The sequence below is a fragment of the Ranitomeya variabilis genome, chromosome 4 (genome assembly GCF_051348905.1).
Source record: "Ranitomeya variabilis isolate aRanVar5 chromosome 4, aRanVar5.hap1, whole genome shotgun sequence".
Lineage (NCBI taxonomy): Eukaryota > Metazoa > Chordata > Amphibia > Anura > Dendrobatidae > Ranitomeya > Ranitomeya variabilis.
The window spans coordinates 462,125,081-462,269,259 of NC_135235.1; the positions used below are offsets into that span (position 1 = coordinate 462,125,081).

Consider the following 144,179-nt stretch of genomic DNA (forward strand, 5'->3'; position numbering starts at 1 on the left):
AGGGGACTGAAAGCCACACCCCAACTCAGAGGATTTACCGGAGGCCACACCCCAACTCAGAGGGGAACTCAGAGGCCACATCCCAACTTAAAGGGTGCCGGAGACCACACCCCAACTCAGATTGTACCGAAGGCCACACCTCAACTCAGAGGGTACCGATGTCCACAACCTGGCAAACTCAGAGGGTACTGGAGGCCACACCCAACTCAGAGGTTACCGGAGGTCACACCCCAACTCAGAGGGTACCGGAGGCCACACTCCAACTCAGTGGGTACCAAAGACCACACCCCAACTTAGAAGGTGCCAGAGACCAGACCCTAGATCAGAGGTCACACCCCAACTCAGAGGGTACTAGAGGGTCCTAAAGCCACACCCCATCTCAGAGGTTACTCTGAGGCCACACCCCAACTCACAGGGGACCGAAGGCCACACCACAACTCAGAGGGTACCGGAGGCCACACCCCAACTTAGAGGGTACCAGAGTCCACACCCCAACTTAGAGGCTATCGGAGGCCAAACCCCAACTCAGAAGCTACTGAAGGCCACAACCCAACTGTGAGGGTACACCCAAACTCAGAGGGTATCGGAGGCCACACCCCAACTTAAGGGGTACCGGAGGCCACACTCCAACTCAAAGGGTACTGGAGGCCACACCCCAACTCAGAGGTAGAACGCCACAGCCCAACTCAGAGGATATCGGAGGCCACACCTCCAACTCACAGAGTTTACCGGAGGCCACACCCCAACTCAGAGGGGACCTGAGGCCACACCACAACTAATAGATGTAGCCGAGGCCACACCCCAACTCAGAGGCCACACCCCAACTCAGAGGGTAACGGAGGCCACACCCCAACTTAGAAGGTACCGGACACCAGACCCTAGCTCAGAGGGTATCGGAGATCACACCCCAACTCAGAGGGTACTAGAGGATCCGGAAGCCACACCCCATCTCAGGGGTTCCTTTGAGGCCACACCCCAACTTAGAGGGGAAAGGAGGCCACACCCCAGCTCATATATGTAGCCAAAGCCACACCACAACTCAGAGGCCACACCCCAACTCAAAGGGTGCCGAGGCCACACCCCAACTCAGATTGTACTGGAGGTCACACCTGAACTCAGAGGGTACCGGAGGCCACACCTCAACTCCTAGATGGTACAAGAGGCCACACCTCAACTCAGAGGGTACATATTGGCACACCCTGGGCAAACTCAAGGGTACTGGAGACCACACCCAACTCAGAGGTTACCGGAGGCCACACCCCAACTCAGAGGGTACCAGAGGACACACTCCAACTCAGTGGGAACCAAAGACCACACCCCAACTTAGAAGGTACCTGAGACCAGATCCCAGCTCAGAGGGTTCCAGAGGACACACCCCAATTCAGAGGGTACTAGAGGGTCCGGAAGCCACACCCCATCTCAGAGGTTCCTTTGAGGCCACACCCCAACTCAAAGGGGACTGTAGGCCACATCCCAACTCAGAGGGTTTACCGGAGGCCACATCCAACTCAGAGGGGAACGGAGGACAAACCCCAACTAATATATGTAGCCAAGGCCACACCACAACTCAGAGGCCACACCCCAACTCATAGGGTGTTGGAGGCCACACTCCATCTCAGATTGTACCGGAGGCCACACCTGAATTCAGAGGGTACCGGAGCCAAACCCCAACTCATAGAAGGTACAAGAGGCCACACCTCAACTCGGAGGGTACCGATGGCCACGCCCTGGCAAACTCAGAGGGTACTGGAGTCTACACCCAACTCAGAGGTTACCGGACGCCACACCCCAACTCAGAGGGTACTAGAGGGTCCGGAAAAGCCACACCCCATCTCAGAGGTTCCTTTGAGGCCACACCCCAACTCACAGGGGATTGAAGGCCACACCCCAACTCAGAGGGTTTACCGGAGGCCACACCCCAACTCAGAGGGGAACGGAGTCCACACCCCAACTCATATATGTAGCCAAAGCCACACCACAACTCAGAGGCCACACCCCAACTCAAAGGGTGCCGGAGGCCACACCCCAACTCAGATTGTACAGGAGGCCACACCTCAACTCAGAGGGTACCGATGGCCACACCCTGGCAAACTCAGAGGATACTGGAGACCACACCCAAGTCAGAGGGTACCAGAGGCCACACTCCAACTCAGTGGGTACCAAAGACCACACTCCAACTGCGAAGGTATCGGAGACCAGACCCCAGCTCAGAGGTCACACCCCAACTCAGAGGGTACCAGAGGATCCAGAAGCAACACCCCATCTCAGAGGTTACTCTGAGGCCACACCCCAACTCAGAGGGTACCGGAGGCCACATCCCAATTTAGAGGGTACCAGAGTCCACGCCCCAACTTAGAGGGTATCGGAGGCCAAACCCCAACTCAGAAGCTACTGAAGTCCACAACCCAACTGTGAGAGTACACCCAAACTCAGAGGGCATCTGAGGCCACACCCCAACTTGAAGGGTACCGGAGGCCACACTCCAACTCAAAGGGTACTGGAGGCCACACCCCTACTCAGAGGTAGGAGATCACAGCCCAACTCAGAGGGTAACGGAGGCTGCACCCCAAATCAGAGGGTACCGGCCAACTCAGAGGGTACTGGAGTCCACACCCCAACTTAGAGGCTACCGGAGGCCAAACCCTAACTTAGAAGCTACTGAAGGCCACAACCCAACTGAGGGTACACGCAAACTCAGATGGTAACGGAGGCCACACCCCAACTTAAAGGGTACCGGAGGCCACACTCCGAGGCCACACCCCAACTTAAAGGGTACCAGAGGCCACACTCCAACTCAAAGGGTACTGGATGCCACACCCCAACTCAGAGGTAGAACGCCACAGCCCAACTCAGAGGATATCGGAGGCCACATCTCCAACTCACAGAGTTTACGGGGGGCCACACCCCAACTCAGAGGGGAATGGAGGCCACACCCCAACTCATAGATGTAGCCGAGGCCACACCCCAACTCAGAGGCCACACCCCAACTCAGAAGGATTTTGGAGGCCAAACCCCAACTTAGAGGGTACCAGAGGCTACACTCCAACTTAGAGGGTTCCGGAGGCCAAACTAGAGGCCAACCCCAACTCAGAAGGTACTGAAGACCACACCCCAACTCTGAGGGTGCATCCAAACTCAGAGGGTACCAGAGGCCACACTCCAACTCAGGGTACTGGAGGCCTCAGCCCAATTCAGAGGGTATCGGAGGCCACACCTGCAACTCAGAGGGTTTACCGAAGGCCACACCTCAACTCAGAGGGGAACGGAGGCCACACCCCAACTTAGAAGGTACTGGAGAACGGACCCCAGCTCAGAGGGTACCGGAGGTCACACCCCAACTCAGAGGGTACTAAAGGGTATGGACCCCAACTCAGAGGGTACTAAAGGGTATGGAAGCCATACTCCATCTCAGAGGTTCCTTTGAGGCCACACCCCAACTCAGGGAACCAAAGGCCACACCCCAACTTAGAAGGTACCTGAGACCAGATCCCAGCTCAGAGGGTTCCAGAGGACACACCCCAATTCAGAGGGTACCAGAGGGTCCGGAAGCCACACCCCATCTCAGAGGTTCCTTTGAGGCCACAACCCAACTCACAGGGGACCAAAGGCCACACCCCAACTCAGAAGGTATCGGAGGCCACACCCAACTCAGAGGGGTTCGGAGGCCACACCCCAACTGAGAGGGAATGGAGGCCACACCCCAACTCATATATGTAGCCAAGGCCACACCCCAACTCAGAGGCCACACCCCAACTCAGATTGTACTGGAGGCCACACCTGAACTCAGAGGGTACCGGAGGCCACACCCCAACTCCTAGAAGGTACAAGAGGCAACACCTCAACTAAGAGGGTACCGATGGCCACACCCTAGGCAAACTCAGAGGGTACTGGAGGCCACACCCAACTCAGAGGTTACCAGAGGCCACATCCCAAGTCAGAGGGTACCAGAGGTCACACTCCAACTCCAGAGGCCACATCCCAACTAAGAAGGTACAGGAGACCAGACCCCAGCTCAGAGGTCACACCCCAAATCAGAGAGTACTAGAGGGTTCAGAAGCCACACCCCATCTCAGAGGGTCCTATGAGGACTCACCCCAACTCACAGGGGACCGAAGGCCAAACCCCAACTCAAAGGGTACCGGAGGCTACACCCAAACTCAGAGGCCACATCCCAACTCAGAGGCCACACCCCAACTCAGAGAGTACTAGAGGCCACACCCCAACTCAGAGGGTGATGGAGGCCACACCCCAACTCAGATTTTACCGGAGGCCACACCCCAACTTAGAGGGTATCATAGTCCACACCCCAACTTAGAGGGTACAGGAGGCCAAACCCCAACTCAGAAGCTACTGAAGGCCACAACCCAACTGTGAGGGTACACCCAAACTCAGAGGGTGTTACGTGTTACGGAACCACTCAACACCCAGAATATGTTGTGCAGTTAAATGTATGCATAATAGGTTCCATGTGAGATGCATCAGCCCACAGGCTGCGCCCCTGGGCAGAGGGGACAAGATATCCCCCTTCTGTCCTCCCCCCACCTTTGTAATTCGCACAGTAAATATCGGCAGGCTCCGGCCCCCTGCGGCTATTGTAATGTATGTCTGGCCTGCTGCTTTTCTATTGGCCTGCCCTCTGTATCTGTGTAATATATTTTGTGTCCTGTGAATAAAGTGTTGTGAGACTGGAAATACTTGGAGAAGCAGTCAGCTTTAATATGCTCTCATGTAATCAAGGAATTCCAGCCAGTGTCCTTCATTCAGACTCCAGCCAAAGCAAAGTGGACCTCCTGAAACACGGGGTGGTACTGAAAGAGGTACCCCAGCTTGGTAGACCCCGTTACACCACCCAAGGAACTTATCTAGATGTGTTGTGATTACTTCAAACCCCTTAGTGTTTCACTAAAGTTTATAACCCAGAGCCGTGAAAATAAAATATCATTTTTTTCTCACAGAAATGATTTTTTTAGTCCCCAAATTTTTATTTTCACAAGGGTAACAGGAGAAATTGAACTGCACAAGTTGTTGTTCAATTTGTCCTGAGTACGCTGATACCCCCATATGTGGGAGTAAACCACTGTTTGGGCACACGGCAGAGCTTGGAAGGAAAGGAGCACCATTTTACTTTTTCAACACAGAATTGGCTGGAATTGAAATCGGATGCCATGTCACGTTTGGAGAGCCCCTGATGTGCCTAAACAGTGGAAACCCCCCAATTCTAACTCCAACCCTAACCTCAATACACCCCTAACCCTAACCACACCCCTAACCCAAACACATGCTAACCCTAATCCCAACCCTAACCACACCCCTAACCCCAACACACCTCTAACCCTAATAATCCCAACCCTATCCATAACCCTAACCACACCCCTAATCCTGACACACCCCTAACCCTAATTCCAACCCTAACCCCAACCAGAAATGTAATCCAAACCCTAACCCCAATTCTAGCCCCAACCCTAACCCCAACTCTAGCCCCAACCCTAACCCTACCTTTAGCCCCAACCCTATTCTTAACTTTAGCCCCAACCCTAACTTTAGCCCTAACCTAACAATAAAGAGAAAATGGAAATAAATACATTTTTTTATTTTATTATTTTTTCCTAACTAAGGGGGTGATGAAGAGGGGTTTGATTTACTATTTATAGGGGGGGGGGGGGTTTAGTGGGTTTTTGTGTTTGGCAGCTCTCACACACTAAAATATGCTTTTTATTGCAAAAAAATAGTTAATGCATCACCACATTTTGAGAGCTATAATTTTCCACATTTTGGTCCACAGTGTCATGTGGGGTCTTGTTTTTTGTGGGACGAGTTGACGTTTTTATTGGTACCATATTCAGGCACATGACATTTTTTTTATCGCATTTTATTCCAATTTTTGTGAGGCAGAATGAACAAAAAACAGCAATTCAATGAATTTCTTTTGTGGGGGGCGTTTATACTGATCCACGTGTGGTAAAATTGATAAAGCAGTTTTATTCTTTGGGTCAGTACGATAACAGCAATTCCTCATTTTTATCATTTTTTTATATTTTGGTGTTTTTATATAATAAAAACTATTTTATATAAAAAAATAATTATTTTTGCATCGCTTTATTCTGAGAGCTATAACTTTTTTATTTTTCTGGTGATGGAGCTTTATCATAGCTTGTTTTTTGCAGGACAAGATGACGCTTTCAGTGGTAACACTTTTATTAATATCCGTCTTTTTGATCGCGTGTTATTTCACTTTTTGTTTGGTGGTATGATAATAAAGCATTGTTTTTTTCCCTTTTCTTTAATGGTGTTCAATAAAGGGGTTATCTAGTGGGTCAGTTTTATAGGTCGGGTCGTTATGGATGCAGCGATACTAAATATGTGTACTTTTATTGGTTAGATTTTCTTTTAATTCAAATATTTATTTTTTGATAGAATAAATATTGATTTTTTTATTACTATTTTTTAATTATTTTTAAAATATTTTTTACAATTATTATTTTTTTATTTTTTAAAAGGGACACTCATTTTGTGCAGGCTGATCGCTTATATGGCATGCACATCTGCATGTCATATAAGCTGCCAGCGCTGCACTCTGTGCACACTGACCTCAGAGACTTCCTGACATGCACTGCGCATTACAGAAAGTCTCACAGCTCTGGTAACCTGGATGTCGTCATGACAACATTGGGTTACCATGGGAGCGATCGGGACCCCGCGTCATGCCACGGGGTCACCGATCCAGCCCCTCTGCTCACTCTGGAACGGTGCGATCATGTTTGATTGCAGTGTACCGGGGTTAAAGTCGCGGGAGCAGTCCATGACCGCTTCTGGCACTTAGGGACGGGTGTCAGCTGTGAGAATCCGCTGACACCCGGCTACAATCAGCCGCGCTCCCTCGTGAGCGTGGCTGATCGCATTAGATGTACTATTCCATCCATGGGGATTAAGTCCCAGGTCACATGGATGGAATAGTACATACAATGCCAGAAAGGGGTTAAAGGGATTTTCTCACCAACAAAGTTCATTCAATTAACATTTGAATTAATATATCTTTGAATAATAATAAGTTCCTCAATTGGATGTGTTTAAAAAAATGTTACTTTGCTGATATAATCATATAAACGTGCCCCTGCTATGTACTGACTAAGGGCTCATTTCCACATGTGAGTCACACGTCCGTATCTCGCATGTGGAAACCAAGCTCTGGCGCCGGCACTCAGGAGCGGAGCTGTGCAGCTCCATGTGTTCCTATGCGGCCGCACGCTCCGCTCCAAAGTGCCGGCGCCAGAGCTTGGTTTCCACATGCGAGATACGGACGTGTGCCTTGCATGTGGAAATGAGCCCATAGTCTGATCATGCTACATCTCCTGGGCAGAGGCGGAAGTAAAAGAGTATACAGGTATTATAGCCGGGGATCACAGCTGACTCTTTCTTTGAGGTAAAACATTGCTTAAAAATAGGCAGTGAAATATTTTGTCTCACAGAAAGAATCAGCTGTGATCCTGTGCTGTAATGTCTGTATACTTTTTTGCTTCCTCCCCTGCCCAGGAGCTGTGGTATGGTTCGTGCACGGTCAGACACATTACACAGTACACAGCAGGGCCACATGTATAAGATTATCTCAGCACAGGAGCGCTTTTTTAACAAATCCAATTGTGGAAATTATTATTATCCCAAGATCTATTAATTAAAATGTACTTTGTTCATGGAAAAACCCTTTCATCTTGCAGAGAAAACTTCAGCTTCTGAGAAGACCTTCTTGGCATCTGGAGCAGAATATCAGTGACGTCTTTCAGTTCACACTTTGTAACCTGGATCCTGCGCAGGGATCACCAATAATGGAGGAATTCTCTATACTGAGTGCACAGACCTGAGCGACTCCTGTGCGTCTGGTATCGGGCACACTACTACATTACCAGGACACATCCTTCCATATTACAGTCATTATAGTCACATTTTTCTCAAACTTAAAGGGGTCGGCCTTAGTGATGGCTGCCAGCGACCCAGTGAGAGCTGCTTGCAGTCTCATGGGGGTAAAAATAGCTGTTGTCGTTGACTGATGAAACTGAATGTTGGACATCCACCCTCAATAATGCTGCTATTGGCTGGCATTTGATTCCGTTGATTTTACCATAAATTGGTACACACAGGTTAGCATATAATAAATTGGGATCTGTTTTGAATTCAAATGATCCATCTCTCCAAAAATGGCCGGACGGCCCATCACTAGTTGTCCAATACTTCACATGTCCCTGTCATGAGAACCACCTGCCCCAGAGGAGCTCTTGTGGACTTACCTTGCTTTCTCTCATCCCTCTGTTACCTGAGCTGCTGTCTTGGTCACTTGGTCTCTGTGTTCTGACTTCCTGTTATGTCACGTCACCTTATCTCTGAGTTCCGGTCTCTGGAGTCTATTGTGACATCACAATCACGTGACATCATACCGTGTGGTGTGCAGGGTTCCATCCACCAGTTCCTGTGCAGTATGTACACCCCTGCTATACACCTGTGTAATATATATATACACCCTGCTGTATACCCATATAATGTACAGTATATATATGTACACCCCTGCTATATACCTGTGTGATACATACACACCCTGCAGTATACCCATATAATGTACAGTATATGTACACCCCTGCTATACACCTGTGTAATATATACACACCCTGCTGTATACCCATATAATGTACAGTATATATGTACACCCCTGCTATACACCTGTGTAATATATACACACCCTGCTGTATACCCCTATAATGTGTATATATATATGTACACCCCTGCTATATACCTGAGCAATATATGCACATCCTGCTGTATACCCCTATAATGTGTATATATGTACACCCCTGCTATATACCTGAGCAATATAAACACACCTTGCTGTATACCCATATAGTGTACTATATATATATATGTACACCCCTGCTATATACCTGTGTAATATATGCACACCCAGCTGTATACCCCTATAATGTGTATATATGTACACCCCTGCTATATACCTGAGCAATATAAACACACCCTGCTGTATATCCATATAATGTACAGTATATATATGTACACCCCTGCTATATACCTGTGTAATATATACACACCCTGCTGTATACCCCTATAATGTGTATATATGTACACCCCTGCTATATACCTGAGCAATATAAACACACCCTGCTGTATATCCATATAATGTACAGTATACATATGTACACCCCTGCTATATACCTGAGTAACATATACACACCCTGCTGTATTCCATCCCATATAATGTACAGTATATATATGTACACCACTGCTATATACCTGAGTAATATACACAGACCCTGAATGTATATATATGTACACCCCCTGCTATATACCTGAGTAATATATACACACGCTGCTGTATACCGCTATAATGTATACATATATGTACACCCCTGCTATATACTGTACCTGAGTAATATATACAGACCCTGCCGTATACCCCTATAATGTACAGTATATATATGTACACCCCTGCTATATACCTGAGTTATACATACCCTGCTGTATAACCCTATAATGTGTATATATATGTACACCCCCTGCTATATACCTGAGTAATATATATACACCCTGCTGTATACCCTATAATGTATATATATGTACACCTCCTGCTGTATACATGTGTAATATATACACACCCTGCTGTATACCCCTATAATGAATATATACGTACACTCCTGCTATATACTTGTGTAATATACACACCCTGCTGTATACCCCTATAATGTATACATATGCAAGCTCCTGCTGTATACATGTGTAATATATACACACCCTGCTGTATACCCCTATAATGTGTGTATATATATGTACGTCCCATGCTTTACTCCTGTGTGATATATACACACTCTACTGTATATCCCTCTAAATATATATATATATATATATATATATATATATATATATATATATATACGATGTGTGTCGGCTACCCAGTAAGAGTCGCTTGCAGTCTCATGGGGATTAAAATGGCTGTTGTAGGCAGATGATGAAACTGACTGCCAGAAATCCACACTGCCCATCACTAGTTGTCCCATACTTCACAAGTCCCTGTCATGAGAATCACCTGCCCCAGAGAAGTTCTTGTGGACTTACCTTTCTTTCTCTTATCCCTCTGTTACCTGAGCTGCTGTCCTGGTCACTTGGTCTCTGTGTTGTGACTTCCAGTGATGTCACCGCACCTTATCTCTGAGTTCCGGTCTCTGGAGCCTATTGTGACATCACAATCACGCGGGGTTCCATCCACCAGCTGCTGTGCAGTATGTACACCCCTGCTATATACCTGTGTAATATATACACACCCTGCTCTATACCCATATAATGTACAGTATATATATATGTACACCCCTTCTATACACCTGTGTAATATATACACACCCTGCTGTATAACCCTATAATGTATATATACTTACCGTATGTAAATAGTACTGGAGGGCACCACACAATAAATAATGGGATACACCTGTGGTCAATTGCACAAAGAACAAGATAAATATGTAAAGAAAAGCTGCAGACCATACCAGGGATCACCACCAAATACACAAATGATTTTTATTGGATACACACAGACATACCAGATTAAAACCATTTAAAAGCCATAAACATGACAGATATACAACCCTATAGGCTCAAAATAGAGCCAAAAAATTACCCACACAACAAGGCAAACAAGATAAATATTCAAGTGGTTGTAAATACAATGTACACACATTGAGGAGTATGACCCTCTATATCACATACAGCAAGAAATCACAATAAAGCCCTATAGTAACAATGGTCAAACAATACATGAAAAAACTGCCCATATAATATACACTCATTAGCAAGGAAAGAGTTAAATGAGACAAGTCAGAGCATAAGAAACATTTGGGTCAACCCCTCAAAAAAAGTGCATACAGATGATACTCCTGTATTAAGATCAGGTACCTATAATACCACTACAAAGGATAAATATAGTGGTCTATCGAGGGTGTAGAATTGCTATCAAAACGAGCACGGTATAAGAACTCATCTTTGAAAAAATCACCTGGGCTAGATTGGGAAAAACTTGCCCGGAAAAAATGCCATGAGAACACCTCTGAAAATTCTATACGCACCCTATACGATACCAGCAATATAGCCCATAGTTGGGGGAGCTTGAGGAAATGCATTTGGATCGCCCCCCAGAGTAGGGCAATGGGGTACTCGGTACCGGGCCCTTCGGTTCTCGATGGGGATGTCATGGTAGCTGACCCGGTCCGTGGCCCTAGGGGAATGTCCGTATTAAAATGGGAAGTGTTCGTGACGCCACCTGTGGTATTCGGTCAGGGTGACCGACACTGCTTAGGGGTCCGCTGGGGTGATGTAACGGCAGCTAGATGGTATACCTTCCCACAGGTGAAGTGTATCCCCAGGGCTTCCCAGATGTATAGATGGTGATAGTGCACGATGTAAGGCGCAGTGAATAACGAGGACACAAGGTTGCAGTCTCTTTACCTGTTACTGGAAGCTTCAGCATCCACAGTCCAGGGTACGGACCACAGGGCAGGCAGAGTCCGGCCAGTCCGAAGGCAGATCCAGAGTTCCCTTATCCAGGTGGAAATCAGTAGCCTTCCTACTAGCGCCTGTGTGTTGTAGTACCTCCCTGCTGAGCAACTCGGTAAGGTCCTCACAACTTTCGTGGATGTTCTAGATGTTATTTCTTCCTCTGTCCCCCAGATGGTATGGATAGGACAAACCCGTATGACTGATGGCCTGAGGCTTCTTTATAGGAACCTTAGAGACGCCCCGACCCCCACAATTTGCCACTGTGTCTTCTTAGGTAGTTAGGACGGGCAGCCAACTTGGAATTGAATGTCCTGCCGGTCTCTGAAGTAATGCGTAGAGTCAATTACTCCCTCGGTGTACCGGCCACCGGCTACGCGCCTCAGAAGGAGGCAGCCTTTACAGGGCAGAACTCCTTCTGGTGTTATCTCCTTGTGCTGTGACTTCATTTCTCACTCTCTACAACACAGTTCTCTTCGTGTCCTTTCTTAGGATGCTGCAGCACGTGAGGCAGGCACAGCTCCGTAGCTTTCTATCCCGCTAGGCCTCTGTCAGGATCCCACCCCTGACAGGGACCCTCTGTCTGCAGCTCAGATGTTCCTTCTTTTCCCCCTGTCTGCCTGACAGGTACTCACTGGGTCAAACCCAGGCAGCGTATGACTAACTTTCTATCCAAACCACCAGTTTTACTACTTCGGTCGGTAGTCCCGGCTCCTGTATAAAGCCCCAGCCCCTTTTCGGGTGAAAGGCTAATACTGTTCCTTGCTTCGCTGAGTTCTTATTACCGCGTTTGGTCTTTGGCTTCTGTACTTTAGGTTGGTCGGTTTGTTCTGTTTCCTTTCGGTGTTTCCAGTGTGAAATTAGGCATTGTTTATACTGCTCCCAGGTGAGCACTGCAATATAGGTCCCCTCCTGTTTGGACTCGTCCGGTTTGGTCTTTGGGGCATCCCATTTGAAAATCACCCCCTCAGAGCTCACGTCTAATGGTTCGCCCATAGATGTCGGTAACGGGGGCAGTATCCCTTCCATTGTGCCGAGAGCGGTCACGACTAACTCGGCAGCGGGTGGTTGGTCACAAGCGGGGTGGGGAGCGGCCACTGGAGCAGGATCGGTCGGTGGGGCAGGGGCGCTTTCCATACCTGCGTCTGATGTGATTCCACCGATGTCGATCCGCTCCGCTGACGAGGACGCTTCCAATGCGATTTTCTTGCACAACTCCGACTTCCATTTCTTTGCTGCAGTCGGCTCCGCGTCCGGGAGCTGGGGACTCGGCTCCTCCTCCAGCAGTAGCAAGTTCGGGTTCGCCTCCGGTCGGCTGAGATGGCCCGGGGTCACTACATCATCGTTCAGGTACCCGCTGGTCACCATCTCTGCTCCTAGGTCTACAATAGCACATGCCCGCTGCTCCTCCATTTTCTGGGGGTGGAGCTCCTTCCTGGCTCCTGGGCATGTCGTCATCTCGCAGCAGTAGTCGGAGGGGGCGGTCGTCACTTTTGGCGCCGCTATGGTGGTCTCCTCCCATGGCACGCCATTTTTCTTCTCCTGCGCTCCTCGTGGCGCTGTAATGGCAGCAGTTTTGGCGGGAATTTTGGCGGCAAATGGCAATACACAGTCTCTAAGCAAATCACAGTTCAAATACAATTCTGGCACAGTTCTTAGGCACACATGACCCGATTTTTCAGGCTTAAGTAGATCCTGTTCGTGACGCCAAGTTGGATCGCCCCTCCAGAGTAGGGCAATGGGGTACTCGGTACTGGGCCCTTCGGTTCTCGATGGGGATGTCGCGGTGGCTGACCCGGTCCGTGGCCCTAGGGGAACGTCCGTATTAAAAGGGGAAGTGTTCATGACGCCACCTGTGGTATTCGGTCAGGGTGACCGACGCTGCTTAGGGGTCCGCTGGGGTGATGTAACGGCAGCTAGATGGTATACCTTCCCACAGGTGAAGAGTATCCCCAGGGCTTCCCAGATGTATAGATGGTGATAGTGGACGATGTAAGGCGCAGTGAATAACAAGGACATAATGTTGCAGTCTCTTTACCTGTTACTGGAAGCTTCAGCATCCACAGTCCAGGGTACGGACCACAGGGCAGGCAGAGTCCGGCCGGTCCGAAGGCAGGTCCAGAGTTCCCTTATCCAGGTGGAAATCAGTAGCCTTCCTACTAGCGCCTGTGTGTTGTGGTACCTCCCTGCTGAGCAACTCGGTAAGGTCCTCACAACTTTCGTGGATGTTCTAGATGTTATTTCTTCCTCTCTGTCCCCCAGATGGTATGGATAGGACAAACCCGTATGACTGATGGCCTGAGGCTTGTTTATAGGGACCCTAGAGACGCCCCGACCCCCACAATTTGCCACTGTGTCTTCTTAGGTATTTAGGTCAGGCAGCCAACTTGGAATTGACTGTCCTGCCGGTCTCTGAAGTAATGCGTAGAGTCAATTACTCCCTCGGTGTTCCGGCCACCGGCAACACGCTTCAGAAGGAGGCAGCCTTTACAGGGCAGAACTCCTTCTGCTGTTATCTCCTTGTGCTGTGACTTCGTTTCTCACTCTCTACAACACAGTTCTCTTCGTGTCCTTTCTTAGGATGCTGCCGCACGTGGGCCAGGCACAGCTCCGTAGCTTTCTATCCTGCTAGGCCTCTGTCAGGATCCCACCCCTGACTGGGACCCTCTGTCTGCAGCTCAGATGTTCCTTCTTTTCCCCCTGTCTGCCTGACAGGTACTCACTGGGTCAAACCCAGGCAGCGTCTGACAAACTTTCTATCCAAACCACCAGTTTTACCCTTCTGTGAGGAGTGCCCTACTAAATAGGAGCGTAGCTCCCCCTAGTGGATTGGAGTGTGAAGTGTGGAGTTTGGTTTGTGATACCTGGAAAGATGAACTCCTTTATTACCTTCGGACGTAATATCATTCCCCTGGTGGAAGAATGACATTACTGCAGCAACCAGGACTCTGGGGCGCTGCACTTTTCCTCCACTTCCTTCATTAACGTCCCCGGCGCCTGCGCTGTAAGTTTTTTTTTTCGGGCATGCGCAGTTTGCACTGCCCTTCGACTCCCATCACATGATGGGAACTTACAGCGCAGGCGCCGGGGACGTTAGTGAAGGAAGTGGAGGCGGCACCCAGAGCACGGGGGCCCTGAGTGATGGCTGGGAGGTGTTTGTGTCAGGGGGGAAAAGACATGTCCCCCTGAGAAACTACAAGTAGGAAAGGCAAATTCTAAAAACGAATAGTTCAGCGTTGGCAGGGACACCAACTAAAAGAGCCACCTTGACAGAGTGCAGCATTAGTGCTGCACAAGATGGCTCTTTTAGATAAAAACGCCTGAGGGGGAAGGGGGTGACAGGTTCCCTTTAAAAATCACGGGGTTTATGCAGGGGGACAAATTCTTTGCGTAGCCACCAGACAGAAGTCTGTTCATCACAGAGGCTGTGCTGCAAAAACTAAACCATTCACCATTGTCTCAAATTCCTTTGATAATAAAAACGACGCAACTCCCTTTAATAATTCCTCCTCCCATAATGGGTCAATCTCTAATGACATACTGTATATATACACTCACTGCCCTTCAGTAACACACACACACCGCCCTTCTGCAAAATATACATACACACACTGCCCCTTTGCAAAATACACACACAGCCTGTCTGCAAAATATTATATATATACACACACTGTCCCTCTGTAAAACATACATACACATAATGCCCTCAGCAAAAAAGATATATATACACACACACACACACACACACATACACACACACACACGTACACACACAGCCCCTCTGCAAAAAAAAAAAATATATACACACACTGCCCCTCAGTAAAACATATACACACAGCCCTTCTGCAAAATGCACATACACAGCCCCTCTGCAAGATATTATATATACATACAAAAACACTGTCCTTCTGTAAAACGTACATATGAAATGCCCGCCAGGGCCGTGGGGCACTCGGTACCGGGTCCAGTACTTAAGGGGACGTGTCACGGCGGCGACTCGGTCTGTGGCCCTGGGGGCCCACGTAAAAGGGATATTGATTAAAGTTTATGTTTGTGACGCCACCTGTGGTATTCAGTCAGTAGGGACTGATGCTGCTTAAAGGGGTCCTCTGGAGTGATGGTATGGCAGCTAGATGGTATAACTTCCCACAGGTGAAGTAGGTCCCCAGGGCTCCCGATGTATAGGGGAAGATGGTGAATGGTGTGATGAAGAAAGAGGACACAGGTTTGCAATGTCTTTACCTGGTTTACTGTAGCTTCAGGCAACCGCAGTCCAGGGCACCGGACAACAGGTACAGACAGGATCCGGCCGGCTTGGAGGCGACTCGAGAGTCCTCTCACCAGGTGGAGATCAAAGCCTTCCTAAAAGTGCGGTGATGATGTGGTTCCTTACTGCCTAAGGCTACAAATAAGGTCCTCACAGTTCCTCTCTGTCCCCCATAAAGGTTAGGACACAACTCTTTTGACAGGTGAACTGGGTCGTTTTACAGGGTCTCTATCACGACCCGGGCTCTCTAGGTATCACTGTCTCCTGGGTATCAATGCGTACAGGTGATCTACAATCCAGCTGTCCTGCCGGTTTCTGCTATGCCACTATATAGTTCAGCACGGCCACGGTCTTCCGGCTACCGGAATCTGCACTAGCCAGGGAGGTAGCCACTTCTCAGCTCTGTTCCACTGGTGCTATTCTCCTGCGCTTCTCCCTCCTGCAATCTCTTCCACAATCTGTTCATCTTTCTTAATCCTTTCAATGATTGAGCTGCAGCACCTCCGGCTGCACGACTCCAAACACGTTCCTATCCCCAGACTGCTCCAGTCTGCTGTCAGGCGCTCTCTGCTCCCTTGGTCTCTCTCGAGTCATATATAGAGGATGTGTCCCGTGCGGTGTAGTATATAGAAGCTCTTTCATGTGTGTTGTAGTATAGAGGATGTGTCTTGTGTGGTGTAGAATATAGAGGATTTGTCCCGTGTGGTGTAGTATATCGAGGATGTGTCCTGTGTGGTGTAGTATATAGAGGATGTGTCCCGTGTGGTATAGTATATAGAGGATGTGTCCTGTGTAGTATATAGAGGATGTGCCCCTTATGGTGTAGTATATAGAGGATGTGTCCCGTGTGGTGTAGAATATAGAGGATTTGTCCCGTGTGGTGTAGTATATAGAGGATGTGTCCTGTGTGGTGTAGTATATAGAGGATGTGTCCTGTGTGGTGTAGTATATAGAGGATGTGTCCCATGTGGTATAGTATATAGAGGATGTGTCCCATGTGGTATAGTATATAGAGGATGTGTCCCGTGTAGTGTAGTATATAGAGGATGTGCCCCTTATGGTGTAGTATATGTGCAGCGCCCCAGAGTCGTGGTTGCAGTAATGTCGCTCTTCCACCAGGGGGAGTGATGTTACGTCTGATGGTACTAAAGGAGTTCACCTGACCAGGTATCACAGTCACACACTACACTTCACACTCCAGTCCACCAGGGGGAGCAAAGGCGCTATTTACTAGGCCACTCCTCACACACGGGTAAATCTGGTGGGTTGGATAGGAAGTGAGAGAAAAGCTACCTGGGTTCGACCCAGAGAGGACCTGTCAGACAGACAGGGGGAGAAGGAGGAACATCTGAGCTGCAGACAGAGGGTCCCTGTCAGGGGTGGGATCCTGACAGAGGCCAAGCACGAGTTAGAACGTTACGGAGCTGTGCCTGCACTTCATTGCGGCAGCATCCTAAGAAAGGACACGAAGCAAAGTATATTGTGGAGAGTGAGAAACGAGATCACAGCACAAGGAGATAATACCGGGAGGAGGGTCTACCCCGAGATCGGCGGCCTCCTTCTGAGGCGCGTAGCCGGTGGCCGGAGCACCGAGGGAGTAATAGGCTCTACGCATTACTCCAGAACACGGCAGGACAGTTAATTCCAAGTTGGCTGCCCAACCTTTACACCTATGAAGACAACGGAGGCAAATTGTGGGAGAGGGGCGTCACTAGGGTCCCTATAAAATAGCTCCAGGCCTACCACGTCATACGGGTTTGTCCTATCCATACCATCTGGGGGACAGAGAGAAAACATCAGAGACATCCAAGAGAGTTGCGAGGACTATCCCGTGGTGCTCAGCAGGGAGGTACTACAACACACAGGCGCTAGTAGGAAGGCTACTGATTTCCACCTGCAAAGGGAACTCTGGATGTGCCTTTGGAACGGCCGGACTTAGCCAGCCCTGTGAACAGTGCTCTGGACTGCGGACGCTGGAGTCTTCAGTAAAAGGTAAAGAGACTGCAACCTTGTGTCCTCGTTATTTACTGCGACCTACCATCATTATCTACTCTACTGGGAAGCCCTGGGGACATACTTCACCTGTGGGAAGGTACACCATCTAGCTGCTATAACATCACCCCAGCGGACCCCTAGGCAGCGTCGGTCATCCTGACCGAATACCACAGGTGGCGTCACGAACACCGTACAAACTTCACCTTTAATTGGACGCCCCTCAGAAGGGCCACGGACCAGGTCGGGCCACCGTGACATCCCCCGAGCAGAGAAGGACCCGGTACTGAGTACCCCATTGCCCTACACGTGGGGGCGCTCCATATAGAGGATGTGTCCCGTGTGGTGTAGAATATAGAGGATGTGTCCCATGTGGTGTAGTATATAGAGGATGTGTCCCGTGTGGTGTAGTGTATAGAGGATGTGTCCCGTGTGTAGTATATAGAGGATGTGTCCCGTGTGGTGTAGTATATAGAAGATGTGTCCTGTGTGGCGTAGTATATAGAGGATGTGTCCTGTTTAGTGTAGTATATAGAGGATGTGTCCTGTGTGGTGTAGTATATAGAGGATGTGTCCCGTGTGCTGTAGTATATAGAGGATGTGTCCCGTGTGGTGTAGTGTATAAAGGATGTGTCCCGTGTGTAGTATATAGAGGATGTGTCCCGTGTGGTGTAGTATATAGAGGATATGTCCTGTGTGGCGTAGTATATAGAGGATGTGTCCTGTTTAGTGTAGTATATAGAGGATGTGTCCTGTGTGGTGTAGTATATAGAGGATGTGTCCCGTGTGGTGTAGTGTATAGAGGATGTGTCCCGTGTGTAGTATATAGAGGATGTGTCCCGTGTGGTGTAGTATATAGAGGATGTGTCCCGTGTGCTGTAGTATATAGAGGATGTGTCCCGTGTGGTGTAGTGTATAAAGGATGTGTCCCGTGTGTAGTATATAGAGGATGTGTCCCGTGTGGTGTAGTATATAGAGGATATGTCCTGTGTGGCGTAGTATATAGAGGATGTGTCCTGTTTAGTGTAGTATATAGAGGATGTGTCCTGTGTGGTGTAGTATATAGAGGATGTGTCCCGTGTGGTGTAGTGTATAGAGGATGTGTCCCGTGTGTAGTATATAGAGGATGTGTCCCGTGTGGTGTAGTATATAGAAGATGTGTCCTGTGTGGCGTAGTATATAGAGGATGTGTCCTGTTTAGTGTAGTATATAGAGGATGTGTCCTGTGTGGTGTAGTATATAGAGGATGTGTCCCGTGTGGTGTAGTGTATAGAGGATGTGTCCCGTGTGTAGTATATAGAGGATGTGTCCCGTGTGGTGTAGTATATAGAAGATGTGTCCTGTGTGGCGTAGTATATAGAGGATGTGTCCTGTTTAGTGTAGTATATAGAGGATGTGTCCTGTGTGGTGTAGTATATAGAGGATGTGTCCCGTGTGCTGTAGTATATAGAGGATGTGTCCCGTGTGGTGTAGTGTATAAAGGATGTGTCCCGTGTGTAGTATATAGAGGATGTGTCCCGTGTGGTGTAGTATATAGAGGATATGTCCTGTGTGGCGTAGTATATAGAGGATGTGTCCTGTTTAGTGTAGTATATAGAGGATGTGTCCTGTGTGGTGCAGTATATAGAGGAGGTGTCCCGTGTGGTATAGTATATAGAGGATGTGTCCCGTGTGGTGTAGAATATGGAGGATGTGTCCCGTGTAGTGTAGTATATAGAGGATGTGTCCCGTGTGGTGTAGTATATAGAGGATGTGTCCTGTGTGGTGTAGAATATAGAGGATGTGTCCTGTGTAGCGTAGTATATAGAGGATGTGTCCTGTTTAGTGTAGTATATAGAGGATGTGTCCCGTGTGGTGTAGTATATAGAGGATGTGTCCCGTGTGGTGTAGTATATAGAGGATGTGTCCCGTGTCGTGCAGTATATAGAGGATGTGTCCCGTGTGGTGTAGTATATAGAGGATGTGTCCCGTGTGGTGTAGAATATGGAGGATGTGTCCCGTGTGGTGTAGTATATAGAGGATGTGTCCCATGTGGTGTAGTATATAGAGGATGTGTCCTGTGTGGTGTAGAATATAGAGGATGTGTCCCGTGTGGTGTAGTATATAGAGGATGTGTCCCGTGTGGTGTAGTATATAGAGGATGTGTCCCGTGTGGTGTAGTATATAGAGGATGTGTCCTGTGTGGTGTAGAATACAGAGGATGTGTCCCGTGTGGTGTAGTATATAGAGGATGTGTCCCGTGTGGTGTAGTATATAGAGGATGTGTCCCGTGTGGTGTAGTATATAGAGGATGTGTCCCGTGTGCTGTAGTATATAGAGGATGTGTCCCGTGTGGTGTAGTGTATAAAGGATGTGTCCCGTGTGTAGTATATAGAGGATGTGTCCCGTGTGGTGTAGTATATAGAGGATATGTCCTGTGTGGCGTAGTATATAGAGGATGTGTCCCGTGTGGTGTAGTATATAGAGGATGTGTCCCATGTCGTGCAGTATATAGAGGATGTGTCCCGTGTGGTATAGTATATAGAGGATGTGTCCCGTGTGGTGTAGAATATGGAGGATGTGTCCCATGTCGTGCAGTATATAGAGGATGTGTCCCGTGTGGTATAGTATATAGCGGATGTGTCCCGTGTGGTGTAGAATATAGAGGATGTGTCCTGTTTAGTGTAGTATATAGAGGATGTGTCCTGTGTGGTGTAGTATATAGAGGATGTGTCCCGTGTGGTGTAGTATATAGAGGATGTGTCCCATGTCGTGCAGTATATAGAGGATGTGTCCCGTGTGGTATAGTATATAGAGGATGTGTCCCGTGTGGTGTAGAATATGGAGGATGTGTCCCGTGTGGTGTAGTATATAGAGGATGTGTCCCGTGTGGTGTAGTATATAGAGGATGTGTCCTGTGTGGTGTAGAATATAGAGGATGTGTCCTGTTTAGTGTAGTATATAGAGGATGTGTCCCGTGTGGTGTAGTATATAGAGGATGTGTCCCGTGTGGTGTAGTATATAGAGGATGTGTCCCGTGTCGTGCAGTATATAGAGGATGTGTCCCGTGTGGTGTAGTATATAGAGGATGTGTCCCTTGTGGTGTAGAATATGGAGGATGTGTCCCGTGTGGTGTAGTATATAGAGGATGTGTCCCATGTGGTGTAGTATATAGAGGATGTGTCCTGTGTGGTGTAGAATATAGAGGATGTGTCCCGTGTGGTGTAGTATATAGAGGATGTGTCCCGTGTGGTGTAGTATATAGAGGATGTGTCCCGTGTGGTGTAGTATATAGAGGATGTGTCCTGTGTGGTGTAGAATACAGAGGATGTGTCCCGTGTGGTGTAGTATATAGAGGATGTGTCCCGTGTGGTGTAGTATATAGAGGATGTGTCCCGTGTGGTGTAGTATATAGAGGATGTGTCCCGTGTCGTGCAGTATATAGAGGATGTGTCCCGTGTGGTATAGTATATAGAGGATGTGTCCCGTGTGGTGTAGAATATGGAGGATGTGTCCCGTGTGGTGTAGTATATAGAGGATGTGTCCCGTGTGGTGTAGTATATAGAGGATGTGTCCTGTGTGGTGTAGAATATAGAGGATGTGTCCTGTGTAGCGTAGTATATAGAGGATGTGTCCTGTTTAGTGTAGTATATAGAGGATGTGTCCCGTGTGGTGTAGTATATAGAGGATGTGTCCTGTGTGGTGTAGAATATAGAGGATGTGTCCTGTGTAGCGTAGTATATAGAGGATGTGTCCTGTTTAGTGTAGTATATAGAGGATGTGTCCCGTGTGGTGTAGTATATAGAGGATGTGTCCCGTGTGGTGTAGTATATAGAGGATGTGTCCCGTGTCGTGCAGTATATAGAGGATGTGTCCCGTGTGGTGTAGTATATAGAGGATGTGTCCCGTGTGGTGTAGAATATGGAGGATGTGTCCCGTGTGGTGTAGTATATAGAGGATGTGTCCCATGTGGTGTAGTATATAGAGGATGTGTCCTGTGTGGTGTAGAATATAGAGGATGTGTCCCGTGTGGTGTAGTATATAGAGGATGTGTCCCGTGTGGTGTAGTATATAGAGGATGTGTCCCGTGTCGTGCAGTATATAGAGGATGTGTCCCGTGTGGTGTAGTATATAGAGGATGTGTCCCGTGTGGTGTAGTATATAGAGGATGTGTCCCGTGTGGTGTAGTATATAGAGGATGTGTCCCGTGTCGTGCAGTATATAGAGGATGTGTCCCGTGTGGTGTAGTATATAGAGGATGTGTCCCGTGTGGTGTAGAATATGGAGGATGTGTCCCGTGTGGTGTAGTATATAGAGGATGTGTCCCATGTGGTGTAGTATATAGAGGATGTGTCCTGTGTGGTGTAGAATATAGAGGATGTGTCCCGTGTGGTGTAGTATATAGAGGATGTGTCCCGTGTGATGTAGTATATAGAGGATGTGTCCCGTGTGGTGTAGTATATAGAGGATGTGTCCTGTGTGGTGTAGAATACAGAGGATGTGTCCCGTGTGGTGTAGTATATAGAGGATGTGTCCCGTGTGGTGTAGTATATAGAGGATGTGTCCCGTGTTGGTGTAGTATATACAGGATGTGTCCCATTTTTGATAACCAGCCAAAATAAAGCAGACAGCTGGGGACTGGAATTATCAGAATGGTAACGGGCCGTGGATATTGGCCCTCCCCAGCCTAAAAATAGCATCCAGCAATCTCGCTGTTAACGACAGATGTTAAAATCTTGGCTAAGATGTTGGCTAACCGCCTAAATAAAGTAATAACAACAATAATACATAGAGATCAATCCGGGTTTATGCCTAAGGCTATGTGCACACGCTGCGGATTACTCTGCAGATTTTTCCGGACTGATTTTGGTAAATCCACAGGAAATCCGCACTGCGGAATTACCGCGGATTTGCCACGTTTTTTTGCAGTTTTTGTGCGATTTCACTTGCAGTTTTACACCTGCGGATTCCTATTATGGAGTAGGTGTAAACCGCTGCAGAATCCGCACAAAGAATTGACATGCTGCGGAATAAACAACGCTACTTTTCCTTGCGGTTTTTCCACAGCATGTGCACTGTGGATTTTGTTTACCATAGGTTTACATGGTACTGTAAACGCATGGAAAGCTGCTGCGAATCTGCAGAGGCCAATCCGCTGTGGATCCGCAGCAAAATCTGCGTCGTGTGCACATACCCCAATAGTTCTACAGCACATAACCTCAGGCGATTGTTTCTTAACTTGCAGGCAAAGGCGGATAATATGGGTCGGAGGGTTGTGGTGTCTTTAGACGATGCTGAGGCGTTTGATAGTGTGGAGTGGTGGTATTTGTGGGCGGTCCTGAGAGCTATGGGTTTTGGCGAGAAATTTATAAGTTGGGTGCAGTTGCTGTACGCATCTCTGAGAGCTAGGGTACGGGTGAATGGCCTTCGGTCTGAGGATTTTCTTTTGTATAGGGGAACGCGGCAGGGGTGCCCTTTGTCTCATCTGCTGTTTGCGATTGCTATAGAGCCTCTGGCGGTGGCGATACGGAGGGTTAGGGATATAAAGGGTTATAGATATGGAAGTCATGAAGAGAAGATAGCCCTGTATGCGGACAATGTATTATTATTTCTGGAAGATGGGCAGGAGTCTGAGAGTGGCATAGCATTACTAAATTTGGGGCTCTTTCGGGACTATCTATTAACTGGGACAAGCCTGTGTTGTTGACCTTGGATGTGGCAGCTCCTCTGACACTTGACCCTGGGATCCCCTTAAGGGTGGTACATGAGTTTAAATACTTAGGTATTATAATTTCGGCTAAGATAGAGGACTATGTGCGACTCAACCTGACTTGGGAAATTTCAGCAGAAGATTGGGTCCTGGAAGAAACTTTCTGTCTGTGGCAGGTAGAGTCAATCTGATGAAAATGATACTTATGCCTCAGCTCCTCTATATATTGCATAATGCTCCAGTGAGGTTGGCACAGAACAAATTTTATAGAATTAATACTCTATTTAAGGATCTGATTTGGAAGGGTGGACGGGCACGCATCAAATTAGAGCATCTGCAGAGATCAAAGGACGAGGGTGGTTTGGCGGTCCCTAACCCTTGGATATATTATATAGCATCTCAATGTCAGCATATGGTGGGCTGGGGAGAATCTAGCCAAAATGCATCAGCTGGGATAATCACTGAATATATAGTGGGGAAGGGTCCACTGTTAGCTAGTTTGGAAGCGGGTAGATTTAGATTGAACCCAGAAAAATTCCCAACCATAGTTATGATGGGAAAAGTTTGGCAGAAAATTAAACAGTGGAGGGGGTGACAGAATTTACGTGATATGCGTCAATTTGGTTTGACCCTAGTGTAACGGGGTCTCCCGTGCTGGAGTACCTCTTTCAGTACAACCCTGTGTTTCAGGATGTCGACTCTGCTTTGGCTGGAGTCTGAATGAAGGACGCTGGCTGGAATTGCTTGCTTACATGGGCGCATATAAAAGATCACTGCTTCTCCACGTATTTCCAGTGTGACATCACTTTACTCACAGGACACACAATATATCCCACAGATACAGAGGGCGGGCCAATTGAAAAGCGTCAGGCCAGACAGACATTACAATAGCCGCAGGTGGCCGGAGCCTGACGATATTTACTGAGGGAATTACAAAGGTGGGGGAGGTCAGAAGGGGGATATCTTGTCCCCTCTGCCCAGGGCGCAGCCTGTGGGCTGATGCATTAGGGACATGCATCTCACATGGAACTTATTATACATACATATAACTGTACAACATATTCTGGGTGCTGGGGGGGTTCTGTAACACCTAGAATGACGGAGCTCATGAGATTGCGGGGGTTGGTCAGTGGAGGCGTATTGGCATTTGGTTCGTGTCTCAGTTGTTCGATGGTGGTGTAATTAAAACATTTGAAATGATCAGGAATGAGTTTCCTCTGAGCCAGAAGATGTTTTTCCAGTATATGCAGCTGACACATGCCCTAAATAAACAAAATGAAGTGTCAGGTGTGATTCTGCAGTCAGATAGTTTGTTGAATCTCATAGGACCTTGGAGGAATTCGAGGGGGTTCATCACTTTGATGTACCCACCTGTTGGACACTTTTCTACTGAGACATCCGTTAATGTTGAGGGGGAAAAAATGGATGGCGGACCTGGGTTTATCGGAGTCTCAGTGGGAGTCCATATTACAATATATTCCCAAGGTTTCATGAAGTGAGGCTAAAAGGGTGTCACAGCTATATTTAGTCTATAGAGTTTACAGGACCCCGTAATGGATGATGAAGGCAGGTCTGAGAAGAGACTCAAAGTGCCCAAGGTGTTCTGAGGAAGGAGCCGACCTTCTACACATGATGTGGTCGTGTTCTCGCCTTCAGCCCTTTTGGGTGAAAGTGCTCAATCTGAGTCAAGTAGTGATGGGGGTAAATATTGTGTGTAACCCGCTGACTTGCCTCCTGGGACGTGTGGATGATATTGCTACGGATGAATTTGGTAAACTGGCTATTGCAAGATTGCTATATGCTGCTAGGAAGCTTATTGCGATGCATTGGTTAGATGAAAAACCACCAGTCAGAAAAGTTTATGAATAAAATAAACTTTATTGTCCTCATTGAAAGGAATATTTACATGAAGAGAGGTCAACATACAAAATTTGGAAGTGTGTGGGGCGGATGGATGGATTGTCCGGGTGTGGCGTCTGAGCTATTGCAGAGTAGGTTGGGAGTCGGTTAATTACCTCTGCAGAAATTGTACTTGTACGTCTGAGCTTTTGTGAAGCGGTGTATAAATTTATCAAGAGGAGATGTACCAGTTTGATAATAAAGGATATTGGGGTGGGGTTTGGGGAGGGGGGGTGGGGTACTGGATAAAGGGGCTAGTTTATGATAAATGAAAATGTTTCAATCTGCTTTGTACTTTTGGTATCTGTCTGAAGTTTGTGACGGACTCTATTACATTTTTGAAATGTCTTAATAAAAAGTACTTGATTAAAAAAAAAAAAAAAGCATCCAGCATCAGAACCAGAAAAGGCGCATCAATTGGATGCGTCAATTCTGGCGCTTTGCCCGGCATGCAGTGGTGCCAAGGCAAGTGAGGTAATAGGTTTTATGGTTGATGGCAGCTGTTTTATGGCCGCTGACATCAAGGCCATGGGTTAGTAATGTCGAGGCGTCTGAGGCGCCCCTATTACTAACCCTGTAAGTAAAACACACACATAGAGTAAAGTCCTTTATTTGAAATAAAAACTCCCTGACCCTCTTTTACCCATTTATTATTTAAAAAAAAAAAAAGTTTTCTTCACCTGTCTGCCGATAATTCATTTGTCCCATGAAGAGCCCAACTCTGCTACATCTGGATGCATTGCTGAACCGTGGCATGATGCGAACGCTCAGCCCAGCATCCAGGGCACACTGAACTGAGCGTTTGAACGCGGCTGCATGTTACCAGCAGTAACCTCAATGACCTCACCGCTGGTCACATGCAGCCAGCCCCAGCTAGTAGACATTCTATTCATGTTGTTCCTCATGGCTGTGTCTCCACTAGCTGGGCTCAGTACTTTTCAGCCCTTATCCACATGCATGTCACTTGACAAACGGTAAGGTTTTAACTTTAGAGTTAGGAGCATCCCAACTGGTTTCACCGCGATGTGGTGGGATGGTTTTTGCATTTTTTTTTTTTTAGCAAAATTATGTTAACTAAGTGCCCTATATTATTTTCATGTACTATTGGTGTTTATTTATTTACTGTAGGGTATTTACTTATGTTTCTGTCTTAGGCTACTTTCACACTAGCGTTGTGTGATGGCCGTCGCAATGCGTCATTTTGGAGAAAAAACACATCCTGCAAAGTTGCCCGCAGGATGTGTTTTTTCTCCATAGACTTGCATTAGCGACGCATTGCGATGGATTGCCACACATCGCATCCGTCGTGCGACGGATGCGTCGTGTTTTGGCGGACCGTCGGCACAAAAAAAGTTACATGTAACGTTTTTTTGTGCGTCGCCTCCGCCATTTTCGACTGAAACTTCGCCCCCTCCTCCCCGGACTGCAGAATGGGCAGCGGATGCGTTGTAAAACTGCATCCACTGCCTACGTCAGAAATTTCACAGCGTGCGTCGGCACTGTGACGGGCCTGTACCGACGCAAGTGTGAAAGTAGCCTTAGTTTTTTCTGTTCAGTGGCCAGTCTGAATGTCCACTTACATGCTGTATGCACACCAATTTGTATTCTAGTACATTCCTTTAGTTTTTTTTTTTTCAGTATGTGTAAATGTTTCCAACAGAGCTCCCAACCATTACAGATCTTTAAAGCAAACCTGTCACCAGTTTTAGCCAATGTGAAGTAAGGCCATCACCTTTCAGGTCTGATATACAGAATTCTATAATGCTGTATATCTGCCCCCAACCCGACCTATAAGAGAAGAGAAATAACTTATTATACTCACCTGTGGGGTGGTCCAGTCTGAGGGGTGTCGCAGGTCAGAGAAGTTCGCCTGCCCAGGAGCTTAATGCCGAGGAGCTTGTGTGGATGACGTAGGGACACGTCATCCACATGAAGCAAGCAGGAGGACGGTGATCGTAAGAAGATGGGAGGTGCCGGACCAAGACCAGCGACACCTCTTGGACCGGACTGCCCCACAGGTGAGTATAATAAGTTATTTTTTTTCTCTTACAGGTCGGGTTGGGGGCAGATATACAGCATTATAGAATTCTGTATATCAAGCCTGAGAGGTGATAGCCTTACTTCTTATCGGCCACAACTGATGACAGGTTCCCTTTAATAGTACTGGTCTTCTCTTATGGGCCAAAAGAATATTTTGAGATCCCATATACTCCAGGTCTAGGTGCAACTGCGACACATGTACTTGCTATAGTTATGCCTCTATGTTTGTATCTCGACAATCAGACAAGCATTTACCATGTAGCCTATAATTATTCTGTCCTATTGTGTAGGTACTGCAATAATCTGGTAATTTACCTACATGTCTGCTCTGTACAACATCTGCATTTGCTCCTTGGGCTGGAATACGCCAGCTGCGGGAACTTTTACAGCTTGACATCCCCAGTGCAAAGTAAAGGTCTATGTAATTATACATGTGTAGAAATATATAAAAGAGCAGTTCTGTTACCAGTATTGATTGTTCTTTGGAGTTCTGTTTTTTTTCATGACAATATGGTTTAGACTAAAGCAATATTTTAGTTACCAGTACCTGGAAAGAATCCTGACTGGCCACTTTATTAGGCTACAGACAGGATATCTTGTATTTCTGTAGACAGTCACTAATTTCTTGTCTTTTTTGTCAGATTCTATGCCGCTGAGCTTGTCTGTGGAACCCAGTATCTCCACTCAAAGGACGTCATCCACAGAGACCTCAAGCCCGAGAACATCTTGATGGCTGAAACAGGCCATATTAAGATTGTAGATTTCCGCCTCGCAAATGTCAACATTCATGGAGACTGAACAGCCACTGAATACACTGGATCACAAGGCTACATGCAGGGGCGCCACTATCATGGGGCAAGTTGAGCCCTTTGCTTCAGGCGGCAGTCATCACTGAAAGACAGGGGGCGGCAGAGCGGCGGTCAGAACACCTGGTGCCGACTCTCCATAATCCCTGACATTTGCTGAGTGTCACTAGTGCGGTGCGTGCGCCCCTGCTCACAACCCACAACCTAACCGTTAGGTTAGTCACAACCCACGGTGTGCAATATCAGCCGGTCATCCCTGCACCCGCAGAGCAGCACACCACATATTGGCTGCTCTGTGCAAACAGGACCTGTGATGAGGTCACAGGAGGGGAGGAGTCAGGGGTCATATGATCGGGACCTCCATGGATTGCAGAACTCTGCTGTGCTGGTTGCCATGGTAAGCTGCCTTATGTGTGGGGTCAGGAGGGGTTTATAGTGTGGATGTAGCAGAGCCGTGTGTGTACGAGGTGTATGGAGCGGAGCTGAATGCGTACGAGGTGTATGGAGTGGAGCCGTGTGTGTATGAGGTGTACGGAGCGGAGCCGGGTGTGTATTCAGTGTACGGAGCGGAGCTGCATGTGTATGAGGTGTACTGAGTGGAGCCAGGTGTGTATGAGGTGTATGGAGCAGAGCCGGGTGTGTGCGAGGTGTATGGAGCAGAGCTGCGTGAGTACGGAGTGGAGCCGTGTGTGCAAGGTGTACGGAGCGCAGCCGCGTGTGTAGGAGTAACTATGTGTGGCCACATTATACAGTATGGAGCATCATGTGTGACCATTATACAGTATGGAGCATTGTGTGGCCATTATACAGTATGGAGCACTGTGTGGCCATTTTACAGTATGGAGCGTCATGTGTGGCCATTATACAGTATGGAGCACTGTGTGGCCATTTTACAGTATGGAGCGTAATGTGTGGCCATTATACAGTATGGAGCATCATGTGGGGCTCATCATACTGTATTGAGCAATATATATGAGGCTCATTATACTGTATGGAGCAATATATGGGGCATGTTATTCTGTATAGGGCGCTGTGCGGTGCCCACAATACTGTATGGAGCAATATATGGGGCTCATTATACTGTATGGAGCAATATATGAGGCTCATTATCCTGTATGGAGCACTGTGGTGCCCAGAATACTGTATGAGGACTATACTGTCTGATTTATGACCTATTGTAGAATGTACAATAGTTATCACTCATGTAATGTATGGGGGGACTGTATGTGAGATGGGAGCCCTATAGGAGGCTGTACTGTATATGTGTTTGGGGGGGCGCCGTTTTGAAGTTCGCCTCAGGCAGCAGTGTGGCTAGGTTCACCCCTGGCTACATGGCTCCTGAGGTGAGAAGAACCTGGATTTTTCTATTTTTTTTTCAAACTACAATTGTATGTCATCCAGGATCATATACCTAATCCTACAAATGTCCATTACAGTAAATGGGACATTCTGACATAGATATCTGGCACATTCGCACATCTGGCTTACCATACACATTAGATAGATAGCTATTTTTCTACACCTCCTCATAGACATTAATGCTTGGCTCTGCCGAGTGCTCATGTGTTCTGAATGGGTGGGAAACGTATGACTGTGCCAAACACAAAGGGATTGGGCACTGAAATTCAACATCAAGTGTTTCAGCTGAATTGGGATGGCTCCATACACATTAGGTGATTTCTCCGAAATCTGTGAGACCGGCCAAAATAGATATCGTAATTACGTTTTGTGCTTTGCCAGCATAAGTGACCCAAATAGCTAAAATTCAGGCAACAACGGGTTCTGGAGTTCAGAAGAGCAGCATGGCTCCTTTCAGTCATTAGTGGAAGTAATCATAATATTCAAGTTACGCCATAACCAGAGGAATCATCCACTCTCAGTGTATTTCATAGTCTTCCAGTTTTTATAGCGAAAACTGTTACATTGAGGCTATGGAACGTTTTGACCGACTATTTTCTTCTTCATGTAGATTTTGGCTGGGAAAGAGTATAATGCCAGAGTAGATTGGTATTCTTTTGGTGTCATCTTAAAAGAAATGATTACCGATGAGTGTGCCTACCATTAGACACTCAACAATAAATCCTCTGGCATCAGGAACATCATTAAACAGTAGTCTTAACAGTAATTGTACTATGATTTATACAATGTTACAGTTGTAGAGATGAGCAAATCTTTTGAAATTTGAATTACCAGCTTCTTCCAAATTTTTCCAAAAATTTTGCAAATTGCAAGTACTCAACATAAATGGGTAAACTTGTGGTAGCCGTTCTTCACTGTTGTGCTGTCACACACTATCTATAACGCTCGCGCCCTGACTGGGTGGTGCAAGCCAGGATTGTGTCCCTACTGTGCCACAAACCAGACTACCCTGGAGAGGCGTGACTAAGCAGCTACCTTGGTGTTCACTAGAGCCTTTAGTGGTGACGTCAGACTTGTGCAGCAGGTAGCTACCAGGTACCACTCCAGGGTGGTGTCTGGCTGTAGTAGCTGATCCCGCTGGGGGACGGGAACACTAGGGACAGGTGCGGACAAGTACAGACGGGAACGACTGGTACTCTGGCGGGCTCAGCTGGCACTCTGGCAGGCAGGCGGGCACGGCTGGTACGCTGGGAGGCAGGCACGGCTTGCACTCTGGCAGGCAGGAAGGCACGGCTGGCACGCAGGAGGGCACGGAACAGACTGGAGGAATCGGGACTGTGACGGGTAGGGCAGGAACACAGGCAGGTACGAGTGGGATAAGGGAATGGGTAGTAACCAGTACAGACTGGAGGGACAAAGAGCGGCAGGGAGTGGGGCGAGAGCAGAGCCGCAGGATGTGGAGAGCAAAGCAGAACCACAGGACGTGGAGAGCAGAGCAGGACACAGAAAGCAGAATCGCAGGACGCGTAGAGCAGAAACGCAGGATGCGGGAAGCAGAGCAGAACTGCAGGTTGTGCAAAGGCATAACAGAATCACAAGACGCGGAGAGCAGAACTGCAGGATGCGGAGAGCAGAGCAGAACCGCAGGACACCGAGAGCAGAACCGCAGGACGCGTAGAGCGGAGCTGCAGGTTGTGCAGAGGAAGAATAGAGCCGCAGGATGCGGAGAGCAGAGCAGAGCTGCAGGTTGCTCAGAGCAGAACAGAGCTGCAGGATGCAGAGAGCAGAGCAGAGGGAGTAGACACCAGGATACACACAACTGAATAGGGAAGGCTACAAACAAGTACAGGAATAGGTTGGAGTTCAGACAGGGACAGACACGGGAACAAGTTCAGTACAAGGATTCAGGCCTGGGTATACAGCCCCCAGGGTGGCAGAAACAAGACACAAAGATTACAGACACAGGCCTGGGTATGCAGCCCCCAGAATGACAGAAAACAAGACATACAGAATCGGGTCTGGGTATGCAGCCCCCAGAGAGGCAGAAAACAGGACAGGACCTGGCAACTCAGAAGCAAGATACTTACTGAGAGAGTTCGTTGCTCAGGCATCTCCCAGTGGGTTGAGATGCCTTAAGTACCAGATGCCTCTTGGCAATTGGCTAGGGACACCTTAGGAAGGTGCACACTGTCTCTATAAGAAAAGGGAGTGCCGGCTCCGCCCCCTAAGCATACAGCCAGGAAGTAGGCAAACAGGTGACATGAGGTTCATAGCATGGAGCAGGCAGAGGATAGAACTCACAGCATGGCCTAGAGAGGTAAGTAAGATGGTGTATCTGCCTGATGAGCGATGGAAAGCCATGCAGTGATGCCGGTAGGGACATTACACTATCTATACAGTCTTTTAGTGTTTTATGTCTTTCTCAATATCTACTGCTAAGCTACCAAAATAAAGTAGCACTCTGTGGCTCTATATCATGAAAAATATGAAATTTGAGTTGTATTACTTCTCTAAAAAACATGAAAAGTTAAGAATGCTTAGTGCATAAATTGGCCAATTCAAATTTCATATTTTTTATGTTTGTATGCTTTAGCGCTATAGAGTTCTACTTTAGTTTGTTAGTTATGTATGGAGGTGGCTACTCTTAGTAAGCACCTGTGCCCACCTGATATCTATTTGGAAGTGATGGTCAATCTTTTAATATTTGTCAATTGCTAATCTGAGATCTGTGATGTGCTCTTCCTACTCAGATTTGTCACAAAATGACTGCTACATTCCATGCTTTGGCTTTTATACAGGCTGTGATAGTCCCTCCTGATTGTGGTATAACATGTGATGTGACATCTATAAGGGATTACGGTGAAGCCTGGATGGGTGCATCAGAAGTCCTGTGAGCCTTCACTGGCTGATGTACCGTATATACTCGTGTATGAGCTGAGATTTTCAGCACTTTTTTTGTGCTGAAAACGCCCCTCTCAGCTTATACACGAGTCATTGCTGGCAGGGGAGGGTGAGTGAGGTAACAGAAGACATCATACCCACCCTCCTGGTGTCATCGCTGCATATTAGTCCCTGCATCTCGGGCGTCGGCATCTCTCTTCCTGTCTTCCATCCTGTGCTGAGCGGTCACGTGGTACGGCTCATTAAAGTAATGCATATGACAAAACCAAGAAAAGATCAGGCCCATACAGATGGGAACACCTCACAATATGTAAATCCTATCCCTCACCTCCTGTCCCCCATTATCAATGCTGGCTCCGCTTCTTAATCCTTGGACCATGGAAGTTAGGATATACTAGAGTAAGGACTGGGCATTTTTTTACTTTAGCCCTCTTTATTCTTTCACTGCAATATCCTGCTAGTATACCACTAAGATCTCTTTAAACTCATATGGTACTGTGATATTGGTGTACAAGCTGCCCACTGTGGTGTAGACTTATTTGCATTTTTTTGCATATTTATTGCATATTATACTGTATACATTATTTGTATCTAGATGCTTTGGGGGGCTATTGGTGTGAGTTATCATTGGCCAATAGGGCATGGTTTCTGTATAGGTATCTTCTTTGTATTTTTAATGTTTTTAATGTTCTTTGTGCTGTGTGTTATTTCTACCAATAAAGCATTGAATTTTTTACATATTGTGAGGTGTTCCCATCTGTATGGGCATGATCTTTTCTTGGTTTTGTTATGTCCTTTTCCAAGCCCAAGGTGAACTCTCTTGTTTGAACTGCTGTGCGGTGCCCTCCTGTTTCTTTATTTAAAGTAATGAATATGCACGTGTCTTCACTCGCATAGGCGTGGAGTGCATATTCATTACTTTAATGAGCGGTATCACTGACCGCTCAGCACAGAAAGGAAGACAGGAAGAGAGATGCCAGCGCCCAAGATGCAGGGACTGATATGCAGTGCCAGGAGGGTGAGTAGGACTGGGGGAGGGTGAGCCATGCGATATTCACCTGTCCCCGTTCCACCGCCGCGCTGTGTCTTCCGGGTCCTCTGGCTGTGACGTTCAGGTCAGAGGGCGCAATGATGTGGTTAGTGCATGCCCTCTGCCTGAACAGTCACTGCAGAGAGCCGGTGATGCTGAGGAGCAGGGGGCAGCAACGAGAGGTATGTGATTTTTTTTTTTTCTCCTTTGTCTCATTGGGGGACACAGGACTGTGGAAGTATGCTACTGCCGCCAGGAGGCTAACACTAAGTAAACAAAAAAAAAGTTAGCTCCTCCTCCGCCGCATACACCCTGACACTGGCCGCATCCGAACCCAGTTCATGCTTAGTGTCTTTAGGAGGCACATGTCTGGTTTTTCCCAGACCTCTTTTCTTTTTTACCATGAAGATGAGACAGGGGTGACGGACCCTTTTGAAGGGGTCCGATCTCCCCAAACCAACAACAGGTGAGCACGTGGAGTGTCGCCTCCACGTATCCTCTCCCGCAACGCGGGACAAGATGCCGGACTCAGCCCTGACCACCCTAAGGTATAGAAACCCTAGGCTGTACAGGTGCATAGGTACAGTCCGTGCGGCCCCCAATGCATCACCAATGCTAAGACTGCGGTGATGGAAGGAGGCGGACGGTCCCTCTCCTCATCCTTGTAGGGGAGATGGAGCTAGAGTGCCTGCACCGTCCTTTACGCAGCCCCCCTCTAACCTGAAGCTGACAGCTGAAGCGCTCCATCCATGGGTCTTTTGCAGGAGTAGGGGGGCTGGGAGGGCTCCTGCTGCAGCGCTCTTCTTCCTGGACAAGCGCCTCCATGAGCACACCTTCCGGCGGCCTTGCCGGCGGGCGCCAAAAGTGTAGTCCCCGACTTCGGCCAGCACTAGGCTGTGGGCAGAAGCCCCACCTCCTAAGAGCCTCTACTTCCAGCGGCCCCGCCCCCGTATCCTCAGGTGGGTGGTGAAAATTTAGTCCTTGACTTCAGCCGGCGCTAGGCCACGGGTGGAAATCCTGCCTGCTGAGCGCGTCTCCTTCCGGTTTCGCCCCTGTGCTCTGGGGCCCATCATAAACTTTATGGAGCAATATATGGGGCATATTTTGTATGGAGCATCTTATGGGGCCCATCATGAACTGTATGGAGCATTATATGGGCATATTTTATATGGAGCATCTTATGGGGCCATCATGAACTGTATGGAGCATTATATGGGGCTCCTGATTCAATTTGGATATTCAAAAACATTTAACCTACTGATGTCTCAATTAATTTTACTTTCATTGGTATCTATTTTTATTTTTTAAATTTACCAGTAGCTTCTGCATTTCCCACCCTAGGCTTATACTCGAGTCAATAAGTTTTCCCAGTTTTTTTGTGGCAAAATTAGGTGCCTCGGCTTATACTCGGGTCTGCTTATACTCGAGTATATACGGTAATTTTCAGCAATACTGTACTGTATGTCTGCAATCATTTTAGGTGATTTCCAAGAAACGAATCACAAATTATTGAAATTTACCAGTTTCTGCAGATTCTCAAAAATTCAATACAAATTCAGTTTGCATCATGTCTATTCGCTCAACTCTGCACTGAAGTTATTATTTTCTCTCCTGCTTACATTCATGGATTTAGTATTTTTCTCTATTAGATAATTCAGAAAACTCCTGCCAGTCGCTTAGGAGCCAACAGTAACATCAGAAAGTACAGTTTTTTTCAGCGTATCAACTGGGTCTCTGGAAGCACTGAAACTGACTCCTCCACACGTACCTGTAGTAAGTATACAAGCATACCTGTAGTAAGTATACAAGCAAATATGATGTCTTAGTATCAAAAACTTTGTGTTTTTTCTTTTACTAGTTTTTAATCAACACAACTTGTTTTAACCCCTTAGTGACAGAGCCAAATTTTTGAAATCTGACCAGTGTCACTTTATGTGGTAATAACTCTGCAACGCTTCAACACATCCCAGTGATTTTGAGACTGTTTTTTCATGACACATTATACTTTATGGTAATGGTAAATTTAGGTCAATATGTTTTGTGTTTATTTATAAAAAGTATCAAAAATTGTAGAAAAATGTTAAAAAAATGTGCACTTTTCTAAATTTGAATGATTATCTCTAATCCAGATGGTCATACCACAGCAAACCATTAATAAATAACATTTCCTACATGTCGGCTTTATATCAGCACCATTTGTAAAATGTTATTTTGTTTTGTTGGCATTTTATGAGGTTTAAAAATGTAGAATCAATTTTTCATATTTTCAAGGAAATTTACAAAATTTCTTTTTTTAAGGACTTATCCATGTTTGAAGTGACTTTAGGGGTCCTATATATTAGAAACCCCCCAAAAGTGATACCATTTTAAAAACAGTACCCCCTGACATATTGAAAACTGCTGTCAGTTAGTTTGTTAACCCTTCAGGTGCTTTTCAGGAATTAATGCAAAGTGACATGACAGAAATGAAAATGTGTATTTTTATTACATAAATGCCTCTAACTTCTGAACAGAATACTACAGCCGTCTGACTCTAAGGCCACTATTTGGTTGTGAATTGCCATGGCAAATATCAGGACCACACAATCATGATCTGAGGGCACCAATTTGGATAAAGAGGAAGAAGCCACACTCTGTTGACCATTTATAATGATGCAGTCACTATTGACAGCAGCATCTAAGGGGTTAAACAGATTTGGACGGTGCAAACACTGACAACTTGCTGTATCAGCCACGATCAGCTATAGTGGACAGCCGACAGCTGCTGGATTGTCACCTGTATGGGGAAGATATTCTCTTATATCTCAGGTCAGTTAAAAGACGTATTGGCTGTCATTAAGGGGTTAAATAGAGACTGATAAAAAGTAATAATTTTATTTTTATAATTCCTTTTTCCTTTTGTAGCCATCTGAGCTTCCCCACCGTCCTAAACCATTCCATCTGGGCAAACTTATATCAACAAAGGACCAGGCTTTGTTAGAGGGATTTTCATTTGTCAACTTGGAAACCCTTGACCAGAAACCTGCTCTATAGTCATCAGAGCGAGCTGTCCACCTGAGCCTCCAGAAGACTGAAAACTGAAGACTGGACATCACTTGAACAAACACTGCAAGAATGAAGGTGACCTTGGAGACTTCAAGGGACCCCAGCGAAGACATCGAGTTTGACGGAGCTAGCAGATCCACCTATGAGCTGTCGGTAAGTACAAGTGCCATAATATCTGCGCTTTATTACAATCATAGGCATGTGCCAAACATTTTACACTGACCGGTAATAGAATTTGCTCCTGCTCTTTGCAGCTCCAATTTTGGTGCTGTTTTGGGCAATGATGAAATACCAAGGTGCGTGATGGCCGGCTATTAAGGGGTGGAGGAGGCCGGATTTTTTTTAATACCATCTAGCACATGTAAATTTACGATTAGCGGTAGTTGGATTTCCTTATACTTATGATAGTGCTGTCATAAGACTGGGGAAAACGTGAGTGATGGCTAGCTATTGAGGGGTGGAAGAGGCCAGCTATTTTTTCAAACATTACTACTAACATCTTAGCATATTCTCTTCAATTCATAATCATTACATTTCCTCACATTTATGCCTCTGCTTTGATAACACAGAAATCCTCAGCACATCAGATCTGCCATGAATTCTGTAAATAAGTTTATATGTTATTAATAACTGAAGTACTTCATCTACATGTGGTCACATAAGAAACAAGGACACATAGCCATGACATCAATCCTTTGAGCTAGAATGCAATGTCCCGGGAGTCCAGCTCTCACACGAGGTATGTGTCAGCCATGCAATGTCCCAGGCGTCCAGCTCTCACACGAGGTATGTGTCAGCCATGCAATGTCCCAGGCGTCCAGCTCTCACACGAGGTATGTGTCAGCCATGCAATGTCCCAGGCGTCCAGCTCTCACACTGGCGCATATGTCAGTCATGCAATGTCCCGGGAGTCCAGCTCTCACACCGAGGTATGAGTCAGCCATGCAATGTCCCAGGCGTCCAGCTCTTGAAGCGATGGCCGGAGGACCACCACGGTGCAGGAAGACTACTGTACACAAGATGAGGTGCAACAACAAAGGGTAGATTTATTGGGAGGCAAGGAATGAAGTGGGGGAGGAAGATGCAAACAGGGGTATGCAATGGCAAGAGACACTTTACAAGAGTTATGAACTTTATCTTGTCCGTAAAATAGCACAGTGCTACAACTATTACAGCCTCAAAATATGTCTCACAAGCAAATTTAAACAAATAACGATGCTGCTCTACATATAACCTCCCTGGCCTTTACTAAGCAGGCCCCACGGCTGCTGTGTACTGACTACTGAAGCCTACACTAGGCCCTAACAGGTGCACCAAACAGGAACAGACTCACGGTGATGTTGGGGACTCAGGTCCAGTCCCAGGGGGCCCCCAGCAGTCTAATATGGCGGTGCGCACGGCTTTCTGTCAGCTGTGTGAAACGTGGTCTTCTCCTTGCTTCTGGGTCCTAGGGATGCTCCTGGAAACTGTAAGTCCCTTTCTCAGTAACTTCGTGGCTTCACAAACTAGCACAGAACAGTGCTTTTGCTGTACCCGGAAAAGTCTTGCAAATTTCACAAGTACACTGCGTCCCAGGCTGTGGGACCTTTCTTGTAGCAAACAGCACAAAGTTCTCTCTAGCAGCTTCAGCTCACACACACCATTCAGGCTCAACTCCTCCCCTCATTCTAGGGCAGTTCATCTTCACAGCCTATAGCAGGGGGAAGCAGGACATTCCATCACACCAGACAAGGGGGTGCTGTCTCTTAAAGTGGCAGCGTGTTACTGTCCATAACAGCACCATCCTCTTACACTCTCACACTGGCGCATGTCAGTCATGCAATGTCTCAGGCGTCTAGCTCTCACACAAGCGCATATGTCAGTCATGCAATGTCTCGGCCATCCAGCTCTCACACTGGAGCATGTCAGTCATGCAATGAGCATCCGCAGTACTATTATTGAAGCATCCTCACTGCCCAGTAACTATCTATGTTCTCTCGCTTTTCCTAGACATCAGGGCAAACAATTCTCCCATAGTAATGCACGTTCTTCTAAAACAACTTTAAATATAAGGTTTTCACATTTAAATATTTTATTTTATCCATCTCTACAAGAAAATCTTTAGGAATGATGGTGGCCATGAAGATAGAGGAGCCAACAGATCTACCTATGAGCTGAAATGGTGGTAATGGACTGGCATGCTCTTCTTCAGTTCCTAATAAAACGGATGCATTTTTTGTTGTAATATGAATGTTGTGGATGACTCAATATGTACTTTGATAAAGATGTAATATGTTATTGTATTAAATATAGGGACAGTATAAGGATTGGAAATTAGGACATAAGTATAGGAATAGGATAAAACAATAGATATAAATAATGAATGGGGAAATGCAGTGGAGGGCACAGTAGAATCAGGAAATAGATAAGTATAACATAGGAACATTTCAAGTATTCAGGAACAACCTCAGTATGGGAGAGCAGGGGTAGTTAAAAGAGGTTTTAGTCAGATAGAGATGAGACGAGAGACTAGAAAGAAAGGCTGAATTAGTGGAGTCCAATGCCAGGGGGCTGAAAAGCACAGGAAAGTATGAACTTTTTGAGCGCATGCGGACAGCTACCACTAAAGCGGGCCTTCTAGGGACAACTGGGGCCTATGGCCTAAATTAGGTACAGAGGAGAATGCCTTATTCACCTTCCATAAGTAAAGTCGGATGGGCAACAGTGTAAGAAAGGCGGTTCTGAACACATGAAACTGCAGAGCCCGATAGAGTATCTCTGGGGCCAGGGGTGCCAGATCAGAAACGGATAATTCAGGCTGAAAAAGACATGACTGTAACATCATATCGCACTGTAACAAAGATAAAAATGGACTGTTCAGTAAAGTTCATTTGTTTGAAAAGGATCAAGTGTCTCCTGTTCAATGTGTGGCTGATCCAGAATCTGGTGGTTTGGAGTTAGTGATGGCTTCCAGACAAACCATGAGTGTAATCCAATTCACACAATGCACAAGGGAGACTGGACATTATTTACTTGTGGGCTGTCAGGATATGGGAACACAGAAACCCCTGCGCCTGTGCACTATGCTCTGCCATATTGCGGGTGGAGCCTAAATCATAGCGCGCATGCACAGTTATGTTTATGGCTCTGCCCACAATAGGGAAGAGCATAGTGCACAGGCGCAAGCCGGCGATTTCTCTGTGCAGGCTTGAGACTACAGCAGGAGAATGGTTATCAGCAGCCGGAAGGAGGGGTAGAGAAACCGAGAGGAGGGATGGAGACTGCAGAAACTACCCCCGTCGGACCAGACCAACAGGATTAATATACAGCGTGGAAGAATTTCAAATTTTTTTTGGGAGGTATACATGGGGTTATATAACCATTGATGGACTGCCGCACAGGCACTGACTAAGGTCATAGTTTTAGATGACACAGGACAAAACTGGTGCAGGTTCCCTTGTTTGAGGTTTCGTTGTGTTCATATCTTAGTACTTTAGGGCAGGACTGTGGGGAGGGTCTTCAGCTTTGTTCCGTCCCCTACGCATAGTACTGCGCATGCGCCCGCGTACTATGTCCCGGAACACAGCTAAATACTTCCGGAACATAGTGCGTGGGCGCATGCTCAGTAATGCTTTTCGGCTTTGCCCACAGTAGGGCAACGCATACTGCGCGTGCGCCACCGAAGACTGCAGGGGCACGCGCCAACTATGGTGCACGCATACTCTTATGCACTAAACTATTGTGGAAAAAAGGGACGGATGGGGTGGAGGAATTACGAGGATACGCCGCCCTTCTGACCGGTAACAACTCATTTTAATATCCCGCCAAATTGAGGTGACAGAGTCCCTTTAAAACTTCACGCCGGCGCTATCCTAGCTGTGGGCGGCACTTGTGCATATTAAGCTCTTAGAAGTCTTAGAAGTGCCATTTTTACTGAAGCTCACCTTTAGATCAATCTGCTCAACTGCCGCCTGCAGCTAGGGCTATTGGTGGGCTTCAGTAAAATGTTGCCGGTGGCTTTGAGCAATTTACACAGCCGGGACAGCGCCAGCGCAAACTTTTTAAATAAATAAGAAAAGACACCCAGACACAGTGGAGGAGACGGAGCAAAGTTCAAGACTCTACCCACAGTCCAGCCCACAAACCCACCCCGATACACCAAGATATGAATACTGTACAAGGAAACTTCAAACATTGATTAACCTCTTTACGACCTTGGACATATAGGTACGTCCAAGGTCGCCTTTCCCTGTGTGCTGTGGGCTTCGGCGATGAGCCCACAACTTTTCCTACACATGTCAGCTGATTTCATCAGCTGACATGTGCCCCGAACAGCCACAGGTGGAATTGCAATCCACCCTCCGCTGTTAAAGGGAACCTGTCACCCCCAAAAACGAAGGTGAGCTAAGCCCACCGGCATCAGGGGCTTATCTACAGCATTCCGTAAAAAATGTAAAAAATAAAAATTATAAAAAAATAAAAATAAAAGTTTCAATCTCCTTCATTCCCCCCATTCAAAGAATTAATCTGATTTGTAAACGCTAAAAAAAAAAAATCAAAATGCGAGAATTACATTTTTTTGGTCTCCACAACATTGCATTAAAATGCAATAACGAGAGATCAAAAGATCGTATTTACACGAAAATGGCATCAATAAAAACATCAGTTCAGCCCGCAAAAAATAGGCCCTCCCATAATCCCAAATCCTGAAAAATGGAGACACATAGTCTATGTATTTTAGCAGCCAGGTTTTCCTATAACATACGCACACCAACAAAGTATCCAATAAAATAATAATATAGGTGGATTACCAGGAAACAGTGGAAGAGAAAAGTATTACATCCACTGTTGTCTATGGAAGAGACCTGGAGCACATCCATAATTTACAATGTTTCTCTTTAACGCTATATGATAGATATCCATCATGAGCTTATGTTACTTTTCTGCTCCATGATGCAGGAGTGGACAGAAGAGGGCTCCTGCAGAAGAGTAGCACATGAGTCTCTTTGCAGTCCTATATCTGATCACAATGTACAATTCCACCTGCTTTGTAGGTAGAAATGGCCCCCTTATCTCTTGGAACCTTGTGTAGGTGCACAGATTGAATCATGAGTATGTCCACCCCTACCATGACGGATATGTACGTCATGCTGATGACACTGTCCCCTTAGCAGACTTGACTTGGTGGAATAAATATTGTAAATAAATAAATGTTTTAACCCCTTCATGACTGGAGGAGGTATTTTCGTTTTTGCGTTCTTGTTTTTTTGCTCCCCTTCTTCCTAGAGCTATAACGTTTTATTTTTCCGTCAATATGGCCATGTGAGAGCTTGTTTTTTGCGGGACGAGTTGTATGTTTCAATGACATCATTGGTTTTAACATATCGTGTACTGGAAAATGGGGAAAAAAATTCCAAGTGTGGTGAAATTGCAAGAAAAGTGCAGTCCCACAGTAGTTTTTTGTTTTGCTTTGTTACCAGGTTCCCTAAATGCTAAAACTGACCTGCTATTATGATTCTTCAGGTCATTACGAGTTCATAGACACCAAACATGTCTAGGTTATTTTTTATCTAAGTGGTGAAAAAAAAATTCCAAAGCTTGTTAAAAGCCAAAAAAAATGTGTGCCATTTTCCGATATCCGTAGCGTCTCCATTTTTCGTGACCTCTGGTTGGCTGAGGGCTTATTTTTTGCATGCCAAGCTGGCGTTTTTAATGATACCATTTTGGTGCAGATACGATCTTTTGATCGCCCGTTATTGCATTTTAATTCAATGTCGTGGCGAACAAAAAAACATAATTCTGGCATTTTTAATTTTTTCTCGCTACGCTGTTTAGCGATCAGGTTAATCCTCATTTTTATTGATAGATCCGGCGATTCTGAATGCGGCAATACCAAATATGTGTGTTTGAGTTTAATTGTTTTATTTTGAATGAGGTGAAAGGGGTGTGATTTCGATCTTTTATATTTTTTATATTTTTAAAAACTTTTTTTTGTAACTATTGGCATGGTTCAATAGTCTTCATGGGAGACTAGAAGCTGCCATAACCCAATCGGCTCTGCTTCATGGCTTCATACAGGCGATGATCACATCGCCTGTATATAGCAGAATTCCTCGCTATGAGCACCGACCACCGGGTGGCGCTCATAGCAAGCTGGCAGTGACAATCATAGAGGTCTGCAGGAGACCTCTGGTTGTCATGCCAACCCATCAGTGACCCATGATCATGTGACGAGGGTCACTGATGGGCAGATTTCTGGCGCGCTTGCTTGAAGCGTGTGTTAAATGCCCCTGTCAGAGTTTGACAGGGGCATTTAACAGGCTAACAGCCGCGGGAGGATCGCGATACCTCCCGCGGCTGTTAGCGGCACATGTCAGCTGTTCAAAAGATGTGGGCTCACTGCCGGAGCCAACATAAAACGGAGGGTGTCCGACATCGGCATATTATTACGATGTCGGAAAGGGGTTAAAGGAAAATAGACGGTAGATTTTTGCTATGTAATTTGAGGACTGGTTTTTCCAGCAGGATAATGCGCCATGCCACACAGCTAGGTTTTTAATCAATGTGTGGATGAAGGACCACTACATCAAATCCCTGTCATGGCCAGCCCAATCTCCAGACCTGAACCCCATTGAAAACCTCAGGAATGTAATCAAGAGGAAGATGGATAGTCACAAGCCATCAAACAAAGAGGAACTGCTTACATTTTTGTACCAGGAGTGGCATAAGGTCACCCAAAAGCAGTGTGAAAGACTGGTGGAAAGCATGCCAAGGTGCATGAAAGCTGTGATTAAGAATCATGGTTATTCCACAAAATATTGATTTCTGAACTCTTTCTGAGTTAAAACATTAGTATTGTTGTTGTTGCTAAATGATTATGAACTTGTTTTCTTTGCATTATTTGAGGTCTGTAAGCAATGCATTTTTTTTGTTATTTTAGTTTCCAAAAGTTTTTTATTGGAATTTCAACAATAACAGATACAGTACAAAATCTAATTGTGCTCCCTCGCAGGGGAGTTTTCAACTGAGTAAAGTAATAACACAGGCTTAACATTAACATGGGGGAAGACATTACGAAGACAACATGGGGAAAAAACTATAGGAGAGGGGAGTAATGCATTTACAGCTTGATTTTTATCGATTATTTTCCCCACAGAATCTACCGTTTCACTAAGGGGACAAGCGTAGAGTCTGACTCAAATGTAAATTAGGCTGCAAGTCCATCCAGGGGCTCCATATTTTAAAGAACTGATCCCACACATAATTTCTAGTAGCCTCAATGCGTTCATAAAGCATAATTTTATTCATCCTATCCTTAACAGATTGTAGTGATAACGTTGGGGACCTCCATCTCGAAGCAATATGTATCTTAGTAGCCATAGAAAGGAAAGTAACCAACTTAAAAAGACTTTTAGGAAGAGATGGGTGTCCTGCCCCAAGGAGGAGAACAGAGGCTTCCAAATAGTTTTTTTTTCCAGTTAATTGATATACCAGGAGATTTATCTTTTGCCATAAGTTAGATACCACTGGACATGTCCACCATATATGTTTCATATCCCCGGGTAAGTTACAGCCCCGGAAGCATAAATTTGAGACATTCGGGTAAATGTTATGAAGTTTAGTTGGTACCAAATAGGTCCTGTGAAGAACTTTTACCGAGGTCTCCACCAATGAAGATTGGTGACTGCCCTTGGACAATGTGTCACAGCACATTCTCCAGCCCTCCACTGGTAGTTCAAAACCCATCTCCTCCTCCCACTGTTTCATGAATCTTAATTTTTCTTGATCATGAGGTGGGTTTATGATTGAATAGAGAGGATATCGTTCCCCTTCCCATTGGATCAGAAATACAGTTTTGTTCAAAGCTGGAAACATGAACGGGATGTCTAGCTTGAATTAGGCTACCAGCAAAGTGTAGAACTTGATTGATACGCATTGTTTCTCTAATCGGGGGTTCAAACTTCTTTACGAATTCTGCTCTATCCATCAAAACATTAAATGGATTACAGAGATGTTTTATGGTAGTAATCCCCCGTAGTATCCACCACGCAAATAAATGTGAATTAAGACCCGGCATGAACATTGGGTTACCTAATATAGAGGTCAGAGGCGAGGGGTCTGATTGTAGTGTGTATTTGAATCTAACTCTCCCCCATAAATTGAAAGAGTGAGCCGTGAAGGGTGCTGTCAGATTAAGCTCTTTAGGGATTTTTCCTGTAGACCACATTAGGCCTGGTAATGATAATGGCTTAATTAGATGTGACTCTAAGTGAACCCATCTTGGTTTGTTATTTTGGGAGCAGATATTGGGGAGCTGTGCTACTTGAGCAGATTTGTAATATAAAGCAAGATTTGGGAGTGAAACTCCCCCATGTCTCCTATGGAAGAACATTAATTTTTGAGGAATTCTAGCCCTTTTATTTCGCCATAAAAACTTAGAAATTGTAGCGTGAAGTGTAGAGAATGTTTTGGCTGAAATCGTTATTGGTAGGGATCTGAAAAGGTACAAAACCCGTGGTAGGGATATCATTTTAATTGTATGTATTCTTCCAAGCCATGATGAATTCAGCAATGCCCATCTGGTTAAATCATTATGAAGGCTCTGGATAAGCGGTGTATAGTTCCATTTAAAAAGGGTCGATCTGTTTGCTGTAATATTAATTCCTAGGTAGGTTAGATAATTTTCCTTCTTTGAGAATTTAAATTGGGAAGTGATAGTATCTTGTACAGCTTTGCTTGTATTTATAAAAAGTGCCTCTGATTTATCGATATTGATTTTAAGTCCCGATATATTTTCAAATGTATGAAGTAGTGAAAAAAAATTAGGGAGTGTTGTTTGGGGATTGGTAATAGTTAAAAGAAGGTCGTCTGCGAACAAACTCACCTTGTATTGGTCACCCAAATTGGATAGTCCAGTGATATTTGGGTTTGTTCTAATGGCCTCTGCAAGGGGTTCCATGGCTAATGCAAATAATGCTGGGGAGAGTTGACATCCCTGTCTGGTGCCACATTGAATAGATAGGTGAAGGACTCGTTGTTGGAAGTTTGAGATACATTGTGGGGTGGTCATAAAGTGATTTAATACATTCAACAAACTCAGGAGTAAAACCAAATTTAAATTGAACATTAAAGAGATAAGTCCAGGAAAGCGAGTCGAATGCCTTCTCTATGTCTAAAGGTACCTTCACACTAAACGATTTACCAACGATCACGACCAGCGATACGACCTGGCCGTGATCGTTGGTAAGTTGTTGTGTGGTCGCTGGGGAGCTGTTACACAGACAGCTCTCCAGCGACCAACGATGCCGAGGTCCCTGGGTAACCAGGGTAAATATAGGGTTACTAAGCGCAGGGTCGCGCTTAGTAACCCGATGTTTACCCTGGTTACCATTGTAAAAGTAAAAAAAACAAACAGTACATACTCGCCTTCTGCTGTCTGTCACACGTCCCTTGCCGTCTGCTTCCTGCACTGACTGTGATTGCCGGCCGTCAGTGTGGGAAGCAGACGGCGAGGGACGTGTGACAGACAGCAGAAGGTGAGTATGTACTGTTTGTTTTTTTTACTTTTACAATGGTAACCAGGGTAAACATCGGGTTACTAAGCGCGGCCCTGCGCTTAGTAACCCGATATTTACCCTGGTTACCACTGTAAAACATCACTGGCATCGTTGCTTTGGCTGTCAAACACGACGATACACGCCGATCTGACGACCAAATAAAGTTCTGAACTTTCAGCAACGACCAGCGATATCACAGCAGGATCCTGATCACTGCTGCCTGTCAAACACAACGATATCGCTAGCCAGGACGCTGCAACGTCACGGATCGCTAGCGATATCATTTAGTGTGAAGGTACCTTTAGGCTAGTATTAGAAGTTGTTCCTTGCGAAAGTTTGCTGTATGGATAAGATTAAGATTACGTCTAATGTTATCCGGAGCCTGCCTTGATGGTATAAACCCCACCTGGTCTCTGTGAATAAGAGAAGGCAATAGACGATTTATTCTGCTAGTGATGATTGCTGTAAATATTTTTAAATCCACGTTTAATAGAGAGATAGGCCTAAAGTTCTTGGTCAATAGATGGTCTCTTTTGGGCTTGGGTATGACTGTAACATGAGAAACCAGGAACTCCAGGGGGCATCCTTGAACCGTGAAGAAGAGCATCTCCAAATTTTTTGATATGGGGCGAGAGGATTTCAGTAAATTTTTTGTAATATATGGCCGTAAGTCCATCAGGGCCTGGGGACTTCCCTTTTTTCAATGTTTTAATAACTGATTGAATTTCCTCTATGGATATTTCTGAATGTAGTTGCTTAGCTAATGATTCTGATATTTGAGGCAGGTGGAGATCTTGTAAAAAATTTTGCATTGGGTGAAGTGATATAAGCTTAGGTTGGGTATACAGATTTTGGTAATATTCGTGAAATGTCTTATATGTTATCTGGATGAGACGATATCCTACCCGAATTATTTTTTATTGAGAAAATTGTGTTGATTGTTTCCCTGAAGCGTAACTTACGTGCTGGTCGTTTCCCTAGAGCGTAACTTACGTGCTAACAGTCTACTGGGTTTGTTAGCAAGTTTGTAAAATGTGGCTTGTGTCCAGGTCAATGCATTCTCGGGTCTTGTAGTGAGAATAGCATCCAGTTAAATTTTCATTTCCTGAATTTGTTTGGAGAGATAGGGGAAGTGGACATCTGGTTGGCCAGCTCCAATTTTGCTAATTTGTTTTCTAAACTGGTCTGAAGTTCAGTTCTTGCTTTTTTTTTGGGCTGCCAGCTTAATTAGTGATCCAGTTATGTATTTTTTATGTGCCAACCAGATTATCCCAGGGGATGAGTCCTCTGTAGTGTTAGTTTTAAAATAGTTAACTAAATCATCTTTAATTGTATTGGTAATCGCTGGGTCAGTTAGTAATGACTCGTTAAGTCTCCAACTATATAAGCTGGAGGTGGACACGTTGAATTTGAAGACTGATAGTACTGCGTCATGGTCAGACCATGCAGAATGTACGTGATGTGAGTATAGGACTGTGGAGAGTGGGGTGGTTTTCGTCAACTGGAGATCTATCCCGGAATATGTTTTGTGCGCAGGGGAATAATACGTATAGCCTCTAATGTTACAGTTCATTTCTCTCCAAATGTCTGCCAAACGATGTTCCTTCATTAATCGGAGGACCTTTTTCCTCTCATTCTTAGTGATGTCAGTACGTCTCATGGCATTACTATCTATTGTTGGATTTATCGTGAAATTAAAATCCCCACACCAAATCAGATGTTGAAATGTATAAGAATCTAGCTTAGATAATATTAATTTAAAAACTAAAAACTGAGAGGAAGCTGGGAGGTAGCTGTTTACTATACAAAGTTTTTGCCCTTGCAGTGAGCCGAATAAAATTATATACCTTCCCTCATCATCTGAAAAGGAACTGGTAATCTGGATTGGGAAGCTATTCTTGAGGAGTACTGCAACCCCTTTTGTCTTGCTTGGACCTGACGATGTATATACACGTGAATAGTTTGGGTCAAAATACCAAGATGAGGTGGAAAAGTGGGTTTCCTGAAGACAAAGAACATCGGGCTTTTGTTTTTTGTAATCCAAAAAGGCTTTTTTACGCTTGATGGGGGAGTTAAGCCCCCTAACATTGTGGGATAAAACTCTACACATAAAGAAATTGGGTAATTTTGCTGAGATGAAGCTCACCCTTAAGTTTTCCCCTAACGTCACACATCTCCGGGTACAACTCTGCACAGAGTCCAAGGATTAGAGCAGTACATCCGAGACAGACCTCTACGTTCCTGTGGGGGGCAGATACAAGAAAAGGGGAGGGAAGGGAGACAAAAAAGGACAACACATAACAAACATATATATTTATGTGGGCTGAAAGATGGGCAACATGTAAGAACCCCCAACGAGCCCAACCCCTTTGAATTGTAATAGGTCACGAGATCCTTTAATAAAACAAAATTAAAAACTCAAAATGTAAATGAACTTCACGATAAATTTTTCGCCAACTTCACTTATTAGATTGTATTTTTATCAGATATATGAAATAATAAAAAAAACAAAAAAACAAAAAAAAAAACCCAAATACCCGTAGACCTCCCCCCCATACGCTCATGGGTTATATTGTTCAATCTTAAAATGTAAATGTAGGAGGAAAAAAAAAAAAAGGGATTAGAGGGGGATAGTCCTGGGTGGACTGTAACATCCCCAAATCCCACCCGGACGCCCGAATCAACTTATTCAAGAATAGTGTTCCACTCTTACAGATAGTGAGTGCAAAAAGAAACAGAGTTAAACAAGACCGCCACACAGTCAGAGACCCTTCATGTAGTATTCGTGCGCTGGCTTCTTGTCACCCTGGGGACCTCTCTCCATTCCCTAGCCGGTCTTGGCTTCCCTTGAGGTAGTGGTTGGGAGATGTCTGATAGTTTGATGCCCATCTGTTCAATAATACGTCTTCCTTCTTCTAAAGAGCGACATGTGAAGTGCTTATTGTCGTGGGAAAAAGATAGAGCAAATGGAAAACCCCATCTATACTTTATTTTGGCAGCTTGCAGTGCTAAAGTAATCGGTCTAAACTCTCTGCGTCTGTTGAGTGTGGCAGGGGCAATGTCAGCATATAAGTGGACCGAATTTGGAACACCTGGAAGAATGGGAGTGTCCCGTGCTGCCATTAGTATGAGGTCTCTGGATTCTTCATAGTGTAATTTCAATATAACATCTCTTGGTACATTATCAGACCTTGATTTACCCAGCGCTCTGTGTATCCTGGTGATGTGCAGCATGGCAGGGTCCATTTGTGGGAGGAGTGCTGTGAATAAGGTGGAAGCCGTCTCTTTCAGTGTCACTATAGATTCAGGGAGGCCACGTACGTGAAGGTTGCTTCTACGTGACCGATTTTCATAGTCTTCACATTTAAGTTCCAGATCTTGTATGCGCTCCATTTGTTGTTTTATGTTCTCCTGATCCTCCTCAAGTGCATCTGCAACCGTATCCATTTTATCCTCCAATGAGGAGGTGCGTTGTAAAATCTCCTGCATTTGTACTGTGACTTTTTGCATAGCCGATGTGAGCTCTTACTTAAATGTCTCTTGGAGGGTTTTTATGAGGGCTGCTGTGGGAACTATGGTGTCTGCCTGTGCCTGCCTCTCATTGCTGCCCTCTGCAGCGTCTGGCTGCATAGTGAGAGGAGTGGCAGCATCTGAGGAAGAAGCTGCGGCGGCCATTTTGGAGCTGCTGGAGTCGGTGAGCAGGTCCGCTATCGAGCGGCTTACTGGCTGAGTGGGACCTCCCTTCTTCGGCATGTCGTGTCGCTGGCGTCCAGGGTAAGTGAGGAAGCTCTTGGTATCCTCCTTACAATGATCGGCGTGCTAATAGGGGTGGTTCGAGGCTCAGTGGGGAGCGGAGCTCAGTGCCGCCGGACCGCCGACATCAATCTTCGCGCATGCGCCCTTTTTTTGTTATTTGGAGCATTTCTCATTTTCTGAAAATAAATACAAAAATTATTGCTTGGAACTTCGGAGACATGTTGTCAGTAGTTTATAGAATAAAAGAACACTTTTTACATTTTACTCAAAAATATATCTATAAAGAGAAAAATCAGACAAACTGAAAATTTTGCAGTGGTCTCAATTTTTGCCAGAGCTTTATATTCATTTTGCAAGTCTGCAATAAAATCATGGCATACGCATGACATACAGATTGCATACGGATGTCATACAGATACATAGATGCTAGAAAAACGCATCATCCCATTGCAAACGGTTTCCACACAGATTACCATACGGAGAACACTCGTGCGACTCTCAGCCGAGAGAATTGGACCAATTTTTTTTAATACGTTAAGTGTGATGCCGGCCTTACAGGCATAACATTTTAGAGTTTTGAAAATTGCCGGCTTTTTTTACGCACGGTGATTCCGCATGTGTTCATTGAACCGTGCGGAATCACCGCATCCTATACATAGGACTGTGCGATTTCTCTTGCAGAGACTAAGCATCTCCGCAAGATAAATAGACATGCTGCAGTCAATAAAGACACGCCGCATGTGCGTATACACAGGTCTGCCCCCTGCATCTTTGAACGCATAGTGGAGATGGGATCTCATAAAACCCCCTCAACTATGCTGTAACATCTGGCTGCTGCGGATTGGACGCTGCAGCTTTACACAGTGTCCAACCCACAGCAAATACTGAACATGGAAACATACCCTAAGGCTATGTGCACACGTTCATGTTTTTTAGCTATAAAAACGCGAAAAAAATGCTCACATTAAGCATCCTATTTTTAGAATGCATTCCGCATTTTTTGTGCACATGCTTTTTTTTCCGTGGAATCGCATTCCGGAAAAAAACGCAGCATGTTCATTCTTTGTGCAGAATCGCCACACATAAGAATGCATTGATCCGCTTACTTCCCGCATGGGGCTATGCCCACCATGCGGGAAGTAAGCAGATCATGTGCGGTTGGTACCCAGGGTGGAGGAGAGGAGACTCTCCTCCTGGCCCTGGGAACCATATAATTGTTAAAAAAAAAAAAAAATTAAAATAAAAAATCAGGACATTCTCACCTTCCGGCGTCCCCTGGCAGGGTTCCCGCTCCTCGCGACGCTCTGGTCCCAGTAATGCATTGCGAAAATGACCTGTGATGACGTAGCGGTCTCGCGAGACCGTATGTCATCTGGGGTCATGCCACAAAAGCATTACTGGGAGCGGAGTATCGCGAGGAGCGGGAAGCCTGCCGGGGGACGCCAGAAGGTGAGAATATCATGATTTTTTTTAGAGTGTTAAAAATATCTTTTACTATTGATGCTGCAAATCACACCTTGATTTGGGGATCCTCTGACATTCTTCCTTGCAGATCAGGTTGGATAGTGAACGTTGGTGGACAGCCATTTTCAGGTCTCTCCAGAGATGCTCAATTAGGTTTAGGTCAGGGCTCTGGCTGGGCCAGTCAAGAATGGTCACAGAGTTGTTCTGAATCCACTCCTTTGTTATTTTAGCTGTGTGCTTAGGGTCATTGTCTTGTTGGAAGGTGAACCTTAGGCCAAGTCTGAGGTCCAGAGCACTGTGGAAGAGGTTTTCATCCAGGATATCCCTGTACTTGGCCGCATTCATGTTTCCTTCAATGGCAACCAGTCGTCCTGTCCCTGCAACTGAAAAACACCCCCATAGCATGTTTCACTGTTGGGATTGTATTCGGCAGGTGATGAGCAGTGTCTGGTTTTCTCCACACATAACGCTTAGGCTAGGTTCACATTGCGTTAATGTGTGCACGCTAACGGACAGCGTTGCACAGCAAAAATGTCGCAATTTACGCCGTGCAAGGGGTCCGTTAGCGCACCCATTGACAGCAATGTAAATTTCGCCTGCAGCGCATCGCTAGCGCGTGCCTTTTTCGGCTCGCGCTAGCGATGTGCCGTTCTTCTGTGGCGCGCCTCGGACGCTGCTTGCAGCGTCCGCGGCGCGCCCGAGGTCCGTTCCCCGCTCTCGCAGATCGGGGATCTGCGAGAGCGGGGACGTTAACGCGACCCCAAACGCGGCCCCTAAATAAACATTGCGTTAGCGCAATCCGCTAGCGCTAAACGGATTGCCCTAACGCAATGTGAACCTAGCCTTAGAATTATCACCAAAAAGGTCTATCTTCGTCTCATCAGACCCGAGAATCTTATTTCTCATAGTCTGGGAGTCGTTCATGTGTTTTTTTTAGCAAACTCTATGTGGGCTTTCATATGTCTTGCACTGAGGAGAGGCTTCTGTTGGGCCACTCTGCCATAAAGGCCCGACTGGTGGAGGGCTGAAGTGATAATTAACTTTATGGAACTTTCTCCCATCTCCCTACTGCATCTCTGGAGCTCAGCCACAGTGATCTTGGGGTTCTTCTTTACCTCTCTCACCAAGGCTCTTCTCCCACGTTTGCTCAGTTTGGCTGGATGGCCAGGTCTAGGAAGGCTTCTGGTGGTCCCAAACTTCTTCCATTTAAGGATTATGGAGGCCACTGTGCTCTTAGGAACCTTGAGTACTGCAGAAATTATTTTGTAACCTTGGCCAGATCTGTGCCTTGCCACAATTCTGTCTCTGAGCTACTTGGCCGGTTCCTTTGACCTTATGATTCTCATTTGGTCTGACATGCACTGTGAGCTGTGAGGTCTTATATAGACAGGTGTGTGCCTTTCCAAATCAAGTCCTATCAGTTTAATTAAACACAGCTGGACTCCAATGAAGGAGTAGAACCATCTCAAGGAGGATCACAAGGAAATGGACAGCATGTGACTTAAATATAAGTGTCTGAGCAAAGAGTCTGAATACTTATGACCATGTGATATTTCAGGGGTTTTTTTTAATAAATTTGCAAAAATTGCTACATTTCAGTTTTTTTTTCCAGTCAAGATGGGGTGCAGAGTATACATTAATGAGAAAAAAATGAACTTTTTTTAATTTAAATTTACCAAATGGCTGCAATGAAACAGAGTGAAAAATTTAAAGGGGTCTGAATACTTTCCGTACCCACTGTATACTCCAGCAATGACCTTAAAGCGAATTTGCCACCAGCTAATGCCTTTAGGACTACATGACAAGAAGTTAAGTGTAAAAATGCATATGTTGCCATTCATGCTCTTCGCATAACTGGGAAAATCACGTATCACTTGATGTAATGCCAAGTGTCTGTTGGAGAGGGAATTGTCAGGGCTTCTCCTCCCTCTGGCCTTGAGTGATAGCTCTAGTGGTCTCATATGTAGTAAGATCAGAGTGGAGGAGTTGGGACGGAAATAAGGAAACATCGCTGCCCACAGGGTTGCCTACCATCAGTAAATTCTTTTCAAGAATTTTTCTTGAGTGTATTAAAAAAAGTTTTGTTTTTAAGTATGGCAGCATGTACAGAATATTGAGAATGTAGTTATCATTTTACAACTCATAGTACTTACTGCTCGTGTCTTATCAGTTTCCAGAATAGACTGAGGTGGCTCCGATTCGGATTCATTACAGTTTTACAATGTTTCTATAAAAATGTTGATTGATTTTTGGATTTCCCAGGCAAAGGAAAAAATTGGGTTGGCAGCTCTGCCAGCACACAGTTGGCATCTTGGTGAGTGGGAGGTTAAAACTTCATTTTCTCAGCACCTAATCACTTTAAAGGGTTCTACTCATTTTTTGCTTCAATTTACTGGTTAATTAAATATGAACTCAAACCCTTTTCATATATATATATATATACCCTATATGTATTACTAATATGTATATTTATGTTGCATATCTTCACATTAATGCAGTAGCTATTGTCTGAAAGAATGTTATGGCCCAAGTTGCTCCAGTACAATGTGTCCACAGAACTGAATCGTACTACAAATGGCATCAGTCACGTGACCCGGCAATGGATTTACACTGCGCATGTGAATAGGAGTTTACCGAGGAGGAGAATGTGTAATCTTACCTACAGCAGCAGTGTGTCTCCTTGTCTTATCGGTGTGTGATATGTGTGTATTTTTTGTAGCAGTTAATTTTAGCAAATTGACAACATAACCTGTAGACAGGCAGCCATGTTATACAGTGAGATAGTTGTTATAACAACTAGAATACGCTACACAGCGTACGTAACTATTCCGCGGATGTGTTGACCCGGGAAATGTATAGCATGTAGCCGTATTGCCTACTGAATGACATGACGTGTATGTGTTTCACGTGACTGACGCCATGTTTAGACCTATTGACTTAAACTATAGATGTGTTACACCGGAATGATGCATGGACCATACCATTCTACTGTGCACACAGGGGTCAACTACACTTACAAAATAAGAGCATGTGAGCACATTTCTACATAAATGGCATGTATAATAAAAAATAGTGCACGATTTCCTATTATCCTTTGGAAGCTTGTTAGCGCTATTCTATTTTTAGAACTTTGTTATTATTACTCCTGTTTTGCCTACATGCATATTGGGTATTAATTAGACATGAGTGAGTATATTATGAGGATCACAGTCCAGTAGACATATAAATATTCAGTGGCCACTGGCCCCAAGTCCTGAGAACCACCTCCTACCTGCCATCATTCGGGGGCCCTCTAGCTGATTAGGTGCAACCTCATGTGTGCATCACGCCGCGCCTAGCTGGCTAATCAAAAGAGGAGCCGCACATGCTTACAGGTAGGAGGTGGTTCTCTCTTAGGCATGGAGTACTGATCAGGCTTCTACTAATCAATTCACTCATTTCTATTATTGATGCTATACATATTGCCACCAGTTCATATTGTATACTACACCAAAACATGCTGCAGGATAAGCCTATTAATTTGTATATGAACGCCTTTATAATTCTTACATCATCTTCAAAGTACACATGGACGTCATTTTGTAATATATTTATTATTGCATATGTATGAACTTTAATTACACTCAAGATCTGTACAATGTTTATTTCTATATTGGATATGTTGTGTCTTATAATTGTATGTATGCTTGCTCTTTTACATAAATAAAGATTTGATTGTTTGATTAAAAAAAATGACTCGAGAGGAATGAACAGCTTATTGTACACCTTCCATCATCTTGAGGAACTCTGCAAAAAGATAAAGACAAGTGTTTATTAGGCTATATAATGGGAAATGTTCTATGTTGCTAGATATGGCACGGCTCGTCACAATGCCATACGCCACATGATGCCATCGCCCATATGGCATACCCATCATAGACAGGGTACATTTAACTTACCATCAAAGTCTATCTTGCCATCGTTGTTTTTGTCCCCATCTTTCATCAGCTCTTCAATTTCCTCATCTGTGATACTCTCACCAGAGGAACGGAGGATCTCTCCCAGCTCTTCACTGTCAATGTAACCATCAGCATTCCTGAAAGGAAACAAGAGAGTCCATCATCAAGGCGCCAGACATAACCGCAGTTACCCACATGCATGCTATTTGTATATGTCAAAAATGGATTAATGAAAGTAGATACTCACTTGTCAAAGATGCGAAAACATTCAGCCAACTCCTCTTCGCTTTTTCCTTGCGCATCCTCTTTCATCTGGCGCACCATCATGACCAAGAACTCTTCAAAGTCGATGGTACCGCTGCCTGTAAGACATCATAGATCTTTCTTCAGCTGTGTTTATTACACAGGTATATCACAGGCATCAGATGCCATATCTTAACTACTGGCAGTCAGAGGATCACCCTCGTAAATGATCAGAAGTTATCGAACATCATAATGTATAAGATTAATTTCTCCTAGAAAAATAAATAATAGGGCCCACACTAATGCAGACAGGAGACAGAACTCTAATAACTGGATCTTTTTCTATTTCTACCTAAACTCACCATCTTCATCTACTTCCTCAATGATGGCATCCAACTCTTCCTTTGTTGGGGTCTGTCCCAGCATCCTCATGACAGTACCCAACTCCTTGGTGCTGATGTCACCGCCGCCATCAGTATCAAACATGTCAAAGGCGGCCTTGAACTCTGTTGAAAGAAAAAGACATAAAGATCTCTGTGTCATAGTGGTGTCACCGCATACACAATTTGTCTTCTCACGTAATCTAAGCTTAGAGGTCTAGGTCTCACCATTTGGGCTACGTTTCTCTTTTTAGATAATCTGATTTTTCAGTATACATTACCATGCACTGATACAATAATAGCTCAGGTCATCTGTTCTCCCTTGTACCAGTAGTTCTCTGTACAACTCCAAAGAGTAATGTGTCTATTGGTCCTCAAGTTTATCTTACTCACTTTGGTGCTTTGTATGTATTCTATGTGTAAAATTTGAGTTATGCTGCGTTACCATTTCTTATTAACAATATCAGTATGACCAGTCTTTAATATCTCCTCTTTAAGTATCCTTCCAATATTTGTTTTACTCCTGCCACTTTTCGTGTCCTTTTCTGATTATTTTTTTTTTACAATTTTTGAAACAGACATAATAGTGATGAGCGAACATGCTCGGATAAGGCGTTATCTTAACAAGCTCATGTGCTGAGTGTCTGAAATATATGTTCGAGCCCCTGCACCTGTTGTCTAGCAGCTGTTAGACAGCAGCAACACATGCCGGGATTACCTGTTAGTTAGGTAATCCCTGCATGTGTTGTGGCTGTCGAACAGCTGCGAGACATGCAGGAGTGGGGACTCAAAGATATATATCAAGCACACCGAAGACACGCCTTATCCGAGCTCGTTTGCTCATCACTAATAATTAAGCTTCAAGGCCAATCACACATGCAAGTTTTGGCATTTTTATGCATTTCTTTTGAAAGCCAAATACAAGGGTGTATATTAAAAAAGGAAAAGAAAGTGTGAAGAAAGGACTCATAGTGCATGTGTGAACTCAGTCTAAAGCATCAAGTAAAGTATTAGACTTTTAAAACTATTAAGTTGTATAATAAATATATATATATATATATATATATATATATATATATATATATATATATACACTGTATATATCTTGATTAGAAGACTAATTGCTTTTTACTGTGATAGGTTACATATATTTCATATGCGATAAGGCACACTTTTAGTTCTATCCATATATGCAAACAAAAGACTAGTAAAGAAGCAAAGATAATAACTTCTTACCAGCGATCATTTCCTCGCTGAGGAAGGACCTCGCATCTTGCTGCTGGTCTGTAGGCTGCAAACCAAACACATGTATGATATGAGTTCTGGTAACCACTGACAGGTCTCCCAACCATTATTAATCCATCCATTAACTGCGTAAGAAGAATGGGCTACAAAAGAAGGAGTTACACAACTCTACTCCACACCTTCTACCCAGACACAGAGTGGAGGAAAAGGGCCTCCTGGTGAAGGTATTTTTTCATATTCCTTATGTCAATCCAACTTTTAAAAAATCAATCCAGGCATTATATGTTTCCACAGAAATTTGCAGATTTAACCAACTTTTCTTCTGGTGGATCTGATGTGAAAATACAAAAATCCCACCTATGCACAAAAATGAAGGCAGCAATAAAAAGTAATGAAAAAGAAGAAAAGCAAAAAAAAAATAAGGCAGAACTTCATAACTCAAAGGTAAAGGTTCTTGAGCAAGGCGGATGACACCAGAAGAATGCAGACTGACCTGTGCCATGGTGACTGGGGACACAGGTCTTCGTCACAGCACTACGACCAAGATGACTGAACCCCAAGTGGTTGCTGCTGGTGCCCAGAAGATATGAGCTGGTATAATTAGCAGACTCTTCAAGGCTCCTTATAGGGAGAGGAGCTCAGAGGGGGATTGTATTACCTTCTCACATATGAACCCCCTAAGACTGGCAGAGAAGGAGATGGTCAAAGCTGCCAAACTACTAAATATACACTTTGCAGACAGAGCAAGTTTCTAAAAAAAAAATATTTAGAAATCAGCTCCGACAGATCTCTAAGACCCAGAATGCTTTGTTTTCGTCATTATCTTTAAGATTAATTTGCTTTCTACCCTGATCAGTGTGCACACATCTACCAAGCGCTCTGCTGGCAGTAACTCACCTCAAAAGAAGCTAATAAATGCTTGAGCGGCATATTAATGGGGCATCAGTGGTGGTAATTGGCAGATCTATCAGCTAAAAATGAATTGATGTATGAACGTCTTATTATGGCAAGTTTAGACTCTTAAGGACACTTAAGTGGACCATAGACTGCTGAAAGATCTTTTGGCTGACAGTAAAGGCAGACAAATCACCCCATGACATTTACGTTCAGTTATTTCTAGGGTGCTGAGATGAAGGAAGGAGGATCTACCAGGAAGATTAACCAAAACTTATCTTAGCAAACAATTGAAGTGAACAGAGTTGTCTGATAGCGTCCAAAAACATTAGTACCCTACAAAAATGGGCCAAAAAAAATCTCCTTAACGGATGCTACATTAATCATTCTACAGGTATGTACACTCATTGCTCTTTTCTCGCATTTTTTCCTGTACAGTTTTTAAAGATTTCCTAATACAAGTGAATGAGATTACTGAAGTCTCATGCACACGTTGCAGATCTTTTCTTTGCAGCAGATTTAAATCTGCATAATGTCAATTCTTTCAGTGTTTTTGCTGCAGATTTCACCCATATTAATGAGTGGGGAAAATCCATAACAAAAATGCATATCAAATTTTTTTTTTTTAATAAAAACGTGGCAACAATGCGTCTGTTTTACATAGCGTTTTCACTGCCAATACACCAGGATTTGCAGCAGAATGTTCAGCTGTAAATCCTCAATGTGTGCACATACCCTGAGGCTATGTGCACACTTTGCGGATTTTGCTACGGATCCACAGCGGATTTGACCGCTGCGGATCCGCAGCAGTTTCCCATGAGTTTACAGTACAATGTAAACCTATGGGAAACAAAAAACGCTGTGCACATGCTGCGGAAAAAACCGCGCGGAAACGCAGCGGATTACATTCTGCAGCATGTCACTTCTTTTCTGCGGATTTTCACCTGCTCCAGTAGGAAAATGCAGATGAAAAACCGCAAAAGAATCCGCAGTAAAAACCGCGAAAAATCTGCAGTAAAAACCGCAACGGGTTTTCACTGCGGAATTTGGAATTCCGCTGCGGAAAAATCCGCAGTGGAATCCGCAAAGTGTGCACATAGCCTAAAATAGTTAAACTTCATCCAGTATGTCTTGCTCAGATAGCCGTTGAACTAACCAGGCAAGATATGTCCACAATTTGTGCAATTTGAGTGTATGTGACCCGCGTTGTGGACGGGTGCATCGGCTGTCCACCATATAATGGATGTATACTGTGATTTTACACTGGAACCTATGTTGTCACCAGTCAATATGCTGTCTGTGTGTAACACACAGACTGAAAATCGAACATGACCTTTGCCATTTACAAGTGCACTGCGTAGATGTATATGGTGGGGGAATTCCTTAAAGGGGTTGTAAAAGCTTGACACAAAAGTCTGCATTCATTCTATGTGAACTGTGACAGCGTAAAGTGTTTATAGCTGGTGCAAGTATGCAATTTGCATACTTGCGGTCTCGCATGGACTAGATGTGTCCAGCTTCTCTCAATGCACCCCTATTGAGAAAGGCCGAGCATGTCTAATTGGCACATGACCCCAAGTATGCAAATCACATACATCTCGCTCGCATTAGCAATACCATAGAATCCTGACAGTGTGCACAGCACACACACTGCACTTTATCATGATTAAGGCCTCTTTCACACTTCCGTCTTTTTCCTCCCGTCGAAATCCGTCGAGTTTTGAAAAAATAGGATCCTGCAAATTTTTCTGCAGGATCCTGCATTTTCCCATAAACTTGTATTAATGACGGATTGTGACGGATGGCCATCCGTTTCATCTGTCGTGCACTGGATCCGTTGGAAAATAGCGGTCCGTCGTGCAGAGACCGTTTCTCTGCACGTCAGAAAATCACTCAGCGATGCGTCCTGCGCTGTCCGTCGTTGGCTATAATGGAAGCCTTTGGACGCAGGATCTGTCGCTGACCGTCAAACACAGGAATCCAGCGACGTATCCCTTTTTTCATTCTGAGCATGCCCGTAAGGATTTTTTTATACCTGAAAATGCACTCAGGAACTCCTTCGACGCATCCGTCATAACACTGGATGCGTTGCACACGTTTTCCGCTATTTTCAGAACATCCGTCGATACGCCGCTTCACTGCATTATGACGCACCCCGAACGACGGAAGTGTGAAAGAAGCCTAAGAGGTCTTTCGTTACATAAAGTGACTGCAGACTTGTGTTAAACCTGCAAAACCCCTTAAAAAACGTAATAGAATGTAGTTTTAGACAGTATAGCTGTAGAGATTTTAATTTAAAAAAATCTATAGGATTTTGATTAGAAAAGATTGAAAAAACCCCAATTAGCTAAATGTGTAACAAATTGCTGATTTAGGCATCCAGATGACTTTAATGCCATATCTAAATGTGCAATCAGAGCAAGAACATTTCCGTGCTTAAAAGAACAGCTGATTTGCATTTATTTAATTCGATATTCAATATCATTTTATGTAAAGTATGGTAAAAGATTGAGTGATCAGAGGAGGAAACGTGCACAGAATATTAATGTTGGCTATGATGAAAAGATTGTATTATCGGTCTGAGTGATGAAAAATTATTCAATATTTTCTGGATGAAAATGTAACAATTTTTTATACTCTCTTGTGATACGATCGTGTGAACTTAGTCTTAGGGCACAGTTAGGTGGCCGTATAACATGGACGATGAATACATCGCAATGCTTGGACTGGCTGGTAGCTCTCATGACTCGAGCGGGACAGCTTCATTCATTTCTCTGCAGCTGTTACACTCAGGCCTGGGAAGCTGCTGGCCAGTCTGTGCACTGCAGTGCGATTGTCGTTAGTGTCATATGGCTGTCCAAATGCGCCGTTAAAGTCACCCTGTGGGTATGAATGCATTTAAGGTATGGGCATAACAGGCAGAAACTGCTTCTGGAAGCCCTGCTGTTTCTTTTCCTTAAAGCACCACTCCAGCACGTTTTTTTTTTTTTCAGCGCTGGAGTGGCACTTTAAATGTAAGCCCTCAACCAAGTTCTTATACTCACCTTGCGACTGGTTCACCTTTTCCGGACACCACACAGGCCCCGCGGTGCCAACTTGTGCCCATAACTTCTGGCTGGCTGGAAATCAGAAGTTACGTCACAAGAGCTCAATACAAGTCTATGAGAGCCAGAACAACGCTCTCACAGAGGTGTATTGAAAAGTGACCTCCGGCACACTCCATGAAACACTGGAGCTGTCAGCAGGTCATTTTTCGCTGGAGACCAAGGGGAACAACGCTGGAAAAGGATGAAGGCGGCAGCAGGCGTGTAGGAGATAGAGGAATTACATTTAAAGCACCACTCCAGCGGTGCAATAAAAACAAAAGCTGGAGTGGGGCTTTAAGTGTCTTTTTGCATGTTATTTGAACATTTCCTGAAGCAGCTGGTTGGGATTTGTGTATACGACAACGTTTTCAGGTGGATTCTGCTGGAATACTCTTGAAAAAACAGACGTAAATGGAAGTAATGACATTTGACGTTATTGTGCACGTGTTTTGGCATCACTTTGGAAACACCATGAAGCGGTTAATAGAAGCAATAATTTCATTCGTTGGACGGCTTTGTTTGGAAGTCACTAACTCCCTTTATAAAAGATATAGGTAAAAGCAGTCGTGATAGTGACAGTCGCTGCAGGAAAAAAACGGCAGCTTTTTTCCTGCAACAGCTTTGTGATAGAAAACTGCTGCTCGGATTAAAAATGTTGTGTGTGCACAACCCCAAAACTTGTTTTTGATGGTGTTTTCTTGTGGTGTCTTTCGAGCATTTTTTTTAGGTGAAAACATTTACGATACATTCCAAAAGATGTCTAGGCATTTTCCAGGCATTTTTTTTGCCTTACCATTGATTTCTATGGTAAAATATAAAGCATCTTCCAAGTCGAAGCAGCGTGAAGAAGTATGCCTTTTTGGAAACTTAAAGTGGTTAAAAGATGCTCAAAAGACTGAACATATGAACAGCATTTTTTTTTATGTAGACGTGAATAGGAATAATTTTTTGAGCATTTTCTGACCTCTTTTTGGTGTGGAGCCACTCTAAACCCGCCAGAAAAAAAGTGTTGTGTGAACATACCCAAAGTCTTTTCCCATAGAGGCCTTTCTGCTCCACCAACCCTGGTCTTGATAAATGACTTCTGAAAGGAGCCATAGTGCAGCAACATACATGAGACCAAAGGGTTTGTATTAGGTTACAAGGAGAGTGCTATTTTTCTAGGAACAGATCCAATCTTGTCCATGTGTTGTATCAGATATTGCAGCTCGGGTTCATTCTAAATAAAGACACAGGCTATGCACTGGAGTGGTGTCATATCTGTGAAATATTGTTTTTCCTTTATGTGAGAAAAACATTTTAACCTTTTAACTCTCCATGACTGAAAAATCCATCATACAGGAGATTGGGGTATATGCAGTCCCTTAAATGCCGCTTCAATCACTGGCAGAAGCGCATGAGCTGCACCAATTCCTTGCAGGCATCTATTGCACCTTCCACCAGAAAATGATTGTAAACGTCTAAAAATTTAAACATCAAAATTGACACTGCACCTCCCACAACAGAAATGAAAGAAAAGTGATCAAAACGGCAAAATGTAACCATCAAAAAATGCAGGTCAACATGCGAAAAACAAGCCCTAACTCACCCCAACAGAAAAAAAAAAGAACGTTATGGAACTCAAAAAATGGTGACACAAATACATTTATTTTGCAAAGTTCAGAGTTTTTTAAAGCCACTCAAATAGAAAGAAAAAACTATACGTTTGGTATTGCCGTGGTGATCTAGAGAATCATATTGCCAGGTAATTTTTACTGCTTAATGAATGAGCAAAAACAAAACTCAAAAAACAATGGAGAAATTGTGGGGTTTTTTCACCATTTCATTACGATTGGATATTTTTCAATTTTTTTCACACTCTACACGGTAAAACCCTAAATTGTTTTAGCTGTCATCATGAGACTTACAGTTACATTTTGAGTTATAATGGTTATTTTCTCTTGGTTTAGATGTTTTTACCACATTGAAAACCCAATATTACTGAGAAAAATCTCAATGTCCACCATAACAAGTTTAAATGGTCAAAGTAGCTTGTAGCGTTGAGGTCTTTTCCAGGACATTTGGACCATCCACTGCAAGCCTGAATATGACCAATTATGCAAGTTGCACTGGTCAACTGGAAGAACAGGTAATAAAGTATGGGTATCATTAAGACATTATTGTTGTGACCAGTATATGAAATGATGTGTTATAAATAGCTACCATACAATATGTTTGAATCAGATTTATGAGATGTAGCATATAACCCTGCATACTGCACCTACCTAGTAACATACACATGGTCAAAATTGTTGGTACCCCTCGTTTAATGACAGAAAAAAACACAATGGTCACAGAAATAACTTGAATCTGACAAAAGTAATAATAAATAATAGATGTATGAACAAATGAAAGTCAGACATTGCTTTTCAACCACGCTTCCACAGAATTAAAAAAAATAAAACTCATGAAATAGGCCTGGACAGAAATGATGGTACCCCTGAAATTAATGTGACCAAAGGGACATGTTAAATCAAGGTGTGTCCACTAACTAGCATCACAGGTGTCTACAATCTTGGAATCAGTGAGCGGGCCTGTATATAGGGCTACAGATACTCACTGTGCTACTTGGTGACATGGTGTGTATCACACTCAACATGGACCAGAGAAAGTGAAGGAAAGAGTTGTCTCTTATAGACAAACATGTTAAAGGTAAAAGTTATAAGACCATTTCCAAGCAGCTTGATGTTCCTGTGACTACAGTTGCACATATTATTCAGAAATTTAAGATCCATGGGACTGTAGCCAACCTCCCTGTACGTGGCCGCAGGAGGAAAATTGCTGACAAATCAAAGAGACGGAAAATACGAATGGTAACAAAAGAGCCCAGAAAACTTCTAAACAGATTGAAGGTGAACTTCAAGCTCAAGGAACATCAATGTCAGATCGCACCATCTGTCGTTCTATGAGCCAAAGTGGACTTCATGGGAGACGACCAAGGAGGACTCCATTGTTGAAAAAATATCATAAAAATTCCGGACTGGAATTTGCCAAACTACATGTTGACAAGCGACAAAGTTTCCTAGAGAATATCCATAACTTTTTGGCAAGGCACATCAGCTCTGTGTTCACAGATGGAAAAATGAAGCATATCAAGAAAAGAACACTGTCCCTACTGTGAAACATGGTGGAGGCTCTGCTATGTTCTGGGGCTGCTTTGCTGCATCTGGCACAGAGTGTATAGAATTTGTACAGGGTACAATGAAATCTCAAGACTATCAAGGGATTCTAGGGAGAAATGTGCTGCCCAGTGTCAGAAAGCTTGATTTCAATCGCAGGTCATGGGTCTTGCAACAGGATAATGACCCAAAACACACAGCTAAAAACACACAAGAATGGCTACGAGGAAAGCATTGGACTATTCTGAAGTGGCCTTCTATGAGCCCTGACCTAAATCCCATTGAGCACCTTTGGAAAGCGCTGAAACATGCCGTCTGGAAAAGGCAACCTTCAAACATGAGACAACTGGAGCATTTTGCTCTTCAGGAGTGGGCCAGAATACTGGTTGAGAGGTGCAGAAGTCTCATTGACAGTTACAGGAATCATGTGATGGCCTCAAAAGGTGGTACAATAAAATATTAAGGTAAGGGTACCATCATTTCTGTCCAGGCCTGTTTCATGAGTTTTATTTTTTTTTTAATTGTTTGGAAGCATGGTTGAAAAGCAATGTCTGACTTTCATTTGTTCATTTTCATCGATTTTTGTATTTATTATTACTTTTGTCAGATTCAAGTTATTTCTGCGACCATTGTGGTTTTTTCTGTCATTAAACGAGCGGTACCAACAATTTTGACTATGTGTGTAATGTATATTTCCATTTCTGCCAGGTCCTCTGTATGATGTATGCTGTGTGGATGTGCAACAAATATGTAAGAGTGGAAGGTAAGTAAAAATAATTACTTGCGTCTACTAAACCCTATTCATTTCATGCACACCTAAATATAGCATCTATTTGGTCACTGACTTATTGTTAGTAACACATGGATATTGCCATATTTAACCGGCAGAGGTCGCCTGAGTGGAGAAGTCAATGGATGGCTTAGCTTTCTAGGGCGGTCATAAACGCATAGTGTGAAAAAATAGCAAGCAGAGATATAATAGGATATACACAGCACAAACAGAAACATACATTGCGATCATTAATGGAGTTCACTAATGAAGACACTTAGGGAAGAGTCAGACGGCTGTATAACTAGGACGAGGATCACAACGCAATGCTCAGACTGGTTGTCAGCTCTTCCGACCCGAGCGTGACAGCATGTAATTCTATGAAGATGTCACGCGCAGGTAGGGCCATCTGACTCTTCCCTAAGTTCCCACGAAGAGTATTTTATGCTTTTTTTCTGCAGCATTTCAGCCATTTCAGCACCTATTATCTGCATTAAGTTTCTTGTAGTTTTTGTATTGCTTTTTTATAGCATTTATTTCAGCTGCGGGTTTTGTCTCTTTTGGTATAACATATTTTAAATACAATTGCTTTGCTTAGTTTGGACACTTCCTTTATTGATAAAGTCAAGTATGGATCACATGCAATTTTAGTGCATTTCCACAGAGGAAACACACAAAAAGAACACGTGCGTTTTTTTTACTTACAGACTTTACTAATATCATTCAAGTCTATAGGAAAATCTGCAACTAAAACATGTCTACTGCAAGAGAAAGGGTATATGGATTAGAATGGTGTCTTAGTGGTTACCACAGCAGCCTTGTAGCGCTGGGGGCCTGGGCTCAAATCCCACCAAGGACAACATCTGCAAAGAGTTTGTCTGGCTTTCTTCCAGATGCTCTAGTGTCCTCCCACACTCCAAAGATACAATGATAGGGAATTTAGATTGTGAGGCCCATTGGGGACAGCGATGTTAATGTATCTAAAGCACTGTGGAATCTCATAGCATTATTTAAGCAAAAGCATAATAATAATAATAATATGAGTTTTAACATAATAATAATAATAAAAAAACTTGAGTTTTCTTGGCAGGAAACAGCTGCATAAAATAAGCACATTTTTACTTGCATTTTTCCCCCATTCAATTTGACAAAATTCAGAATTTGACATGCTGCAGAACTTTGAAATTCAACATGGAAAAAATAAGCAGCATGTGCTTGGGATTTCAGAAATATTCACTTTGCTGGTACAGTAAAGTGCGGCATTTTTTAACCTTTGTTTGGGTATGTGCACACGCTGCGGATTTTGTTGCGGATCCGCAGCTGCGGGTCTGCAGCGGTTTCCCATGCATTTACTGTACCATGTAATGCTATGGGAAATGAAATCCGCAGTCCACATGCTGCGGAAAAAAACGCGCGGAAACGCAGCGGTTTATTTTCCGCAGCATGTCAATTCTTTGTGCGGATTCCGCTGCGGGTTTGCACCTGCTCCAATAGAAAACTGCAGGTGAAAACCCGCAGAGGAAACCGCAATAGAAACCGCGATAAATCCGCAGTAAAAACCGCAGCGGTTTTGCACTGTGGATTTATCAAATCCGCTGCGGAAAATTCCGCAATGGAATCCGCAGCGTGTGCACAAGCCCTTAAATGTGCAGGGGGGGGGGGGGGGGTGGAGTCAAAAATGCAACGTGAGAACAACCCCAAATTAGGAGAAAGACCAGCACACAGGTGTTGCTGCAGTGTTAATTTATTTTGAGCCAGCAAACAGCCAAAAACAGATATGCTTCAATGTTTCGACTGGGAGCGGTCTTTGTCAAGGACATCTGTTACAGGTGCAGGTAGGCAGAAATCTTAGAGCAATAACGTAAATCATAAAATGTCTTTCATGTCAAGGAGGACTTGTTTGGAGCAGGAGACAGGAAAATAAGGTAACACTGCAGCAAGACCTACAGTTTCATTTTCTTTTGTGGTGCTGAGGTTCCTACTTCAACAACCCCAAAGTACCATGCAACACATTTCAAAAACACACCGCAGGTCAGTAGTGTGTTATATGAAAAAAAAGACAGTGGGCATGAGATTTCCAAAAATCCCATTCACTTTGCTGGAACTCCCACTCCAATATCACTGAAGGGGAGCTTAATTGTCTCCTCTCCAAATCACACCTCACCACTTGTGCACTAGACCCCATCCCATCCCACCTCCTCCCCAACCTCACCACCACATTTATCCCATCCCTAACCCATCTTTTCAAACTATCACTAACTTCTGGTACCTTCCCTTCTGTTTCAAACATGCCACAATCACACCTATCCTTAAAAAGCCAACCCTCGACCCAACCGCTATGTCCAGCTATGGCCCAATATTGCTGCTCCCATTCGCTTCCAAACTCCTGGAGCAGCATGTCCACGCTGAACTTTCCTCCCAACTATCATCTAACTTGCTCTTTGACAATCTACAATCTGGTTTCCATCCCGATCATTCCACTGAGACTGCTCTGTCCAAAATTACTAACGACCTACTTACAGCCAAAGCTAAAGGACAAAACTCTATACTCCTCCTTCTAGACGTGCCCTCTGCTTTCAACACAATTGACCACTGCCTACTACTACAGATCCTCTCCTCTTATGGCATCAAAGACCTCGCCCTATGCTGGATCTCCTCATACCTTTCCAGCTGCACATTCAGTGTCTCCCACTCCCACACTATCTTCTCACCCCTTCTTTCTGTTGGAGTCCCCCAAGGTTCTGTTCTAGGATCCTTACTCTTCTCAATCTATACACTTGGCCTGGGACAACTCATAAAGTCCCATGGATTCCAGTACCACCTGTATGCTGATTACACTCAGATCTACCTCTCTGACCCAGACGTCACCTTTCTGCTGTCCACAATCCCATAGTGTCTATCAGCCATATCCTCCTTTTTCTCCTCCCGCTTCCCCAAACTAAATGTGGACAAATCTGAACTCATCATCTTTCCTCCATCTCACAGATCTTCCTTACCTGATCTATCTATCACAATTAATGACATCACGCTTTCCCACTTACTGGAAGTCCGCTGCCTCAGAGTAACCCTTGACTCTGCCCTGTCCTTCAAACTGCACATCCAAGCTCTTTCCACCTCCTGTCGCCTCCAGCTCAAAAATATCTCCAGAATCCATCCTTTCCTCAACCCTCAACCTACTGAAATGCTTGTGCATGCCCTCATCATCTCCCGCCTCGACTACTGCAACATCCTTTTCTGTGGCCTCCCTGATCACTCTCGCACCTCTCCAGCCAATCCTTAACTCTGCTGCCCGTCTAATTCATCTCTCTCCTCGCTACTCCTCCGCTTCTCCCCTCTGCAAATCTCTTCACTGGCTCCCATTCCCTCACTGTATCCAGTTCAAATTACTAATACTGACCTACAAAGCCATCCATAACCTGTCTCCTCCATATATCTCTGAACTAATCTCCTGACATCTTCCCTTATGTAATCTCCGATCCTCCCAAGACCTCTTTCTCTCCTCCACACTTATTCGCTCCTCACCTTATCGCATCCAAGACTTCTCCCGAATATCCCCCTCCCTCTGAAATTCTGCGCCCCAACACGTCCGACCATCAACCATATTCGGATCCTTCAGACGGAACCTGAAAACCCACCTCTTCAAGAAAGCCTACAGCCTTCAATGACCCTGCTGCCTTCTCACCACTACCGGAGCTACCGCCTCACCAACACCGGAGCTGCCGCAATCCCCCCAACCTAGTGTCTCCTTCCCCACCATCTTGTAGAATGTAAGCCCGCAAGGGCAGGGTCCTCTCCCCTCTGTATCAGTCTGTTATTGTTAGTCTGTTTACTGTAATTTGTATGTAACCCCTTCTCATGTACAGCACCCAGCACCATGGAATCAATGGTGATATGTAAATAAATAAATAAATGTTGTTGTTGTTATTATTATTATTATTAACTCAGCACACTGTTTTGTTTTTTTTTGTTTTTTTTTTGCACAGTGAATATACACAGCACCAAAATCTCACCACTCATGCAAAATTAGCCTTATTTGTTCATGCTGTTTCATGGAGCAAGCCAGAGGTTACTCTTCAATGTAAGTCTCTAAACGCCTCATTCTGGCTCTTTTAGACTTGCATTCAGAGCTTGTGATGTTGCTTCTCACTTCCAGCCAGTCGGAAGCTGGGGTCACAAGATGGCGCTGCGGGACTTGAGAGGCGCCAAAGAAAGAGGGTGAGTATAAGACTGGGGGCAGGGACCTTACATTAGAAGCACCATTCCAGCTCTGAAAAAAAACAAAAAAACGCTAGAGTGGTGTGTTCAGCATTTTTGGTTGTTTTCTGAGCAATTTTTCAATGTTTTTTTCCTAATGCTTTTTTATTTAGCTTTTTTTTTTTTTTTTTTTACATTTTTGGGTATCTCTTTACTGTGGTATTTAGAAAGATTTTTTAATTCCATTAAAGAATAAGGAAGACAATAGAATTTTTTTTAAAAGCAAATACGCTCAAACACATGCACGGGTGTCATTTTGCCTACACTATTGAGTATTGAGTAGTATTGAGAATTGTCCTAGTGGAAAACGCCTCTAGAATGTACATGTTTCTTCTAAATGCTTGGCAACTTTTGATAGTCTAAGCTTTTAACTCCATTCATTTAACTCCATGCTCATCACCTGCCCAATACAACCCCAACAGTGAAACATGGTGGTGGCAACATCATGCTATGGGGGTGTTTTTCAGCTGCAGGGACAGGACGACTGGTTGCCATTGAAGGAAACATGAATTCGGCCAAGTACAGAGATATCCTGGATGAAAACCTCTTCCAGTGTGCTCTGGACCTCACACTTGGCCTAAGGTTCACCTTCCAACAAGACAATGACCCTAAGCACACAGCTAAAATAACAAAGGAGTGGCTTCAGAACAACTCTGTGATCATTCTTGACTGGCCCAGCCAGAGCTCTGACCTAAACAGGGTCAGACTGGCCCACCGGGATACTGGTGAAATGCCCGGTGGGCCCCGACCCAGGAAGGAGGAGGAGGAAGAAGAAGAAGAAGAAAAAAAAAAAAGAGACGCGGGTCCTTTAAATCTTTGGGAGGTGCCGAGCGCCGCCACGACCAGGGGCCCCCCCGGGCCAGCGCTGGCATCGGGCCCCCCTTCTAATACTCACCTCTCCTGGTTCCTGCGGCAGCTGCAGTGTCTTCAGCGCCCTCTGACTCTGTGACATCTCAGGGCAGAGGGTGCGATGATGTCATCACTGCGTGCTCAGCCTCTCTGTCTGAGCGTTGCAGAGCCGGAGAGACACTGAGTGCTCCGGACCTGCGCTGGGAACGGGAGAGGTGAGGATTTTTTTTTTCTTTATGTCTGACTGGGGCCTATAATAATTTATGGAGGAGCGGGGGGCAATAATACTGTGCAGGGTGGGCATAATACTGTGCAGGGGGAGGGGGGCATAATACTGTGTGGAGGAGCTGGGGGGGGAAATACTGTGCGGGGGCATAATACTGTGTGGAGGAGCTGGGGGGGGGAAATACTGTGCGGGGGCATAATACTGTGTGGAGGAGCTGGGGGGGAATACTGTGCAGGGGCATAATACTGTGTGGAGGAGCTGGGGGGAAATACTGTGCGGGGGCATAATACTGTGTGGAGGAGCTGGGGGGGGGAAATACTGTGCGGGGCATAATATTGTGTGGAGGAGCTGGGGGGGGAAATACTGTGCAGGGCATAATACTGTGCCGGGGGCAATAATACTGTGCGGGGGCATAATACTGTGCGGGGTGGGCATAATACTGTGCAGGGGGAGGGGGGGCATAATACTGAGTGGAAGGGGCGTAATACTGTGTGGAGGAGCTGGGGGGGAAATACTGTGCGGGGCATAATACTGTGTGGAGGAGCTGGGGGGGGGAAATTCTGTGCGGGGGCATAATACTGTGTGGAGGAGCTGGGGGGGGGGAAATTCTGTGCGGGGGCATAATACTGTGTGGAGGAGATGGGGGGAAAATACTGTGCGGGGGCATAATACTGTGTGGAGGAGCTGGGGGGAAATACTGTGCGGGGGCATAATACTTTGTGGAGGAGCTGGGGGGAAATACTGTGTGGGGGCATAATGCTGTGGGGGAAATACTGTGCGGGGGCATAATACTGTGTGGAGGAGCTGGGGGGGAAATACTGTGCGGGGGCATAATACTGTGTGGAGGAGCTGAGGGGGAAATACTGTGCGGGGGCATAATACTATGTGGAGGAGCTGAGGGGGAAATACTGTGCGGGGGCATAATACTATGTGGAGGAGCTGGGGGGGAATACTGTGCGGGGGCATAATACTGTATGGAGGAGCTGGGGGGAAATACTGTGTGGAGGAGCTGGGGGGAAAATACTGTGTGGGGCATAATACTGTGCAGGGGGCAATAATACTGTGTGGGGGCATAATACTGTGCAGGGGGTGGGCATAATACTGTGCGGGGGGGGCATAATACTGTGTGGAGGAGCTGGGGGGGAAATACTGTGCGGGGGCATAATACTGTGTGGAGGAGCTGGGGGGGAAATACTGTGCGGGGCCCGGGTCATAATACTGTGTAGAAGAGCTGGGGGGGGGAATACTGTGCGGGGGCATAATACTGTGTGGAGGAGCTGGGGGGGGAAATACTGTGCGGGGGCATTATACTGTGTGGAGGAGCTGGGGGGAAATACTGCGGAGCATAATACTGTGCGGGGGGGCATAATACCGTGTGGAGGAGCGGGGAGCCCATAATACTGTATGGAGGAGCTGGGGCATAACACTGTGTGGAGGAGCTGGGGGGGGCGTAATACTGTGTGGAGGAGCGGGGAGCCCATAATACTGTACGGAGGAGCTGGGGTGTCATGATTCCCCAATGGCATGGGAACATCAGAAGCACAAAATAACAGACTAGCTCTCGGGTGATGGAAACTCAAGCTGACCGTGACCTAAATCTACCACACAACTAACAGTAGCCAGGGAGCATTCCTACGGCTGCCTAAATGCCACGCGCCAGCCGGAGAACTAACTACGCCTGGAAGAGGAAGGAACAGACCTGGCTTACCTCTAGTGAAATTCCCCAAAGATGATAGTAGCCCCCACATATATTAACGGTGAGTTCAGAGGAAAAGACATACACAGTATGAAGGTAGATTTAGCAAAGCGAGGTCCATTTACTAGATAGAGGAAGGATACAAAAGAGGACTTCACGGTCAGCTGAAAAACCCTTTCAAAAACCCATCCTGAGATTACTTTAAGACTCCTGTGTCAACTCATGACACAGGAGTGGCAATTTCAGTCCACAAGAGCTTCCAGTAACAGGGAATGACAAAACTGTAAACTGGACAAAAAATACAAAACAAAAAGGACAAGAGTCCACTTAGCTGATCAGCAGACTAGTAGCAGGAACATGCAACTGAATGACTCAGGTTACAATGATGACCGGCAAGGAAGTGACTGGAGAGCAAGGCTAAATAGGGAACTCCCAAAACTGATGGAAACAGGTGAGCTGAGGGAGAAAAGCACACACAAGCCTCCAGTACCACCAGCCACCACCAGGGGAGCCCAAAAAGCGGATCACAACAGTACCCCCCCCCTTAAGGAGGGGGCACCGAACCCTCACAAGAACCGCCAGGGCGACCTGGATGAGCCCTATGAAAGGCACGAACCAAATCCGAGGCATGAACATCAGAGGCAGTTACCCAAGAATTATCTTCCTGACCATAGCCCTTCCACTTAACCAGATACTGGAGTCTCCGCCTGGAAATACGGGAGTCCAAGATCTTCTCTATAACATACTCCAATTCACCCTCAACCAGCACAGGAGCAGGAGGCTCAGCAGAAGGAACCACCGGCACCTCGTATCTCCGCAACAACGACCGATGGAACACATTATGGATAGCGAAAGATGCCGGGAGGTCCAAACGAAAGGAAACAGGGTTAATAATCTCCAAAATCCTATAGGGACCGATGAACCTAGGCTTAAATTTAGGAGAAGAAACCCTCATTGGGACAAAACGGGAAGACAACCACACCAAGTCCCCAACACGAAGGCGAGGACCAACCCGACGCTGGCGGTTAGCAAACCGCTGAGTCCTCTCCTGGGACAAATTCAAATTGTCCACCACTTGTCCCCAAATCCGATTCAACCGATCCACCACAGCATCTACTCCAGGACAATCCGAAGATTCCACCTGACCAGAAGAAAAACGGGGATGAAACCCCGAATTGCAAAAGAAAGGGGAAACCAAAGTGGCAGAACTAGCCCGATTATTAAGAGCAAACTCCGCCAACGGCAAAAAGGCAACCCAATCATCCTGATCCGCAGACACAAAACACCTCAAATACGTCTCCAAAGTTTGATTAGTTCGCTCCGTCTGGCCATTAGTCTGAGGATGGAAGGCAGACGAAAAAGACAAATCAATGCCCAACCTGGCACAGAATGCCCGCCAAAATCTAGAAACGAACTGGGTACCCCTATCAGAAACGATATTTTCAGGAATACCATGCAAGCGAACCACATTTTGAAAAAACAAAGGAACCAACTCAGACGAGGAAGGCAACTTCGGTAATGGCACCAAATGAACCATCTTAGAAAAACGGTCACACACCACCCAGATAACAGACATCCTCTGAGAGACAGGAAGATCAGAAATAAAGTCCATAGAGATGTGCGTCCAAGGCCTCTTTGGAATAGGCAAGGGCAACAACAACCCACTAGCCCTAGAACAACAAGGCTTGGCCCGAGCACACACATCACAAGACTGCACAAAAACACGCACATCTCGAGACAGAGATGGCCACCAGAAGGATCTAGCCACCAAATCCCTGGTACCAAAAATTCCAGGATGACCCGCCAGCATAGAAGAATGAACCTCCGAGATGACTCTACTGGTCCAATCATCAGGAACAAACAGTCTACCAGGTGGACAGCGATCAGGTCTATCCGCCTGAAACTCTTGCAAAGCACGTCGCAGATCTGGGGAAATAGCGGATAATATCACCCCATCCTTAAGGATACCTGTAGGTTCCGAATCACCAGGGGAATCAGGCTCAAAACTCCTAGAAAGGGCATCCGCCTTCACATTCTTAGAACCTGGTAGATATGAGACCACAAAATTAAACCGAGAGAAAAACAACGACCAGCGCGCCTGTCTAGGATTCAGGCGCCTGGCAGACTCAAGGTAAATCAGATTCTTGTGATCAGTCAAAACCACCACCTGATGTCTAGCACCCTCAAGCCAATGACGCCACTCCTCAAATGCCCACTTCATGGCCAAAAGCTCCCGATTACCGACATCATAATTTCTTTCGGCGGCAGAAAATTTTCGAGAAAAGAACGCACAAGGTCTCATCACTGAGCAATCGGAACTTTTCTGCGACAAAACCGCCCCCGCTCCGATCTCGGAAGCATCGACCTCAACCTGAAAGGGGAGAGAGACATCGGGCTGGCGCAACACAGGGGCAGACGAAAAGCGGCGCTTAAGTTCCCGAAAGGCCTCCACAGCGGCAGAGGACCAATTGGCAACATCAGCACCCTTCTTAGTCAAATCCGTAAGAGGCTTAGCAACACCAGAAAAAACAGTTATAAATCGACGATAAAAATTAGCAAAGCCCAAGAATTTCTGAAGACCCTTTAGAGAAGTAGGCTGCGTCCAGTCACAAATAGCCCGAACCTTGACAGGGTCCATCTCAACAGAAGAAGGGGAAAAAATGTACCCCAAAAAATAAATCTTTTGAACCCCAAAAACACACTTAGAACCCTTTACACACAGAGAATTCTCCCGCAAGACCTGAAAAACCCTCCTGACCTGCTGAACATGAGACTCCCAGTCCTCAGAAAAAATCAAAATATCGTCCAAATACACAATCATAAATTTATCCAGATATTCACGGAAAATATCATGCATAAAGGACTGAAAAACTGAAGGTGCATTAGAAAGGCCGAAAGGCATCACCAAATACTCAAAGTGGCCCTCAGGCGTATTAAATGCGGTTTTCCACTCATCCCCTTGCTTAATTCGCACCAAATTATACGCCCCCCGGAGATCAATCTTGGAGAACCACTTAGCCCCCCTTATACGAGCAAACAAATCAGTAAGCAGCGGCAACGGATACTGATATTTGACTGTAATTTTATTCAGGAGTCGATAATCAATACAAGGCCTCAGCGAGCCATCCTTTTTAGAGACAAAGAAAAACCCAGCTCCTAAAGGTGACGAAGGAGGACGAATATGTCCCTTTTCCAGGGACTCCTTAACATACTCTCGCATGGCAGCATGCTCAGGTACAGATAGGTTAAACAAACGACCCTTTGGAAATTTGCTGCCTGGAATCAGATCTATGGCGCAATCACACTCTCTGTGGGGAGGGAGAGAACCACTTTTAGGCTCCTCAAAAATATCCCCAAAATCCGACAAAAAAGCCGGAATCTCAGAGGGAATAGATGACGAGATAGAAACCAAAGGTATGTCCCCATGAGCCCCCCGACATCCCCAGCTTAACACAGACATAGTTTTCCAGTCCAGTACTGGGTTATGAGATTGTAACCATGGTAATCCAAGCACTAAAACATCATGTAGATTATGCAACACGAGGAAGCGAATCACCTCCTGATGGTCTGGAGTCATACGCATAGTCACTTGCGTCCAGAACTGTGGTCTATTACAAGCCAGAGGTGTAGAATCTATACCCTTTAAAGGTATAGGAACTTCCAGAGGCTCCAAATCAAACCCACAGCGCCTGGCGAAGGACCAATCCATGAGACTCAGAGCGGCGCCAGAGTCCACATAGGCATCCACGGTAATAACTGATAATGAACAAATCAGAGTTACAGACAGAAGAAATTTAGACTGTAAAGTGCCAATAGAAACAGACTTGTCAACCTTCCTAGTACGTTTAGAGCATGCTGATATAACATGCGCGGAATCACCACAGTAGAAGCACAAGCCATTTTTGCGCCTATAATTCTGCCGCTCGCTTCTTGACAGAATTCTGTCACATTGCATTTTCTCTGGCATCCCTTCAGAAGATACCGCCAAATGGTGCACGGGTTTGCGCTCCCGCAAACGCCGATCAATCTGAATCGCCATTGTCATGGACTCATTCAGACCTGTGGGCGTAGGAAACCCCACCATGACATCCTTAACGGCATCAGAAAGGCCCTCTCTGAAATTTGCCGCTAGGGCACACTCATTCCACTGAGTAAGCACAGACCATTTACAAAATTTTTGGCAGTATATCTCAGCTTCATCTTGCCCTTGAGACAGGGCTATAAATAGAGCAGAAATACAACTGAGCCAACTAAGTAGCAAACATGAGAGGGGAAAAAAAAAAAAAAAAAAAAATCTACAGACTTCTTTTACTCACCTTTCTTCTGCCAATTACTTTAACAGCGGCCGGTCATACTGTCATGATTCCCCAATGGCATGGGAACATCAGAAGCACAAAATAACAGACTAGCTCTCGGGTGATGGAAACTCAAGCTGACCGTGACCTAAATCTACCACACAACTAACAGTAGCCAGGGAGCATTCCTACGGCTGCCTAAATGCCACGCGCCAGCCGGAGAACTAACTACGCCTGGAAGAGGAAGGAACAGACCTGGCTTACCTCTAGTGAAATTCCCCAAAGATGATAGTAGCCCCCACATATATTAACGGTGAGTTCAGAGGAAAAGACATACACAGTATGAAGGTAGATTTAGCAAAGCGAGGTCCACTTACTAGATAGAGGAAGGATACAAAAGAGGACTTCACGGTCAGCTGAAAAACCCTTTCAAAAACCCATCCTGAGATTACTTTAAGACTCCTGTGTCAACTCATGACACAGGAGTGGCAATTTCAGTCCACAAGAGCTTCCAGTAACAGGGAATGACAAAACTGTAAACTGGACAAAAAATACAAAACAAAAAGGACAAGAGTCCACTTAGCTGATCAGCAGACTAGTAGCAGGAACATGCAACTGAATGACTCAGGTTACAATGATGACCGGCAAGGAAGTGACTGGAGAGCAAGGCTAAATAGGGAACTCCCAAAACTGATGGAAACAGGTGAGCTGAGGGAGAAAAGCACACACAAGCCTCCAGTACCACCAGCCACCACCAGGGGAGCCCAAAAAGCGGATCACAACACTGGGGCATAATACTGTGTGGAGGAGCTGGGGGGCGTAATACTGTGTGGAGGAGCGGGGGTCCCATAATACTGTGTGGAGGAGCTGGGGGCCATAATACTGTGTGGAGAAGCACGAGGCCCACAATACTGCATGTAGGAGCAGGGGGCCCATGATGTGCTGTATGGAGGAGCATTACATGGGGCCCGTAATACTATATGGAGGACTATGAGGTGCCCATAATACTGTATGGAGGAGCATTATATGGGGCCAATAATACTCTATGGAGGAGCATTATATGGGGCCAATAATACTGTATGGAGGAGCATTATATGGGGCCAATAATACTGTATGGAGGACTATGTGGTTGACTATAATACTGTATGACGGACTATGAGGTGCCCGTAATACTGTATGGTGCACTGTGTAGTGCCTATATTTTGTACTATATCTGTTTTTTTATCTGTGCATCAGGAATCGTGGCATGTGTTAAAGGGGCCCATGAAAACCTGGAGCTGACCCTGGCGACAACGCACATCAAGATGAATACCGGCTGCTACTGTGACAGGGCGCCCTGCTCTGTGACAGGCCAGCAGTTTTGTTAAATGACTCCTGCAGCCTTTGATAGGCCGGCGGCCTTTCAATGTTACTGCTATGTGACGTCAGCGCGCGGCCTGTCACAGCAGAGCGCCCTGTCACAGCTGCAGTCGGCAGCCATTGTAACAACCACGCCGAATATGAAGCCAAAAGAGGATGCTGGGGAGCGCAAGAAGGTGAAAAGAATCCCCCCCTCTGTAGTTGGGCAAGGTAGTGGCCATAGGGACGGACATAGGGGCCCAGGGAGGGTACATTAAATAAAGGGGCCCAGGATGAGGACATTACTACTGGAAGGAGCCCAGGATAGGGACCTTATTAAGGTGGACATTGGGGTCCAAGATGGAGACATTAAATAAAGGGACCAAGGATCTGGCACCTTACTAAATAAAGGAGTGACATAATTACTGTATTGAGGTCAGGATGAGGAACATACATTATTGGTTTATGGTGGCAAATGGGGACATAGTTGCTGAAGGGGCCAATCAGGGGACATTATTACTGCTGTAATTTACTTTTGATCTTACTGTCTTCCATGGGGAGAACAAAAGGGTCCTGCTACTGAGCAGGGTGGCACTATGTCTTTTTTTTCTTCATCTGACATAGTATAGAAGTCGAGGAAAATAGTTGGGAATGTGCTCTGGAAGCAATCAGCTATAGCTAACTGTGTTATTTTCTGCAGAGACGAGTCTTTGCTGGAAGAAGTAATGGCGGTCTTCACTGGATGAAGAAAAAAGACCTCCACTACAGATGTCACCGGTGAGTCAGTGTGTTGCTTGTACACTTACACTATATACTGTGTACAGAGCTCCTTTGTATAATGTCACTGGTGATCACTGTATTATGTGTACACTGACACTATATACAGAGCTCCTGTGTCTAATGTCACTGGTGGTCACTGTATTACCTGTACACTGACACTATATACAGAGCTCCTGTGTATAATGTCACTGGTGATCACTGTATTACCCGTACACTAAACTATACAGAGCCTTGTGTATAATGTCACTGGTGATCACTGTATTACCTGTACACTGACACTATATACAGAGGTACTGTGTACATTGTTACTGGTGGTAATAACAGTGTTGTTAGTATTGTGGTTTGTATTCATAATCAATATTGTAGTATTCGGGCACTATGTGTTGGTAATTTGTCACGGAGTGGCAGTATTTCTCCTTGTATGTGGTATCATTTGGTCCCTATATGCTGGTAATATTTATTTTTATTTTTACTCATTTATATAGCGCTATTAATTTCACAGCGCTTTACAGACATTATTGCCACTGTCCCCGATGGTGCTCACAATCTAGATTCCCTAGCAGTATGTCTTTGTAAATGTGGGAGGAAACCAGAGTATCCAGAGGAAACTCACGCAAACACGGGGAGAACATACAAACTCATTGCAGATGTTGTCCTTGGTGGGATTTGAACCCAGGACCCCAGTGCTGCAAGGCTGCAGTGCTAACCTCTGAACCGTGCTGCCCTAATATGTCATATTATTCGGTCACTATGTGGTGGTAATATGTGATCTGTTCATGGTGTGGCGGTATTTGTCGCTTGTATGTAGTACTAGATGGTGGCCTGATTCTAACGCATCGGGTATTCTAGAATATGCATGTCCACGTAGTATATTGCCCAGTGACGTAGTATATTGGGCAGCCACGTACTATATTGCCCAGCCACATACTATATTGCCCAGTCACGTAGTATATTGCCCAGCTACGTAGTATATTGCCCAGCCACGTAGTATATTGCCCAGCTACGTAGTATATTGCCCAGTCATATAGTATATTGCCCAGTGATGTAGTATATTGCCCAGCTATGTAGTATATTGCCCAGCTACGTAGTATATTGCCCAGCCACATAGTATATTGCCAAGTGACGTAGTATATTTCCCAGCCACGTAGTATACTGTCCAGTGACGTAGTATATTGCCCAGCCACATAGTATATTGCCCAGTGACGTAGTATACAGCACAGACACATAGTATATTGCCCAGTCACGTAGTATACAGCACACACGTAGCATACTGCCCATAAAATACGAACAGCACTGATAGAGTAAATAAGATGAATGCTACTGTGTCCTGAGGTCGCATTATGTCTGCCGTGCACACCGTGCAGCCTGGAGATGCCGGCAGGGGCGGAGCGTTCCCAGACACGTGCTCCACACCGGGGGTCCCGGGATAACACGGCCGCGCTTCCCCGTGCTGGATGAGAGGAGCGCCCCCTGCCGGCGGCTGCTGGCAGTGGAGGCTCCAGTTCAGCACATGTAGTGCTCTTACCGTTACCGGAGCGTGTATTCCTCCGCAGAAGATGGCGGGACTGTGGCCGGTGCTACAGCCGCGGCCAGCGTGACGGCGCCCTGGGCCGAGAGGTACATAGAGCACCCAGTCTGCCCCAGGGACACCGTGCAGGGCATCGCTCTCAAGTACAGGGTGACGGTAAGCAGGGGACGGTCCTGGGAGGCTGAAGGCGATGTGCCAGGCTGGTGGGAGTGTGGAGCCCACCACCTGAGCTGTTTGCGGGCAGGAGACTGGCACTGCCAGGGTCTGCGGGGGGGAGACCGGAGGGGAGTATGCGGGCGGCGGGCAGTGACTGCAGGGGAGTAGGGAGGGGAGAGCAGCCATGACAGGCAGCTGGCGCGACCAATCAGCGACTTGGATTCCATGACAGAGGCCTTGACCAATGCATATCCGGGACAGACAGACGGAAGTACCCCTTAGACAATTATATATACAGTATAGATGATTCGGTCACTATGTGGTCTGGTCATGGTGTGGTGGTATTTCTTCCTGTATGTGGTAATATTGGTCTTGGTATAGTGGATTGTGTTGTGTATGGCGGTCATTTGTTCTCTCTGATATTAATTAGGAGAAGATTCTTTATTTCCATTAGAGTTTTAATGTTTTGTACACAGCGGCGGAGATGCACTTACAGGGGGTTTCCTGCGGAAAAAAGTAATCACCTCTCCACAGGATAAGTGATAACGTATTGATTGGTGGGGGTCTGACTGCTTGGACCCATTCAGCAAAATGTGGAACTTTTTATCCCCATTACACTGGAGTGGCATGTCCGACTAGATCACTGATCCATTCATTCCCTCAGTGGCTGCACTTGTTTTTTTTCTGGAAGCCCCAAAGAGAATGAATGGAGCTGCGGTCAGACATCCCACCTGCCGCTGCATTTTAAAATAGTGATAAGTGTCCTGTCAGGGATAAAACTTCCCAATTCTTCCGATCGTTGCAGTTTCTAATGGTCGGACCTAAGCGATCACCTATCCTGTGGAGCCCATGGATCGGTGATAACTTGTTTTAACCAAGAACCCCATTAATGTAAACTACCGTAATTATACATCCCAGTTATTGGGGCACACGGTAGATGTGCAGCAGCCGCCGGTGTTTTACAGCCAATGCTCCACTATAATAACAGATATTTGGGCCCCTAGAGTCCATTCCCTTGGTGGGCCCCAGACATCCCAGTCCGACCCTGGACCTAAACCCAATTGAACATCTCTGGAGAGACCTGAAAATGGCTGTCTACCAATGTTCACCATCCAACCTGATGGAGCTGGAGAGGATCTGCAAGGAAGAATGGCAGAGGATCCCCAAATCCAGGTGTGGAAAACTTGTTACATCAAGAAGACTCATGGTTGTACTAGCTCCAAATGGTGCTTCTACTCAATACTGAGAGCATGGTCTGAATACTTACGACCATGTGATATTTCAGTTTTTCTTTTTTAATAAATTTGCAAAAATTTCTACATTTCTGTGCACAGTGTACATTAATGAGAAAAAATGAACTTTTTTGAATTTAGGAAATGGCTGCAATGAAACAAAGAGTGAAAAATGTAAAGGGGTCTGAATACTTTCTGTACCCACTCTAGCTCTGGCAGTATGTTTAGGGTCATTGTCCTGCTGGAAAGTGTACCTATTCCCTAGTGTCAAGTCTTTTACAGTTGATAGCAGGTTTTCCTCCAGGATTGGCCTGTATCTAGCTCCATCCCCCCAGCTATCATGAGTCTGTATTGGTATTAGGCTGCCGTCACACTAGCAGTATTTGGTCAGTATTTTACAACAGTATTTGTAAGCCAAAGCCAGGAGTGGAACAATTAGGGCCCCTTTCCACTTGCGAGGAAAACGGACGAGTGCAATCCGATAAAAAATCGGATTGCACTCGGACCAATGTTAGTTAATAGGTGTCTTTTCATTTGCGATTTTTTTCTCAGCCGAAATCGAACTGAGAAAAATCTGGGTCGGCTGAGAAAAAAATCGCAGCATGCTGCGTATTGCTGAGATTCTCGGACGAGACTCGCCAATACAAGTCAATGGGTGCGAGAAAAAAATCGCACAGCACTCGCACCATGCGAGTTCTGTCCGATTTTTACGCACCGGTGTCCTTTTAAAAGCCGGTAATTCAGCGCGGTGTACAGTAAAATCACACTGACAGGTTAGAATAGAGTAGATATATACACATAGAATAGGTATATATACATATATACAGTGCCTACAAGTAGTATTCAACCCCCTGCAGATTTAGCAGGTTTACACATTTGGAATTAACTTGGCATTGTGACATTTGGACTGTAGATCAGCCTGGAAGTGTGAAATGCACTGCAGCAAAAAGGAATGTTATTTCTTTGTTTATTTTATTTTTTAAATTGTGAAAAGTTTTTTCAGAGGGTCATTTATTATTCAACCCCTCAACCCCCCAGAATTCTGTTTGGTTCCCCTAAAGTATTAAGAAGTAGTTCAGGCACAAAGAACAATGAGCTTCACATGTTTGGATTAATTATCTCTTTTTCCAGCCTTTTCTGACTATTTAAGACCCTCCCCAAACTTGTGAACAGCACTCAAACATGGTGAACATGGGAAAGACAAAGGAGCATTCCAAGGCCATCAGAGACAAGATCGTGGAGGGTCACAAGGCTGGCAAGGGGTACAAAACCCTTTCCAAGGAGTTGGGCCTACCTGTCTCCACTGTTGGAAGCATCATCCGGAAGTGGAAGGCTTATGGAACTACTGTTAGCCTTCCACGGCCTGGACAGCCTTTGAAAGTTTCCTCCCGTGCCGAGGCCAGGCTTGTCCGAAGAGTCAAGGCTAACCCAAGGACAACAAGGAAGGAGCTCCGGGAAGATCCCATGGCAGTGGGGACATTGGTTTCAGTCAATACCATAAGTAACGTACTCCACCGCAATGGTCTCCGTTCCAGACGAGCCCGTAAGGTACCCTTACTTTCAAAGCGTCATGTCAAGGCTCGTCTACAGTTTGCTCATGATCACTTGGAGGACTCTGAGACTGACTGGTTCAAGGTTCTCTGGTCTGATGAGACCAAGATCTAGATCTTTGGTGCCAACCACACACGTGATGTTTGGAGACTGGATGGCACTGCATACGACCCCAAGAATACCATCCCTACAGTCAAGCATGGTGGTGGCAGCATCATGCTGTGGGGCTGTTTCTCAGCCAAGGGGCCTGGCCATCTGGTCCGCATCCATGGGAAGATGGATAGCACGGCCTACCTGGAGATTTTGGCCAAGAACCTCCGCTCCTCCATCAAGGATCTTAAGATGGGTCATCATTTCATCTTCCTACAAGACAACGACCCAAAGCACACAGCCAAGAAAACCAAGGCCTGGTTCAAGAGGCAAAAAATCAAGGTGTTGCAGTGGCCTAGTCAGTCTCCTGACCTTAACCCAATTGAAAACTTGTGGAAGGAGCTCAAGATTAAAGTCCACATGAGACACCCAAAGAACCTAGATAACTTGGAGAAGATCTGCATGGAGGAGTGGGCCAAGATAACTCCAGAGAACTGTGCCGGCCTGATCAGGTCTTATAAAAGACGATTATTAGCTGTAATTGCAAACAAAGGTTATTCCACAAAATATTAAACCTAGGGGTTGAATAATAATTGACTCACACTTTTATGTTTAAAATTTATAAAAATGTAACTGAGAAACAAAACTTTTTGGTTTGTAAGATTTATGCATCTGTTAATAAATCCTGCTCTTGTTTGAAGTTTGAAGGCTCTAACTTATTTGCATCTTATTAAACCTGCTAAATCTGCAGGGGGTTGAATACTACTTGTAGGCACTGTATATGTCAGTGAGACACCTATATATGTAAATTTATATTTAATGCAGCGCTAGATAGCATAAAAGCCGCTAATTCAATTGCCGGCTTTTCATTTCTCCTTCCCAAACCCGACAGGATATGAGACATGGTTTACATACAGTAAACCATCTCATATCCCTTTTTTTTTTTGCATATTCCACACTACTAATGTTAGTAGTGTGTATGTGCAAAATTTGGGCGCTGTAGCTGCTAAAATAAAGCGTTAAATGGCGGAAAAAATTGGCGTGGGCTCCACTCCGCCAGAGTGGTAAAGCCAGTGACTGAGGGCAGATATTAATAGCCAGGAGAGGGTCCATGGTTATTGCCCCCCCCCCCCCGGCTACAAACATCTGCCCCCAGCCACCCCAGAAAAGGCACATCTGGAAGATGCGCCTATTCTGGCACTTGGCCACTCTCTTCCCACTCCCGTGTAGCGGTGGGATATGGGGTAATGAAGGGTTAATGTCACCTTGCTATTGACACCCTTAGAATACAACTGGAATAAGGGCTCATTTCCACTTGCGAGAATAACGGACAAGTGCAATCCGACGAAAAAATCGGATTGCACTCAAACTAATTTTTTTCAATAGGTGACATCTCATTTGCGATTTTTTTCTCAGCTGAAATCGGACTCAGAAAAAAATCGCAGCATGCTGCGATTTGCTGCGAGTCTTGAACGAGACTCGCCAATGCAAGTCAATGGGTGTGAGAGAAAAAACGGACAGAATACAGACCATCCGTTTTCCGTTCGTTTTTTACAGATACCTTACCATTCTGTGGCATAGAACACTGTAAATGGTCCTGTAAATGATTGTCAAAAAATAGTTGCAGAGAAAAAAAACGGATTGTATACGGATGTCATACGGATGTAAAACGGATGGTGCGATTAAAAATTGCATTGCACTCGCATGACAATCGCAAGACAATCGCATACTTTGCATCCTATTTTTTCGGTCCAGATTACTGACCGTTTTTGTTCTTGCAAGTGGAAATGAGCCCATAGAGAGAGAGCGTGCTATTATGTAAGGTTCATCTTGCACTCAGGAGTCAAAAATTTTATGTGACTACCATGTTGTAGTTTTAATGTAGGCTCATCTTGGTCATCACCCAGCTTTCACGGGAGTAGACCAAAGGAAAGATCGAATTCAATTTGTAAGATCATCAGATTAGTTGAAACCTCAGACATACGGTAAATTTACAGTCATCTTCTATAAAGGCAGGACTCAATCACACACTACAGCTGCTCATGCACTTCAGATATAGCTGTCAGCAGAACACTTGCTCGGCCAACAGCTATTCCTCCCAACTCCCTCCAGACACAGGCATCCTGAGCATGTATTTCGATGGGAGTCAGGCAAGAAAAAATTGTCTAATTCTCGACAGCCTTTTTTTCATTGGAAATTCACCCAGTCCTGACAAAATCATTTATTGAAGAAACAAATGGAGTGGCATCCCCAAAATTTTATTAACCAGCAGAGGAAAAGCAGACACCAGGGGGCTAATGTTTATAGCCTGGGAAGGGGATAATAAACATGGAGCTTCCCAGGCTACTAATATCAGCCCTCAGCTATCTGCCTAGCCTTTGCTGGCTATTAATTATAGTGGGACCTGGCATCAAGTTTTTTAGGGTCCCCCATTATAATAACGAGTAAAAGCTATACAGCTGCGAGCTGATATTAGTAGCCTGGGAAGTTCCATGTTTATTACCCCCTTCTCAGGCTATAAACATCAGTCCCAGGTGTCCTCTTTCCCTCTGCTGGTTAAAAATTTTTCGAGGATCCCACGCAATTTTTTTCTTTTAATCAGATTGCATTCGTCTGATTTCATCGAAAGCGTGAGCGGGCCTTAAGAATTTCATGCATTGGATTGCATGTAAACCAGAAAGGATACATGGATTCTTCAGGCCATGATTTTACATCCACAATTATATTTTTGTTTAATAAATAAAAATTAATGTGATAAACCCTACATTGTCAGTGATTCACTTCATTGTCATATATGAGAAAATCTTCTGCTGGACCTCATGTTGTGGCAGAGAGCATTCAGAACATTAGCCCACTAAAAGATCCTCTGGGCTAGTAATACCCTACTCCCTATGATTTATACATTTTAAGATAGTCTGTCACCTCTCCTGACATTTCCATTTTAGTAAATGTTTTTTAAAGTGCCTTTCCCATCTCAGCCATCAAAGGCTTATGCGGAAATTATCTATCTGCATTGGCCATAGGAGAAGGGGTGGACAAATCATTGGTGCAACCTGTGCAGCAGCATAGGAGCCCAAGAGGTAATGGGGCAACTTTTACCTCTAAAATAGCACAAAGCTTTAGTCATAAACACATAAAGAGTTGCAGTATTGTAACAGTGGTGGAAGCTGATGGAATGCTCCCTGACAATTAAGGGTTACATTTATTTGATCCTCATGTATGTGATAAAGGTATTATACCCACCGGGGTTACGGTTAGCTGGGACAGGGTTAACTGTAATGGCTGGACCAGTTTGGGAGGGGAAAATGACTGTTAGTTGCAAGTTCAGGAAGTGACAGTGTGAGGGCAGCAGTGAGTAACGCAGCAGTACTGAGGCTGCTAGGGACAGCGTGAGCCAAATATTCGGGGCACTGGATTGCCGAAAATACTCTTCCGTGTGATTTTGTCTAATGACCTAGGGCAACCTCGAGATGGACGTCGGGGGCCAGAGGGGCCAATAAACTGTTTTTGCACATAATCCTTTTTCTGTCTGTGTCCGCCCCTGCATAGGAGGGCTAGTCACTGTGCTCTGCTGTTTCCAGAACTCCTATTCACTTTTAGAGAAGTGACAGAAAGCCGGCTCAGCTGTTTGTCGATTACTGCCCTCTTGTGGTCAACACAGAGATAGACATTCTTGTTAAAGTCCTGAATAGGAATAACGCTTTAATTTTCATAAACTAAAAAAGGCATTTACACTGCAAGACAATCATGAACGATTGTTGTTAATGTGAAATGGGTGTTTGTTTTTTTATCTTGCTGTGTAAACAAGCTGCAGATCACCAGATGAACGATCAAAACACTAGTTCATTGGGTGAAATGATTTTTTGTGCAGTGCAAAAATGTATTGTTCTTGGTGGTGCATCATCCAGTGTAAACTGGACTCACATCGCTGAGAACTAAGGCAGCCTGTGTGCATTGAGTTATCTAAGGGTGCTCTTACATTTCGTCCTGTGTCCCTGTCGGGGCATATGTCCGAAATCCCTCACAAAACAGAGTCCAGACATATGCTTCGGCGGGGCCATAGAATAATGGCGACGACAAAGCAAACATGTGCTCTGTCGTGCATAATTTTTGCACTGGACGCCTATAGGAGGTGGAAACGCAGATGTAGTAGACTGCATCTGAGTGCCCGCCTTCTGTAGGTGTACACTCCCGAAAAAGTGCACGGCAAAGCTCACATTCGTTCTGCTGTCACCATTACAGGCTATGGCCCCGCCGAAGCATATGTCCGGACCAAGGGGGATTTTGGATGTATGCCCTGAAGGGGACACAGAACGCAATGTGAAGGCACACTGATATAGACTGCTCAGTGCGCGTGGTTTACTTTAGTCTTCCTGTATACATAAGCAGTCAAATGGTGCAGACCAGTAAAAGTTTACTGATTGGTGGGTTTATTTTGCTGACAGTCGGTCTGTGTAAATGGACCTTAAAGATTCTGGAGCTTAAAGTTCTGTAATACACAGCCTTTGGGTATGTGCACACGTTCAAGTTTTTTCGCCATAAAAAGCTATAAAAACTCATTAAAAACGCATACATTATGCATCCTACCATTTAGAATGCATTCTGCATGTTTTGTGCACATGGTGCGTTTTTTTCCGCGAAAAAAACGCATTGCGGTAAAAAAGCAGCATGTTCATTAATTTTGCGGATTTTCCGTGTTTTTCCCGCGTCAAAACGCATCCGCATACATCCGCATGTCCTGTGTACTCAATGTTAAAGATAGGTACGCAGGACACATGCAGAAGTATGCGGAAGTAGGCGGAGCTTAACGGAGGAAGTGCGCAGCCCTCCGCAAAACCCCCGAATGCAAATGTGAACTTAGCCTTAATGATATAGACAGTGCATCCTTTAATTCAAAGCACAACTTATCCTGAAAACACAAGATCCCACGTTCTGACACCACATGCTTCAGTATGTCGAGATCCCACATCCTGGAAGTTCGGACCTGACTGCAGCTTGAGATTTGGATCCTTTAGAAGCTGCTTACAAATGTTTGTTCATTTTTTTAATCCAAAATCATTAGTACTTGGCTGCCCATTGTTTTGGTAACTAAAAAGGGCAGCTACATGGCAGTAATGCGGCTGGTACATTTTAAGGCTGTGTTCACACGCAATGGACATGCTACTGCTTTAAGCCTCAGCATCCCTGTGACGCTGCGGTACCTCCACTGTTTCCATGCACAATCACTTCATCTTGCAAGGAAACAGTTGTTTCACGTGCAAAACCAAGGGGCCATCGGCTGTGCGGTTGTGTGAACCCAGTCTAAGGGCTCCAAAGGCTGCCACACAGGGTAGATGCACGTGGTTGTTCAGTGTGCATGGATCCTTCATTGAGGGGACTGCAGATCCAATGTAAAAAGCTTGAATAAAGAAGGCTCTCAATGTAATAAACAGGAAAAAAGTACAGTTCTGATTAGACGTTGAAAAAACTAAACAAAGCCCAGTAATTGGCTGCTGCAGTCAAATCCAGTGCTGTTGTGACGTTGCAGTGGCGGGCCAACAAAGGCCAGATTAGTGGCGGAGAGGTGCAGATAGACCTGAGGAGGGGACACATCGCTTTGATTGGTAGTTTCTTCAGCAGCCCAAATGTAATCCTGGATGAACTCTTCTTTATGTTTTTACCTCCCATTATTGTAAAAAGAAATGTGCCCAAGCCCTAAGGTTCCCCCAGTAGGTAGCAACTACCTCTTAGTGCTTAGACATTTTTTTTATTTTTTTTTTAACAAAGTCCTGGATATTCTCTTTAAAGGGTTGTCCTGGCTCCCCTAAAAAGTCTGCAGGCACTTTGTGTGACTAATCATCTGTTAATTAGTTTGCACCTTCCCCTGTATTTCCTGTGTGGCTGAGTGGTCACATGACCGCATATATGTGATTTGTGCATTTATGCAGACACGTGCCGACTAGATTTGTGCTCTTCTATTAATTCTCTTTTATTAATTCTTTTCTATTGAGAAAAGCTGGGTAAGTCTTACCACACGGTAAATACAAGGGAATAGTGAGAGAGTGCGAACTGTGTGCCCACTGTCACATTAGGGGAACCTAAAAGAAAAAGTATGCTTCTGCTCCAAAAATATCAAATATCAGAAAATATCAATGCAATAACACAAGTAGATTCATACTACAGAAAAAAAACCTGATACTGATAAACGAGGTTGCTATTTGGGGCTGAATGACCAGATGCATGTTTCAGTAATTTAATATGTTCAGCATATCTACTCATTTGCCATATATTCAGACAAGTTCATGTCAGAAAACTGGACTATGCGTTTACACAGCAGCAAACACTAGGTGGCGATATATGTTTTGCCAAAAATCACCAGCAGAACATTGTATAGTCTAGAGTAGGTTTATTAATAATAATTATTATTATCATTTTATTTCTATAGCACCAACATATTCCGCAGCACATTACATTTTAGAGGGGACTTGTACAGACAGTAAAAGACATTACAGAATAATAATCACATAAATCAGCAGATACCAGGAGGAATGAGGGCCCTGCTTGCAAGCTTACAATCTGAGTTACAGTGTAATTTCATTTGCTATAGTTTCATACTAAAATGTCACAATAAATAGAAAGAAAAGGTGCAATTAATCCAAATTTAAATAAAATAAATAAATAAATTATAAGAGATGCCATCCTGAGAAGGTTTTGCACCAAACAACCATGTATAGGCCGACAGCTGCTGCAGATCCACGGGTCTCCTGACCAAGGAATAGAGGGGGGAAAAAGGAGCCACGTGTGGTGTATCTGCCCTGCTGATAAGGAATGAAGATCTAGATAGTGGAGTATTTAAAACTGGAATGAATTTATTTATGGTTCTTTAGTCAACGCGTTTCACAGTCATTCCAGACTTCTTCTTCAGGACAAAAAATGTACCTTGGTACCGTTATGGTTTTTGTAAAGAGAAATTGACATGTTGCAGATTTGAAACACACACAGTTTACTCAGAATAAAAAAAAAAGCACAGTGGGAATGAGATTTCTATAAATCCCATCCACTTTGGTGGAACTGTAAGACAATGCGATTTTGACACAGCGAAAATATGCTGCGACAAAAAATCACCAAAACCTTGTTGCTGGCACACAGCCTTAACGTTATCCGTTGCATAGGGCACCACCATAAAGTTTGTTTTCAAAGAGGAAGCTACCAAATAAATGCACATAAACCATAAACAGCATGACTGCAGAAATAACATAGACCACTAGAGGGCACAGTCACACGTCTGGACCCTGAGAGCGTCAAAGCTATGTTGTGAGGTGAAATTTTAACCCCGCGCTTTCCAATTCACCAAACAATTTTGCCCCTATCTACATAATGGGGAAAAAATGAAAGGAAAAGTGTTGGAGGCAAATTAACAGCTGCCAGATGTGAACAAGGGGGACTTAAAGAATGACAGCGATGGCGCCAAAGAGTATATACTGTACAGTTGCTAAGGTGGGGCCCCGACATGGGATAATCACCACACCACGGGGATATGAACACACACACAAAATGCGCCACACACTACCACGTGCTCGAACAAAATATACCACCCTCAGCGCACATTTCACCACACATACACCAACCTCGCCACATAAAAGTCGAAACACAAAAGTCACCGCTCAAAACTCGCCACGCGCAAAACTCTCCACATGCAAAACTCGCCACACGTGCAAAACTCACCTCATGGAAAACTCGCCACATGCAAAACTTGCACACGCGGAAAAATTGCCACATGCACAAAAGTTGCAACACATGCAAAAGTTGCCTCACACAAAACTTGCACATACTCAAAAGGCACCACACATAAAACTCAAAACTCGCCATGCGCAAAACTTGCTGCACACAACTTGCTACACTAACCTGTCACATGCAACTCGACACACAAAAAGTTGCTACACGCATGTCGCCACACAAAACTCATCTCACAAAAGTCGCTACATGCATGTCGCCACACGCAACTCAACACACACAACTTGACACACGAAACTCGCCCTAAAACACACACAAGTCTGGTATTATCCTTCAAAAATAAAAATCTGATTAATAAGCAGACAAACTACAAGAGCAACAAATGTACCATATAGGAATCCGGCAGCTGTCAGTCACATGACCAGTCTATTATGTGTATGTGTGAGCTAATATATACTGCCAGGGGGTGGGCTTACAGTTGGCTGGGGATTTATCAGGCTGCCAATTTAGCTTACAAATACTGAGGTAAAAATACTGACCAAATAACGTGTGAACGAGGTCTAATACAGGAGGAGATGACATACAGATATATACTATATACAGGAGGAGATGACACACAGGTATATACTATTTACAGGGGAGATGACACACAGGTATATACTATATACAGGAGGAGATGACACACAGATATATACTATATACAGGAGAGATGACACACAGGTATATACTATATAGAGGAGGAGATGACATACAGGTACATACTACATACAGGAGGAGATGACATACAGGTATATACAGCGTCGGACTGGAGCACCTTGGGCCCACCAGAGAAAACCATTCTTGGGGCCCACTATGTAGCTACAAAGCAATAAATACAAGACCACCAATTGTGCAGTAAAACACACTAATATCAGCATATAATCTAAGGTAGTACACGTCTTAATTATGTAGCGGGGGTTGGGGTAGCCTGTTATGACCTGGTGGTTACGGAGCAGTACTGAGATGACCTGGTGGGTAAAACCAATCATGAACTAGCTCTGAGGAGGTGGTAGCTTTACTGACCGCAATCCCTACTCCTAACACCAACACTAGAAATAGCCGTGGAGCGTTCCTATCTCTGCCTAGACGCCTCTTCACAGCCTAAGAACTAGCTACCCCTGAAGATGGAAACGGAAAACTATCTCGCCTCAGAGAAACCCCCAAAGGAAAGATAGCCCCCCACAAATATTGACGGTGAGTGGAGAGGGAAATGACAAACTCAGAAATGAAACTAGATTTAGCAAAGGAGGCCAATACTATCTAAATAGACAGAGATAGAAAAGGCTACTGTGCGGTCAGTATAAAAAACTGAATGTCCACGCAGAGTTTACAAAAATAACCTCCACACCGACTCACGGTGTGGAGGAGCAAATCTGCGACCCCAGAGCTTCCAACTAGCCGGAATATTTCATAATGATAAGCTGGACAAAAGAGACATAACTTAAACTGAACAGAAGGTCATAAGCAGGGAAACACCCAAAAACTAGCAGAACTTATCTTAAGCTGAAATGGACTGGCCAACAGAGAACTTCCAGGAAAGGACTGAATCCACAGGAAAAAAACATTGACAGCTGGCATCAACTACAGCCTAAAGCCCAGTTAAATAACAAGGCCAGGGCACCGATTAGTGAAAGCAGCTGCTAAGTTCCACTCGAAACCACCAGAGGGAGCCCAAGAGCAGAACTCCCAAAAATACCATTCATGACCACAGGATGGAGCCCAAGAACGGAATTCACAACAGTAGCCCCAGTGTCTAGGGCCCACCAATGGAACTGACTCCAGGGGCCCACTCTAAATTTCAATGCTCAGGCTAGGTACACCTTTGTTTTGTAGTATTTGTTAGGAGGCTCAGTAGTAAGCTTCATTATATTCATTAGAAAAACAGGTACAACATGCTGCACATTTTTTTTTTCGCTAAAAAGATAGACACTAACGGAAACAACAAAGACCTGATCACTGTATTTAAAGGGAACCTGTCACCCCCCCAGGGTGTTTTTAAGTAAAAGAGCCACTAAGCACTAAGGCTGCATTCTGTGAAGGTGGCTCTTATGCTTAGTATCCCTAGGAATGCTGAAATAATCACTTTTATAAATTCTGCGCCATACATGTATTGAGTCCCGGAGGTATATCTTCTACCCCGGTGTCAACCGTCTCCGAGACGTCAATCATCTCCCTCTTGCGTCTGTGCGCCGCCTCCTGTGTTCAAAATACATGCCCAGCGCCTGCACTGTGCCAACATTTCTCGGGTATGCACCATGCGCACTGCCCGTGAACTTACAGCAGGCGAGTAACGTTGGCAGAGTGAAGGCGCTGAGCATGTACCGTATTTTGAACACAGGAGGCGGCAAAATGTATAAAAGTGATTATTTCAGCATTCCTAGGGATACTAAGCATAAGAGCCACCTTCACAGAATGCAGCCTTGGTGCTGCTGAAGGTGGCTCTTCTACTTAACCCCTTTCTGACCTATGACGGGATAGTACATCCGAGGTCAGAACCCTCGCTTTGATGCAGGGCTCCGGCGGTGAGCCCGCATCAAAGCCGGGACATGTCAGCTGTTTTGAACAGCTGACATGTGCCCGCAATAGCAGCGGGTGAAATCGCAATTCACCCGCTGCTATTAACTAGGTAAATACCGCTGTCAAACACTGACAGCGGCATTTAACCGGCGCTTCCAGCCATGCGGCCGGAAACGAGCGCATCGCTGACCCCCGTCACATGATCGGGGGTCAGCGATGCATCAGAATGGTAACCATAGAGGTCTCAAGGACCTTTACTGAGATAAAATACTGACCAAATACTGAGCGTGTGATCATGGCCTTAGTTTAATTTTTCTGTTACTATAACAATACAAAGAAAAAAAACCTGAATACCAATGTGATCCTTAGCTACACCCGTTCACTTTTAAGCCATCAAGATTTAGTATTTTTTTTAGTTTCCCAGAGATCAATCTTTTTGATTTTTAAGTTTGTATAAGGGCTTGATTTTGACAATGCTGTCAACAGAGGATGCATATCATTTAAACGGGTGGTCTCATATAAAAGATTATTACTCTGTAGGCTTAAGGTACCTTCACACTAAACGATTTACCAACGATCACGACCAGCGATACGACCTGGCCGTGATCGTTGGTAAGTCGTTGTGTGGTCGCTGGGGAGCTGTCACACAGACAGCTCTCTCCAGCGACCAACGATCAGGGGAACGACTTCGGCATCGTTGAAACTGTCTTCAATGATGCCGAAGTCCCCCTGCAGTACCCGGGTAACCAGGATAAACATCGGGTTAATAAGTGCAGGGCCGCGCTTAGTAGCCCGATATTTACCCTGGTTACCATTGTAAAAGTAAAAAAAAAAAAAAACCACTACATACTCACATTCTGATGTCTGTCACGTCCCCCGACGTCCACAGGGTTAAAACTGCTTTCGGCAGGAGCGCTGCTAATGCCGCGCTGCCGAGAGCTTCCCTGCACTGAATGTGTCAGCGCCGGCAGTAACATCGGTGACGTCACCGCTGTGCTCTGCTTTATGGCCGGCGCTGACACAGTCAGTGCAGGAAGCTCTCGGCAGCAGCGCAGCATTAGCATCGCTCCTGCCGAAAGCAGTTTTAACCCTGTGGACGCCGGGGGACGTGACAGACATCAGAATGTGAGTATGTACTGTTTTTTTTTTTTTACTTTTACAATGGTAACCAGGGTAAATATAGGGTTACTAAGCGCGGCCCTGCACTTAGTAACCCGATATTTACCCTGGTTACAAGTGAACACGTCGCTGGATCGGCGTCACACACGCCGATCCAGCGATGACAGCGGGTGATCAGCGAGGAAATAAAATTCTGGACTTCTAGCTCCGACCAGCGATATCACAGCGGGATCCAGATCGCTGCTGCGTGTCAAACACAACGAGATCGCTATCCAGGACGCTGCAACGTCACTGATCGTTGTCATTCTCGTTGCAAAGTTGCTGAGTGTGAAGGTACCTTAAGGGACACAAAAACAAATAAAACAAAAAAATTGAGCTCCAAGGTTGTGCACATCTTTTAGACACCAGCCTGCACACATTGATTTTGTTATAGGAAGTGTTTTCAGGAACACAACATAGCTGTTTTTCCTGAAGCATCTTTTAGGGTATGTGCACATGTCAGGATTTCTTGCAAAACATTCCTGAAGAAAACCAGACATTTTCTGCAAGAAATCCACATGCGTTTTTACGCGTTTTTTTTTGTGCTTTTTTTCGCGTTTTTTCCCAATGCATTATTATTATAAGTGTTAATAGTGAGCTTCTTGTTGCCTTCTTTCAGCCATTTTTCATCTTTGAAAACCTAAAGCTGTTAGAAGAAGCTGGAAAAGAGTGAACTTATGTACAAGTCATTTTTACACAGTGGATCATTTTTATCTTATTTTTTATCATTTTTTCGGGTGTTTTCCAAACAAACTACCGGTAATCCTGAAAAAGACACCATGTGTACATAAGGTCACTATCCGGGTCCAGCGAGGCCTCTTTCCACTGTTCTCGCCCCTGATGAGACTCATGTCTACTGTGCAGTAATCTATCACCGAACTCAGTGGATTGTGACATCTTCATCAGGCACTGAGTTCAGTGATTGACCTCAGCGCTGCAGACAACTTCACAGCTGCACCCAATCAACAAAGCTAAAAAGTTAGGCTATGTGCCCACGTTGCAGAAATGCTGCGCAGCATTTCTGCAACTCCCTGCTGTTTTCCCACAAAACACAAGTATTTTACAAGCGTTTTTAGCTTGCGCTTTTCCAAGCGATTTGGAAAAGTGATTGACAGGTTGGTCAGACTTGTCAAGCATAGTGCGTGACAAATGTGACCAACTTTTCATTATTGATGCTGCCTATGCAGCATCAATAGTAAAAGATAGAATGTTAAAAATAATAAAAAAAAATATGGTTATCCTCACCTTCTGACGGCCCCCGATCTCCTCAGCGGCGCTCCCAGTACGTTCTGTTCTCAGGCATGCTTTGCGTGAAGGACCTTTGTGACGTCACGGTCGTGTGACCACAACGTCATCCCAGGTGATTCGCACACAGCATCCCTGGGAACGGAAGCCGCCGCGTGCACCGCTGAGAGCCGGGAGGACTCCGGGGGCCATCAGAAGATAAGTATATCCCTATTTTTTATTTTAATTCTTTTTTTTTTTTTTTTTTTTGTTTACATGAATATGGTACCCAGGGCCTGGAGGAGAGTCTCCTCTTCTCCAGACCTGGGTACCATCTGCACATGAAGTGCTCACTTTACACATGGTGGGTACAGCCACATGCGTAAAGTGAGCGTTTCAGTGCAATCCTATGGTGGCGGAATCGCCACAATTACGTAGAAATAATGAACATGTTGTGGATTTTATCTCTATGTGATTCCGCAGCGGGAAAATCCGCAGCATGGGCACAGCAACTGCGGAATCCCAAAGGATTGCATGGGAATGCGTTTTTTAAGTGTTTTTGCTGCAGAAATGTATAAAGAATGCAACGTGGGCACACAACCTAAAACTCAGTTGTTTTTGACTTTTTTTTTTTTATACCCCAAAGATTATGAAGTAATTTTTAAAATGGGACAACCCTTGGTAATTTTTTTTTACTATTGTATTTTAATATATTTTATAAATAACATTATAGATATATTATTCATTCTGCATTTAAAAGTGCAAGGTTTTTTTAAAGGTACATGAGCATTTTTTGTGGCGCATTTAACTAAAGCATATATGCTTTTTTATGTCTGAATCCATCACTAAAAATGGCAAATGTATTGTATACACATTCACTTAGGCCAATTTCACATTTGCGGTTGTGTCTGCAGTGTTTCTTCCGCAAATATCCGCATGCGTTGTGTTTTCCTATCTTTAACATTAGGGACGCATGTGTCTGTCATCGGTTGCGCTTTGCCGCGTTTGACGCCGCATGCGTCGTTTCGTCATCTGCGGTTTGGCACGGTAAACGCAACATGTAGTAATTTTAGAGGCGTCAATTTGCCGCCTAGAAACATATACGGTTGTTAGCGCAAGGAATGCGGCAAAAAAAATGCATCACTATCTATGGGAACGCATGCGTACACATGTCTTTGCGTACGCATGCGTTTGATGTGCTTGCGTACTTTGGACTGCGCATGCCCATTAAAGACACACCCTCCTGGAAATATCAAACGCATGTGCATAAAAAGCGCAAACACATGTAAAAATAAAAACGCATGCAAACGTTGCGGTTTTTTTACCATCATGCGTAAGATGATGTAGATAAAAAACGCTGCGTTAACAGATGTTTGCATGCGTTTTTGCATGCGTTTGCGGATGATACGCTGCAGACTTAACCGCAAATGTGAAAGTAGCCTTACATAAATGCATTGCACACATGCACACTGTACTTATTTATATAGTGTATATGTGTGCATTTGTGTATACATTTAGGGTATGTGCACACGTTGCGGATTGGCCTGTGGAATTTCCCGCACAGAATCTGCATCTCTTGCAGAAAATGCAGGCCAAAATGCTTGCGGAACTGATGTGAATTTGTTGCGGATTGTCATGTGTTTTTTGATGTGCGGATTTGCCTTACTCAGTGTATAGTCAATGGGTGCAGAAACGCTGCGTTTCCACACAAATAATTGACATGCTGCGGGAAAAAACCTGCAGCGATTCCGCACGTTTTTTCCACAGCATGTGCACAGCGTTTTTGTATTTCCCATTGATTAACATTGTGTGCACAACGCACTGCGGATTTGAGGCAATGCCGCGCATCTAAAAACGCTGCGGAAACACATCAAAATCAGCAATGTGTGCACATAGCCTTATACACACACAGAAATAAGATAGATGGATCGCGGGCAGCAAGCGCTGTGAAGAAGATGGGGATCTCCTGTCACCATCACAGAACAGCAGTGGGGGAGACATTGTGATATCAGCAACTAGAAAGCAGAAAGGGTAGAGGGGGCAGGGAGAGCGCAGATGTATGGGGCAAACATGAAAAGCAGCTTTTGTTGGGGTGGAGGACAGAACAAGGTCAGGACAGAGACATAAGCAGGAAGCTCCAGTACTCACTTCAGGTCAGCACTGTGTTCCTCTGGAGCTCCCCTCCCCCTCCTGACCGTGCCGACAGCAGAGCTCAGAGCTTGTCTGACAGCTGTGTGGGGGAGAGAGAGGCCATCTTCTATTCACTTCACTGAGCACTTTCTTCAGCAGTGGCTGCACAGCTCTCCTGGCCCCGCGCTCCGGCAGCCTGACCTGGTCCGTGCTGGTGGGCGGGGCTTAATGCTGTGAGCGGCTCCAGCAGTATCAGTGCAGGTCAGGGAAATGGCTGTGCTGAGCCTCTCTCCCCCCATCCTAGCCAGAGACTCGGGGGAGGGAGAGAGAAGGTAGAGATCCTGCCCGCACACTGTTCTCCCCAGTCCCCAACCTATGTCCCAGGCAATGCAGGAGGCTCCTGCCAGGAGCTCAGCTTTTCTCCCCTCTTCTGTTGAGCGGGGAGGGGCGGGGCTTAATTCGTGCATGCAGGGCAGGGATACTGAGAAGAGAGAGACTGTCGGAGTCAGGGGCCCACCGGGGGATCCTCCGGTTTCCCGGTGGGCCAGTCCGAGCCTGGGTATATACTATATACAGGAGGAGATGACACACAGGTATATACTATATACAGGAGCAGATTACCTACAGGTATATAGTATATACAGGAGGAGATGACAGACAGGTATATGCTATGTATAGGAGGAGATGACATACAGGTATATACTATATACAGGAGGAGATGACACACAGATATATTCTATATATAGGTGAGATGACATACAGGTATATACTATATACAGGAGGAGATTACATACAGGTATATACTATATATAGGAGGAGATGACATACAGGTATATACTATATACAGGGGAGATGACACACAGCAGGTATATACTATATACAGGGGAGATGACATACAGGTATATACTATATACAGGAGATGACATACAGGTGTATACTATATATAAGGGAGATGACAAACATGTATATACTGAGGTGAAAATGAGAGGTGTGAGGTGAAAATGAAAAGGTGTGAGTGCAAAATGAGAGGAGTGAGGGAAAATAGTGGAGTGATCGGAAAATGACAGATGTGAGGTCGAAATGACAAGTGTTAGGGGGGAATGAGAGGAGTGAGGGGGAAAATAAGAGGAGTAAGGGGGAAAATGAGAAGTGTGAGGGAGAAAATGAGAGATGTGAGGGGGAAAATGAAAGATGTGATGGGGAAAATGAGAGGCGTGATGGGAAAATAAGAGAAGTGAGGTGCTATAACTAACCACAGATATTTACTATGCCCAGGCAACGCCAGGCTCTTCAGCTAGTATATATATAATAATGGCTTATGCTTGTCAGTATGTAAAGAGCTAGAATTTAATCCATGCTGGAAATTCTATAGGCAGGAACCAGGACACAACTCATCTGGTACATGACCTCATATGGTCAATTACCGCAATATAGTTCCGATTTCTGTTACAGTAAAGTGTGATTTCCTTTTTGTCTTATCTTGATCTGATCATAGATATTGCAATAACCATTAACTAACCGACAATCATAAATAAATGATCTATTTTACTATAACTTTAATAGAAATGCATTTCATGGGTTAGAAAAAATGATATATGCTGTTTGAAAAGCTTCTCGGTCATTACTAATTGAGGTATCTCAATTTTATATATTTATGGCATATCCACAGGATACGCCACATGTGTATGTCCCACTGCCGGCACCTTTACCCAGTGTCAGACTGGGGTACCAAGGGCCCACCAGTAACCAACTCCAGGGCCCTACTTCTCAGCTACATGCAAATGTGACATTATCCTCAATGACAAATTTATATAACAATGAACTGAGTACCGTATATTGTTAAATGAATAAGATGCTGCCTCTGTCTGTACATAGTGATTCATGTATATAGTGCCAATTACTGCTCATATAAGAGGGTGGAGGATTCTCCTATTCTCCTGTGCGCCATTCCAAGCCTGCGGCTTCACCTATCAGTACAATGGGTGCCATAAACCCCGTCTGCAACCTCCTCAGCGTCCACGGATTTGGAAAGGTGGTCCATGATGTTTGTGTTGAGTGAGGGACGATGTTGCATGGTTCCCATGAAAGCATGAGACATTGCAGTGACTACCAGGATCCAGTAGAGGGAGTGCTCACACAGAAGGAGATAGGAGGGAACCATGATATTTCTCCATGCTGGACTTAGTGTAGTCATGAGCTAAAGCAGGTAATGCGTACCCTACTAGGGTTTTCTGGCCGAAACGTAAAAATACTGATCGGGTCTAACATCAGAAATACAATGTTAGACTCTCTCAAAAATTTTAAGTTGGGCTTGAAAACCCTTTCAAATTCTTGGGAATCAACATTTTGGTGGGTAAAAATCAAGCGTAACACTAACAAAACCTGAATGTTTCGGGGGGGTTTTTTGTATAACTTTACACCTTTAGACCACGAGCACATTTGGAGTAGTTGGTTAGTTTTTTACCTCAGTATTTGTAAGCCAAATTGCAAGAGTAGAACAATCAGAGGAAAAGTATAATAGAAACACGTCACCACTTCTGCATTTATCACCCACTCCTGGTTCTGGCTGACAAATACTGAGGTAAAATACTGACCAAATACTGCTAGTGCACGTTGCCTTAGTGTATGTTCCCACATGCTGCATTTGAAAATCTCCAGTGGTAAAAAGCAGCATAAATGTTGCTACATTTCAGCACCTTACAACCTTTGCAAGAGAAAATCCACAGTGATATCTTCAGGTAAATTAACATGCTGCATAAAGATACAGGAAATATATATCTTGGTACCGTGATAGCCAGTGGATAGAGAAATATTTAGAATTGAGAGTCCTCAGCGGTTGATACCTTTTAATGGCTAACTGAAAAGATGGTAACAAATTGCAAGTATTCGAGACTACGCAGGTCTCTTCATCAGGCAAGGACTAAAGCAAATTCTGAAGAATCACATATTTATACACGACTCTTCTGATTTTGTATTAGTCTATGCCTGATGAAGACACCTGAGTAATCTCGAAAGCTTACAATTTGTTACCATCTTTTCAGTTAGCCATTAAAAGGTATCAACCACTGAGGACTCTCAATTCTAAATATTTTTCATGCTGCATAAGTCAACTACACAGCCCAGGTCAATTTATACTAACGGTTTTCTCCACATGTGAAATCTCATTCACAACGCTACTACTGTAACGCACACCCACAATGAAAAATTTGGTGCATGCTTGCCCTGAGAGAATGTACCCTAAGATTAAAGGGGTTGTCCACTACTACTAGGACAACCCCTTCTCATTTCCCACGCTTGGACCCTATAAAATAAAAAAGCCTATACTCCCCTCCTGTGCTGCTGCAGTTCCTGTGGTGTAGGCACTCACAGTCTCGGGGCACTTGTGATAACACCAAGAGCCCGGTGCCCAGTCAACGCTGCCGTCACTGTCTCCACCTTTGTACGAATTAAACATGAAGAAGTCCGGGCAGCGGCTAGTCCCTAGCTTCCTTTTCATGTTCATTTTTTACAAAGGTGAGGACAGAGACGCCAGCGCTGATTAAGGGTCGGGCTCATGTGTCATCACAACTGCATGAGAGACCTGGGACCGCAAGTGTTTACACCGCAGGAACAGCACCAGCACAGGAGGTGAGTATAGGCTTTTTATTTTATCGGGGCCAAGAGTGGGGTATGAGAAGGGATTGTCCTAGTAGTGGAAAACCCTTTTAAAGTTCACAAGATGAGTTTTAAATACTGCGTATTTTCACTGAATCATAAACGCAGCATCCAGTTACAGTTCCAGCAAAGTGGATGGGATTAATAGAAATCTCATGCCCACTGTGCTTTAACGCCTTAACGACCGCTGATACGCCTTTTAACGGTGGCAGTTAAGGGTACTTAAACCACAGGGCCATGGAAAAAGTGAATAGCGCCCCCCCAGAGTCGGATTTTCTTTGGGGTCTCGGTTGCCGAGGGTAGCCGAGACCCCAGAGAACATGATTCGGGGGGGTTTTACCAACCCCCGGGTTGCAATCGCCAGTAATTAACCGTTTATCGGCGGTCGCAAAAAAAACCACCGCAAATTCCCATTTAATTTCTCTGTCCTCCGATGTGATCGCACATCAGAGAACAGAGAAATGGGGTCCCGGATCGCCCCCCGATACTCACCCATCTTCCCCGATGCTCCTTGTGGCTCCCGATGTGCGCCGCCATCTTGTTCCGGCAAAAAAATGGCGCGCGCATGTGCAGTGCACCCGCCGGCCGGCACCCGGAAGATCTTTGGGGTCTCGGCTGCCAGAGGCTAGGGTTAGGGTTAGATATGGGGCTAAAGTTAGGGTTAGGGCTAGGGTTAGGGTTGGTGCTAAAGTTAGGGTTAGGGCTAGGGTTGGGGCTAAAGTTAGGGCTAGGGTTAGGGTTGGGGCTAAAGTTAGGGTTAGGGTTAGATATGGGGCTAAAGTTAGGGTTAGAGCTAGGGTTAGGGTTGGGGCTAAAGTTAGGGTTAGATATGGGGCTAAAGTTAGGGTTAGGGCTAGGGTTAGGGTTGGGGCTAAAGTTAGGGTTAGGGCTAGGGTTGAGGCTAAAGTTAGGGTTAGGGTTGGGGCTAAAGTTAGGGTTAGGGCTAAAGTTAGGGCTAGGGTTGGGGCTAAAGTTAGCATTAGAGTTGGGATTAGGGTTAGGGTTGGGATTAGGGTTTGGATTAGGGTTAGTGTTGGTATTAGGGTTAGGGTTGGCATTAGGGTTACGTTTGGGATTAGGGTTAAGGTTAGGGTTGGGATTAGGGTTAGGGGTGCGTTGGGCTTAGGGTTTTGATTAGGATTATGGTTAGGGTTGGGATTAGGGTTAGGGGTGTTTTGGGGTTAGGGTTGTGATTAGGGTTATGGTTAGGGTTGTGATTAGGATTATGGATCGGGTTGGAATTAGGGTTAGGGGTGTGTTGGGGTTAGGGTTTGAGTTAGAATTGGGGGTTTCCATTGTTTAGGTACATCAGGGGGTCTCCAAACGCGACAGCCAATTTTGCGCTCAAAAAGTCAAATGGTGCTCCCTCCCTTCTGAGCTCTGCCGTGCGCCCAAACCCCACATATGGGGCATCAGCGTACTCAGGACAAATTGGACAACAACTTCTGGGGTCCAATTTCTCATGTTACCCTTGTGAAAATAAAAACTTGGGGGCTAAAAAATCTTTTTTGTGGAAAAAAAAATATTTTTTATTTTCACAACTCTATATTATAAACTTCTGTGAAGCACTTGGGCATTCAGCATTCAAAGTTCTCACAACACATCTAGATATGTTCCTTGGGGGGTCTAGTTTCCAAAATGGGGTCACTTGTTGGGGGTTTCTACTGTTTAGGTACATCAGGGGCTCTGCAAACACAACATAACGCCCGCAGACCATTCTATCAAAGTCTGCATTCCAAAACGGCGCTCCTTCCCTTCCGAGCTCTGCCGTGCACCCAAAGAGTGGTCCCCCCACACATGGGGTATCAGTGTACTCAGGAAAAATTGGACAACAACTTTTGGTGTCCAATTTCTCCTGTTACCCTTGTGAAAATAAAAACTTGGGGGCTAAAAAATCCTTTTTGTGGAAAAAAATATTTTTTATTTTCACGACTGCATTATAAACTTCTGTGAAGCACTTGGGCATTTAAAGTTCTCACCACACATTTAGATAAGTTCCTTGGGGGGTCTAGTTTCCAAAATGGGGTCACTTGTGGGGGGTTTCTACTGTTTAGGTACATCAGAGGCTCTGCAAACGCAACATAGCACCCGCAGACCATTCCATCAAAGTCTGCATTCCAAAACGGCGCTCCTTCCCTTCCGAGCTCTGCCATGCGCCCAAACAGTGGTCCCCCCCACATGTGGGGTATCAGCATACTCAGGATAAATTGCAAGATAAATTTTGGGGTCCAATTTCTCCTGTTACCCTTGTGAAAGTAAAAATTTGGAGGTGAAAATATCATTTTTGTGGAAAAAATATGATTTTTTTTATTTTCATGGCTCTACAGTATAAACTTCTGTGAAGCAGTTGGGGGTTCATAGTGCTCACCACCCATCTAGATAAGCTCTTTGGGGGGTCTAGTTTCCAAAATGGGGTCACTTGTGGGGGGTTTCTACTGTTTAGGTACATCAGGAGCTCTGCAAATGCAACATGACGCCCGCAGACCATCCCATCAAAGTCTGCATTCCAAACGGCGCTCCTTCCCTTCCGAGCCCCGATATGTGCCCAAACAGTGGTCCCCCCCCACATATGGGGTATCAGCGTACTCAGGACAAACTTGTCAACAAATTTTGGGGTCCAATTTCTCCTGTTACCCTTGAGAAAATAAAAAATTGCAGGCTAAAAAAAACATTTTTGAGGGAAAAAAAGGATTTTTTATTTTCACGGCTCTATTTTATAAATTTCTGTAAAGCACTTGGGGGTTCAAAGTGCTCACCACACATCTAGATAAGTTCCATAGGGGGTCTAGTTTCCAAAATGGTGTCACTTGTGGGGGGTTTCTACTGTTTAGGCACATCAGGGGCTCTCCAAACGTGACATGGCATCCGATCTCAATTCCAGACAATTCTGCATTGAAAAAGTCAAACGGAACTCCTTCTCTTCCAAGCTCTGCCATGCGCCCAAACTGTGGTTTACCCCTACATGTGGGGTATCCGCGTACTCAGGATAAATATCACAACAACTTTCTTGGTCTAATTTCTCCTGTTACCCTTGTGAAAATAAAAATTTGGGGGCAAAAAGATCATTTTTGTAGAAAAAATGTGATTTTTTTTATTTTCAAGGCTCTACATTATAACCTTCTTTGAAGCACCTGGGGGGTTAAAGTGCTCACCACACATCTAGATAAGTTCCTTAAGGGGTTTAGTTTCCAAAATGGTGTCACTTGTGGGGGTTTCTACTGTTTAGGCACATCAGGGGCTCTCCAAACACAACATGGTGTACAATCTCAATTCCAGCCAATTCTGCATTGAAAAAGTAAAATGGAACTCCTTCTCTTCCAAGCTCTGCTGTGCGCCCAAACAGTGGTTTACCCCCACATTTGGGGTATCGACATACTCAGGAGAAATTGCACAACAACTTTCGTGGTCTAATTTCTCCTGTTTCCCTTGTGAAAATAAGAATTTGTGGGCGAAAAGATCATTTTTGTGTAAAAAAATGGGATTTTTTATTTTCATGGCTCTACGTTATAAACTTCTGTGAAGCACTTGAGGGTTCAAAGTGCTCACCATACATCTAGATAAGTTCCTTAAGGGGTCTAGTTTCCAAAATGGTGACACTTGTGGGGGGGGTTCCAGTGTTTAGGCACATCAGGGGCTCTCCAAAAGCTACATGGCATCCGATCTCAATTCCAGCCAATTCTGCATTGAAAAAGTCAAACGGTACTCCTTCTCTTCCAAGCTCTGCGGTGCGCCCAAACAGTGGTTTACCCCCACATATGGGGTATCGGCGTATTCAGGAGAAATTGCACAACAAATTTTTGGGTTCATTTTCTCTTTTTACACTTGGGAAAATAAAAAAAATTGGTTCTGAAGTAAAATGTTTGCAAAAAAAAGTTACCGTATTTTTCGGATTATAAGACGCACTTTTTTCCTCCAAATTTGGGAGGAAAGTGTGGGTGCGTCTTATAGTACGGATATAGCATGTGGGGAGGGGGGCAGCAGCGAGTGGGATCGCAATGATATCCCACTTCAGGATGTCCCCGCTGCCCGGAATCAGCTGCTGGGGAAACCACATGGCCCCGCTGATTAAGTGCAGTGAATATTTATTAGCTGCTCCCCGCCCACCGATCAGCTGAGTGGTGAGCGGGGAGCAGCAAATGAATGCTGCACTTAAGCAGGACACACAGTTTCCCCAGCACTGATTCCGGAGAGAATCTGTGTGTCCAGGGGAGGAGGAGGCAGCAGCAGGGGCCAGGAGATCGCTGTCTACCTGCCTGTGCTGGATGCTGAGCTGTCTGGTGCACAGGGAGGACCTGTGTGATGTCAGAAGTGGGCGGGCTGGAGCATCACATGGCAGCTCAGAGCCCTCCCTCTTCTGACATCATCACAGGTCCTTCAGGCTCCCACCTAGAATCTGCAGCTTCCTCTTATGTCCTGCGCTGTGGAAAGGCAACAACAACAGGGAGGGCTCTGTGTGTGTGCAGCCATGGGATGCTCCAGCTTTTACCTCACCACAGTGGCTGGCTGCCACAATTAAGAGGTCAGTCTTTACAAAACACAATAAAGCACTCTGCCACTCCTTTGGTGAACTATAACTCCCAGCATGTCATAGGATCTGCAGGACATGCTGGGAGTTATAGTTCTCCCATGGGATTTTAAAGCAGCACTCCAGTGTTATTTTGCAGTGCTGGAGTGATGCTTTCACTATAAGCCCTGTGCCCCCATTCTTAGGGCTCATTTCCACATGCAAGGCACACGTCCGTATCTCGCATGTGGAAACCAAGCTGTGGAGCCGGCACTCCAGAGCGGAGCGTGCGGCCGCATAGGAACACATGGAGCTGCACAGCTCCGCTCCAAAGTGCCGGCGCCAGAGCTTGGTTTCCACATGCGAGACACGGACGTGTGCCTCGCATGCGGAAATGAGCCCTTATACTCACCCTCCAGCGTCTTCATATCGTACTTCACAGACACCACACTGGTCCCGCAGCTTCCAACATAATAACATACTATTATATATAATAACACCACATATAATAGTATGTTATTTATGTTATTAAATATTTTAGCACATTTTTTTTGCTTCAAATATTTTTTTCCCTATTTTCCACCTCTAAAACCTGGGTGCGCCTTATAGTCCGGTGCGTCTTATAGTCCGAAAAATACGGTAAATGTTCATTTTTTTCCTTTGAGTGAAGGAAGCACGTAAAGGGTTAATGAACTTCTTGAATGTGGATTTGAGCACCTTGAGGGGTGTAGTTTTTAGAATGGTGTCAAGTTGGGGTATTTTCTGTCATGTACACCCTTCAAAGTGACTTTAAATGTGAGATGGTCCCTAAAAAAATGGTTTTGTAAATTTTGTTGGAAAAATGAGAAATCACTGGTCAACTTTTAACCCTTATAACTTCCTAACAAAAAAAAAATAGTTTCCAAAATTGTGCTGATGTAAAGTAGACATGTGGGAAATGTTATTTATTAACTATTTTGTGTGACATACCGTATATACTCGAGTATAAGCCGAGATTTTCAGCCCAAATTTTTGGGCTGAAAGTGCCCCTCTCGGCTTATACTCGAGTCATGATCGGTGGTGGGGTCGGCGGCTGAGCACTGTCATATACTTACCTAGTCCCGGCGTTCCTGTCGATCCCCCTGCCTGTCACACTGTCTTCGGTGCCGCAGCCTCTTCCCCTGAGCGGTCACGTGGGACCGCTCATTAGAGAAATGAATAGGCTGCTCCACCTCCCATAGGGGCGGAGCCGCATAATTCATTTCTCTAATCTGATAGAGGAAGAGGCTGCGGCACCGAAGACAGGCAGGGGGAAGGAGCGGGACGCCGGGAGCAGGTAAGTATCGCATAGTCACCTGTCCTCGTTCCACTCGCCGGGCGCTGTCTCCATCTTCCCGGCGTCTCTCCGCTCTGACTGTTCAGGCAGAGGGCGCGATGACGCATATAGTGTGCGTGCCGCCCTCTGCCTGATCAGTCAGTGCGGAGAGACGCCGGGAAGATGGCGCCGAGGAGCTGCAAGCAAGACAGGTGAGTATGTTTTATTATTTTATTGCAGCAGCAGCACAGCTATGGGGCAATAACGGTGCAGAGCACTGTATGGCACAGCTATGGGGCAATAATGGTGCAGAGCACTATATGGCACAGCTATGGGGCAATAACGGTGCAGAGCACTGTATGGCACAGCTATGGGGCAATAATGGTGCAGAGCACTATATGGCACAGCTATGGGGCAATAATGGTGCAGAGCACTATATGGCACAGCTATGGGGCAACGGTGCAGAGCACTATATGGCACAGCTATGGGGCAATAACGGTGCAGAGCACTATATGGCACAGCTATGGGGCAACGGTGCAGAGCACTATATGGCACAGCTATGGGGCAACGGTGCAGAGCACTATATATATGGCACAGCTATGGGGCAACGGTGCAGAGCACTATATATATGGCACAGCTATGGGGCAACGGTGCAGAGCACTATATATATGGCACAGCTATGGGGCAACGGTGCAGAGCACTATATGGCACAGCTATGGGGCAACGGTGCAGAGCACTATATGGCACAGCTATGGGGCAATGGTGCAGAGCACTATATGGCACAGCTATGGGGCAACGGTGCAGAGCACTATATGGCACAGCTATGGGGCAATGGTGCAGAGCACTATATGGCACAGCTATGGGGCAATGGTGTAGAGCACTATATGGCACAGCTATGGGGCAACGGTGCAGAGCATTATATATATGGCACAGCTATGGGGCAACGGTGCAGAGCATTATATATATGGCACAGCTATGGGGCAACGGTGCAGAGCACTATATATAAGGCACAGCTTTATGTGGAGTATCTATGGGGAAATGGTGCAGAGCGTTGTATATATGGCACAGCTTTATGTGGAGCATCTATGGGGCCATAATGAACGGTGCAGAGCATTATATGTGGCACAGCTTTATGTGGAGCATCTATGGGGCCATAATGAACGGTATGGAGTATCTATTTTTAATTTTGAAATTCACCGGTACCTGCTGCATTTTCTACCCTAGGCTTATACTCGAGTCAATAAGTTTTCCCAGTTTTTTGTGGCAAAATTAGGGGGGTCGGCTTATACTCGGGTCGGCTTATACTCGAGTATATACGGTATCTCTCTGATTTAAGGGCATAAAAATACAAAGTTTGAAAATTACAAAATTTTAAAATTTTTCGCCATATTTCCATTTTTTTCATAAATAATTGCAAGTAATATCAAAGAAATGTTACCACTAACATGAAGTACAATAAGTCCCAAAAAAACAACCTCAGAATCAGCGTTCCAGAGTTATAACCTCATAAAGTGACAGTGGTCAGAATTGTAAAAATTGGCTCGGTCATTAAGCACCAAATTAGCTCTGTCACTAAGGGGTTGAATCCACAATATGTCAATTTCTACTGCGGGTATGCTGAGTTTTATGTGCGGATATCCGTGTAGACTTGCATTAGATGTGGAAAATCCGCAGGTAAAAATGCACATGTATTTTTAGTGTGTTTCCACTGGCAACCCGCAAATTACTGTATCAATAAAGTTTTATAAAAGCCAAAATTAAGGCAGCTTTATTTAAAGCATGGCAAACCAAAAAGAGACAAAAACATTATAAAAACACATGTAGAAAAACACAGTAAAAAATCCAATGAAAAACGCAAGTAACCTAAGTTAATTAAAGAAGCACTCCTCATCCTCCCATCAAAGTTTTTATCGTCTTAATATATTGCAATCATCATATTATATAGCATTGTGTACTTACAATTGCTCATTTTTCCTTTCTACCCAGTAAATTCTTCTATTTTTCCTGCTCTATGTAGAAATAGGAAGTCTCTATGGATTGCTTTGTAGGTCAGTATTAGTCATTTGAACTGGATACGCTGAGAGAATGGGAGCCAGTGAAGAGATTTGCAGAGGGGAGAAGCGGAGGAGTAGCGGGGAGAGAGATGAATTAGTCGGGCAGCAGAGTTAAGGATGGACTGGAGAGGTGCGAGAGTGTTAGCAGGGAGGCCACAGAAAAGAATGTTGCAGTAGTCAAGGCAGGAGATGATGAGGGCATCCCCATCTTCTGGAATTCTTTGCCCCAACACGTCCGACTACCAACCACATAAGGATCCTTCAGACGGAACCTGAAAACCCACCTCTTCAGGAAAGCTTACAGCCTGCACTGACCCCTCTGCCTCCTTACCACCATCGGAGCTACCGTCTCACCAACGCCGGAGCTCCTGCAACTCTCAACCTATTGTCTCCTTCCCCACCATTCTGTAGAATGTAAGCGCGCAAGGGCAGGGTCCTCGCCCCTCTGTATCAGTCTTTAATTGTTAGTTTGTTTACTGTAAGTGATATCTGTAACTTGTATGTAACCCCTTCTCATGTACAGCACCATGGAACCAATGGTGCTATATAAATAAATAATAATAATAATAATAGTAATAATCAGTATGTGAAAGTTATGATTTTAGCATAGTTCCTGAGGATGAGTAATCTTCCTGGGATGAATGACAAATACAAACCCTTTTGTAAAACACTAAAAGGGATTAACCTAAGAATAAGCCATCAATATTTGATTGTTAGAAGTTTGCTTGCTAGGACCCCTACAGACAAGCATACTAAAGGCCCCGTCTCACTAAGCGATTTACCAACGATCACGACCAGCGATACGACCTGGCCGTGATCGTTGGTAAGTCGCTGTGTGGTCGCTGGGGAGCTGTCACACAGACCGCTCTCCCCAGCGACCAACGATCAGGGGAACGACTTCGGCATCGTTGAAACTGTCTTCAACGATGCCGAAGTCCCCCTGCAGCACCCGGGTAACCAGGGTAAACATCGGGTTACTAAGCGCAGGGCCGCGCTTAGTAACCCGATGTTTACCCTGGTTACCAAAAAAAACAAACAGTACATACTCGCCTTTCGGTGTCCAGGTCCCTTGCCGTCTGCTTCCTGCTCTGACTGAGTGCGGCCGTACACTGAGAGCAGAGCGCAGCGGTGACGTCACTGCTGTGCTCTCACTTCTCACTGTACGGCCGGGAGTCAGTGAGAGCAGGAAGCAGACGGCAAGGGACCTGACGGACATCAGAAGGCGAGTATGTACTGTTTGTTTTTTTTTACATTTACGCTGGTAACCAGGGTAAACATCGGGTTACTAAGCGCGGCCCTGCGCTTAGTAACCCGATGTTTATCCTGGTTACCAGTGAAGACATCGCTGGATCGGTGTCACACACACCGATTCAGCAATGTCAGCGGGGCCTCAACGACCAAAAAAAGGTCCAGGCCATTCCGACACGACCAGCGATCTCGCAGCAGGGGCCTGATCGCTGGTACGTGTCACACATAGCGAGATCGCTATGGAGGTCGCTGTTGCGTCACAAAACTTGTGACTCAGCAGCGATCTCGCTAGCGATCTCGCTATGTGAGACGGGGCCTTAAGGGTATGTGCACACGTCAGGATTTCTTGCAGAAATTTCCTGAAGAAAACCAGAAATTTTCTGCAAGAAATCCGCATTTTTTATTTGCGTTTTTTTCGCGCTTTTTTAGCATTTTGCAAGCGAAATTAGCTTGCAGAATGCTAAAGTTTTCCAAGCGATCTGTAGCATCGCTTGGAAAACTGACAGGCTGGTCACACTTGTCAAACATAGTGTTTGACAAGTGTGACCAACTTTTTACTATAGATGCTGCCTATGCAGCATCAATAGTAAAAGATAGAATGTTTAAAAATAATTAAAAAAATTTAAAAAAATAGTTATACTCACCTGCAGACAGCCGATCTCCTCAGCGGCGTCCGTTGCTATAGATGCTCTGTGTGAAGGACCTTCGGTGACGTCACGGTCACATGAGCGGTCACGCGACCAATCACAAGACCGCGACGTCATCGCAGGTCCTTCACACAGAGCATCTATAGGAACGGAAGAAAGAGCGTGCAGCGCTGAGAGGAGGGAACACTCCGGGGGCCATCAGAGGGTGAGTATATCACTATTTTTTTTTTTTTTTTTTACCAATTATATGGTGCCCAGTCCATGGAGGAGAGTCTCCTCTCCTCCACCCTGGGTACCAACCGCATATGATCTGCTTACTTCCCGCATGGTGTGCACAGCCCCGTGCGGGAAGTAAGCAGATCAATGCACTCCTAGGTGTGCGGAATCCCCGCAATTCCGCATTTTTAATGAACATGTTGCTTTTTTTTCCGCGGTGCGATTTTTTCGCGGAAAAAAATGCAACATTTGCACAAGAAATGCGGAATACACTGTAAATAATAGGAGGCATATGTAAGCGTTTTTTTCACGATTTTATCACGTTTTTATAGCGAAAAACACGATAAAAACGCGAAAAATACTGAATGTGTGCACATGGCCTAAAAGGAGTGTCAGCAGTACATTACCTGCTTAGTTTTTATTGGCATGGTGGCTTTTTTTTTTTTTTAACAAACATCAATGCCTACTATTCCTGGTCAGTATTACTAAAGAATAGGACTGATCTGTCTTAACTGGTAGAAAGCCTAGTCCCTGGGTAATAAGCCCAAAGAAGTAAAAATATTTTTAAAAATTATATTCACCTAATGGGTAGGCACCGTTCCTCCGTACTCAGAGGAACTGCATTAGCCACTGATGTCACTGGTCTAGGATCATCATCTGCCAGGGAAATCATATGAGCGCTGCAGCCAATCAGTGTTTACTGCTTGCCAGCCACATTCATATTTTGTTACAGTGGAAGACGGTGATCCCAGCAGACCGGTAGGGAATACAGTACAAATGCAGAGGAAAGGTGCTGGTCCTGCAGGTGAGTATCTTTTCTTCTTTTTTTCACGTCCCACTAATAAGAGATTATTCATTATTGTACAACTCTTTTAAGCTAATGAGGGAGGAGTTGTGCTTGCTGGACATACATACATTAATACCACAGAGGGGACTTTGATAGATGGGAAGAGATATCGTTATGGCCGAAAGTGTTGGCAACCTTTAATTTTTTCCAGAAAATGAAGTATTTCTCACATAAAATTATAGCAATTACACTTGTTTCCTTTGTGTGCATTGGAACTACACAACAAAAATACAGAGAAAAAAGGAAAATTGGACATAATTTCACAGAAAACACAAAAAAAACAGGCTAAATTGTTGGCACCTTTCCAAAATTATGGCTGGGTTCATACTGCGTTAAAGCAGCCCGTTCAACGCATGCATTAAACGGACTGCGTTAACGCAAGTGCCGAAATGCGATCGCGCTAGCGCAGATAGAGATAGCAGATGCTCTATCTGCGCTAGCGGTGACAGACCCGGAAACGCTGCAGCCCGCGTCCAAGGGTCTGTCACTCAATGACGGCACATCTCTAGCGCACGCCCATTATGGCATGCGTTGGCAATGCGCCCGAAATAGGGGTTAATGGCAGCGTTAATGGGCTGCGTTACACCGCGTTATGCCGCGGTGTAACGCAGTCCGTCTAACGGACTGCCATAACGCAGTATGAACCCAGCCTAAGGGTAAACAACTTTGTTTCAAGCATGTGGCCAATATGAAAATCACACCTGAAACCAGATAAAAGGGGAGAAGTTGACTCAATATTTGCATTGTCTGTGTGTGTACGTGCCACAATAAGCATGGAGAACAGAAAGAGGAGAAGAGAACTGTCTGAGGACTAGAGAACCTAATTGTTGAACAATAGCAACAATCTCAAGATTACAAGCTCATGTCCAGAGATCTTGATGTTTTTTTATCCATGGTGCGCAACAGAATCAAGAATTTTACAACCTATGGCATGGTTTCTAATCTCCCTGGACGTGGACTGAGAAGCAAATAATCCTTATTGTGCTGCTGATGAATATAGATGGCCAGACGAAAGAGAAAAATTGATGAACGGTTGCTACGCAGGATAGTCCGGATGGTGGATAGGCAGCCCCAACCAGGTTCCAAAGAAATTCTCTGTCCTGCAGGCTCAGGGTGCATCAGTGTCAGCGTGAACTATCTGTCGATATTTGAATGAAATGAAACGCCATGGCAGGAGACCCAGGAGGACCCCACTGCTCACACAGATCCCATTGAACATCTGTGGAGAGATTTCTAAATTGCTGTTGGTAGAAGGCACCTTTAAATATGAGAGACCTGAAGCAGTTTGCAAAAGAAGAGTGGTCTAAAATTTGAGTGGAGAGGTATAAGAAGCTTGTTGATAGTTATAGTAAGCGATTGATTGCAGTTATTTATTCCAAAGAGTTTGCAACTAAATATTAAGTTGAGGGTGCCAACAATTTTGTTCGGTCCATTTTTGGGGGTTTGTGTGAAATTAAGTCCAATTTGCCATTTTTGTGTTCAAATACACACAAAGGAAATAAACGTGTGTATAATAATACATGTTTAATCGCAATAATTTTTTGGGAGAAATACTTCATTTTCTGGAACAATTTCAAGAGTGTCAACACATTCAGCCACGAGTGTTTATATGCCCAGTGAAATTATCCCTAAAGAGAGACAAAACTGGCATCCATTACTCTGTAGGTGACTCCTATATTGTCAGTTCTGTCAGCCGATATCCCGATATATCTCCCTATCATATGACACTTAGACTTTTAATGATTTGGGTGTTCTCTTGCCCAATTAGCAATAGATATCGACTCTCAATGACTAGATCCATTTTCAGGTACTAACATCTTCTGCTCAGTTACAGCATGGCCAGTTTATTACATGACTGAGGTTGGGATTTCACACTTGGAATTTCATTCCCAAAGGAAGACCAGATTTACAGAATTCGAAAACTATTTAGTATAAGACATATAAGATTTAGGAAACCGCTGCTTCTATGCTATTTAGAGTGCTGGTAATATACTCCCCTGGTATATCTATAGTTTAATAATAAAAGGGACTTAAGAAGATCCCAAAACTTATTGCCAAATATAAATAGGAGAAGAAGCAGACACCTGTCCCCCTCGGCCTTGTGTAAAAAGCAGCTGTCCTTCACTAGGAATAGAAGTGACAGATACAAGATGCATGCCCCCCAGCATCCCAAAGCCCTGCTCCTCTCCCACCCTGCACAAACATCAAAGCACAAAGCAGGTGGCACTATCTCATGGTGGGCTATCAGGTTGCTGTCAGAATGTGCATGAATCAGATTAAATGGTGCAAAAGCCATCAATGTGATGGTATACTCCATGTGTCCTCGTCATAAGTTCTTCAGCGATCTAATAAGCCTCTCTTGATTGCTTTACTGTAAGTGAAAGGGTTAAAGTGGTATTCCCATCTCCAAGATCCTATCCCAATATGTAGTAGGTGTAATATTAATAATATTAAATATCTCCAATTAGAAATTTAGTATAGTTCTTCAGATTTTCTATGTCGCTTACCTCATGTAGGGCATTGCAGTAACTTAGGTATCCATGGATATGACCACTCATATAGTAACAGTTAGTTAGACAGCTATTAGTGGTCATAACCATGGATATCTAAGCTACTGTAATGCCCTACATCAGGTAGGTGACATAGTGAATCTGAAGAACTATACTAAATTTCTAATTGGAGGTATTTGCTAATATTGTTATTATTACACCTACTATATATTTGGATATGATCTTAGAGATGGGAATACCCCTTTAAATGCATCTCTTAACACAAATATCGATAATTAAAGGGGTTTTATGTATTTTCTTTATGGTCGCTTTTATGTGGTCCATACCACTCACTGCTCCAGTAATTGTGTGGTTTCTCTTATGTGTGGTTCTATTTCTATGTGCCTGTAAATATAGAAATTCACTGTTCTCATTTGTCAAGGCTCAGTTTATGTGTAGTGTAAAAATCTCTATTTCTGTCCTGTTCCTAAAGATGGTTATGTCCATAGAACAGTTTGTTCTGACCACAAATGAAGAATAGTAGCCAGTAGTGTGTAGCTGATGATCAGATAACCTCATTATAATGATTGACGGGTTTTATGCTGTTACAGTGGAAACAATCCTACCCTAGAAAAATATCGCTGTGCGCCAATGGCCAAAAGCTTGATATTGAATTACTTAGTAGGACGTCATTTTGTTCGTGGTTTAAATCTATACATATAGACCCAGCCTTAGGCATGGCACAATTTACTGACAACCATACTGAGCAGCAATTATTTCCTTCCTATGTTGATACAGAAAAAACAAAAATATAATGTAGGTAGCTATCTCTGTTCTGAGATAAGGGGGAAAGTCCTTTATAATTCTAAATAAGTAATCAGAATAAGGCCACATTCAAATTTCCATCTTTTGACGATCGTCTCATGTTTGTACTTTTTAACGGACCAAGTGTCTGCCCTTTACCACCCTCCAAAAAAAATAGAGACATGTCCATTTAAAAAAAAAAATAAAAATAAGAGGATAGCATACAGATATCATCCATGTGATATCTGAGTGCTGTCTTGCTTTTACTGTTTACTGGGTGTTAGAGGTTTGAGAATATATATTTTTTGCATCCAAAAAAACCCGAAGGCCACAGAAATGGTAAAAGTGGACACGCACCAAAAATGGATAAAAATTGGATCCATCGCACTGATGAAAACGGTTCATTTTTTTCTCATATGCAAAAAAGAGGACATCTGATCCATGTAAGGCAAAATAAGACTAGTGTCACGGACACAAATCCATTTTAAATTGAGTGATTTACTACCCCTTGTAGTCCAAGGTAACATAGTCTTCCTGCAGGTAGTCTACATCTTAGCCTTTATGAGTTGGGTTGTAAAACCCGGTAATAAAGCAAAGACTACTATGGGTCCTTACATGCCTGTGATTACAAAAACCCAATAATTGTGGTATGTACAATCAAACACATTATCACAAAACTACTCTCCCCTAGAAATATTGCTAGAGGAAAGATCACCTCTATATTAAGGCACTAAACAGACATGGATTGGCTACAACTCCGCAGTAAAAAGTCATAGGAACTATAATTATTATATCTGTGTGGTTGTGAAATTAGATTGAGCAGGTAAAGACTCATGTGGATGACTATAATTCAATACGCAAATTGCCTCTTCAGACAAAAAGAGGACTTGAACTCTATAGCATCATGTGTTGGAAGTACCAATCCTACAAGTCACAATCAACCCTTTAACGAGTCGTGCATTATGACTTAGGATAAAAGCAAATTCAGAATCTCAATTTGCAGACACGGTGTTTCGGGCTATTGCCCCTCGTGAGTGCAAAGTATGAGAACTGATTTGGCTAGATGAGAGGCTCTGGACTGGGGTCTAAGGCATAAGGTTTCTTCTTATTCGCCGTGCAATGCATTGCACGACGAAAGAGCCTCCTTACCTTGACATGCCAGAACTGGTATGTCACTCTCCACAAGGAGAAACCTTATAATTCTATAGCCATTTTACTTATGTTTAAAAGGGCAAAAATTAAACTAAATAAAAAAAACTTTGCCTATTTTTTCTTACAGAGGTTAATGGGATATTTAGCTATGGTGGAGGTAGATTTCATTGAAGTGACTCCTCACTTTTGGGCATGCATTTCTCTCTGTCATGGAAGTAATGTGTCACTGTGGTGGATGAGGTCCAGAAGATGATGGGAAGGCTAGGAGGGGCTGGAATATGCAGCTGTGCTACTTGGAAAGACTGAACATTTCTGAGGGTAAATGATATCTCGTAGAACCTTCACACGGAACCATCAGCTTCACACACACACATTCACATGTATCTCTCACTATCTGATTGAATCTTAAACCATGTACCCACCAACCATTATCTCACCTGTGAATAATGTGAACCCTATCACCAGAAATCCATTAATTAGGGCATGACTTCAGTCACTCTTCTGCCCAATTCAGCAATTCCCTAGGACTTTCAATACGGCCCAATTTCCTCGCATTACACTTCCATACAGCAGTGGCGTAGGCTGATTTCTGGTTGTGCGAAAATCGCTGTGTACCACATTGGATTATGCCGGTAAGTCCATGTTCACACATTCAGTATTTGGTCAGAAATTTACCTCAGTATTTGGTCAGCAATTTACCTCAGTATTTGTAATAAAAAACAGGAATGGGTGATAAATACAGAAGTGGTGACGTGTCTCTATTATACTTTTTATCTGATTGTTCCATTCCTGATTTTAGCTTACAAATACTGAGGTAAAATACTTACCAAATACTGAACGGGCCTAAAAGTAATTCCACAAATTCAAACTCTCTTTTTTTTTTTTTTACATAAATCACTTTGTTTGAATTTGTGTTTTAATTTTTTTTAAATGTTTGTAAAGCAAAACAAAAAAAAACCCACGGATCCACGCACACAGCTGGCCATAAAAATGGAGCCCTGGGCCAGGGTGTTTTGCAAAATATGTCAATAATGATGAGCGAACGTGCTCGGATAAGGTGTTATCGGAGCATCCTCGCGTGCTAACCAAGTGTCTTCGGCGTGCTCGAATAATATGTTCAAATTGCCACGGCTGCATGTCTCGGGGCTGTTTGACAGCCGCAACACATGTTGGAATTGCCTAACAAACATGCATGTGTTGTGGTTGTCGAACAGCCTCGAGACATGCAGCCGTGGCAACTCGAACATATTATCTGAGAACGGGGAAGACACTCGGTTAGCACACGAGCATGCTCTGATTACACCTTAACCGAGCACGTTCGCTCATCACTATATGTCACCATCCAATAAGATATTTTTTTCTAGCAGCAATGCTTTCAGAGGAGAATAAATATGATGCAGCGTGCAGCTTTTCCTCAAATTTATTTATGCCTTTCCAATGACATCACTGGAATATAGTGATATCCTTCAGACCCTATAAAATTATATGGGTGCCATGTTTCAGCTCTGTATTTTTATCGGACAGCACACAGACTCATTGAGTATGTCATATTCTTAACCTCAAAATCGGATCCGAGTGGGACTTGTTCTCAATCTCACAGATCTCATAGTCAGATCTGTGATTTCCATGGATGTGTGAGAATAGACCCATGAAACTCTATGGGTCCTTGTGCTGACCGATAAAAAAATCGGAATGTAGCCTATTTCAGACGTCATACAAAATCCATTACATGTCCATGTGCATGATCTCTTAGTAACAAGAACAACATTTGTGTTTGTCTCAAAAGTATTAGTTCCATCCTCTGTACCCGACTTCTGTATTGCTCTTTAAAAAGGCAGCCATTAATTATTCCTTATTAATAAATAACATCTCAGCAATATATATTTATACATCATCTATTAATTATAAGCCCAATGATAATCACACTGCAGGGAAGCAGCCACATCAATCCTACCCGTGTTAGAAGCCAATTGCTTCTGACACATACTTACTTCTCACATAATACGGCTGTGACAGTTTTGGCACCTGGTATCCTCATATCAGACAGCCTTTCACTCCCAAGCTTTGACCCCTGCTCATTAGCACTGCTTTCTAATCACTATAAACAACAGCTTCTAGCTACATGTACGGCTGTATTCCTAGCTGCTGCCGTCGTACCAAGTAGGACCCCAATATGACTTTGCCAGTGCCCCCTTCGTTCTCCCAATATTGCCAATGAATTGGTTACAATGTAGCATTATAATCGTAGTTCTATGTCCATTATGCAGATCCCATTGTCACGCTTATCTCCTCTATAAACACCATATAATACAGTCTGGGCACCACACCTTCTCCAAAGCGTCCTGACTCAGCCCTATAAAGGCACGAACCTTGACCACAACTCATCTATTACTGATCTCTACATATAAATGTGGTGTAGACAGACTTCACCATCGATAAGCCCATCGTCTCATGTTAATTTCAGCTCTGCAGATACGGAAGAACGAAATTTGCCAACTCACACAAATCATTGTAATATCTACCATTTTCCATAGGACTCCACTAATCAAAGGATAATGTGCCAATTAGCTCTGCGACATCTGCGCCAATTTGTATTGTCATTAATAAGGGGAACCGACTGAACCGTGTACTGTCCCATAAAAACCATCCATCCATCCAATGCCCAGAATATCAGAACGAAGGTGTTGAAAGACACCCTGACGCTAGATAAATCAGATCCTTCCAAGATCAATAACCTTGCTCTTTACAACACTTGGAGCTCAAGTCACGGACGGTTATATTAGTCAGAAAATAATTTCCATCTTAGACATAGTTGCTCATCTTTAAAGGTCAGCCGTATGGAAAATCACCAGTCACTACATTTCCCTCCAGTAATACCGGCACAAGGGAAAACGTTCTAGCACATTCAGTATATATAAAAATTACAGAACTACAGTGATCAGAGAGAGCCCACGTAATAGGTGACATTGCTTCCCATCCTTCACTCTTAGGATAGCGAGACCCTTCTTGATGACGAGAGTTATTTCAGAAATGACTAATGACTGAGCCCATGTGGACTATTCATTACATGGCATGCTACTGTGGACACCGCTGCCATTTTTGTAAACAGTAAAAGTCACCCAGCACCGCTCCAGTATTACTTTTGCATAGGAATAATCCAAAGGTCTCTGCTCACTTACCATCTTGGTGGGTCACCCTAATGCCTAGGGAAAGAATAGAGAGGCAGGCAGTGTCTGCTAGCTCCTCAATACAGACACCCAAAGCTTTCTCCTAAACAGTTGCCTCTAATTTGTACTGTGCCCATTCACACACCTGCTCCCACTTCTGCACTGATTGGATGCCACTAACAACTACACCCCCCCACTTCCAATCCTATGCCAGCTAGCCTCTGATTGGAGGGATAGGCATTTCACCAAATTTAGCCTGTGTCATAAGAAGGGGGGCAACACAAAAATAAAAGGCCAGGTAAAGAGGGAGGGGTCAGTGACAAGTATGAACACATGGTACTCTTCTCACTGTAAATAGTTAAAGGGAATTTCCAGTACTTGCCAGCCCCCTCTCTATAAGCAAGCCCTCCCCCTGACAGAGCTGAAGCCCCCCGGATTTATGACAAGGGCTGAGAAGAATAAGTATCAGATGACCCCCAGCCCATTCCACCAGGCAATAGATTAGAAATAGAAGCAGCTGCAAACGTGACTAGTAACAGTACAATCTATGTCAAGAGAGTTGTAGGCAAACAGACTGGCATCTCACATCAGCGCAATGCCAAAAGGAGAAGAACAGACTGGGGATAACTTCATGCAAAAATTGCCAAATTCTCAATGCCACCCTAAATGTGGCAACAGGTAAAAAGAAAAGGATAATCTCTCCTTTATACGTTCACTGCAGGCTCATACAATGAGCAATGAGTTGCTCAATTCGCAAAACAGCACAATAAGCAATTAATGAAAAAAGCAAGACATTCATTTTATTGTAAATGCCATAGTTGGACACCACAAATTCTACATCATTTGTAAAGTTTCCTGAACTGTCACATTCAACCCAATGGGTAAAAAAGAAGGTGTGTGTTACTTTTCTTGAAAGGCGTCCTGATGGAAAATGGTGCAACGTAAGCGCTGTCTGTTCAGAAGGCTGCAAAAAAACGCCTCAGGGAAAAAACTCTAAAAAAAAATCACATCAAAAAACTCTTCAATACCGCTTCAGGAAATGAAAACCCCTCCAAAGAAAAAGAGTTTACTAAAACGGTTTCCATTACAACACTCTTTAAACCTGATTCGTCAAAGCTTTTACACCACATTCACGACATTTTTGCCCAAATCCAACAAAGTTGGTGGCACTGGGGCAGGATGGGAGTGATGGTACCGCGGCTCTTCAAATTCATGATGAGTGCTGACATTCGCTATGACACAAATTTTACTCCAGCAGGGACTGGAGAAGGATCTGTGGTGAGGCGCACACCACTCGTCTGATGTTCCTGATTCATGAAGAGGCCTCTTCATGAATCAGGAACGTCTGACTCTAGCACATCTCCTCATCAAGACCAGCATGAACAACGCCGGTCATGATGAATCGGGGCCTATGTTTTCTACCACTTTGAAAAAACTCCATGGTATATAGCCTTATGTTCTCTGTATGCTTGGAATTAACTACATGTTTGCTCAAAGTTTTCTAGCTTATAATGTTACTGTTCTATGATAATGGCCACTGATGGATACCTTTTAATATCTGGCGAAGTATTCTTGCATCTAAGGCAATAAACCCTGTGCCTGTCTTGCTAGGGTGGAGAACGACAAGTGGCTGTGTAAATCTCATGGTGTGTCAATGAACATTTTTGTACCCAGTCCTTAGTTCTTTTAGGGAACCCCTTCCCCTTATCTATAGGTCTTTGTTTGAGATTAACCTAGGATCTTCGGTGGATCTATTCGCAAGGAATGGTCGCCCACTCCATCGTAGGGTTTCAGCCTAGTCATAGTGCAGGGTCAGTTTTCCCCCTTCTACCTTAGTCCTGTGTTGCTGATCCGTAACAGTTTTGGTGACATACTTGTGGCTCTGTTGCAATTTCTAGCTGAACCCCAGAAAGGTGACATTTGGATGCCCCCCATGGAGTGATAGAATTTAATTATTAAACGGGGTCTAAAACAATCAACTTTGGACTCTGGTCTCTCTTTTTTTGTTTCATTTTTAAAGTTTGAAACAACACTGTAGTCCGCTACTCTTTCGTTTCCGATATCAAATACAATTTTAAAAAAAGCTCAAATGGAATCCAAAGTTGCATGCCCTCTTTTTGAGACTCCGTTTGATAGCCGAGTTCTATGGCGCTGTTGGGGGAACGTCTGAAATGCATTTATCGTGGGATCAGACAGACCTCTCGACAGAGTGGCCACTTGTGTGAGCAAGATGTGATGTTAACAATCCCTAAGGGCTCGCTCCCAATGGCGTATAACATGGCCAAGTGCTTTTATCGGATAGTTCTCAGCCCAATGTTATACTATGGGGTAGTGCAGATCTGCATTTTTTTTCTCATGCCGATTCGGCATGAGAACACAATCACAACATTCAGTGAGTGCCTCTGATAATCGGACCATGGGCGCCCATTCAAGTCTATGAGTGTGAGTGAAACATCGGACTGCACTCGAATGGCATCCTAATGCAGTGTGATGTACATACACACAGAGACAATCGAGAAGATAGAGAAACTAAGTTCTCCTTCTTCTCCTGTGCTGCAATTCTCTCATCCAATCACAGAAAGATGACACTCGACTCAAGCTCTGACAGAGTCTGAGCTGAGTGTCAGCACAATCGGCCCAATTCTCTCACATGACAGAATATACAGCAGTGTGAGGGAGCCCCAACAATTCCTGCCTGCTTCACAAAAAATGACTCTGGTCGCCACTGTTAGGGCATGTTGGTAGTTGTAGCCTGGAGCTGCAGGTTGGAGATGAAGGCCACGTGCACACGTTGAGTATTTCGTCAGTGTTTTACATCAGTATCTGTAAGCCAAAACCAGGAGTGGAACAATCAGAGTATAATAGAAACACGTCACCACTTCTGTATTTATCACCCACTCCTGGTTTTGGCTTACAAATACTGATGTGAAGTATTGACCAAATACTGAGCGTGCACATGGGACTACGGCTCTTGGTAAACAAGCAAAAAACTTCTGCACAAGGCCGGTGCCAAACATATTTTAAACCTGTGTGTGGGTGTTATGGGGGTGAGTGAGCAAACTACATAGTTGTACTTGTACCCATCTTGTATTACTACCGTGCAATTAGAGTTATCACATTAAATACCAGTCATCTACAACTGATATATGTACAGTATATACAGCTCTGGCAAAAATTAGAGACCACTGCAAAATGTTCAGTTTGTCTGATTTTTCTCTTTATAGGTATAATTTTTGAGTAAAATGTAAATTGTTCTTTTATTCTATAAAACTTCTGACAATATGTCTCCGAAGTTCCAAGCAATAATTTTTTTTTTTTCTGAAAAGGAGAAATGGTCAAAATTAAAAACAAAACAAAACAGTGCTTTCAGACCTCAAATAATGCAAATAAAACAAGTTCATAATCATTTAGAAACAACAATACTAATGTTTTTGTAAGAAGAACTGGACCGGGGGTACCTCTCTTGCGCCGTCTCCTCTGTTGTCCTGGGGCAGCTTAGGGGACTGGACCAACCTTTGCCCTTGACTGTAGGGGGTGTGGCTAAGGGGAAAAAGGGAGAGTGTGTGCGGAAGTGGGTAGACTTGGCGGGAGCGTACAGTGGGCAGCAAGAAGAGAGTGCTCCGTCCCTCTAGCACCGCAGCAGTGTAGGCCCATGCCGCAGTGTTCCCACTGGTACTCACAGGACCCTGCCCATAGATGTCATCGGGACTACACCGGACATACTACACGCTAACCGTTGTTAGCACCATTCTCCATCCTGTGGACATTGCATACTGAACGTCGTCAGGACCGGATAAGTTATACCGTGAACCTTGTTGTTATTGTAGTAGCTTGCATTTCCCCAAACTGCTTATTCTTTATTCCTCAATATCCCTGTTTCCCCATCCTCCTCCCTGAGTGGAGCATACACCTATTAGAAGTAAAAAAAGTTAACCCTTGCTCTGCCTCCGGTCCGATACTGCATCCAGCAACCTGCTCACATTTTAACTCAGGAAGAGTTCAGAAATCAATATTTTGTGGAATAACCATGATTTTTAATCACAGCTTTCATGCGTCTTGGCATGCTTTCCACCCGTCTTTCACACTGCTTCTAAAAATTTAAGCAGTTCTTTGTTTGATGGCTTGTGACTATCCATCATCCTCTTGATTATATTACAGAGGTTTTCAATGGGTTCAGGTCTGGAGATTGGGCTGCCCATGACAGGGTTTTGATGTGGTGGTCTCTTAATTTTTGCCAGAGCTGTATATATAAACCCTGCTAGAAAAAAAAGCTAGAAGTGGGTAGACTTGGCGGGAGCGTACAGTGGGCAGCAAGAAGAGAGTGCTCCGTCCCTCTAGCACCGCAGCAGTGTAGGCCCATGCCGCAGTGTTCCCACTGGTACTCACAGAGACTGTGATCAGAGACGTGCTGAGTGTCTGTTGGGTCCCACAACGCAGGGTGCCAAACTGTTGTGAATTCTGCTCTTGGACTCCCTCCGGTGGTTGTAAGTGGTAGCGCTGCTGTCTCTGAATCACAGCATTTATCAGGTGTGTTCACTTTTTGCAATTTGGACTGGGCTATTTAGTCTTGCTTCACCCTTTAGTCAGTGCCAGTTGTCCATTGTTCCTGGAGGATTCACATCCCTGCCTGTTCTCTTCTGCTTTGCAGTTCTTTTCAACAAAGATAAGTTCTGGCCTTGATTTTGCTGTCCACATGCTGTGGTCTTATTGTGCAGTTCTTTTCTATGTTTTGTCTTGTCCAGCTTGGTCTGTATAAGGATTTTTTTAGCCAAGCTGGTATCTCTGGAGATGCAGATATACCCTCCATATCTTTAGTTAGCTGTGGAGTTTTTGTATTTTCTGTGGTGGAGATTTTCTAGTGTTTTAATACTGACCGCATAGTACTCTGTCCTATCCTTTCTATTTAGCTAGAAGTGGCCACCTTTGCTAAATTCTCATTTCAGTCTGTGTATGTTTTTTCCCTCTCCTCTCACAGTCAATATTTGTGGGGGGCTGCCTATCCTTTGGGGATTTTCTCTGAGGCAAGATAATTTTCCCATTTCTATCTCTAGGGGTAATTAGTCTTCCGGCTGTGTCGAGATGTCTAGGGAGCGCTAGGTACATTCCACGGCTACTTCTAGTTGCGGTGTTAGGTTCAGGGTCTGCGGTCAGTACAGGTACCACCTTCTCCAGAGTACGTCTCATGCTGCTCTTAGGCCACCAGATCATAACACCAAACGCTCTGGGCCCGTGAGTACCGCGCGCACACCGCTTAAGGAAGACCGGGGTTCCTACTGTGAACTGTACCCTGTTCCCCCGGTGCATATCTGTCGAGCTACGTTAGGCTCAGATAACTCTGTTAACTGTGTTACTCTTCCTTTGCTGAATTCTGGATCAAAGAACCCGCGAAAGACACCGGAGACTAATCGTCAATGCCAGGACCCTGCCCATAGATGTCATCGGGACTACACCGGACATACTACATGCTAACCGTTGTTAGCACCATTCTCCATCCTGTGGACATTGCATACTGAACGTCGTCAGGACCGGATAAGTTATACCGTGAACCCTGTTGTTATTGTAGTAGCTTGCATTTCCCCAAACTGCTTATTCTTTATTCCTCAATATCCCTGTTTCCCCATCCTCCTCCCTGAGTGGAGCATACACCTATTAGAAGTAAAAAAAAGTTAACCCTTGCTCTGCCTCCGGTCCGATACTGCATCCAGCAACCTGCTCACATTTTAACTCAGGAAGAGTTCAGAAATCAATATTTTGTGGAATAACCATGATTTTTAATCACAGCTTTCATGTGTCTTGGCATGCTTTCCACCCGTCTTTCACACTGCTTCTAAAAATTTAAGCAGTTCTTTGTTTGATGGCTTGTGACTATCCATCATCCTCTTGAATATATTACAGAGGTTTTCAATGGGTTCAGGTCTGGAGATTGGGCTGCCCATGACAGGGTTTTGATGTGGTGGTCTCTTAATTTTTGCCAGAGCTGTATATATAAACCCTGCTAGAAAAAAAAAGTATTTTATTTATGATTTTAACAATAAAATAAGACATGAGATTTACTTGTGTGTGAGCATGTAAAGTTCTTCAGTAGCAGGTATCTGTGAGGTTGTAATACAAGGAATGAGAGTAATAATTTGCCATCGTTTCATTTGGTTTGCAGAAATCAATCATAGGCCGGGGTCACACTTGCGAGGTCAATGCAAGAAACTCGCGCACCACAAATACATGCAGCCGCACACTCCGGTCCAGAGTGTCGGTGGCAGTGCCGGGTGTTGATGCGAGAGACTCGTGCGAGTTTCTCGCATTGAACTCGCAACTGTGACCCAGACCATAAGAGAAGTTCACAAAAGTTAACGTTTCTCACAAATACAAAGTTGTGGTTTATGTCTACAGGGAACTGCTTACTTCCTAAAAGTGTATACTTGCTTGGAACTTCCCAGTACACACACTATTCTACAGCCTCCCAACTAACTATGAAATCACACTGTGGTGTTCTATAGCTTTATCTACACAATGCAAATCATTTCAGAACATAGTGTGATGAATCTACAAGGTTAAAATTCAAACATTCTGCCAAATGCCAGTCAACTCCTAGAAAGGTCTATATATTTGTTCAGGTAATTACCGTACTGGTTTGAGAACGACTTCTAAAAATAAAGATTGAACCCATTCATCATTTTTTAATCGTCTGGTATTTGTTACCAATTTTACCATCAAATCACTCCGGGGGGAGAGAAAACTGGAGTAAATTTGGGGCAAAAAATTGTGAATTAAACAAAATTCCTTAATAATGAATCAACCACAAACGTCTGGATTACAATAGCCATTGCTACAATGGCAAACAGAGACAAAAGTGACAAAAAAGTAAAAAATAGAATTCAAAATAGGCGCAACTAATACCTCATCAGACATCAGGCAATATTGCCTTGCGCAGGCGTGTACTCCGGAGGACAGAGAATGAACTTCAATCCAATATTGCAGCCAGCATGCAGCCAGGGGGTAAGGAAAGGGTGAATCAAACACCCGAAAACCCTGCCCATATGACCCAAAACTGGTCCCGCCAAATTCAGGTGACAGGTTCCCTTTAATGACCAAGCCAATTTTTACAATTCTGACCACTGTCACTTTATGTGGTTATAACTCTGGAACGTTTTAACGGATCCTGCTGATTGTGTTTTTTCGTGACATATTGTACTTTAAGTTAGTGGTAAAATTTCTTTCTTATGACGTGTTTACTGTATTTATAAAAAACATGGAAATTTGGAAAAAATTTAGAAAATTTTGCAATTTTCAAACTTTTAATTTTTGTGCCCTAAAATCAGAGAATCGTGTCACACAAAATAGTTAATAAATAACATTTCCCACATGTCTACTTTACATCAGAACAATTTTGGAAACATAATTTTTTTTTGTTGACATTATAAGGGTTAAAAGTTGACCAGCGATTTCTCATTTTTCCAACAAAATTTACAAAACCATTTTTTAAGGGATCACATCACATTTGAAGTGATTTTGAGGGGCCTATATGATAGAAAATACACAAAAGTGACACCATTCTAAAAACTGCTCCTCTCAAGATGCTCAAAACCTCATTGAAGAAGCTTATTAACCCTTCAGGTGCTTCACAGAAATTTTTGGAATGTGGAAGGAAAAATGAAAAGTTTAGTTTTTTTCACAAAAAATTTACATTGGGCCCAAACTTTTTTTATTTTTACAAGGGTATCAGGAGAAAATGGCCCCCAAAATTTGTTGTGCAATTTCTCCTGAATACGCCAATACCCTGTATGTGGGGGGGAAAGCCACAGTTTGGGCGCATGACAGGGCTCAGAAGGGAGGGATCACCATTTGACTTTTTGAACGCAAAATTGGCTGGAATCAATGGTGGGCGCCATGTCATGTTTGGAGACCCCCTGATGTACCTAAACAGTGGAAACCCCCAAATTCTAATTCCAACCCTAACACAGCCCTAACCCTAACACAGCCCTAACCCCAACCCTAATCCCAACCTCAACCATAACCATAGCCCCAACATAACTCTAACCACAACCCTAACCCCAACACCACTATAACCCCAACACAACCCTAACCCCAACACTACCCTAAACCCAACACCACAAATATAACCCCAACACCAACCATAACCCCAACACAACCCTAACCTTAGCCCCACCCCTTACCCTGACTGCAAAGAATGTCAAAAAAATTAAAAAATATTTTATTATTTTTACCTAACTAAGGGGGTGACAAAGGGGGGTTTGATTAACTATTTTTTAAATTTTGATTACTGTGATAGACCCTATCACAGTGATCACAATTAACCAAAAAGAAAAATATCCTATTGTTGCCGGGTGCTGGCCTGCAGATCTTGGCAGGCGCACTGGGCATGCCCCCGCAATTTTCTTCAGGAATAATGACACGGAGGGCTAGGAGACGGAGACGGAGAGTCCGGGGATTGCAGAGGTACCAGGGGGGGGGGGGCTCGGGGGACCCCATTTTTCTCTCCTCTGAATGAAAAATCAGACTATTTTTGCAATAGCCGCTATTCGGTGAATAACAGCGATCACAAGACTGATGACAGTAAAAACCGACCCGAATCATGTTCTCTGGTGTCTCAGCTACCCCCAGTAACCGAGATCCCAGAGATTTTCCGACGCTGGGGGGTGCTATACCCTTATTTCTTATCACTGTTAAAAAGTGGCACTGAGGAATTACCCTTAACTGCCGCTGTTAAAAGGCGTATCAGCGGTTGTTAAGGGATTTAAGGCTAAAGTGCTATTCACATGTCCATAAAAAAAGAACAAAAACGTCCATTTTCGATCAGAGTCATGGATCAAAATGACGTTCATGAAGATCACTGACAGCACACGGATGGCATCAGTGTCTAGTCTATATAATGCCCGTGATTAACATTGCAAATATAGGAAAAGCTTTGCAATTTATTTATTTAACCCCTTTCTGACATCAGATAATATTCCGTCCCTGTGCCTATTTGACCATGTAAAGTGCTGCAGAATATGTTGGCGCTATATAAATAAAATTATTATTATTGAGGAATATTACAACTGAGCAGTCACCAGCGCACACAGGGGGTGTGCGGGTGATCGCCACCGGGTGTCAGCTGATTCTGAAAGCTGACACCCAGTACTAAGTGCCAGGAGTGGTCACAGACCGCTCCTGGCACTTTAACTCCCAAAATGCTGCGATCGAACCCGAAAGCAGCATTCTAGAAGCTGACAGAGGGCTGACAGCCCCTCGGCCTTTAGATCGGAGACCCCGCGGCGTGACGTGGGGTCCCAATCGTTGCCATGGTGATCTGATCTTGTCATGATGACATCCGGGTCACCAGACCTTTCAAACTTGCATGATGAGCAAGTTTGTCAGTCGACAGTTTTTGCAGCATGGGGATGCTATGTTAAGCGATCAGCCTGCAAAAAATGATAGTCCCATATTGGGACAAAGTATAAAAGTAAAAAAAAAAGTAAAAAAAAATAAAATAATTGTAAAAATATTTAAAAATAAAAATAAAAATGATAAAAAAATCAAAAGATATTGTATCTCTAAATAAATATTTGAATGAAAAAAAAAACAATAAAAGTACACATACAGTATTTGGTATCACTGTGTCCACAACGACCCGACCTATAAAACTGTCCCACTAGTTAACCTCTTTAATGAACACCATAAAAAATAAATAAAAAACAAAGGCAAAAAACAATGCTTTATGATCATTCCGCTGAACAAAAAGTGGAATGAAACGCAATCAAAAAGACGGATATAAATAAACTTGGTACCACTGAAAACGTAATTTTGTCCCGCAAAAAACAAGCCACCATACAGCTCCATCAGCAGAAAAATAAAAAAAAGTTATAGCTCTCACAATAAATCGATATAAAATAGTTTTTATTGTATAAAAGCGCCAAAACATAAAAAAAGATATAAATGAGGTATCTCTGCCATCGTAATGACATGAAAAATAAAACTGCCTTATCAATTTTACCACAGAAGGAATGGAATAACCTCAACCCCAAAAAAGAAAGTCCTGAATTGCTTGTATTTGTACATTTTGCCTTACAAAAATCGTAATACAAAGCGATCAAAAAATGTCAAGTGCCCAAAAATGATACCAATAAAAACGTCGTCTCGTCCTGCAAAAACCGGTTTTTACTTACCGGTAATAGGATTTTACAGAGTCCACAACAGCACCCACTACGAGAGAGGGGATCCGCCCACCATCAGGACAGGAACCTACAGGTTAAAAAGGGGCGTCCCCCTCGCCCTCCAGTTTGTGTTCCAGAGTACAAGGGATACCGCCAATGAATCAGTACATGATAATAATATCTTAAACAATACTAAATACTATCACCTCTATAGAGTGATCTCTAAAGGCACACCTTCCAATAGAGTGCAAGAATAAGTAATTAAATACAGGGGGGGGATGTACGGGTGCTGTCGTGGACTCTGTAAAATCCTATTACCGGTAAGTAAAAAACGGTTTTCCTATCGCCACGACAGCACCCACTACGAGAGACTTTCAAAGACTATTTAACTGGGAGGGACCACAGCACCAAGTACTGAACGGCCAAAGTGTAAGCTGGAATTAGCAGATAGATTAAGGCGATAGTGCTTATAAAAGGTGGAAGGTGATGACCAAGTTGCCGCCTTACATATCATATCAATGGGAACATCTGCCTTCTCCGCCCAAGATGTGATGCCATAGCCCGAGTGGAGTGCGCTTTGATGCCGTCTGGTGGTGTCTCCCCTTTGGCGGAGTAAGCAAGACATATCGCATCCCTAATCCATCTAGCGATAGAACTGTTCGTGACACTTGAACCTTTCATCTGATTCTGGAAAGAAACAAACAAAGCCCTACTCTGTCTCCAGCTTTGTGTCCTATTCAAATACTCTAATACTGCCCTTTTAACATCTAGAGTATGATATTTTCTCTCTTGTTCTGAAGCTGGATTTTCATAAAAGGATGGTAGGTAAATCTCCTGACTTCTATGAAACCTAGATGATACCTTTGGTAAGTATGCAGGATCTGGCTTTAAGACAATCTTGTCCTGTAGAATTATTAGATAGGGAGGATCAACTGATAACGCTTGGGTATCACTGACCCTCCTGGCAGATATTAACGCTAAAAGTAGAGCTGTTTTTAAGGTCAAATTTTTAATTGGAATAAAATCCAATGGTTCAAAAGGAGGTTCAGTTAACGCCTCGAGCACTAAATTTAGATCCCAAGGGGGCAATCTTGCAATATGTATGGACCAGGTTACAATGCTGACATGCTATAATAAACCTAGCGACCCATCTATTCCCAGCTACATCACTGTTATATAAGGCCCCTAAGGCTGAAACGTGGACTCTCAGCGTGTTAACTGCCAAACCCAATTCCCAGCCCTTCTGTAAGAATTCCAGAATGGCCGGAATTGGAACTTTGTCTGCCAGTGGTTGTTGATAAAATGTAAGGAACTTCATCCAAATTCTAGAATAAATCCTTGTGGTGACCTTCTTCCTACTTTTTAACAAGGTAGATATCAAAGCCTTGGAAAAACCTCTTTCCTTCAGAAGCTCCCTCTCAAGTTCCACGCCGTCAAATGAAGCGTCTCCAAATTGGGATGATGAAATGGACCTTGAGAAAGGAGCTCCGGAACCACTGGCAACACCCAGGGATCGGTCACTGACATTGCCCTGAGGAGAGAGAACCAAGGCCTCCTGGGCCAGAAGGGGGCAATTATAATTATTCTCGCTCTCTCTTCTCTGATCTTCCTGAGAACTATCGGAATCAAGCATATCGGGGGAAATGCATATGCTAGTGGAAAGTCCCAACACGAATTCGAAGGGAATCGACTATGCATGGTTGGTCTGCTATCTGGAGATATGCAAATTCCCTGACCTTTCTGTTTTCTTTCGTGGCAAACAGATCTATGACTGGTAACCCCCAGAGCCTGACTATCTGTTTGAATATCTGTTTGTCTAGAGACCATTCCCCCTGCCGAAGGGAATGGCGACTGATATAGTCCGCCTCTATATTGAGCTCTCCTTTTATGTGAATTGCCGACAGGGAATGAAAGTGACTCTCGGCCAAGGACAGTATCTGTGCTGTAGTGGACATCAGGGAATGCGATCTTGTCCCTCCTTGATGATTGAGGTAGGCTACTACAGTCATATTGTCGGTCTGTACTTGTACATGCGAACCCTTCAGGGATGGTAACAAGTGGAGGAGAGCATGATTGACTGCTGAGAGTTCTTTTAAATTTGACGAGTTTTGGGATTCTCAATCCGACCACCGCCCCTGGGTCAGAATCTCCCCCATGTGGGCTCCCCAACCAAACGGACTGGCGTCGGTCGTCACTATCCTGTCTGGTGTGATACTCCACTGAACTCCTCTTGATAGATGAAACAGGCTGAGCCACCAATTTAGATTGTGAAGTGTCAGGACCCTGAACATTTTTTACCTTTTGTGCCCTTTTCCAAGATGGCGTCTTTGTTCTCATGTGCACTGTGTCTTCCTGCTATAAAACTCCACCCCAGCCTTCAGTATGTGCTAGAGTAATTTGCCTTGCATCCAGCTCCTGACCTCTGATTACTTCCTGGCTATATACCTGCTCCTGTGTGGTGATCCTGCTACTCTGCTCGGTGTTCCTGCTGCATACACCAGTTTCCAGTAATCCTCCTTCATCTGCTGCTCGTGTTTACTTCCATCTGCATTTGCTGGACATGTAAGCTGTTGCTGCTCTGCAAATACCTGAGACTATTTCCCAGGCCTCCCTGGTTGAGCTAAGATATGATTTGAACTGCCTTATAAGCTTATCTATCTGTGTTTGGACTAAGACAAGGATTTATTCGTGTCAAGTATCCTCAAGAATAACTGTGCTTCATAGACTTTCTGCTTGATTGTATTTTCCTCTGAAGTTTCCTATAGACTGCTAAGCTGCGTTTAATATTTACACCAAGTGTTGTGGACTTGAGTTTCACTCTGCACCTGTTTGAATCACCGTGTGATAATATAGACTTTACCACTTATAAAACTGTGTCGTGTAGTTGTCTTGTTCCATGCAAAGAGTCTCCTGAGTTATCCCCTATAATTATTACATGAAGAGTGGCTGGTGACAATCTGAGTTTCCCGTTTAGAGAACCCAGAAGTTCTTTTTCTGCCTGAAGGATTTCGAACTGTAGCATATGAGTATGAGCTTGAGCCCATCTCACAGCTGGTATACATGCTGTCAATGACCCTAGCAGGGACACTGCGTCTCTCAATTATAAATTTGGATCCTTCCTTACAGCCGTGACTTTGCGAACGATCTTCTGCTTTTTTTCCTCCGGTAGAAAAGATGACTGATCTTCTGAGCTTAGAAGAATCCCTAGAAAAATCTGACACCTGGTAGGTTCTAGTCTTGACTTTTCTATGTTGATCATCCAACCGAGTTCCTGTAGTGATGATATTATGGCATTTACACGGGCCTTACATTGATCAATCGAATTTCCGACTATCAAAAAATCATCTAAATAGGGTACCACAAGGGTATTCCTTTCCCTGACATGGGCCATTACTTCTGAAATAATTTTTGTGAATATCGTAGGTGCCATGGACAGGCCGAAGGGCATTGCCAGAAATTGAAAATGCCTAACCTGATGGTTTACCCGTACTGCCATCCTGAGGAACTGTTGGTTATCTTTGTGAACTGGCAGATGGTAGTACGCATCTTTTAGATCCAGTACCGACATGTAGCACCTGGGAAACAAAAGTTTAGTTGTTGATTTAATGGATTCCATCTTAAAAGCGTGATATTGAAGAAATTTATTTAATTTACGCAAATTTATGATAGTCCTAAATGACCCGTCAGGTTTAGGAATCAAAAATAGCGGAGAATAAAATCCTGTCTTCTCCTGGTGTTTTGGAACCTCTTCAATAACCCGCTTTTTAAGTAACTGTTGAATCTCTATTTCTAGGGCCTGTTGTTGAGCCGGAGAATCAAGTGAAGTTAAAATAAAATGATCTGGGGGAATCTTCAAAAATTCCAACTTTAACCCTGACGCCACTACCCCCAATATCCAGGTACTAGAAGTTATTTAGTCCATTTATTGAGGAAGAATTTTAATCTACCCCCCACTGGTAGACTTGTTTTATCTATAGTTGCGTCTGCGTCTTGAAGAAGATGAGGGGTTTCCATAGTATCCACCTTTTTTCTTTTGTTCCGTTGTTTCCCAATCACGACTATATCCTTGCTGATCTGATTGAAATCTTCTGAAGGGTATGCGTCTTCTGAAGGCGTTCCTAAGAGTGGGATTAAACACCTTATAGGATTCCCTTCTTCCTATCCTCTGCCTTCGCAAGGATATCATCCAGCACCGGGCCAAATAGGTACTCACCCCTACATGGAATGGTGCACAACTTGGCTCTAGCCTGAGCATCTCCCTTCCAGGTCTTAAGCCACAGTGCCCACCGGGCCGCATTTGAAAGACCAGCTGATCTTGCCGCTAATTTCAAAGAGTCTATTGAAGCATCCGCTAAGTAAGCTACTCCCTCTCTGATCTGGGACAGGGAATCCAACAACTTTTCTCTAGGAACCTTCACCTTAAGTTGCTCTTCTAGCTGGCTCACCCAGACCATAACTGATCTGGCAGTACAAGTACCAGCGATCGCGGGTTTAAAGGCTCCTGAAGATGATTCCCACACTTTTTTCAGGAACATGTCCGCCTTTCTGTCTGATGGATCTTTAAGGAGTCCCACATCTTCCAGTGGTAGCGTGGCTGATTTTGAGGTGGAGGCCACTGCCGCGTCCACTTTGGGGATTTTTATCCATTGAGATAATCCGAGGAGGATGGCGAGGAGCTCTCTGAACATTCGCCTTCCTGTAGGGAAGGGCTTGAATCAGACATTACATCCATCCTGATTTTTTCATGCCGTCTTGACTTAAGGGAACATCTTATTTCTTCCCTAATGACCTCCCTCAAATTCGATGTACGTAGAGGGGCTTCTTCTTCTAAAGTACGGCAGATACAAGCCTGACACAACTTCTTTATATAACTGTCTGGCAGTGGTTCTTTGCACAAAGCTCACTGTTTATGCTTTGACTTTGTAACCTTTTTACCCTATAACAAAGCATAGCACAAACAGCATAATCAGCTACTGGGCTGGAATTTAACACTCACCACAGCTGATGAACATGGAGTACCGGTCTCTGAGGAGGTGAGGTGCCACATGACGTCGGGTTGCCTGACTCCTGCTGCCCGCGTACCACATCACTGCTGCGTGACCGACTACTGCTCTTCCTTTGCTGCTCTGTCAGCTGCAAGTGTTCGGCGTCCCCAATCGAGGACATGTTGCCGCACACACTCACCCTCCAGCGGCTCTGCTTTTTGTATTTGCCGCGCGCCTCCTCCCGGCCTCCCCCGGAAGTAGAATAAGCACTTCCGGGTCACACGCGCCGACATCCTCCTGCTTCAGAAGCATCGCGCGTCACACGTCTGCGATCCAGGGCAGCATGCCTCGACCCCTGGAAACGCATTGCACTAGTGGCCAGACGAGGGGGGGTCTGCAAGCAGTACACCCCCGACACTGCTTCCGGGCCCCCGATTCTGCCGTTCTCACCGAATATCGCGTAGAGGCTTGGCGGACCTGGGTAAGTTAACCTTCAGGCTTCCGCTGTCCAGACAGGAACCCGAACTGGAGGGCGAGGGGGACCGCCCCTTTTTAACCTGTATGTTCCTGTCCTGATGGTGGGCGGATCCCCTCTCTCGTAGTGGGTGCTGTCGTGGCGATAGGAAAAACAAGGGTTTTTGCAAGTTTCAGCTCCCATTGTTCACAGAAGGGAGACAGCTCTGTACCGGATTAATCACAAACTTTACCTCACTAGGAGGTGTTTGTAAAGAACAATGTGATGTAGCAGGATAGTCAGCTCAGGATGGTGCTGCTCAGGGCCACCATCAGGGCATTACTGCCCTTACTGGCGTATGGGGCCTGATGAGCAGAGGGGGCCCGCAGCAGGCCCTCTCTCTTCTGCTCACCGGGCCCAGCAGCAGGATTCTGCTGGCTCAGTAACTGCCCATGCGACCTCAGGTGAACGGGCAGTTAAAATTTGTTGCCATGTGGGAGATTCCCATTCACAGGCCGGCGAATGATATCAGCAGGCATGTAGCTGGCATATGACGTCACTGTCATACCCCAGAGCGACGCTGCACGCCTCAGATGTATCTAGCCGAGGACATCGCTGGATCTCGGCCAGGCAAGGAGAACCTTTATTATTTTTTTTTGCATACCCCTATGGGTCTGCAATATACCCCTATGGGGGAGCATTATATTATGGGGGTGGGGGTCTTATTCATTCAACAATCTACCCAGTTCATTGTTTAATTATTTAGTGATTGAGGACAATGTCACATTTGCATGTAGCTGAAAAGTAACCTCTGGAGTTGGTTACTGGTGGGATCTTGGCACCCCTGTCCAATGCTGCTCAACTGAGTGACTGACGTCCTGAGAATACAGAATCTTGCACAGGACTGATTCTGTACACGTCTACAGGACATACAGCATAATATGTGACTGGTATGAGATCTGATCTTCTGTAGTCATAATATGATATACAGTATAACATCACTGGAGATGAGCGAGCAATAAAATGCTCGGATGCTCTTTATTCAATTTGAGCAATTCTAATGCTCGAGTACTCATTTTGAGTAACGAGCATAATGGGAGTCAATGGGATAGCCAAGTATTTTTCCGGCAGACCCTACAAAAAGGTCTGGGGGTCAGTGAAAATGTTGAAATAGATGGAAAAAGTGCTGAATGGAAGGAGAACAGGATGGCGAAGACCACTGAAAGCATCCCTGACTCCCAGATTGCTGCTAACAATGGTGTCACACTTTTACTCCACTTTATGGACTGACAATAAAACAATCAAAATAGAAGAGAACTTGTTATTTACAGGAAAAAAGTTAAGAAACATTTTTTTCCTTTATTATGTCTTGTATATAAGGCAAAATTCAAAAATGATTTTAAAAAATAATTTAAGTAAATCAAAACTGAAATGTTTAGTAAAAAATTGGAAATTTCAGTATAATTTGTGAAGGAAGCAAGAACTGACAAACATGTGACGTAAAAGGGATATAAAGAAGGGTCTCATACATATTCTGTTCAAATTGTCATGTAGTGGTACGCCTAGACCTATAAAGGCTATGCATTCAGTGCAAAGTCTGCGAACAATTACAAGCATGGTCATCTATACAACCTTGAAGGCACCAACTGTAGTACCTCATTCAAATATTGATAGCAAAGTATAGTTATGGTACTCCTATCATAAAAGTTCTACAGTATATATGACAATAGTATATTTTGTCAACCAAAAATATTTAGTTGTGAACTGTACCAGGCCAAGAGGTTTTTAAAATTTTTAATCCACCATAAATTTTACACAAAGCACATGAAACTGTATGCATGAATCACTGAATCCATAAAAAATTTTGGAAGCTTTTTTTTAGAGCTTAATATACCAGTGAAATGTAAACAGGAAACGCATTACAATGTATGGATGAATCATTGAATCCATAAAAATTTAGTTGGTATACTAAACTCACAAACACACTTCCAAAACTTCTTAGAGATTTGATTAGTCCTCGAAGGGTGTGAGTTTAATATACCAGCTAAATGTAACAAGAACTGCGTTACAGTGTATGAATTAATAATTAAATCCATAAACTTTTTTATATCTTTTTTGAGTATTATATAGCACAGAGAGCACGTAAAATTGTATGGTGAGTAATTGAATTCAGACAAATTTCTCACTGCCTTTTTGTAGTGTTATATATTTGACCAAAATGTACCCAAGAACACGTAATACTGTATGGATGAGCAATATAATCTGCCGGCGCCTGCGCTCTTTTCTTCTGCTTTGGGCAGGCACAGTGAGCGCTGCCTGTCTTTCCTCATATGCAGTCTCGGTGACTGCGCCTGCGCGGCCACCCGGCTTGTGAATCCCAGCCCCGCAGTGAGAATAAATCATAAGTCACTGCGGGGCTGGGATTCACAAGCAGGGCAGCCGCACAGGCACAGTCACCGAGACTGCATATGAGGAAAAATGGGCAGCGCTCACTGCGCCTGCCCAAAGCAGAAGAAAAGAGCGCAGGCGCCGGCAGATTTCAAAACAGTGGTGAGGAGGCGGCGCCAAGAAGACATGGCTGACGGCTGTGCGACGTCTGAAGCAGGGGGGAAAGGCCTGCCTCCTTGACTGAAGACAAGGTATTTTGGACAAATAACAAAACTGATTATTTCGGCAATTACAGCACCCAGAACTAAAAGAGCCACCTTGTCAGAATGCAGCATTACTGCTGCACAAGGTGGCTCTTTTAGTTAAAAACACCTGGGGGGGGGTGACAGGTTCCCTTTATACTACACTGTTCATCTGTTCATGAGTAGGGATGGGCGAACCTAAACTTTAAAGTTCGGAACCATACCGAACACATAGTGTCACACGGTCCCGAACACGGGTTTCCATGGGAAACCCGTGTTACAGTTCGGATCCAGTTCGGGCTGTAAAAAACAAGCAGAAAATTAATAATAAACATAATTATACTTACCTGTCCAGCGACGTGTTCTCCTGTCCCGCTGTCTCACGATCGCATCTGCTTCCAGGGCCGCTCATTACCTTCTGCCGGTATTCAGTCTTCGGCTTTTCCTGGCAGTGTTCATGCGGTGAATTCAGTTAATGAGCGGCTCTGGAAGCAGATGCGGCCGGGGGACAATGGGAAGGGAGGATGCGTCGCTGGACAGGTAAGTATAATTCTAATGTTTATTATTAATTTTCTGCTTTTGTTACAGCCCCCCACCCCATCCCATATATGTAAAGTCTGAGTTTGGGGTTCGGACACAAGTTTGTGTCATGTCTGGCCCTGAACTCAAACTTTACTAAAAACTTGGGCGAACCCACCAATCCCGAACATCAGGGGGTTCACCCATCACTATTCATGAGGACTCAATTGTGTCAGTGTGAGAAAGTGGATCCATTTTATGCCTGAACAAGCTACAGTGCATGGTCGCCCTGAGTAACAGTTCCCCCAGAGTTACAAAGATTTCATGAGACCTGTCCCACCCCTATCTGAACCTAGCAGCGTGTACGTAACATTGGTGTCCCGTACGGGGAATTCTGAGCGGAAATTAGTATGTAGAGGGAAAAGAGGCAAAGTGACTGAAAAATACAGCAGCACAGCACCTCAACTCAAATCTGCTACACCAGTTAAAGGGGACCAACCCTAAAGAAAACTCACTAGCAGCAATGGATGTGGAAATACAAATGGAATGGATCAGTAAACGGCTTCTTCAGTTAACATGTGAAGGATTGAGAGCAGTAGCAGAACATATAAAGATGTCAGAAGAACAGATCTCTAAAGCATGCTCCCGCAGACAACTGGTAACCGCCACTAATACAGAAATGGATGAGCTGGGGGAGGAAGAAGCTGAAGACATCATGGGAACGTTCCTCCAAGAGGTAGCACAGTTTCTGACTAGGTTGAAGTTGGAAGATGGAAGAGCGGCGCCAATTACCAAGAGCGGGAATCTCCTTCAACAGATAGAGCTACAGGAATTGAAAGAACAATTCAAAGCCTTAACAACAGCCCTGCAAAAATCTATCCGACCCTCTGAACGTGTGACAGACTCTGACAGAGCCTTTAACATGCTTGGGGTAGACAAATCAGGAAAATAGTACTCTCCAACACCACAAATCACCATAAGGAAAGAGTTCAAGATCCTGCAACAGATTGGAGAGTGTGAGCAGAAAGAGAAACTGTCTTATATGAACTTGTTACACCAGATTGATGCAGGATTACTGAAAGAAAGGCTGCCAGCCAGATATCATAGAGGGGGTGGTGAAAGCAGGGGCTGATTATAATAGGGTCAATCTGGGCGGTAGCCCTGGGCCCAGTGGTGTGGGGGGGCCCTCGGCTACCGCTCAGATTGCCCGCCCCCATCAGGGCATTACTGCCCTGACTGGCGTATGGGCCTGGTGGGCAGAGAGGGGGCCCGCATCGGGCCCCATCTCATCTGCTCACCGGGCCCCTACTGGAGCTGCGTCAGTTTCACCTATTGACGTGCGGGCGCGCACCCACAAGTCAATAGTTAACAACAGCCATCAGCCAATTGGAGGCTGGCAGCTGAAGTCATCCGCAGGCGCAGCGCACACGTCGCCGGCGTCTGACATCATTGTCAGTCGCTGGCGAGTGCGCGCTGCTGGAGGGACCCCGCCGCTGGAGCGCACAGGTCAGGTGAGGAGAATTCGTTTTTTGCTAACGGCAGTCCGGGGAGCTCGGGCGGGCCAGAATGCTGGACACTGTCTGGGGGCAATATGCTGGACATACTGGGGCAGATTGCTGGACACTTTAGGGGCAATGCTGGAGACAGTGGGGCAGATTGCTGGAGACAATGGGGCAGATTGCTGGAGTCGGACACACTGGGGGCAATGCTGGAGACACTGGGACAGATTACTGGACACACTGGGGGCAATGCTGGACACACTGGGGCAGATTGCTGGTGGACACACTGTCTGGGGGCAATGCTGGAGACACTGGAGCAGATTGCTGGTGGACACACTGTCTGGGGGCAATGCTGGAGACACTGGGGCAGATTGCTGGACACACTGTCTGGGGGCAATGCTCTACACACTGGGGCAGATTGCTGGACACACTGGGGGCAATGCTGGACACACTGGGGCAGATTGCTGGTGGACACACTGTCTGGGGGCAATGCTGGAGACACTGGAAAGATTGCTGGACACACTGGGGCAATGCTTGACACACTGGGGCAGATTGCTGGACACTGGGGCAATATGCTGGACATACTGGGGCAGATTGCTGGACACACTGGGGGTAATATGCTGGACACACTGGGGCAATATGCTGGACATACTGGGGCAGATTACTGGACACACTGGGGGTAATATGCTGGACACACTGGGGCAGATTGCTGGACACACTGGGGGCATGATTGGAGACACGGGGCAGAATGAAAGACATGGGGCAGGATTGGATCATGGGGCAGGATTGATACGAGGGAGACAGATGGGGCAGGAAGGGGAGATCATATGGGGTAGAATGGATACTCATGAGGGCAGGATGCGAGAACATATGGCTGGAGCCAGGAATGAGATAAACGGGGCCAGGATGGGGGGACATTATTATTACCATAGCGGCTAATAAGGAGATATTATTACTGCAGTGATGTATTTATTTTATTTTTTGAGTATACTGTTTTAAATTGGGGGGCGGTCCTGTTACTGTGCAGAGTGACACTATGTCGCCTTTTTTCTTCATGTGGTGTAAGGTAGAAGTTGGGAGCTTGAGATAACTGTGATATTTCCTGCAGAAACGAGCCCTGGCTGGAAGAAATGATGGCGGTCTGTGCTGGATGAAAGATGAAGGACTTCACCTAGAGACGTCACTGGTGAGTCAGTGTTACCTATACACTGACACTATACACTGTATACTATATACAGAGGTCCTGTGTATAATGTCACCAGTGATCGCTGTATAACCTTTACACAGACACTGCATACTAAGTACAGATCTCCTGTGAATACTGGCACTTATGGTGATAGTATTGTGTTTTTTTTATTACTGATCAGTATTGTAGTATTCAGTCACTATGTGGTGGTAATATGTGGTCTGGAAATGGTGTTGCGGTATTTTTCCCTTGTATGTGCTATTTGGTCACCAAGTGGTGGTAATATGTGGTCTTGACATGGTGTAGCGGTATTTGTTCCTTGTATGTGATATTATTCGATCACTGTGGTTGTAATATGTGGTCTGGTCAAGGTGCGGTGGTATTTGTTCCTTGTATATGATATTGGTCATTTTAAAAATTGAAAAATAAATCAAAATATACCTAAATTGTATTGCATATTTTAACAAATATTTAATAGGTTACAGTAGAGTAGGGCCCGGCCAAAAGTGTCTACCGTGTTATGGTGGCGGCTGCTTACAAAATCTTTGTAACATGACACACATGACCCCGTCGCATGACCCCGTCACATGACAAGGGGGGCCCACAGTGTCTGAACAGCCCGGGGCCCTGGCTACCCTTAATCCACCCCTGGGTGAAAGCAATCAGCCCAAGACTGCACCTTCGCAGTATGCTAGAGATGAAAAGTCAATTGCCTCTACCACAGTTGAAGATGATTTTAAAAAGTCACTATAAAGAAGAGAATTGTTCCACCGACTCATTAACATCTCATAGAACAATAATGAATCACCCCAAAGTTTCTTGTTCAGAGCAATTGAACTTAAGGATAGACTGTTGTTTGCATCCAGAGATGTAGGGACGGAGGAGAAGTTTGATGCTGGGTTAGTCCAGAAGAAGTTCTTGAGATCATTGGGAACGGGCTTAATCAGCAAAGATATTAAGTTACAGCTGAAACAGTACCTAGAAGATCCTGGCATTCTGGATGAAGTCCTAATTGAAAAAATGAATGAGGCAGCTAGTATGGAGTCAGAGAGCAAACAGAAGTTAAAGATGGGCTTTGCTCCTAAAACCATGAGTCAATGAGTCAGCTGAAGTTGGAGACCCCCAGTTGACAGTCCGAAGATCATTATGAAGACCCTCCAGTACCACCACCGAGAGTGAACCTTAACCCCTTAGTGACAGAGCCAATTTGGTACGTAATGAACGAGCCAATTTTTACAATTCTGACCACTGTCACTTTATGAGGTTATAACTCTGGAACGCTTAAACGGATCCCACTGATTCTGAGACTGTTTTTTCGTGACATATTGTACTTCATGTTAGTGGTAACATTTCTTCGATATTACTTGCGATTATTTATGAAAAAAATGGAAATATGGCGAAAATTTTTTAAAATTTTGCAATTTTCAAAATTTGTATTTTTATGCCCTTAAATCACAGAGATATGTCACGAAAAATAGTTAATAAATAACATTTCCCACATGTCTACTTTACATCAGCACAATTTTGGAAACAATTTTTTTTTTGTTAAGGAGTTATAAGGGTTAAAAGTTGACCAGCAATTTCTCATTTTTACACCACCATTTTTTTTTTAGGGACCACATCACATTTGAAGTCATTTTGAGGGGTCTATATGATAGAAAATAACCAAGTGTGACACCATTCTAAAAACTGCACCCCTCAAGGTGCTCAAAACCACATTCAAGAAGTTAATTAACCCTTTTACGTGCTTCACAGGAACTGAAACAATGTGGAAGGAAAAAATTAACATTTAACTTTTTTTGGCAAACAATTTACTTCAGAACCATTTTTTTTATTTTCACAAGTGTAAAAACAGAAATGTAACCCTAAATTTTGTTGTGCAATTTCTGCTGAATACGCCGATACCCCATTTGTGGGGGTAAACCACTGTTTGGGCGCACCGCAGAGCTTGGAAGTGAAGGAGCGCCGTTTGACTTTTTCAATGCAGAATTGGCTGGAATTGAGATTGGATGCCATGTCACGTTTAGAGAGCCCCTGATGTGCCTAAACAGTGGAAACCCCCCACAAGTGACACCATTTTGGAAACTAGACCCCTTAAGGAACTTATCTAGATGTGTGGTGGGCACTTTGAACTCCCAAGTGCTTCACAGAAGTATATAACGTAGAGCCGTGAAAAAAAAAAATGGCATTTTTTTACACATAAATGATCTTTTCGCCCACAAATTCTTATTTTCACAAGGGTAACAGGAGAAATTAGACCACAAAAGTTGTTGACAAGTTTGTCCTGAGTACGCTGATACCCCATATGTGGGGGTAAACCACTGTTTGGGCGCACCGCAGAGCTTGGAAGAGAAGGAGTGCCATTTTACTTTTTCAACGTAGAATTGGCTGCAATTGAGATCGGACGCCATGTTGCGTTTGGAGAGCCCCCACAAGTGACACCATTTTGGAAACAAGAACCCCCAAGGAACTTATCTAGATATGTGGTGAGAACTTTGAATGCCCAAGTGCTTCACAGAAGTTTATAATGCAGAGTCGTGAAAATAAAAAATATTTTTTTTTCCACAAAAAAGATTTTTTAGCCCCCAATTTTTTATTTTCACAAGCGTAACAAGAGAAATTGGACTGCAAAAGTTGTTGTCCAATTTGTCCTGAGTATGGTGGTACCCCATATGTTGGGGTAAACCACTGTTTGGGCGCATGGCAGAGCTTGGAAGGGAAGGAGCGCCGTTTTGGAATGCAGACTTTGATAGAATGGTCTGCGGGCCTTATGTTGCGTTTGCAGAGCCCCTGATGTACCTAAACAGTAGAGACCCCCCACAAGTGACCCCATTTTGCAAACTAGACCCCCCAAGGAACGTATCTAGATAT

General features: G+C 44.6%; 1 protein-coding gene across 2 annotated transcripts; it reads right to left on the reverse strand.

Annotated features, from left to right (window-relative positions):
* Positions 1–54,893: 54,893 nt before the first annotated feature.
* Positions 54,894–119,993, reverse strand: TNNC2 (troponin C2, fast skeletal type). 2 transcript variants are annotated; one of them, XM_077251675.1, is made up of 6 exons: positions 119,897–119,993; positions 57,117–57,171; positions 55,863–56,006; positions 55,505–55,619; positions 55,258–55,394; positions 54,894–55,105 (listed from the first exon to the last, which is right to left on the reverse strand). In XM_077251675.1, the coding sequence occupies exons 1-6, from the start codon at positions 119,897–119,899 to the stop codon at positions 55,074–55,076; spliced, it is 486 nt and encodes a 161-aa protein (XP_077107790.1). In that variant the 5' UTR covers positions 119,900–119,993; the 3' UTR covers positions 54,894–55,073. The 2 variants fall into 2 exon arrangements, with proteins under 2 accessions (XP_077107790.1, XP_077107789.1); XM_077251674.1 differs by lacking the exon at positions 119,897–119,993 and adding an exon at positions 57,619–57,728.
* Positions 119,994–144,179: the final 24,186 nt, after the last annotated feature.

What these genes read in the sequence shown, in the direction of transcription:
- TNNC2 (XM_077251674.1), bottom strand. An exon ending in TGAGGAAGTAGATGAAGATG is followed by an intron (nt 55,620 to 55,862) that starts GTGAGTTTAGGT and finishes GATGTCTTACAG; the next exon opens with GCAGCGGTACCATCGACTTT. An exon ending in TGTTTTCGCATCTTTGACAA is followed by an intron (nt 55,395 to 55,504) that starts GTGAGTATCTAC and finishes GTTTCCTTTCAG; the next exon opens with GAATGCTGATGGTTACATTG.